At 49.5% G+C, this 141,503-nt stretch overlaps 2 protein-coding genes and 4 long non-coding RNA genes across 22 annotated transcripts in view; all 6 read left to right on the top strand.

Moving 5' to 3' along the window:
- The first annotated feature begins 3,003 nt into the window (after positions 1-3,003).
- On the top strand, positions 3,004-59,321 carry SLC45A1 (solute carrier family 45 member 1). Of its 13 annotated transcripts, XM_039508851.1 has the most exons (12): positions 3,276-3,595; positions 9,120-9,250; positions 13,764-13,959; positions 14,095-14,171; positions 30,348-30,755; positions 32,055-32,147; positions 36,858-37,082; positions 38,580-39,289; positions 40,787-40,940; positions 42,541-42,717; positions 46,948-47,153; positions 58,403-59,321. In XM_039508851.1, the coding sequence occupies exons 3-12, from the start codon at positions 13,838-13,840 to the stop codon at positions 58,667-58,669; spliced, it is 2,439 nt and encodes an 812-aa protein (XP_039364785.1). In that variant the 5' UTR covers positions 3,276-3,595; positions 9,120-9,250; positions 13,764-13,837; the 3' UTR covers positions 58,670-59,321. The 13 variants fall into 13 exon arrangements, with proteins under 13 accessions (XP_039364786.1, XP_039364781.1, XP_039364788.1 ...); XM_039508852.1 differs by lacking the exons at positions 3,276-3,595; positions 9,120-9,250 and adding an exon at positions 3,004-3,106; XM_039508847.1 differs by lacking the exons at positions 3,276-3,595; positions 9,120-9,250 and adding an exon at positions 3,057-3,198.
- A 15,896-nt stretch (positions 59,322-75,217) lies between these two features.
- Positions 75,218-78,196, top strand: LOC120388038. Its single transcript, XM_039509575.1, has 3 exons — positions 75,218-75,229; positions 76,496-77,275; positions 77,878-78,196. The coding sequence occupies exons 1-3, from the start codon at positions 75,218-75,220 to the stop codon at positions 78,016-78,018; spliced, it is 933 nt and encodes a 310-aa protein (XP_039365509.1). The 3' UTR covers positions 78,019-78,196.
- A 21,066-nt stretch (positions 78,197-99,262) lies between these two features.
- On the top strand, positions 99,263-100,601 carry LOC120387733. Its single transcript, XR_005590314.1, has 3 exons — positions 99,263-99,348; positions 99,422-99,580; positions 100,508-100,601. It is a non-coding gene; the product is annotated as an uncharacterized LOC120387733 (long non-coding RNA).
- A 20,337-nt stretch (positions 100,602-120,938) lies between these two features.
- LOC120387796 lies at positions 120,939-124,010 on the top strand. Its single transcript, XR_005590350.1, has 3 exons — positions 120,939-120,979; positions 122,344-123,225; positions 123,690-124,010. It is a non-coding gene; the product is annotated as an uncharacterized LOC120387796 (long non-coding RNA).
- Positions 124,011-126,998: 2,988 nt separating this feature from the next.
- Positions 126,999-129,569, top strand: LOC120387795. Of its 2 annotated transcripts, none has more exons than XR_005590348.1 (4): positions 126,999-127,478; positions 127,990-128,143; positions 128,522-128,653; positions 128,936-129,569. It is a non-coding gene; the product is annotated as an uncharacterized LOC120387795 (long non-coding RNA). The 2 variants fall into 2 exon arrangements; XR_005590349.1 differs by having other exon boundaries at positions 128,114-128,143.
- A 977-nt stretch (positions 129,570-130,546) lies between these two features.
- The window catches only part of LOC120387793, a 13,533-nt gene continuing 2,576 nt past the window's right edge, over positions 130,547-141,503 (top strand). Inside the window, exons 1-4 of one of the 4 annotated variants that reach the window (XR_005590344.1) lie at positions 130,547-130,720; positions 138,740-140,617; positions 140,929-141,047; positions 141,443-141,503. The exon at positions 141,443-141,503 is cut by the window's right edge and continues 64 nt beyond it. This is a non-coding gene — a long non-coding RNA (uncharacterized LOC120387793). Of the gene's footprint in view, positions 130,721-138,645; positions 140,618-140,928; positions 141,048-141,442 lie in introns of those variants that run through there. The other 3 variants (XR_005590343.1, XR_005590346.1, XR_005590345.1) reach the window with 3 other exon arrangements.

Consider the following 141,503-nt stretch of genomic DNA (forward strand, 5'->3'; position numbering starts at 1 on the left):
TGAAGAAAAATCCTCAAAGTGGAACAATGAGCCTTCTGTTCCCTGGGTTTCATGGAACATCCCCTTCTCATGCAGCTTTTCCTGAAATGAGCTTGCACAGTAGTTCAGTCAGCTACTCGCTTGCCTCTACAGAAAAAAGAAAAACAAAACCTAGATTTAAGGCCTGGTCCAATAAACCATCACCTGCTGCAACAAACAATGCAGTTTCCCCTTGGAATTTAGCTGACTTACCAAAGGAAGAAAATAAAAAATGATTGCCGAGACTGTTAAATTAGAAAGTCTCTACTTTGTTCGTCTGGCTCTGTCCATTTTTCCTGCGTATATCTTTTGCTAATGTGATATTAGTTATCTTTCTATTTCTAACATTCCCATGGCCATGGATTGTAGTAGCTGAATTAACGGTATGCCATGATATCTAGGAGCTAAAGTTGTTCAAAGAGACCTGACCCTCTCCAATCCTCCATGCTTCTTTCACTTTGTTTTTCTCTATTCATCGTCTTCCTAATTTTTTCCCATCTTATTCTCAGTATCTGATCATGGGGAAAAAAAATTGTAGTTTTAGAGGACAGTGGGGCATTTTCTCCAAAAATTGCATTGTGTTCTGAAAACACTGTTTGGTCTCCTGCAGTTATGAGTTCCACTGTCAGGAATCTTCTTACTACTTATTATTTATATTACAGTGCTATTGCCCCAGTTAGGATTGGGGCCACATTGTGCTGCCACTATACAAACATAAAATAAAAAAATTCTTGCGCTACAGAGATTGCAATCTAAATGACCATCAAGAAAACTCTATTCCAGGGTCCCAAGAGTCTCATCTTGGCTCTGTCAATTGCAAAGTTCTTCCAGAATGCAATGTTCTCAGTGGGTAGCAGCTGGAGAGGCAATCCCTAATAACCATGGCCTACTTTTGCCCCCTTATTCACATTAAGTAATGCCATTGTAAGCAATACTAAGGTACTACACAGTGTAAAGGTAGCAAAATGTGTTTTAGGGGATTTATAGATTGGGATGAGGATTTCAATTTGCAAAAAGAACAGGAGTACTTGTGGCACCTTAGAGACTAACAAATTTATTTGAGCATAAGCTTTCAATTTGGTATGACATTAATAGAAAGTGGACCCAGAAATAAATAGGGAGCCAGTGGATCATGTGGTGCTTACAGTGATGTGCTCTCAGTCTCTTAATTTGCCAGTGGCTATATATTATATATGTTGAATGTCCATAATGCCTTCATTTTCACCACCAGAAATCTAAACTGGAACTGAGGAAAGACATTGATCATGATGGAAAGGTCATTGTCTAAAAGGGCAGAATATTCTGGCCACCTGGAGATGGGAGAAGGTCATCCTCATCGCTGTTTCAATCTCTGTTGTCCAGCAACAGAGAAGAGTACAGTATGATGCACATCTCCTTGATGTGTGGATGACTTAGAATTTTATCCTCTGTTGAGGACAAGGTTTCAGTCACCTCTCCAGAATGTCTGTCTCTTCCTACCCATATCAATTCTGTCTTCCCTGGTTTAGGCTTGAGTCAGCTGCTTTTCATCCATTTATTTAAGTCTTTTAATCAAGACTAGAGACCTTTCTAAAAGATATACTCTCTGTAGCTCAAGCAGAAGTTATGGGACTGATGCAGATTTTTGGGGCATTAGGTACTACAGTCTGTGTTATGCAGGAGTTCAGATGGAATTATCCTAATGGTCCCTTCTAGCCTTAAAATCTATTAATCTATTTTTCTTCAAGGCATTATGAGATCTTGGTCATATCTGTAGAAAGACAGATGTTAAGATGAGAGTTGTGAACATACTATTGATTCTGAATTTGTCCACAAAAATTATTAGAAAATATGACCTATGAGGGAAGATTGGAAAAAATTGGGTTTATTCAGTCTGGAGAAGAGAAGAGCAAGAGGGGACGTGAAAAGCTTTCAAGTAATGAAAGGTTGTTACAAGGAGGAGGGAGAAAAACTGTTCTCCTTAACCTCTGATAGGACAAGAAAAAATGGACTTAAATTGCAGCAAGGGTGGCTTAGATTGGACATTGGGAAAAACTTCCAGTCACGGCAGTTAAGCACTGGAATAAGTTGCCTAAGGAGGTTGTGGAATCTGTCATTGGAGATTTTAAAAGCAGGTTAGACAAACATCTGTAAAGGATAGTCTAGATAATACATAGTCCTGCCATGAGTGCAGGGGACTGGACTAGATGACCTCTCTAGGTCCCTTCCAGTCCTACAATTCTATGTGTTAACAGGGTCAAACTTTTGAAATATGTTTTTATGAACAAATGTGGAGCATTCTATACATCTGTCTTTAGCCTCATTAATGCTGTAGCTGAGCATTCCACAAGCTACCGTGTGGTCACTCAACGCCTGTCAGACTGGGCACTGTTGTTAACCCTGTTTCACAGATGGGGAACGGAGGCACAGAGAGGCTAAGTAACTTGCAGGCCCGCCGAGAGTGGGTTCAGGCCCCGGTAGAAAAAAAATTGGGGGGGGGGGCCTAGCAAGGGCAGACTGGCTAAATGGGGCCAACAAAACTGGGGAAGCCAGGCCTTGGGCCCCCTTCCAAACTGCCAGGCCCCGGTAATTTGTACCAGCTTCCCCCCTCTTGTCGGCCTTGGTGACTTGCCCAAGGTCACCTGGCTTCTGTGGCAAAGCAGTGAATGGAACCCCCCTCTTCTCCCCTACCCACTAGGCCATCCTGCATCTAGCCCCATAGGCCCAGACCACAGCAGGGCAGTGCTCTGAGCATTAGTGCCTTGCACAGCAGTGGCACCACGGCTGGCTGTGCAGGGGGCTGCACAGAGGCAGGCCATGCAAGCAGGATAGTGCTGTAGCGGGAGGAATAAGGCCAGACTAGGCGGCAGCCTGCACGCCAGGAGCCGTTGCTAGAGCAACCCTCCGCCTGCGCAGCTGCACGTGCCACTGGAGGACCCCACGCCGCCGTGTCCTGTCTCGCGCACGCCAGCTGGCCATTGCCCCTTTAAGGCTTATCTCTGAAGCCGGTGATGGCGGGGGGGTGCGGCCCGGGCAGGGGCGTGGTCTACAGGGTTGGCCACGCCCACCAACCTATGAAAGGCGGCAGCAAGCCCCGGGCGGGCAGGAGGTACTGGGACCGTGCTAGCGGGGCTGGAGTGTGGCGCATGCGCAGTGTCCCCCAAGGCGGGCAGGGATATGCGGAGCCGGGGCGCCGTCTGGGTGAGTGATTCCCGGGGCTGCTGGGCTGCGCCGGGAGCTGCCCCCCGCGGGGCGGCCCCCCCAGCGACCCTGGGCTCGGCCGCCACCGCTCCAGGCAGCGCTCTCGGAGCGCTCGTTGCCATGGCAGCTGGGCCCTACGGGGAGGCGCGGGGGCCTCCGGCCCCTCCAGCCTGGCTTTGCCTGCGGCCGCCGCACCGAGCAGTCGCGGCTCTCGGGGAGAGGCCGCTCCCCACAGCGCGGCGGGCCCGGAGCCTCCGCGGGCAGCCGAGCGAAGGCGCGTCGCGCTCCCGCGGCTGGCGGGGGCTGCCGTGTTGGCCGGTCGATGCCGGCGCTGGGAGGGGGCGAGCCGCGGCGCCGGCAGAGCAGCGCCCGGGGGCGGCAGGACCGTGACTGGCGGGTGAGTCACGCACCCGTGGCTCGGGCTGGGGCCGCAGCTGTGCGGAGGCGTCTGGGTGTTTTCAGGTGCACCTGCCAGCCGGGTGGGGTGGGGCGGGACTGGCGGCCAGGCCGCTGCCGGGTGAGGGAAGGGGCGGCTGAAGCCCCAAGTGCCCGGCTGTTTCCTGGTCCCTCGAGACGACGGCGCTCGGCGCTGCGGGTCAGTGACCGTTTAACTCTAGGGCTCGTCAGCAGCTGCTTTTATCCCGGTTCTAGCAGAGCGGGTTGGGCCCCACATAGACTGGACTGTCCGAGGGCTAAGGCTCCAGCTGGAGGTGCCGGAGCTCTACCTTTTTTTAAGTTGTACTTTAAGTCAGTGGTTCTCAAACGTCATTGCACCGTGACCCCCTCCTGACAACACCAATTACTACGTGGCCTCAGGCGGGAGGACTGGAGCTCGAGCCCCGCCGCCCTGGGCTGGCGCGGGGGGGCAAAGCTGAAGCCCAAGGGCTTCAGCCCTGGGCAGGGGGCATGTAACTTTGGCCTCCTGCCCAGGTCTGAAGCCCTCAGGCCTTGGCCCTAGACCCCAGCAAATCTAACACCAGCCCCAGGGACCCCATTAAAGTGGGTTCATGATGCACTTTAGGGTCCTGACCCGCAGTTTGAGAACCCCTGCTTTAAGTGCTTCCCTAAGTTCAGTTTACAGATACTGGGATCGTAGCACAGCTTAGGGGCTGTGACTGAAACTTTAGCTCCAAGATCAATGGAAGGCAAGGGAAATCTTTTAGTCAGTCTTCACCATTAATTGTTTACCTTATTTCAGACTAGTCACAGTGGTCCTGAAAGAAAAACTATTGAGTTTGTAATGATATGTTATGGGACAAACTAAATTACAGAATCACCTAACTTTTGAGTCACCTGCCAGTATCTGAAGACAAGATGTTTTGGGTCCAAAAATTAGTGATTTTTTTACTTTTGTTGATCCAAAAAAGATGACACTTGTATCCTGTCTACCCTTGCTTCTCTCAGTCATAATTATTATGCTAACTTCTTATTTAATAAGTGCAGTGGTTAACTAAATATTTGGATTTTAGAATGGGACGGGGAGACATTTTCCTGTTTATTATTTAACCTGGCCTCCTACTAGATGTTGTAGTGCTATTTGCGCATACTCCAGGGAATTTAATTACATTAATTTTACCAAGCAGTAAAATACACAATATATGTTCCAGTTTTAAGCCATGATCCTACAAACATGTATGTATAACTTTACTCACATCAGTACTCAGTGACTTCAGTGTGCTTAAGTATTGCACCAGCATTGAGGCCCCCATTCTTCATCCTAAAATGTGTTGGCACATTAACAAAATCTTCTGTTAGGAATGAAGAAACTGAGCCAGAAAATGATTTATTTTTGTTTCTTTGAAAGCTCCTAACTGAAATTGCAGGTACAGCTTTACATGAATTTGCAATTGACCACTCTATCACCAAGCTGTAGAAGTTACAGAGAAAACAAATGTATAGTTTAAAAGTCTGCACCAACATGTACACTTCGTAAGCACCATAGAAAGGAAGTTTGTGGGGTGTTGTGTGTTTTTTTTTTTTTTTTGAATTTAGTTTTATAGAAACTAGTTACACGTCACACATTTACTGTCTAACTCATTGCAGCACACTTCAATGTGGCTACTTATAGGTCTAGTATTTCCATTACACACTTCTGTTTTCAGGAGTTATAACTCTGTCATAATTTCCTCTTCTCCCTCCCTCCCCCCCACCCCCCTGACTGAAGCATCAGAGTGGGTAGTAGCAACTCTTTTTCCTTCTAGTTGATTTGTTAACCTTTAAATAAACTGAAGGCATTTTGTGGGTTCAGATGCTGCTTTTTGCATAAGATGACTGAAATTTTCTTAATCACTCTAGCCCTTAATATGCTCATGGCTTTTTTCCTCCAAAATAGCCTATTTGTAATGGTCAAAACCAAAGATAGCACTGTACACTTTATGTATAACATATATATCTTCATTCTGTACATAACCTTTTTCCAGAGGGTATGGCTGGAGAGTCTTGCCCGCATGCTCGGGGTTCAGCTGACCGCCATATTTGGGGTCGGGAAGGAATTTTCCTCCAGGGAAGATTGGCAGTGGCCCTGGAGGTTTTTCGCCTTCCTCCGAAGCATGGGGCAGGGGTCGCTTGCTAAAGGAGTGGGTGGATCGGCTTATGTGGCCTGCATCTAGCAGGAGGTCAGACTAGATGATCATAATGGTCCCTTCTGATCTTGAATTCTATGATTCTATGATTCCTGTGAATGCACACTACTCTAATTGCACAATATGAATGGTGTATAGTGGCTTTGGCTATGGCTACACTTAAACTTCAAAGCGCTGCCCGCGCAGCGCTGCAGCGGCAGCGCGCTGAGCGCTGGTGTCAGCGCAGCGCGCCAGCTGGAAAAAAAAAACTCCCCCTGTCCTCCCCCTCTGTGGCTGGGGGACAGGACAGGGGCGCGCGAGGCGGCTGGGCTGGCTGGGGCCTGGACTGCGCGCGTGCGCTGCAGCGCCAATGCAGCGCCAGTTGCTTGTGTTTGTGCTGCACTGCCTGCTGCTGCTGCAGCTGCTGCCCTTTGAAACTTCAGTGGTCTCATGGAACTTATCCACAGCTCGAGGGTTCTTAATAGATCATGGCTAAATTATACTGTTGTTTCTGGTCTGCAGGTAAGGATGGTATATTGGATGGCAAAGGCTCTGAGAGACAAGGTAACTGGCAGATTTTTGAATCTTTGTCATTCCATGTCTACAGTGTTTGAAGGATGCACACCAGTGTTCAGAGGCACTCTTTCCACCAGCTCCCAGTGTTCTTCTTGACTATGCTGCTACAGCTGTGCCACTAAAAGGTGTGCAGTGTAGTTGTTGGTTGGTTGTTGCCAGGAGAGAGCTGTCCCATCCATAGGTGCAGACTCTGTGGGTGCTCTCTGGCTGGAGCACCGACAGGGAAAAAATGATGGGTATTGAGCACCTACCAGCAGCCCCACTATCGGCACCTTCCCCTTCCCTCCCCCCAGTGCCTCCTGCCCACTGCCGGGCACCACGGATCAGCACCTCTCCCTCCCTTCTTGTGCCTCCTGCCTCTGCAATCAGTTGTTGGGGCAGGGGAAAGGATGGAGAACATGGTGCACTCAGGGGAAGGGCCTGGAAGAGGTGGGGGTGGGGTGTGGCCTTGAGGGAAGGACTGGAGTGTGGGTGGGACGAGGGCAGTGCGGCGGGGAGGGGGCACAATGAAAAGTTGCTGTTCCTGCCGAAGAGTTCTCCTGCAGGTAAAGTGTTATTTGTTGGCAAAACTTTTGTCTTTGAGGGGTGGGTTAACAACACTTTTTTGTCCTTTAGTTACCAATGTAGACGGCCTTTACCTTTTGAAAAGATTGTGAATGCTGGATCTACTTTCCTAATCTTGGCACAGGGAGGCAGGGGAGTGGGGGCTTGCCTCAGGTGCTTATTGTGAGCTCATACACATTAATTGAAGGGGGGGGGAAAGGGGAGGAAGAGGAGAGTGTGAATCTTTAACAAAGACAGCCTTTGTCTTCAGTACTGAATAGACACAGGAGTTAAAATAGGTAGTAGCAAAAACAAACATCAAACCTACAACTTAAATAGCCAAACTGAAGTCTGATCTTTTAGTCTCTTGATGTTGTTTTTAGTAGTTCTACCACCACCATAGAGTTCTCCAGGGCAGATGTGGTCTGCATTTTGCATGTAGAAAACAAGCAGAATATTTTAACCAAGCCTCTCAGGCCATCTTTATGTACCATTAAGAAGCTAAAAAAGGCCACATAACCCATTTGTCTTTTGCAAGTTGCCTTTGAAATCCAAATAATCTAATAGGCCCCAGACAGAAAGCTGACAGGTTTCTTTAGGGCTTAGTTAACACCTTTCTTTTGGAGAGAGGAAATTAAAGTTTTGATGCATGACCCTCACCTTGAAGCTGACCTGAACCCTTCCCTCCTTTCCCAGCACATGAGGTATTGTAGAAGTTAAAAGTCTTAATTCTGCATTTCTGGTACAGTAATGTGGAATTTATCAAATTTAGCATAGTTACTTAGGTGTTGGCACAATTTGAGCCAGTTATGTGTTGTCTTTTATTTTTTAAATGTGAGCTGACTATATCCACTGTAAGACTTGATACTATAGACCAGTGGTTGTCAACCAGGTGTGCACATACCCTGTTAATGGAGTGGGAGTGGCAGTAGAGGTCTTCCAGGAGGTATGGCAACTCATCTAGATATTTGCCTAGTTTTACAACAGGCTACATAAAAAGCATTAGCAAAGTCAGTATAAGCTAAAAATTCATATAGGCACTGACTTCTTTATACTGCTCTATCTACAATATCAATGTTTCTCAACCAGAGGATGGGTTTAGGGCGGTTGCAGGGCCTGCATTAGGGGGTGGCAAGCAGGGGCCCCATGAAGCTAAGATACATGCTGAAGCCCAAGCCCTGCCTCCTGGGGCTCAAGCGAAAGCCCCGCTGCCCAGAGCCAAACTCAGACTCCTGAAAATGATGGAGTAGTTGGGAACCACTGCTGTATACCAAGGCTGAGCATGAGACTGAAATCTGACAAGCAGAGGCAGGGCACTCATTCCACTACTTAATTGTTAGTTTTTAGTCCCCAATTTAGAAGTTCCCTGAAATACTGTTGTTGGTTTTTTTGGATCACTGAATTAAGTACAGTTAAAACCTGGGCTAAGTCCCCTGTAGATGGCAAATAGAAAAGTCCCTTCAGTCCATCCAAAAATCACTTTCTTCCACAGCTGTTCTAGTTGCTTTAGCTGTTCTCCTTCTGCCACAATTTTAAGCTTCTGCACAACTCCCCTTCTGCCCACTTCTGATTTTATTTCTACCTATTGTTCATCTTTTTACAAGCTGCTATTTGTTCCTTTGTCATCTTCACCCTACTTGCTGCCCTTTATGCTTTGAACAGTCTTCCTGTCTGTGTGCACCAAGATACCACTCTCTCTTTGCTCAAATCTCTCCCTAAAACATAATTTGTCCATGACGCTTTTTGAGATTGATGAGACAAAGCAGGTGCTTGAGAGATCAGTTTGTCTAAGGGTTATCCAATATATTTTAAGTCTCTGTTTTGTTTATATACTGTACCTAAAGATTGATGCTCATGGTTGAAAAATCCAAATAAAGGATTGAATTTTTAGTCTGTGATTTAGATCACAGCTGTAGATTAGAAACTGTCTTGCTGCTCTGAAAAGCACTGAGGACACTTATGGTGCTCTACAAATAAGATACAACTATGTATAAAACAAATGGTTTCAAACAAGTCATGTTATTAGGATTGTTTGCCGGATGTGGGTTTCTTGGCATTATATAATGACCACTGGAGAAACTAGACTTTCAAAGCCTAATTACAGTATGCCATGAGTTTCAGGAAGTAGATTAAATAGTAACATCAATAGGCTTTCTAATTAGGATCTGAAATGGTTAAATGTTAAAAACAGCACAAAGGGTTAGCTATCATTCTAAATTAACAGAAATCTCCTTCTAAAAGTATATTATAGGAGGAAATTACATCATATTGTCAAATAAGGAAGAGCTAAGCTGAACGGATGAGTTGTATGACAAAAATGTGCCCCTCCTATGAATTGCTTCTGAGATTCATTAATGATACGTAGTGGCAAGGTGAGCAAAACTAGGTTAAGAACATGTGTTCTTACTGCTTTTAAAGTAGCAATTTTTTTCCTTCTGAGAATGTATAGTAGATGGATGTAGCTTTTAACTCCTTACGTCATAGAGCGGGATCCCCAACGTGGTGCCCGCGGAGGCATCTAAATGGGCCCACATCTTAGCCAGTGGTTGAGCATCCGCTGAAATTCGGCGGCATTTTGGCAGCGACACCCTTCGATGACGCTGCTTGCCGCCGACAAGCAATGTCATTGAGAGGTGTCGCTGCTGAAATTCGGCGGCATTTCGGCAGATGCTCAACCGCCGCCACGGTCTTTCATCTGGCACCCGCCAGAAGAAAAGGTTGGGGACCACTGTCATAGAGCATGATCTTTTATCCCTTCAGCAGGTAGCATCACAGAGTGTAATCCTTGTCCAGGTTTTTTGTAGGCATTCAACAATTTTCACTGCAAATTGCATCCAATTCCATTATGTGTGGTGCATCCTTAAGGCATAGTTTGACCTCCTGTGCATATCAGAATACTTTGATACACCTGAGGAAATTCTGTGGTGACAAAATTAATAATTCTGTGCACAATATTTTAAAATTTGACAACATTTAGTTGTCAAATGCAGAGGCTCCAGCATGGCAGTGGGGAGCAAAGCCACTGGCTGCATGAAGGTGGAAGATCACCCTGCAGCCACCCCTAGGACACAACTCAGTGGTGAGGCTGCATCTGAGCCTGATACAGCACAAGGCCAGGGCCTGCCCCAGAAACACCCAGGGACCATGCCTGTCTGCACCACGTGTGGGGCAGGTAGGCTCAATCAGGCAGGATCCAAGTGTGGAGGGGTTCACTGTGGGGTGAGAGGATTCCATGTAGGACAATCTGTGTGCAGGCAATTCAGTGGGGGGGTCTAGGTGTCGGGGGGGATCTGGATGCACAGAGGCTCATTGGGGAGGTTCCAGGTGCAGGGGCAATGGGACTCTGCAGGGGCAATGGGACTCTGCAGGGGCTTCCAGATGAAGGTTTTTGGGGCTCTGCGCAGGGGTCTGGATGTAGGGGTCTCAGTGGGGATGGGGGAGAATCTGTGTGCTGGAGGAATGGGACTTGGTGGGGTGTGGTCTGGGTACAGTTGTTGGTCAGTGGTGTGGGGGTCTGGATGTGGGGGCTCAGGTTGATGGTTTGAGTGCAGGGAGCTCAGTGGGGGGTGATCTGGGTGCAGGGGTGGGGGTCTGGAGGCTGGAAGTCTGGGTTCAGGGGGCTCCAGATGCAGGGGTTGAGGTTCAGCGGGGTGGGGTTTGGGCAAGGAGGGCCAGCAGGGTTCTGGATGTACCGGGTGAGGCTTGGCAGGGAAGTCTGAGTATGAGAGGTCTGGATGCACAGAGGTTGAGTGGATGTGGGAGCAGCTCCCTGTACAGTGACCCCTTCCCCCACAGCTGAGGAGTGATGGGGGCAGGAAGCAGGGGAGGATGTTGTTTCCTGCAGCTGGAGGAGGTTTCTGGGGGTTGGTCTGACACAGCTCTGGCTATTTCTTGCAGGGGAAGAGAAAGTCCTGTCCTCTCCTGCCTCCATCCAAGCTAGGACTAGCAGCTGACCCCGGCTCAGGGTAGGAGCCACTGGCTCAGTCCTGTGGTGGTTTACCTCTCAGCCGGCTGCTCTGGGTGCCCGAAATGTTGTACCTGCGCTGCTAGGGAGTGGTGCGTGATTGCTCTTGCAGCTTCCCTTTGCTTCCCTGTCAAAGTCATTTTTCTGTGGGGAAGCAAAGAAATCTGTGGGAGACATGCATTCTGTGCACGCAGAGTGGCACGGAATTCACCCAGGAGTCATTTGAGTACTGTGATGGTGATTGCCTGACAGAAATGCCAATAAATAACTGAGGTATCTAAATAGTCTATAGCTTTCAGAAAAAATGGCTGATAAAACATTGCTGCAAGATCACAACAATAGATTGAGTTGGAGCTGAGAAATGGAAATTCACATTTTAATTTCTGGTCAGATATGGAAAAACAAATATTATAGCTGCAATGTAATTGTAGTATGTGCATAGATGTATTCTTTTTCAGAAGGAGAGCTAAAAAATCTACATAGGGCATGCCATATATTACATGCTATCATAACATCCAAATATTTATACTTGTGGCAATATGGTCTGGGAAGAATGTTTTTAAATTTAATTCTCTCCTTGTACGGTTACATTGCTAACCAAACTGCCACAAACACATTATTTTGCATTGCTTTAGCTTGGGTCTCCCGAGTTTAGTGACTGAAGCAAGAACTAATTGTAGTTTTCCTTTATAGTAACTTAGCTTCTTGACTAGATACAAGCCTGTGAAGACTTCCTGAAAATATTTCTGTATCTATCACTTTAGTCTATGCAAGTAGGGTTTATCAGCATAACTGTGGAACCCATTGTGAAAACCAAACTTGCTAGCTAACTCATTTGCACAACAAACATCATAAACCAAGGAAATGGTAGTTTGGTTACTTTTAGTGCAGTTTAGCTTTATTTATGGTATGGATAGTAGTATATCCTATTATATTTTGTAAAATGAATTACATTGTCATGTGATTTGACAGTACAATATTTTATTAAATCTTTGCTAATCCACAAACCCAATAACTGTCACATGATAACCCCACCTTCTCTGTAAAATGAGTTTCTGCTGCAAATTATGTTCATAAATCCATGAACAATACTGACTTTCAATAGTATTCCTCAGTAACCTTATTGAGAGTGTAGCATCCAAAAGCAAGAGTTAATGCAGCTGTCTCTTATAGATTCCCAGGGTTTTCTCTTTACTAAGCTTCAAGTTCACAATGCTAAGCAGCTTGCTACATATTTTAAAATAGTAGCACAAACGCTTTAAACCCAGGGTGCAAAAAGGTAAAACTGACTTGGTAGTAAAGAACATGCAGTTATGTTGCCCTTTTTTGCTTCCCCTCCTACTCCCACTTCAAGAATGTAGGAAGCTGGGACAGTTTCATAACAGTCCATTCACATTTCCCTATTGAAATGTAGAGGCAGGTCACCTTCTGTGAATTCACAAAGAGATTATTGTTAGAAGTGAGTAGGCTTTATGAACGCACAACTTGTCTTTATTTTTTTAATTCAGAAAACTAGGTGATGGAAACAATGAGAAGTACCTTTTTGAGTGTAATATTTAAGTGTCTATTGAAATGGAAGCTTAAAACTCCAAGGGGATTTCAAAGCAGGCAGTAGTTGCACAATCACTCTGAAAGCTGAGATTTAGACAGCATTTTAGGAGGTTGACACACACACTAATTACTACTAGTGGTTTTGGCATGGGAGCAGGTGGAGGCTGGTCCTCTTAGAATCCCTGCAGGCTTTTTCATGTAGTCAGAGCAAGCACTCTATTCTACGTGTGCTTTCAAACTATTTAAACACCAGTCTCCTTCCTATTTCATCTTGTTTTTTTATACTGCAACAGACACTTTCTCTATGGTCTTGCCAGTTCTTGTAAGCACAATAGATTTGATTTACCCTAGTGTTTTCAACTTAGTGTGAATGCTTGGACCCATTCTTAGTATTTTAGCCTAAGGATTATTTTTAAACTGCATTTTCTAATTCTTGCCACTTCTAGCAACTTAACAAGTGTCAAGTAGCTAGTAAATTGAGCCCTTACCTGTTCTCTAGGCAACAAGTGAAGACTTAAAATGTTGATACATCTTCATGACATAAGCAGTCAAACGCCAATTGGAACAAACATTCTAGTTTAGGACACTTGCCCAGTGTGATATGGATTGATGTCTGTGTCTACTAAACTATTGTGCACACATTCAAAACAGTCTTCGTAGAAAAGGATGACTCCACTTTGTTTAGATTTGCTTAACCCCATAGCTTGGAACTGTTGTGGGATACATGCTAGGAGGAAACTTAGACGAACAAATTAGTTTCTAGTAGCTAACACTTAAAGCGATTATTCAATATAATCTTATCTGAAACGCTTGTGGATTGATCAAACCTTTGATTTAAGCAGTCACTTTATATTCAGTCTATTAGAGTGAGTCTTTGACGAGATTAGATTTGAAGTCAGGCTATTGTGCTTCGGCTTCCTTTTAGGTTAAAACTCTTGGCAAAGTGATTCCTTATCACAGTAATACAGAGGGAGGTTTGTCTAATACAATGTTATACGAATCTTTGTATGTTTTGGCAAAATTGGTGTCTGAGTAACTCTGTATGTGTACAAGGTCTTAATTTGCTGGTATAAAACTTCTATTCATCACCTGTCTTTGCTGAAACTTGAAAATCTTTGGATTGATGTTTTTTCCCCCAAAATGAACACTTACAGAACTTATTCTAATTGTTGGATTTGTTTTTATAGTCACAAAAACAGAACGGCAAACACTTTTGATGTGTGAAATATTTCCTTCTTTTCAGCGGGTGTTTGGGCCAGAGGGGTCCTTGCACAAAGGAGTCACTGTAATTCAGAGAGTCAGGTGGCATTTAAAATGGGAGACTCACTCATGTTTGCTTAGTGGTACTTACATCCTCCTCTCCTCTGAAGGGAATGAAAGCTGCAGGGTACCTGGCAAGAACTGTGGATTTCTAAAGTTTGGAGACATTGCGGAGCAAGGCACAATGTCAACAGCAGGAGTTGCTGCTCAGGAGATGAGAGGTCCATTAAAGACTGGATTTCTCCATAATGGCCAAGGCATAGGGAGTCTGAAAACCTGCTGGAGCAGCCACAATGGGTTTGAAAAGTAAGTGTGTGTGTGTGTGTGAGGGGGGAGGGGAATAAACCTTGCAGATGGATTTGAGAGTTCTTATCAAGCATGTGACATAGGTGGACCCAATAACTGGTTCACTTAGCTCAGAATATTTTTTTTCCTTTTCAGGACGTTTTTTAACATGGAACCTATAGCGATGCCATATAATCTGAATCCATCAGCACAGCAAAATTGTACATGTGTTGGTATGTACACTGAAGATTTTGAGATGTATTGATGTAAACTGTTTAATGGAAGTGGTTTTGGAGAAAATCTGTCCCTTTTATTATCTGCGGTAGGAGACTTTCTGAATTTAGACACCAGGCTGCCCTCTAGTGACAGAATTTAAACACTACTTTAGCTCCTTCCAATGCATTTCTGAATTTTTGCCTAGTATCTTATTTGTTCTGAGGAAAATATTTAGTGTAAGTGTGTAAGAAGTTGAATGTCAAATATTTAGCAAAACCTGCTTACAAGGATAGAACTCAGTGGAAATAGTTGCAAAGTGGTTGGGGCAAATCAACTGCATGTTTAAAACATCTACCCTGGAGACACAGCCCTGTTTTAATGTAAGTTGTGCCATGGGTCTCTAATAGTATTATTTAACTGGAGCTCTGCTATAATATAAGTCATATATAAGTTGAATATTCTCCCTTTGATACTCCTGAGGGAATTCTGTGCCAAAAAATTATGCATAAAATATTTTAAAATTCTGCAAAATTCAGCAAATTTTATTTGTCAATAAATAAATGTGGCTCCGGCATGGCAGTGGGGCACACAGGAGGCGCATTGAGGTGGGAGATCACCCTGAAGCCACCACCACCTCCCCCCAGTACAGAACTCAGCAGTGAGGCTGCACCTGACCTTGACACAGTGCAAGGGCTGGGCCTGCCCCAGGGCCCTTTCCCTCTGTGACAGGTCCTCCAGGTGTGGCTGGGCAGGCTCAGCCCAGCAGGATCCAAGTGTGGAGGGATTTAATGTGGGGGAATCCAGGTACGAGGTTTCTGTGGGGCAATCTGGGTGTGGGTGGCTTAGTGGGAGATCTGAATGCACAGGCTTGTTTAGGTGTTCCGGTTGCAGGGGCAATGGGACTCTGCAGGAGAGCCAGGTGAAGGTAGTTGGGGCTCAGCGGGGGGTTTGGGTGTGGGGAGATGAGGCTTGATGGGGTGGAGATTCAGGTGCAGCTGGTGGGGGATCAGTGGGGTGGAGGTCTGGGTATGGGGGATTCATTGGAGGAATCTGAGTGTAGGGTGGTAGGGCTTGTCAGGGTGAGGGTTCGATGGCAGCAGCTGGGGCTCCCCCATTAAGCAGGCCCAAGGGGACACCACATGCCATTGCACATAATAGAAAGCAGGAAGGCTCCCAGCACACAGAAGGGGAGCATGACTGGCACTAGGACACAGGAGGCAGCATTCAGCTGTGGAGTCATCAGAGCAGAGACACAGCCTCCTTCAGCTGGGCAGCTCTGTGCTTGCAGAATAAGGGGTGGGGCAGTGGCATGTGACCCTGTGTGCCCCCATGCCTTGCCTCTGGACGGGGGGCAATCCTCTCCCAAACTGCAACCATTGTCACCCTCCCCCCTGTACAGCTTTCCTTTGCTTCCCTGCTGTTTTCTGCAGGGAAACACAGGAAATCCACAGAGGGAGGACAGGGCATCTTCTGCAGGTGCGGTCTTGCAGAATCCCTCTAGGAGTACTCTGAGGATGCATGTGATGTGCTGTGTAAAGCAAGCTATATGTAGGGGACAACAACTGGCTGTTCATAAACATATTATGCAGGTGTGTTTCAGGATTACTGTAGTTAAGAGTTTTTTGTTAATTAAGGTATTAAGGGTGCATTTTTTTTCCTAATGCTGAATTGGGGGCAAATGAATGGCTAGATCTAAATTCATGGTGGTGGGGATGTAGACGGACATTCTTAACTTTATTTTCCCTTCCAGGGCACATTTCAAATCCTGTACCAACAAATGGCTACTGCTTTACTGAAAGCTGTGTCAGGATCTCACCTCAGAAATCCAGCCCATCTCCTCTTAGTCCCAAAAGTGAGAAGCTTAGTTCAAAACATGAAGATCATCTTGTTCCTAATTTTAGCAAACTGTCGGTAACTGTGGGCTGTGTTTCTGAGGAGATGCCTCCTCATACACCAACAAAGAGTGGGCCACCTCAGTTTTCTTCTGCATCTTCCAATGACCGCAGCTCTAGGCCACTACCACCACTGCCCATTTTTGAGGACTTCTCTCCAGATGATGTTGATAGAGAGGTGGAATTCTTAACCAGTTCAGACACTGACTTTTTGTTAGATGATTATGGACTTCCTCCTTTTAAATCCAGTGCTCCAAGTAGGCGGAGCTTTAGGGGCTGTGGACAGATCAATTATGCCTATTTTGATGCCCCAGCAGGACCGAAATCAGAAGATGCCAACTCTACAACTAACCTAAATGGATGTACACAAACCCCATGTCCTCCTCCACAACAGCAGCATCGCCGTTTACGCAGGTCTCATTCGGGGCCAGCTGGATCATTTAATAAACCAGTAGTGAGGCTATCTAGCCACTTAAATAGGGCTTCTCCTAATTCTGATGAAGACAAACCAGAGGTCCCCCCTAGGGTTCCCATACCTCCTAGGGTGCTCAAACCGGATTATAGAAGGTGGTCAGCAGAAGTTGCTTCTAGCGCATACAGTGATGAAGACAGGCCTCCCAAAGTGCCCCCAAGAGAACCTTTATCACGGAGCAATTCCCGTACACCAAGCCCTAAAAGTCTGCCATTGTACCTCAATGGGGTCATGCCCCCCACACAGAGCTTTGCCCCTGATCCTAAGTATGTCAGCAGCAAAGCTCTACAAAGACAAAACAGTGATGGATCTGCAAACAGGGTCCCTTGCATTCTTCCCATTATTGAAAATGGTAAGAAGGCCAGTTCAACACACTACTATCTGCTGCCTGAAAGGCCTTCATATCTGGACAAGTATGAGAAGTTCTTCAGGGAAGCAGAAGAAATCCGCACAAGCACAGAAATGAAGTCCTGGTCTGGTGACTGCACCACAGCTGCTGCCACAGCAAAGGAGGACTCAAAAGCTAGAATGGACATGGTTGGTCACGTGAAACGAAAACACCTGTCTTATGTGGTTTCTCCATAGATTCTTGGAACATGATTCACAATAGTTGCTTAGGATGGAGTAGATCTTAGCAATATGGTTAAGTTTTTTTTTTGAGATCCAAGGAAAGATTCTCAAATAATGAAGTAATAGAATTTTTCCCATTTCAGCAGAAAAGTGGAGTATTAATGGTCAAGTCATCTTATGCTGCATATCTCTCAATTGTTTGTCTGGACTAAGCCTGTCTTGGTCTGTATAATTTGAAGACTGTATACAAACACATGGAGTAACCATAGCTACGTTGGCCAGTTATACACTATCCTAGAGTAATATATTTTGTAAAGGCATATTAAGAAAAAATCCAGTTTCGATGTCTAAAACTGAAATCAGGGAAGAAAGTGCAGTACAGTATTTTTGCTATATCACAGGCATTTCCAAAATGATAGGCTTGGCATTTTAAAATCTTTTGCAGAAGATGGCATTGCTGGGAACAAACCCTGTTCTCTTTAGCTAGGATGTGCTAACTGGCTAGAAGGAAGTTGACATCTACTTAAGACTTGGAAGTGTATTGGAAAGTGTTTAGACTATGGTGGTTTTTTTAATATCTCCAATATTTTGAAAACTTAATAGGATAAGTAGAATTTAGTGACATAGCTTCCAACAGGGGTTAGACTTCTGCTTTTTTATCGTGCCTCTTGGATTCTTTCACCCACTAACAGGCACATGGCAGAATTTGGCAGATTTACCTAGCAGAGACTTGGACCAGCTACTGCTAACCTTCACCCGTTGTTCTCTCCTTAAGGGTCCAAGGAATGCATGTTAGTGTCCTAAAATTGACAGGGGAAAGATATCTATCCACAATTGCTAGTAAATGGTCAGCAATGACTACATCCTTATCTAGTATACAAACTTCTGACTGTATTATAAACAGAAACACAACACAAGCTGGTCTTGTGTTCTGGTTTCTATTCAGTATTTTCTGGTTGTGTGGTGGTGTGGTTTCTTTTTTGTTTTTTGTTTTTTTGGGGGGGGAGGGGAGGGGGAAGTAAACTTAAACATGATTCCATTTACAAACCATGTCAGTCACATCTATCTTTGCTTCAAGTACTGCTTCTTTCTGTTTCAGTTTTTCCCCCCATGGTCTGCCTCACTGTTCCATTTAGGTCTGGGGAGATGCAACACTTGTGCATTAGCTGTTTCTTGTGCATACTTCCACATATTTATCCTTTTATAGATAAGCACAAGAGAAGAGGTGCTCATTAATGGAGGTCCATTGCTATAATGCTCTCCTCCTAATAGAAATGAACAAGCTGTTTACAATTTAAACTGCTGAATGAGATATTTGAGCTATTTTAAAGCTTACTTATGTTTTAGTGCAAACTAAATGAAGGTGAAATACATGCTATAGAAAATGCACTGATATTTCTGCATTGTGTACAGTATTGAACAAAAGGATTTTATTCACTTTGTTTTATTTTGAATATTGTCGTCTTGAATTTAATAAAGTTATAATATACTTATTTATGATACATGTAATGTTTCTTGATTTTATTTGTGGTTTATAAGTCTCATGCATCTTAGTTTTCAGTGTGGCTTTTCTAAAAGGAAAATTTGTGTAAATGCAGACAATGTTAATACAACATTTTAAGGCTTCAGTTAACTTTTGCAATTCTTGATCTAATCTTAAGGTTCCTACAGCAGTGTTACTCATTCACATTACATACCATCTTCTGTTCTTGTTTTATTGTGTAGCTTTGCCAGCCTATTTTAGGGTGTGTCTAACTTATCATGTTGGCCAATAAGATGTGCCATAAATTCATGATACACAGACTATCAAGATCAGTAAACCTATTATTGATTGTTTCCGGTAGCACCCACAATATGCTACCCACTGTGTGACTACAAAAGAGCTCAGCAGTGATCCTGACCTGAAAAGTTCCGAGGTTAAAAAGTCCAAAAGTGGACAGAGGGAAGGTAGGGGAAGGGATGTTTTTTCTAGGTGAAATAAAGTACAGCTCTGTACTCAAACTAATTTTCCTGTTCAATAGGAAAGAAGCTGGCAGCATTGTTTATACAACACAATATTCACCTGGTGTATGAGCCCTGAAAAGATATTAGAGTACATAACAAGCGGTGAATAAACAAGCATGCAGATATAAAGTCCCTGACTTAATGATCTTGTAATCTAAGCACTTTAGCTATTAAGTCCAAATAACCCTGTGAAGTAGGCAAGTAGGGGTTCCACACCCAGGGCTCTTTATTTTTTCAACAAAAGCTAATTATTTAGCTCTTACGGTTAGAGAGACCTCTAGGCTACACCTCCATGAAGCTCTTAAATTCCCACCATTGCTGTAGCTCTGGCATAGTGACTTTACCACAATCTCATCTAACCTGCTCAGAGTTGTTGGTGCTATCAGGCTAGTTGCATAGGTACCAGCAGGTTCATTGAGTACCAGTGGAGCAGAGAAGAGAAATGTGGGTCACTGGGCTTGTGCTGTCCTTAGAGCCCTCAGCAGTGAGGGTTTCATAGAATATGGGGGTTGGAAGAGACCTCAGGAGGTCATCTAGTGTAGCCCCCCGCTCAAAGCAGGACCAAGCCCCAGACAGATTCCTCCCCTCCCCATCCCTAAATGGCCACCTCAAGGATTGAACTCACAACCCTGGGTTTAGCAGGCCAATGTTCAAACCACTGAGCTATTTGCTGTGGAAGCCCAGAGGAAAGGTAAGTGCCTTTCAGGTAGCCACTTGCCTCTTCTTCCAGTCCTATTGTCTGCTCTAGACCCACCCAGGTGAGCCTGTTCCCCTGCTAGTTTGAGCTCTACTGGAATACATCATCTCAGGAGTATTTCTGTGCTTGGGTTTCATACAGTCTATAAGAGCACTGGGGCTTTTGTGAATTCCTCTTAGAGTATGGATTTAGATATTGCTGCTACAGCCTGTCATTAAAGTGGAGCTGTATTTCATCACGTGCCTGAACACACCACACGTTCTCAGGTATCTTCCCGCAGTAGCTGACAAACCAGCTCCAATACTAAACTGCAGCCTGTTTTCAGTGCTGATTATCAGTCATGCTGTAGCCTAATGGGTGTCGCTTTACTAGAAATGTTTCTCCTTTTGCTTCACCCCCTCACCCTGTTTGCTCCACCCAAGCTGCATGACTAACCACCCCCTTCATGTCCTCCTCCCACTTTTGTCTCCAGGCCTCATTCCATGTGGCCCCGGATGCCTGGAAACCCCTCCCTAACCCAATCTGTCATGCCTTTACCTTCTCTTTCAAGTCTCTCCTTAAAGCTCTCTGCTTCTGAAAGGTTTGAGAGCTTTGGTTCTGCCTTCTGCAGCGGTTTCTCAGATGAACAAAATACAAAACTAAAACTCAAATTAAGAAGCAGATATCTCTGTTCACTCATAACACTGCTGTGGTTTGGTATAGCACAGCCAAAGACTGGTATCTCTTTTGACTCCTGAGTTCCTCAGGACAGAGACTTGGTCTTAATAATGACCTAAAGTGTCCAGTACACTAACAGTGCGACCTTAACTTACTTTATCAGAGGGGTAGCCCAGGCATCAGTAATTCTAGTTTTATAGGGGGCAAGAGATTTTTATTTAGATGGAGTAAAGCTGGAGCAGTTACTGAGCTTTAAGTTGCTAATAATCATTGTCCACTAATTCTCACTAGTAAGAGGATGCGCACTGTGAAAAGAAAAGTCCGTTGCAAGTTGTCATTCCCCAAGCACTATGGGCTAGTACCTGCAGACCTTCACGCTAACTGCATTTTAAACAGTCACTATTGATTGTTAACAAAATCCAGTCCATGCCCTGGAAAAGTTCTTCTGTTTTTTTTCTTTTGCCTTGCTGCATTCATGAATAATAGTAAATAGTCCAATTCCAGAAATGTTCCATGGCCTCTTCTGGGAAGAATATCTGTATTGCAGGAACTCCTAGTCATATATGCTCAGTGCCGATTTATTGCAAAGAACATGACTGGAGATAGTGAACTGAACACTAGTGTGCTGAAACCTTTTTGCTTCCAATGTGGCTAAAAAGAAACCTGCTCCCTCTTTAGCCTCCTCTACTTAAAACTTTCTATTCTACCTATGTAATCGTATCATCCTCTGAGCATCACATCTCTGAGAAATAACTTCTGCTAAGAAGGATGCTGAATTTTAATCAAACAATTAAAGTGTGAACTCAGGGCCAACATAATGTTATGTGGTGCCCTTCTTGGTAGTCATAAACTTTTTATTATGGTGGCAGAAGCATGTTCATTTTCAGGTGCTTGTAACTTTGTTTTTTGTGGGTGGGGGAAAGAATGGGGGAGGCAGAAAAGTCCTTTATTCTCTGGGCTGAAATGTCTCCTGTTTGTGTAGCCATGTCAATTTTCCTCCCCAAGCTGGAGGCAGTCTGTGTATGGGCCTGTTACGCTTGCTTAATAATGAAGTTTGGGAAGTTCCTGATTTTTGTGCATCTAAACTTTCTAATCTTCCTTTCACTTTCCTTTTCTCTCTTCTTCCCTTCTCCCCCCCCCAATTTCCAAGGTTTTAGTCACCTAATTCCTCTTGACTTTAACAGGAATTGCATACTACAAGCCTGTGTTACTCTAAATTTACAATCACTGGTCTTTCCATGATAGAGCAAACGCTTTCTCTCATGAACCGCTACCATTCTTTTTTGTCAATTGAAGCATAGACCTTGGAGCTGAACTGTGTGAGCTAATAGGCTTTTTTCATTTTATCAAGGACAGCGCAGGATTGTTCTATACAGGATGCTTTCCAGTGCTCTGACCACTTTCCCTTTAAAAAGCCTTATGTTAGGGTTTCCTCAGGTACCCTGAACCTTTTCCATGGCTTAATGCTTTTCCCTGGCAGCGAATTTTGGAGGGCACTGGCCAAGGATGCAGGAGAATCTTTTGTGTACATTCCTGGACTGCATAGGATTCCTGTATTTTCTGGGATAAATCCTGGGTGGGTCGCAAGTCATGTTTTCAGCTACCCCCATAAGTAATCCGCCTCTCTGCTACACAGGCAGCTCTGCAGGTTCCAGCCAGCAGAGGTTCTGTTCATTCATTGGCACGTGATAAGACTTGCACAAGCACGATGTGATGCCTTGATAAGAGCTTTTGATCATAGGTGCAGGGGTTGGGCAGCATGTGTTCACCAGGGCAGAGATTGGCAGAGGTCAGTACTGTGTAAGAGGAAGCCCCTTGCTCAATGGGGAGGTCTGGTCAGGACACGCAGCTGGCAAAGTAGACATGCCTACAACTACGATCTTCTTAACAGTTCAGGAGTACATTTTAGAATGGAAGGAGGGGAATATAGGAGTATGTATCAATACCAATCACACCTTCAATAGCTCAAGAGGTAGGGTTACCCTATAAAAGGTCATCTATATCAGGGGTCCCCAACGTGGTGCCTACCGAGGCATCTATGTATGCCCACGTACTGGCCGGTGGACAAGCATCCGCCGACAAGCAGCGTCATCCAGATTTTTGACAGCGAGACCTCTGGATGCTGCTGCTTGTTAGCAGTATTTTGGTGCTGCTGCCTATTGATGTTGCCGCTTGGTGGCATTTCGGTGGCTGCTCGTTTGCCCCTATGGTCCTCTGTGGCTCATCGTCTGGTGCCTGCCAGATGCAAAAGGTTGGGGACCACAGTTCTATATGGATACATACTTAAGTGCTGTACAATAATCTACCAGTGGAAGTTGTGGAAGCCCCACTGCTTGATGGATTTGAAACCAGAAAAGGGAACTCCTTTCACTGGCTCCTCTCAGATGGATTAGATGTGATTTAACATATTTCTAGACTCCATATCTATAGTTGAGGGATAATAAATGCTTCCACTATTCCTCCAGAATCCCTGCCTCATCCATGAGGAAGACTGGGTTGCCTGCCGGGTGACAGGGCTCAACTTAAGTGAGAGCAATTTCCCAACTGTATATTTGTCATAAAGCAAATGATGCTGTGAATTCCTGCCCAGGATATCGTGTACATAGTCATAATGTTTAGGCACCTTATACCAATGGTTTTAGAGGTTTTTTAACATCATGAAACGGAGCTAAAGCAGAAAGTAAATCAAATTTTGGGAGTGCTGACTGACGTTCTAAACTTTCTGCAACACCTTAAAAATTTACAGCACCATTAACAACTAGTAGCAACCACCTAATGTTCCCAGGAATTCCTAGGTGGCAACAGGCACTGGTCCCATTGAAGTGCAATTACTACAGGCCTCCATACCTGGAGTTCACATTTTCTTGTATCAACCTCGGTTATATTCCTGTTAAAGATTTGGTGATGCAAATCCAGGTTTGAAATGACAGAGTAATGACAACTTCCCCAAAGATGCCATTTTGGATGGGCACATACGCTAATTGGTGACAGATTCCTGTGGTATACATATCGTATACTAGTCAAGAATTCAGGGTTATACACAGGCTAAAAGCTTGGTCATGGTGTGTTTCTTTCTAGTGGATTAATAATTATTTATATTACCATAGTGCATAAAAGTCCTGGTCCTAGACCACAAGCCCCCTAGCCCCTCCCATGCTAGATTACGCACAAACACTGAACAAAAAGACACTTCCTGCCCCCAAAGAGTTTATAAACTAAGTATAAGAGAAGAGACAACAGGTGGCTACACAAAGACAACTGGGAGTAGGAGGATCATGTCCCTTTGGAGCTTGCAGCACAAGATGAATGCAAAGGTGAAGAGGAAAAGGCTTAAACAGAGGATAGCAAAAGATGTTGTGGTCTTCACTTTTTGTATCAATTGCCAGTCTTACAGGCATGTTCTATGTAAAATGGACTCATTTACTGGAAGCATTGTGTTCACTTCCTGATAACATTTTATAAAAGTGGTAGTATTAACAAAACATAGTAGCTGAATGACTGTTTTTGGCAGCTGTTTCTCAGCTGTCATTTCCACAGGAAATTAGTGTAGGGTTTTAATTATATCATGTACTTAATATTGGTCAAATATAATTGCAAAGAATTCTAACTAGTAATATTGTGATTAGCCTTTGTATAGACTGAAAGAGGTGTTAACCCCCTCTACCCACACACCCGGCATTGTAATTCTGGCCTTGCTTAATCCCTGCCCAAAATGTCTATTTTCATCCACACAAAACTTTTTTTTTTGTTTTCACACCTCAGCTGCTGGAACAGGGCCTCATCCTCCCTGATTGATCTAACCTCGTTATCTCTAGCTTGCTTCTTGCTTGCTTATATATACACCTGCCCCTGGAAATTTCCACTGCTTGCATCCGAAGAAGTGGGTATTCACCCACGAAAGCTCATGCTGCAAAACGTCTGTTAGTCTATAAGGTGCCACAGGATTCTTTGCTGCTTTTTTTTTGTGAGTCATACATGAAAGCCACACCTCTGGTTGCTCATAAAATGTTGTGTTACTTAAATACTGGGCTGCACTAAATCTAGCTGTGGTTAATTTTGCAAAGGTGTTAGCTGCTTCAAATCTCAGATAGCAACTGTCATCAAAACTCTGGAAGCACTGACACTATTCATTTTACACAAAATGATTCAGGCAATGTGAGGCACTTCTCTGCTTAAAGTCTGCAGCTTCCCTTTGAGCCCAAAACATATTACCACCTACCTGTTGTTACCAATCTTTCATTCTGGGCTCTAACAGTGTCCTTAGTATTACTCGTTTCTGGACCATCTTTCTTTCACTGCACCCTTCCTCCTCTCACAATAAGTGATGGTATATACCAGGCATCAGCAACCTCCGGCACGCAGCTCGCCAGGATAAGCACACTGGCGGGCCGGGCCAGTTTGTTTATCTGCCACGTCGGCAGGTTCGGGGGACCGCGGTTCCCACTGGCCGCGGTTCGCCATCCCAGGCCAATGGGGGCAGCAGGAAGTGCCGAGGGACATAGTGGCTGTGGCTTCCCACCGCCCCCATTGGCCTGGGACGGCGAACCGCGGCCAGTGGGAGCCGCGGTCCGCCGAACCTGACGACGTGGCAGAAAAACAAACTGGCCCGGCTCGCCAGGGTAAGTTGGCAACCCCTGGTATATGCATCTCTCTCACACTGGGGTGAGGAGGACATCCTAACATACAACATGGGCTATGCTCAGAAATATTAAAGGTAGCACTACATTTTCTGCACATTTTTTTTCATGAAACCCTGATAGATGAGATATGTGGCATCCTTGCTGATAGTCCCCTTGCCAGTTCAAGCATTCTTCTTTGCATTGCATAACGGGGAAGACTAGTGTGAGTGACCCCAGCAGTGTTACTCATTGCCCTGCAATTTGGGCATGGTCATTTAGTGGCTGTTGTGACAGTTCAGAGAATGCATGAGGCTATAAGCAGAGCTGAGTTGATGTTGGAAAATAATTTTTGCTGATGTGTTCTTTAATTTCCATGCAAAAGTGGATTAAGTGGTGAAAGAATGCTAAATTAGTCCCTTTCCTTGGGTCATTCCTTCCTGGGCAACATTTTTCCTTCAATAATCATAAGTAGTTATATTAAAATTGAAGAAAGGTTTTTGCCCCTCCCACCGAAGCCCCTTGAACATCAGATGTCTGTTGTATGCTTTTGGGATGTTTGCAGATTCTTCCCCACTTAACTCTGGTTTTATTCCACAGGCCTGTCATAAGTCCCTGGTGAGTGTTGGGAATCCAGAGAAGTGTAGGAAAACTCTGTCCATTGGCACCTAGTAAATATAGCAATATCTGCCAAATTCTGAAACCAATTACACCTCTGTAGGCATAGGAACACAACAAGCCAAGTGCCCTCTGAAACATCCTTGGTTGTCTTAGGTTTCGAACATTTTCAGAGAGTCTCTAAAGGAAGCTTACCAATATTACTGTAAATGCACAGCACTTCTGAAAATCTTGTTGCATGCGAGTTAAAATTGCCAGTCATTTGATTTTAGGACATTTTAAAACCAGTTGATCAGCAAGGTGGTAAATCTAAGTAGAGGGTAACATCAAAAAAGGCACTTAAAAAGCCCTGTGACTAACGCAGTGAGTGATTTTGTTTATATAGATTTCTTATCAAATATACAACTCTTACTTTAGAAGCCTTTGATATAATAAACTATTAAATTGAAACAGCCGCTAACACACCAGCAGCCTCCTAGTAAAAACAATTGTACTTGATTACAAACCCTTTATGGGGTAAAAACATTTCTCTTATGAAGACTGGAAATATTTAACAATAAGAGAATGCAGGCATTTCTCCTGTTAGTTTGTCCTATTGTTATGCAATACAGGCAGCTTGTTCTTGCAGCCTGCCGCTTTAAGAAACAGTAGCTGAGGTACAGAGAAAAGCTGATGCTTTCTGCAGAGCTCTAGCAGGCTGGGCAGAAAGGAGAGTGAGAGTAGTGATGACATCATCATCCTCCTCAGCCAGAAGGCAGGCTCCTTATGCAGGGAGGGAGGATTCAGCCACTGCAGCAGTGACTAGGAACCTGTACCTCGGATAATCCAGGCATAGATAAACATTTGAAAAAGGATGCTCCTCCATCTGTAATTACAGGTAACTTTATTTCATACTGAACAAATGCAATGCTTTCTGAGATCCAATCCATTCTCTCTTAGTGCTCTTGGCATTTGCTTTGGGGCCCTTTGACAGGAAGGTTTACAAATACTGTATATGGGCTGACATTTTAGAGGAGGATGGGAGGGAGAGGATGATACCTTTTGTTCTTAGTTGCATCTCTTTCTGCAGTTAGTGGTCAGATAATGTGTGCAGTTCCTTGGATAATACTTCTGCTGTGGGAAGTCAGAGAGAATGAGCCTTCAGAAGACAATGTCCTGACTTTCATTTTATAAAAAATGAAAGACATGGACTTTGGTATAAATGGAGGATGGCCATTACTGTGAAAATTTCACAAGGACTGATACGATTTGTGGTTTTCTGCTTCAAATGCTTTATATTGGTGAATAGGTCACCTAGGTTCTAAATTGCCTTCCTGACAATAGAAAGGGTGACAGAATGGATTTTACTAGCAATCTGTTTATTCATTCATACATTTTGATCAACAAACTTTGTATTTCAGAACATTTGGTGAAAGCATCAAGAACCCTTGTATATCTTATACAAGGTGCTGGGAAATATATATTTTATATTTGCAATTCAAAGCTTGTGTCACACAATGAACAAAAAACAAATGAATTCTGAAGTCTGGACAAATCTGCTGTTAGACTCATTTGCCTTCGTCTCCCCCACTAGAGTGATGGTTTCTCCGCATTTCCATTGCTATATCACTGATAGTAGATTTAATTCTTGGCTGAATTCTAGACTGACATTTTCATATGAAAATTAATATTAGCTGCACGTTCCGTGCTTTGAAAATTAATCTCAGTCTTGATCCAAGAGAAGTTTATTTTTCTAATATTTAAAAAAAAATCCCTTTTTGGTTAATGAGGGTACTAAGAGCTTATGCATATAATGTTAATGCATGCATCCTTCTGATGATTCATGAGCCTGGTTGACAGGACAATGGCTTGGTTCTAAAAGCTAAGACACTTATTATATTTGTAACACTACAAAATTTCCAGTAAAAAAAAATCTTTAAAATTAAAAAAGTGAAACGTAACTAAAAGTTATATAGTGGTTGCTTTAGATACAGTAGGAGAGGTTTATCCCTCAAACTGTTTAACTCCCAGGGAGATGTTACCTGATTTGCTACATTAGGGAAGTTTGTAATTTAGTGGAGAGCCCCTGTGCTAGGAGGATGGGTTCTATCCCTTGCGAGGTGGAGCCGAGATGAAACTCTAGGGGAAAGCAAACTTACTATAATGTTTAGACTCAACCTCCCAAATCCCATAAGTAAAGGATACTCAAAATGAAAGCTGCTCAAGCCAATAATAGCTCCTACTTATGCAGAACCTCTCAATCCAAATGATCTCAAAGTGCATTACATATTTTTTGAGTTATATACAGGAATCACTACATAGAATCATAGGAGTGGAAGGGACATTGAGAGGTCATCTAGTCAGTCCTGCCATGAGTGCAGGGACTGAAGTATTATCTAGACCATTCCTGACAGGTGTTTGTCTAACCTGCTCTTAAAAATCTCCAGCGATGGAGATTACACAACCTCCCTAGGCAATTTATTCCAGTGCTTAACCACCCTGACAGTTAGGAAGATTTTCCTAATGTCCAACCTAAACCTCCCTTGCAATTTAAGCCCATTGCTTCTTGTCCCATCCTCAGAGATGAAGAACAATAATTTTTCTCCCTCTTCCTTGTAACAACCTTTTATGTACTTGAAAACTGTTATCATATCCCCTCTCAGTCTTATTTTTTCCAGACTAAACAAACCCAATTTTTTCAATCTTCCCTCATAAGTCATGTTTTCTAGACCTTTAATCATTTTTGTTGCTCTTCTCTGGACTTTCTCCAGTTTGTCCACATCTTTCCTGAAATGTGGACACAATACTCCAGTTGAGGCCTAATCAGCACAGAGTAGAGCAGAATTACTTCTTGTGTCTTGCTTACAACACTCCTGCTAAGACATCTGTAGCAAAGCAAAGACTCACTGGCACAGCACCTTCTGCTGGTTGTCTTGGGAATTAGCTTTTGTCCAGACCAGCGTGCCCTCTGCTGGCCAGTGTATCGCCTGCTGCTGGCCCCATGTTCCTCCCAGACCCCAGCACCCCTTTACCTCAGGGTTCTGCCCCAGCAGTACCCTCACACTCTGGGTCTCCCCTCACAGGGGAACCCCCAACCCTCTATCCCCACCTTGCCCCAGTGGCTACTGCCAGTCATCATCTAGCCCCTGCTCATTGGGGTAGACTGCAGTCTATAATGGCCGCTCATCATTGGCAACGGGGTTAGAACCTGCTGCCTTTTCCTATCCCCAGGCTGCCCCTCTGCATCCCCAGTATCTTTCCAAAGTCTTCACCAAGGCCTGCAGGTTTACCAGGCTGCACTCCCCAGCTCCCTTTGCCTTTCCCCAGCACTGCTCCACTTCAGGTACCATATGTTCCCCAGAAGCTCAGCCGTCTTTCTCCAGAGCTGGAAAGAGACTCACCCAGCGTCTGGCCCACAGCCCTCTTATCAGGGCCAGCTGGGCCCTAATTGAACTGGCCACAGCTGTGGCTGCTTCCCCAATCAGCCTAGCTTTTCCCAGCCACAGCCCTCTCCAGGGTCTTCGGCGGCAATTTGGCGGAGGGTCCTTCACTCTCCCTCTCTTCCTCTTCTCACTGAAACCCAAAGAGCTGAAACTGAAGCTGATCGCCAATTATTATGTGAAAAAAATATGATTATGGGCTTTCCTGGGTGGAAGAAGTAAATTAAAATGTTGCTTACTGTAAAAGGTGAATCTCAAAATGAAGTTGAGGAACTGGAAGAGGAGATGTCAAACAGACATTCTGTCATAATCGACACATAGTCCTGTCTCAAAAATAAACTTAGATTAATAAACCATGATCTATCTATGTTTCTGCTATGATTTTATTTTCTCTGTACTGAAACTGTATATCACACTGTCAGTTTGTGAGCAGGGGCGGCTCTAGGATTTGCGCTGCCCCAAACATGGCGGCACACCGCAGGGGGCGCTCTGGCGGTCGCCGGCCCCGCGGCTCCGGTGGACCTCCCGCAGGCACGTCTGCGGAAGGTCCACCGAAGCCGCTGGACCAGCGGACCCTCCGCAGGCATGCCTGCGGGAGAGCCACCGGAGCCGCCTGCCGCCCTCCCGCGGGACGCCACCCCAAGCGCGCGCTTGACGTGCTGGGGTCTGGAGCCAGCCCTGTTCGTGAGGCAAAAGAGATCCTGGACTCTGATGAATGTTACTTTTGTCCTGTCTTTTTGTTTTTCTTAATTTAAAATAAAAGGGCCTTTCAAACAGCGTGTGTGTGTGTGTGTGTGTGCGAGAGAGAGAGAGAGAGATCAAGACTTCACAAAATGCCGGGGTGAAGGAAACGAACAACCTCTTAGCTTTCATGATAACCACAGCAAATAGCTCTACTGCACCTGATCGGACTGGGGACTTGTCCTTCATCACTGGCACTCTAGCTTCCTTCCCTCTCACAATATTGGTTCCATGTCATCCATGAACTGTAGTGACCTGCAAGGGCATTATGAAGGGGGAAAGGCCCCTAGGGGCCAGTGAGTGTCCTACTAGGTTATTAGCACAGAAAGTTCCTAAATCGACCAGCATTCATTTTCTTATGTTCATTAAAATCTTATGTTCTGTGAAAGGCTGAGGCATTAAATATGCCCCATGACCAGAAATGGGCTAGATTAGAACTTCAGCTGCTAAAATCAGGTGACATTTCTCTTTCATAGCAATACTGAATCTCAGCTTTTTTCCTCCCAGGAATATCCACAATGATCCCTTCAGCTGCAGCAACCCCTCCCAGTGACGTGCTTTTCCCCAGCCTGTCTTGTCAGGAATTCTGGAGGTCACAGATCTCAGGCTATTCCGGATCTGTCACTCGCCACATCAGTCATCGTGCCAACAACTTTAAAAGACACCCAAAGAGGAGAAAATACATCCGCCCCTCCCCTCCACCACCACCAAATACACCATGCCCTATTGATCTGATTGACTTTGGGGATCTCCACCCTCAGAGATCTTTCCTAGAACTGCTGTTTAATGGGTGCATTCTCTTTGGGATCGAGTTCAGCTATGCCATGGAAACAGCCTATGTGACTCCTGTGTTGCTTCAGATGGGGCTGCCGGATCAGTTGTATGGAATGGTGTGGTTTATCAGCCCAATACTAGGTAATTTTTTGACACTAATTTTACCCTCCTGCTTTTCCACTTCACAAGAAATTAATTTGACACTGAGTTCTTTCTTTTCTTTGCTATTTAATTTACTTTACAGGTTTCACACATGAGATGTGGAAGTTGGAACCACTACCCATAATTTTAGAGAACAAAATGGAGAGGAGGGCAAGATGTGACCAAAGAGGGATTTCTCATTACTGATTTCTGAGTCTATTTTTTATTTGCAGCCAACATACTTCCAGAATTTTGGCTACTCCATTTGTGTATTTAAAAATTAATTTAAAGGAAGTCAAGTAACTAACTTCTATTGACACAACAGAAAGAGGGGGAGAATATGGAGACTAAACCTCTCTGGGCCTGTCAGCTAGCTGGGTGGGAAGGTGGGGGGTAGCTTTGAGTTAAACAAGGCATCCCAGGGATGAAGTAAATCTACTTCTCAGTCCAGAGTTTTGCTTTCTGTTGGGGTTGTGGCATATTCCTCTGCACAGACATGGGGTGGAAGGTATATTCTTCTATACAGGGAGAGTAGCGGAAAGTATTATTCCACAACTTGGCTAACATCCTTCTGTCTCTTTGTTCTTTTAAAACTGATTTCAGAAGAAGAGAAGAAATAATTCCTTTACTCAGTCACTGAATCCCTACCTGGCCCAGTATAATCCAGGCAGCATTCAGATTTACACATTGACTTACTGCTACAGCCCAGGCTAAACTTATAAGGAAGTTCCTGTTTAAGGCAGTAAAGTTGTTCATACAGAACTGAGCACCTTACGGGATAAAATAATTGCCCATTCATTTTACACTTTTTGTCAAACTCCACTGTTATCTTGAAGTGGATTGGATTGCATTGGGTCAGGCTGGTACCAGCTGAACATTACATAATGTACTACAGTTCTCAGCTTCCACTCCAGGAAATGTAAAGAAGTAAATAGTGCAAAAGCCTAGGGTCCAGAAGGTATTTAGGTCTTGCTGCACTCAGCATTGCAACACTTAACTGATAAGGAGCCTAAATCTCATTTTCAAAGTCATGTAGGCACTTAGGAGCCAAAATTTCAAGTGCCTATGTCCCTTTTGAAAATAAGATTTAGGTTCCTAAATCAATTAGGCATAGCATCACCAAGCACAACAATGCCTAATACCTTTCAAAATCTGGGCATAGGTGACTGCTATTGATCGAGAAGGTCACATTCTGCCTTAATGATGCATTTCCTGCCTTTTAAACTTCCTGTTATGAAGTCTTGGTGAAACAGGATGGTAACAGAAATGTCCATTACTTGAGAGTCACTTTTGTTTCAGGTTTTCTACTGCAGCCTTTGCTGGGGGCCTGGAGTGACAGATGCACATCAAGATTTGGCAGGAGGCGGCCTTTCATTCTGGTCCTGGCAATAGGTGTGTTTTTTTAAATATAAAAGCAAAATAACTTTAAATCTCAAAATATGTAAAACAGACAGTGAAAACCTCTTCTTCCCTTCTGCCTCCCTCCAACCCCGCTCCTCTCTGCCCAGGGCAGTGTTCTCTGTGACAGGCCTTGTTCCCCTCTCCTCCCCAACCCTCACTGCTGCAGTGCTCTGACCTGAAAAGCCACATTCCTCTTCCCCTCAGCTGTGCAGGGCTGTGAGTGCCACAGCTGGTGAACAAAGCATCGGACTGGGCTCCAAGACCTTGACTTCTAATTCCAGCCCTGACACTTGCCATGTGGCTCGGATAAAATCTCTGGCCTTCACAATGTAAGGGGACTGTTGCCCCCTTACTAACATTCAGTGGAGTGTTTTGGTTGGCAAGTTCCCAGCACTAAAAGGGGAGAGGCCAATGCTCCAGATCAGCCTGATTGACAAGGTGGGCAGGCTAATCAGGGAGTCAGGAGGCCAGGGGGGTCCTGTCCTCCGTGTGAGCTGGAATTGCCTGGGTCAGACAGAGTGGGGCCGAGCTAAGGAGAGAGCAGGGGCCTGAGCTGAGCTGCTGGAAGCAGAGCTGCAGCCCAAAAAGCCAGAGCACAGCCCAGAGAGAGCAGACCTGCCCTGGGAGCAGAGCTGCAGCAACCAGAGCCAGAGGGGCCGGAGAAGCAGCTAAGGGAGCTGAAGGCAGAGCAGCAGCAGCCGTGCTGAGGCAGAGTGGAGCTGGAGCTGGAGCAGGCCAGAGCTGGGTGCGGTGAGCAGCTGGAGTGTGCGAGGGGGGACCCTGGGCAGTGGGCCCAGCGCAGGGAGGCGCCTCAGCCAAGAGGCTCTGCAGGCCAGACTTGCGGGGGATTGTAACCAGGGGTGAGCTGGAGCCGGTTCGCACCGGGTCGCGCGAACCCGTTGTTAAATTTAGAAGCGGTTTTAGAACCGCTTGTTAACTAGCTTCCCTGCGAGGGAAGCTTTGATGGGCTCTGCCTGGGAAGCCTGTAATTCCTCCTCCCGGCCGCCGGGGGGCGCTGCGCGGCGCTGCGAGAGCCATGTGAGCTGCCTCCTGGCCCTGTTGCTGCTCCTGCTCTTTGGAGCTCTGGCCCTGGGACTCCTGCTGCTGCCTGGTGAGTCCCCGGCTGCTCCCAGCCCCGCCCCCCAGTGTGAGTGTCTGCGCCCCTCCCCCGCCTTCCCTGCCCCCAGCCAGCCCCTGGCCCCTGCCCGCAGCCACCCCCAGCCACCCACAGCCGCCCCCAGCCAGCCTCTGCCCCAGCCAGCCCCTGCCCACCCCTGCCCCTGCCCCACCCCTGCCCCCAGCCAGCCCCTGCCCACAGCCGCCTGCCCCACCCCTGCCCACAGCCAGCCCCTGCCCACAGCCGCCCCTGCCCCACCCCTGCCCACAGCCGCCCCTGCCCCACCCCTGCCCCAGCCAGCCCCTGCCCACCCCTGCCCCTGCCCCACCCCTGCCTGCCCACAGCCGCCCCTGCCCCACCCCTGCCCACAGCCAGCCCCTGCCCACAGCCGCCCCTGCCCCACCCCTGCCCACAGCCAGCCCCTGCCCCACCCCTGCCCCAGCCAGCCCCTGCCCACAGCCGCCCACTGCCACAGCCAGCCTCTGCCCCAGCCGCCTCTGCCCCCAGCCACCCCCAGCCAGCCCCTGCCCACAGCCGCCCCTGCCCCAGCCAGCCCCAGCCAGCCCCTGGCCCCAGCCACCTGCAGCCAGCCCCTGCCCACAGCCGCCTCTGCCCCACCCCTGCCCACAGCCACCCCGCAGCCAGCCCCTGCCCACAGCCGCCCTCTGCCCCACCCCTGCCCACAGCCACCCGCAGCCAGCCCCTGCCCACAGCCGCCCTCTGCCCCAGCCAGCCCCTGCCCCAGCCACCCCAGCCAGCCCCTGCCCCCAGCCACCTGCCCCACCCTCTGCCCGCAGCCAGCCTCTGCCCCAGCCAGCCCCTGCCCACAGCCGCCCCTGCCCCACCCTCTGCCCACAGCCACCCTCTGCCCGCAGCCAGCCTCTGCCCCCAGCCAGCCCCTGCCCCAGCCCCCTGCCCCAGCCACCCGCAGCCAGCCCCTGCCCCCAGCCACCCCTGCCTGCAGCCAGCCCCTGCCCACAGCCGCCCCTGCCCCAGCCCCTGCCCCAGCCACCCCAGCCCCCTGCCCACCGCCGCCCTCTGCCCGCAGCCAGCCTCTGCCTGCAGCCCCTGCCACACCCTGCCTGCAGCCACCCCCTGCCCACAGCCGCCCGCAGCCACCCCCTGCCCACAGCCGCCCGCAGCCACCCCCTGCCCACAGCTGCCCGCAGCCCGCCCGTCTGCATCACCTGCCCACAGCCAGCCCGTGTCACTCCCTGCCTCCAGCTAGCCCTGCCCCACGCCCCTATCTGCAGCCAGCCCCACATCCACTGGTGCCCTGCAGTTCCCAGGGCAGTAACCCTGCACACCTGCTTCAATGAGGGGGGGTCAGGGAGCAGCTGGGACCCACACATGTGCACACCCTAGAGTGACCAGACAGCAAGTGTGAAAAATCGGGACGGGGTGAGGGGTAATAGGATCCTATATAAGAAAAAGACCCAAAAATTGAGACTGTCCCTGATCACCACCCACACATGTGAAACGGAGCTCATTTCTAGTTCAGCCCCATCTTTTTAAAAAAGAACTTTAGGTAGGGTTAAAATACATCTGTATTTTCCTGGACATGTCAGGCTTTTCGGTTCTTAATCACCTCCTGGGAAAATATGGACGTATGGTAACCCTATTGGTACAAAAAATACATGCTGTCACACATCCCTTAAATCAGAACTTTTTATAGGGAACCCGTTGTTAAATCAGAACTTTTTATAGGGAACCCGTTGTTAAGATTTTGGCAGCTCATCACTGATTGTAACCCTGACAAGGTGGGGGTGACGCTGGGGAGAAGGGTCCTGCCACCCAGAGCCTGAGAGTGTGTGGCCACTGCCAGAGCAAGTGTCCAATCCGCAGCGTCCCTGCAGCACAGCCAGGGCCTGAGAAGGAGGCCTGGGACCTACAAGGAACAGACTGAATTGCCCTGACATTCCAGAGACACTGTTGTGATGTTCCCTGCCACAGAGCAGGGTGACGTGTTTCCTTTAACCTTTCCCATTTTTCCTTATTCTTTTTTAAATTAATTGTTAAGTAAACAACTTGTATTTGCTTTAAATTGTATGAAATGATCAGTGGGTCAGGAAGGTGCCCAGTGTAGAGAGAGTACCTCGGATAGGGGACACCCTAGCCCCTGTCCTGAGTGACCACAGCAGGGTTGGGGGTTGAGCCCCCCCAGGAATCCTGGGCCCAGCCTTGTTGGGGTTACGAGGACTCTGCCAGACAGGAAAGTGCAAGGGGAGTCCTCAAGGGCAGGGAGGCCTCTGGGTAAAGTAAGTGGGAGCATGGACTCAGATCCTTTCGCTAGCCTGCTTCACCAGGGTAGTGCAGAAGCCAGGAAAGTTCACCACAATAGCGGGACCATTCCCCCGCTTACAACTACACCAGTTTCCTTTTCTCCATAAGAGAGGTGCTGTGAGCTTTAGCTGGTTAGTGTTTGAAAATGAGGTGTGTGCAATGCTGTTTGGGTTGAATTTTACACTTAATCCCATTTGCTGACCTCAGCTTTTTGTTTCTTCAAAAGCAGAAGGGATTTATAAGTGCTCAGAGAAATACATAGACTATTGCCCATATGGCCTTTCCCAGAGTGAAAGCCCCAACATGAGGGGGCCAGAGAGGTTCCCTGCTCCAGGTGAGAGTTATAGGGCTCTCTAGAGTTTGCTGGGGCTGACAGATCCAGAGAGGCAGGACCCTTCTAGTTGCATCTGGCTGGGTCTCCCTACTGTTGTGCAGTAGCCCGCAGGAAGGGGAAGCAAAGGGCAGTTAGTGTTTCAAGCAGCATTCCCTCCTACATCTGCAGCACTTGCAGTAGATGGTGCTATTGAGTGTGGACAGTCTATTCCCTACACCCTACCATGAAGCTCCTTCTATGTGGAGCTCCTGTAGAGGGGCGTCTATAGGATTTCAGGGAGGGTGGAACGGTGGAACGTCTACGTGTATGATTCCCAATTCACATACGCATACACGCACCGGTTCTCATTGGGCTAGCACAAGTCTAAATAGTAGTGTAACCATGGTAGCATGGGCAACAGCAGCAGAGGCATGGCTTAGCTATACTAAGTACAAACCTGTGGGAAATTGGTGGGTGTGTACTCAGTACAACTAAGCCATGCTGTCACTGCCTGTGCTATTGTGGCCTGATGAGAGCTAGTGTGAGTATATGTATGTTACCTGGGAACTACACTCCTAGCTTGTAGTGTTGACAGAGGGCACTCTCCCACTGCCTCTTGTGTGGGCAACTAGAGATGTATGCATGGAAGCATCCTGTCTGCTCAAAGATCTGGCGAGATCTAGGCCTATGTGAAGGGCTGTCAGCAGAAAGGAAATGCTGCAAACAAACAAACTGTGGAAAGTGCTCATTAAATTTTGAGGTTGGATCTAAGAAAAGCAAATAATTCAGTTAGTTTGGACATTGTCGGGAACAGAGATCCAAAATATTTCCATAAACCACACAGAACCCCCAGTCTGTGGTGATCTGACTGTGAATGATGCTACCTGCTGTACTGAGTTTAGTGTAGAATAACACTTGGAGAGCAAGGAAGCATGGGCCTTCATAATTTTTTCCTCACGGTTGATCTAATTTGATGCCTTGTTCCTAGGAGCATTATTGGGGCTCTCACTTATGCTGAATGGAAGGGACATTGGCAGCGCCTTGGCTGACACTGTGAATAACCATAAATGGGGGATCATTCTCACAATCTGTGGGGTTGTCCTAATGGACTTCAGTGCAGATTCGGCAGACAATCCCAGTCATGCCTACATGATGGATGTGTGTAGCCCAGTGGATCAAGACAGGGGGCTTAACATCCATGCTTTGTTAGCAGGTATGCACTTTTATTTATTCTTGCATGGTATATAGCCATTTAGCTATGAGCAGACAAGATTCAATATAGAATAGCATGGCATGAATGTGTGTATATACCAGGGATAGGAAACCTATGGTACGTGTGCCAAAGGTGGCACGCAAGCTGATTTTCAGTGGCATTCATACTGCCTGGGTCCTGGTCACCTGTCCAGGCAGCTCTGCATTTTAATTTAATTTTAAATGAAGCTTCTTAAATATTTTAAAAAGCTTATTTACTTTACATACAACAATAGTTTATTTATATGTTATAGACTTATAGAAAGAGACCTTCTAAAAACATTAAAATGTATTACTGGCACGTGAAACTTTAAATTACAGTGAAAAAATGAAGACTCAGCACACCACTTCTCAAAGGTTGCCGACCCCTGGTATATACCATAGGTCTTTGAACTGTAAAGATACATACAGCTTTGGGTTGGGGAACTGTCTCTTTTCCTCTACTATAAGCATAACTCAATAAGTAACTTCAGTAATTTTAAAAAATAAACAGTGTATAAATTATAGTAAGTTTGTGATATTTTGGCCTTTATCAGTTTGGGTTTTATTGTTGAAGAGTTTCACAACAAATGTAAAAAATAGAAATAAACTAAATTATTTAGCAGCTCTTCATGAGACCCCCCTCAAACAGATGTGGTAGTAATAATATTCACAGAGAGAGGAGATGAGCATACTGTACTCAGGAGAACATACCATTTTTATTGGCTTTATTGGAGGAGGCAAATCCTGCTGGGTGCTCTAAACAAGGTGACCCTTATTTTCATTGTTAGCTGACGAATTCTGCAGGCTAGTTTTCCTCTTTCAACAGATTTATAAAACATTCTTCTGCTTTGCCCTATATATGTGTGTGATGAAAGAAAGGACATTGGCCTAAGGCTGTCACCACATGAATGGAGCTTGTATAATTTATATATTTTATATAGTGTTTGTTTTAAACAGTGTTGCCACTTCAAATGTGTAGCCAGCTCATTATTCAGTAAATTGAGCTAATCTGACTCTGAATACACACAGGAAAGAGCTTCCTATTGAGATGAAGGATCAATTTTAACTTCTCCACTTTTCAGAGGAGAAATGCACTTTAATCCTAGAGCTATTCCATAAGGCAGGTAAGCATCACTGTTATCATTTTGTAGGTGGGGACTCTGACGCATACAAAGTTTAATTGACTTGTCCTAAAATGATCTGGCAAATCTGGGATTAGAGCTGGCTTCAAGTTTTTTATATCAGTTACTTGCGCAACGTCAACCTCCTTCCCCTCTCTGTGTCATCATTAATGTGCTTTTGGTGCAGGCTATTGTATTGTTTAGTATTGTATTTAAGAGAGAGAAATCCTTAAAGTGATTAACTAGGAATTGGGAATATAGCTCAGAACTCATGATTCAAATGGTGCTGTGCTTCATTGCCTTTTTTCTTTAGGGATTGGCTGGGGAAGGTAATCTTAATCTATTTTCCCTACCAGGTCTTGGAGGTGGCTTTGGTTATGTTGTTGGAGGAATAAATTGGGATAAAACCAGTTTTGGAAGAGCTGTGGGAGGGCAGCTCCGTGTCATCTATGTCTTCACAGCAATAATATTGACTATCACTACTGTCTTGACTCTAATTAGCATTCCAGAAAGACCACTGCAGTCTTTTAGCAAGAAGAAAAAGGTGATGAAGAGTCCAAGTCTTCCTCTTCCTCCTTCTCCACCTCTTTTGTTTGAGGAAGGTGTAAATGAAAATCTCAGTTTTACAAGTCCAATTTCCCCTTTCAGCCCACTCACACCTAAATATGGCAGTTTTAACAGCAGAGACAACTCCTTGACAGGAATTAATGAATTTGCATCATCATTTGGGACCTCAAATATTGACAGTGTACTCATAGACTGCTTCACAGGAGGGTATGATGGCTATTTAGCAATCCCAGCTAGCTTGCCCAGACAGGCAATCAGTGTCAGTTTTCCCAGGGTGCCAGAAGGTTTTTACTGTCAAGAAAATGGAATCCTGGACCAAGGGGAGAATTCTGTAAATCCAGGGCCAGATGGAGATGCACTAAGGGTGGGTTCACTGGATGCAATAAAGCCACGATCAGTAGGGATTCTGAAAAGGCCTCAGACCTTGGCCATTCCAGATGTTGTCACAGGATATTGTCCAGAAAGTAGCAGGAGAAGAAATGTAACCTTCAGCCAACAGGTAAGGGGAGAAAATATCTCCAGAAACAATGTCATGACCATGTAATTTGAACATTCATTTAATCTCTTTTAATAGTTTTACCTTTTATTTTAAAATGCTTAAATATATACTTTTATCATAATGACTGACTTTTTTTTGTTTGTCTATGCACACTTGTGATTAAGGGCTCTTTGTAACAGCTTGTTTATGAAAGCTATGATGGGAATACAATATATGAACTCATCATAGGAGTCTATTAATAAGAGGGAGAGGATTTAGAGAACAAAAATTTGTAAGAGATTGCAGGAAATTATTTATGACTCGGACTCTCTGCCAGGGAATAATGTAGGCCTTTTCCCACTCCTCAGACAATACCACACAAAGTGTAGAGGCAAATTATCTGCACCAGCATTTCTGAGGTTAATAATGTTAGCCACAATTGTTTCACAGTCCATGAAATGATAACCAAAGTAATGGTGGGCGGAGGTGTGTTTTGCTGTGACCATCCCCTCAAGAAGATTACTACCCATGTTCTCATCAGGGAAAGTGAGATTTTCCAGCTCCTGGGAAAAGGCTGTCCCCAAACCTAGTGGTTTCTGCAGGAGGAATCTGCAGGAGGCCAGGGACCTCTGTATGCTGGTACATAACGGGAGCAGAAATGAGGCAACTGTCCTGTTATGTATGTTTATTTTGCTATCTTTTGACCCAGTTATACATTTTGTGTTTTGAAACATGTTTAACATAGATTTTTTTGCTATCATATTTCTGTTTTCAGGCTCGTGAATGAGCTCATTTTGTATAGGGGAACGCATTCGGCAGCCCTTTGTAAACATGAGCCAACCTCAGCCAAAAATAGCCTGAGGTTAGCAGGTGCAACACCCATGTAAATCTTTTGGCAAAATTCAGGAGTGAAATAAATGGTGGTGTAAATTACATGCTAGATGTAAGTTGGTCTTAAAAGGTGCAGGAGGAAATAGGAAGTACTTTAACGCGCACCAACTAGACATTCAGTAGCTGTGCAAAATGAGTGGAATTTACCACTATGAGTAAAATCCTAGCTTTCCTGCCTTCAGTGGGGCCAGGATTTCACTCCATATGTGTAGAGAATGGTAGGAAAAGCAACTAACATGAGTGTGTAAATTAAAGCAGGTCCTTTTGTCTGCACCACCCCTAGTATTCCTGCGGCCAGATGCAGCCCTGTTGTGAGTACAGCTCCTATTCACTTCAGCTGGATTCATGTCCACTTATGCCAGTACTAAATTTGGTTCCCAAAGAAATCCAAAAGAGTGAAAGATACTTGTTTCAAATCCACTGAAAGCCAGAACAGTGCACAGAACCCTACTTTGCATTTTATGATTAACTTATTTACTCCATTGCTTGCATCCCCACTGAATCTAGATTCATCTTTATTCTCAATGTTTACTTTTTATGGCAACACTCTCAGTGACCACAAAGAAATGTAATATAACACAGCTTTGTTTTTATGTTGTTTTCTGATTTGGAGTTCTTATGGTGCAGGTTGCTAATATTTTGCTGAATGGTGTGAAGTATGAGAGTGAGTTGAATGGATCAGGTGAGATGTCTGAGCAATCACTTTCCATGAAACTTCTTTGTTCAACCATCTGCCACATGCCCAAGACTCTGCGTAATCTCTGCATCAACCACTTCTTAGGTAAACCTGCACAGTGTCATGTTGTTTTCACCATGAAAATAATCATATTTTCCTTCAGAAGAAAATGGTTTAAGAATCAGTTTAGATTAATATTTTAAAGTGTTTGATCTATTGTGGTTGTCCCTTGCCTAGGACTACTGACTAACTGGGTCCTAATTTTCTCCACGGAGGTGACTGATAGTATTCCAAACTCCAGAAAGTCTCTTATGTTTCTTCTATAACTAGATTATTTTCTGCCAGAAATGAAGAATGCACATTTATTTTTACCAAGAAAATAATTCCTTGTTTATATCAGCACTAAGGAAACCTTCCTCTGATTAGGTGTTGAGTATATATACTGGGACACACAAGACACTGAACTAGGAGCAGAATTTATAAATTGAAATTTTTATCATTAAAAATTATTTTACAAATTAGCCTCCTTTGACATTGTCCTCTGGTACTGGACTTCTTATTGAATGAATTTTTACCTGCTAAGAGGCCTCTAAGGGCATTTCTAGATGAAACTCACTGCGCAGTAAACTGGCGTGTTAATCTTCAGAGCTCCAGTGTGCCATCCACTAACTGTCCATTCCCTAGGGAACTCTTCATGTGGACCCCACGCACAGACTGTTAATGTGCAGTATGCCGGAGCTCTGTAGATTTATACCTCATCTTACCACACAGTGTGTGTTCATTTAGACATGCAGTAAGGATAATGACGGGTGATACTTTCTTTTATTTGTGCCAGGGACGCTCTCATGTGAGTCGACACAGGGTTCAACTCTCTTTCTACTCCTGTTCCATGTGTACATTAGGCTCCCTAAGAAAGATTGTAAGAGACATGGGCTGTGGTGTTTTCAGTATTCTGATGGCAATCAGCTCTACACCACCATCACCTTCCATCTATTAATGCAGTGGCCAAGTGACTGTCGAAGGCTTGATGGGTCAGGCTCAGTCTAGAGAAGACTGAGTTAATATTAATAAGTTGGCAGAAGGAACCAGATGAACTGTTGCATCAGCATCCTTGAGTGAGGGAGTACAGCTACCATTTGCAACATGCATTCGCTGCTATGGAATTTTATTGAACCAGAGGATGCTGCTGGAGTCCCAGGTAGTCGCCATAACTAAAAGCACTTTTCCCATCTGATTTTGGAAAGATCAGTGCAGCCATCTCTCTCAGACCTTATTACACTAATCCATGTCTTTGTCATCTCAAGACTAGACCACTATGATGTGCCCTATGTGAAAGCTACATCTTGAATCCACTCAGAAACTAAAGCTAGTTCAGAATTCTGTAACCCATTTGTAGTTTCTCTTGCTCTGATCAGTGCTCTGACCAGTGCAATCTGCCTTTAGGGATTCCAGATGGTGTTCAAGGGGTAGGTTTTAACCTTTACAATGCTGACTGACTTTGATGCAGATTATAGTATAGAGCGAGAGACAGTGTCTCAGGTAACTCCAATGATAAGGGCAACCTGTGGAGTGTATTATAGAATGTTACACTGTTTGTTTACTGCTGGGACTTCTAAAATATGCAAGAGCACCCAGAGCTTGGAGTGGGAGCTTAAAGATGCCATTCAAATTTAAATAAATAAATATTGCTTCTGGCTTCTTCTAGGTTGGCTCTCGTTTGAAGGAATGTTGCTGTTCTACACAGACTTCATGGGAGAAGTGGTGTTTCAAGGCAATCCTAAAGCCCCTCACAACTCTGATGAATATCAAAAGTACAATGCTGGGGTCACCATGGGCTGTTGGGGAATGTGTATCTATGCATTCAGTGCTGCATTCTATTCAGGTATTAAGTAGAGCTTTCTCCCATACTGCTGAGAGAAGAACAAACTGTCTCTGAAAAGCTGCTTCTGCAGTATAGAATGTTGTTTTGGGCGTGGCATTTATATTGCAGATTAGTGTACTAGTTGAAGGTTTTTCTGCCCTAAAATCTTTTTTTTTTAAATTAGCAGTTCTTGTCTGTCTATATACTATCTCTGTTAGTTAATACTTGTTAGCATTGACAGCACAGAAACCCAACAGTCTAGTCACAATAAAAAAGTTGCCATTGTATAGCACTGTTCATAAAGTAATGCACAGCTTCACAAGGCTCTTGTGAGGTAGGTGAACTGAGGTATGGGGGAGTTTCACACTTTATAGCTTGTGTAAGCTGAGCATTTTGCACGCACCAAGAGTTCCTTGCCTCCCTCAATTTTCCCACATAAGCTCCCTGTATGCTACCATCCCACCTGCCTCTACTGCAGGGACTTCCTGTAACTCCCCTGTGGCTGCTAAGGATTCTGTGTGCCCTGCATTCACACACCCTGTGTACAGGGAGCATTCATCCCTCTTTCCCTATGCACAGGGAGCATTCATCCTTCCACCCATATGCACAGAGACACAGTCCCACATGCAAAGTGGGAAATGTGGCTATGAAATTACTGTAATGTGTGTACACAACTGATTGAAAAGCTGTACGGAGTAGTTATCAAATGGTTCCTGCCAAACTGGGAGGACATTAATAGTGGGGTTCCACAGAGGTCTGTCCTGGGTCCAGTACTATTCAATATTTTCATTAATGACTTAGATAATGAAGTGGAGAGTATACGTTGTGATGGAGCAAGGCCGGATGGCTACAGGAAAGTACTGAGGAACAGGTATGTTAGCCCCAGGCTAAGCAAATCCCTAGTACCATGGGAACCAAAATGGCAGTTGCTCCAGGGTAATCAAGGCACCTGGGGCCAATTAAGAACTTTCTAGAAGGCACTGGAGAGAGCTACATTGATTGGAGCACCTGCAGCCAATCAGGGCAGGCTAATCAGGGCACCTGGTATAAAAAGGGGAGCTCACTCTAGTCAAGAGAGGAGGAGCCAGAGGAAGGAAGTGCGTATGAGGAGCTGGGAATCAGAGACATAAGGAACTAAGAACTGAGAGGGTGTACTACTGGAGGATTGAGGAAACACCATACAATCAAGCAGTATTAGACACCAGGAGGATCCTATGGTGAGGATAAAGAAGGTGTTTGAAGGAGGCTATGGGGAAGTAGCCCAGGGAGCTGTAGCGGTCAAGCAGCGGTTACAAGTAGCACTATAGAGACTGCTGCAATTCACAGGGCCCTGGGCTGGAACCCGGAGTAGAGGGCGGGCCCAGGTTCCCCCCTAGCCTCGCTACTCCTAATCAGACATAGGAGGAGTTGATCCAGACTGTGGGTTTCATCCAAGGGGAAGACCACTGAGGGGAGGAAATCCGCCAATAAGCGCAGGACCTACTAGAGGAGAGGAGGAACTTTGCCACAATGTATAAAATCTGAAGGTGACATCAAGCTGGGAAGAGTTGCAAACAATTTGGAGGATAAGATTAAAATTCAAAATGACCATGACAAATGGCGGAACTGCTCTGAAATCAACAAGATTAAATTCAGTATAAAGTGCAAACTACTGTACTTAGGAACAGGGCCACCCAGAGGTGGGGGGGAAAGTGGGGCAATTTGCCATGGGCCCCACAGGGGCCCCACGAGCCGCTCCAGGTTTTCAGTGGCACTTTGGCGGCGGGCCCTTCACTTGCTCTGGGTCTTCAGCGGAGGGTCCTTCAGTGCAGTGGAAGCCTCAGAGCGAGTGAAGGTCCCGCCGCTGAAGTGCTGCCAAAGCCTCGGAGCGCCGCCCCTTGAGTACACGCACCGCCGCAAGCGGTGGAAAAAAAAAGAACGAAAAAAGCCTCTATCGGCGGCAGCTCTACCGCCACCGCTTCATTCTTCGGTGGCAATTCGCTGGTGGGCCCTTCCCTCTGAGAGGGACCCACCACTGAATTGCCGCCAAAGACCCAGCCCTGCCCCAGGCCCCCTGAATCCTCTGGGTGGCCCTGCTTAGGAAAGAAATATCAAATGCACAAATATAAAATTGGGAATAACCGTCTAGACAGCGGTGCTGCAGAAAAGGAACTGGGAGTTATAGTAGGTCACAAGTTTAATATGAGCCAACTGTGTGGTGCAGTTGTGAAATAAGTTAATATAATTGTGGGGTGCATTAACAGGAGTACCTTATGTAAGACTGAGGGGGAACCTAATAGTCTTCAAATATGTAAAGAGGATGGTGGTCAATTGTTCTCAATGTCCATTGAATGTAGAGCAAGAAATGTAATCAGTTAAATCTGCAGCAAGGGAGATTCAAGGTAGATATTAGTAAAACCTTTTTAACTATAAAGGATAGTTAAGTACTGGAATACGTTACTAAGGAAGGTGTGGAATTCCCATCATTAGAGGTTTTTAAGGACATGTTAGACGACTACCTCTCAGAGATGGTGTAGGTATGCTTGGTTCTGCCTCAGCACAGGGGGGTGGACTAGATGACCTCTTGTGGTCACTTCCGGCCCTACATTTATACAATTCTATGTATTGGTAGGATAGACAGAGATGAGTTAGGACTACTGTTATGCTGGAAGACGTTAATGGGTACCATCAATCTGTTGTTTGATCTAAAACAATTGCAGGGGGGCTTAAAATTGTGGCTGTACTAAAGAGCTGGTAGGGCTTCATGTGGCCCCTATTCCCTCCTTTCAGCTTCCTGATTTTCCCAAAACCCAATAGTGTTCTGGCCATTGATACCTTGAATATTTCCTGAAATTGAATAGCTGATTCAGCTAATGTTTCCCCTCCTGGGGTTTGCTTTGTTTAGCCCAAACAATCCTTTTTACTGGCCCACCCGCAGCACAATCAGTCCTTCCCTAGCTAGCAGGGTTTCACAAATCAGTCCATCTGCCCATCCCAAGGCTCCCACTGTCCTTCTAGCCCTCAGAAAATCTCCCAGCGTTTCCTGCTCTTTCTAGGGTTCTCTCGTAGACTTTCCACCTGGCTATGGGGAGAACTCCCCTCCAGATCATATCCTGACCTTGAATCTTACCTTAACTAAGACTAGGCAACCCCCCCCCCCCCTTTTTAAAAGCAGGTGAACTTCAATCTGTATTCATCTGATCCTAGGCCTATGATCTCATTTTGTTTACATGCTTCCTGTGGTCAAGGTTTCATCTACCATTTCTGTCCTGTGCATCAGGGGAAAACCAGGCACAGGTGGTGCTGTGTCCATACTCCCTTAAAGGGGCCTGCCCACCCTGTGACATTGAGTAAGGGTAATCTAGCCCTATAAATTACTTACCATGTGAAATATGTATATTTTTTGGTTACTCACCTGCATGGAAAGCCAAACACACTTTGAGACAGCTTTCCTATATGCTCAGTCCTATTAAATAAGAGAATTGATCTGTACATCACTTATTACAAATAGAAATAGTCCAACATAAAGCATTTCCAATTAAGTGCTATTCATGATACTAATTCCTCTCAAATAATTTCTTAAAGCCCAATTCTGCCAACCTATTTCAAACTGATAGCACCTTACCCCACAAGAAGTGCCACTGATTTCAACAGGACTACTTGCAAAGTAATGCATTACTCAGCATGAAGAAAGCTGGTAGAATCTGGCCCTTATTTATCAATCACTTCTCCACTAAATATCTTACATTTCATTCATAGTCCTGTTAAAGTTGTATCCATAAACCACAGATTAATAATAGACAGGGTTCAGAAAACATGGGGGGGGGATATACACCTTAAAAGCCTTAATGTGGGTAAAGCAAAGATAGGCCATTCTTCAGTTCATAATTACCTTCTTAACATGCTCTTTGTGAAAGGTCTTACTCTGTGTGACCTGAAAAGCTGACAGTACCAGGAGCTGATCACTCCAGCCTTATACAGTATCACATATGCTCACTTTACAAGTATTTGGCTTAAAGTAGACTTCAAAACAATTGGCAAAAATAAAAATTATGATATCAGATTAAGAAAAAGAAATTTAATATCTCACAAGTTCCCTTTATTGTTTGTGGAAAGTTATTTCCCATAATTAAATAAACCAATAATTCTAATGCTTTGACAAGGTTAAAGACCAAGGCAACTGGGATGTAGTCACAACAGAAGGTTAAAAAAATAAACAGCATCTGTTTATATATTTCTGTGCAATTTATTCTCTTAAATTCTATTTTACAGCCGCACTAGAAAAGCTGGAAGAATACTTCAGTATTCGCACCCTGTATTTCATAGCATACCTTGCTTTTGGACTTGGTACAGGCCTGGCTACACTCTCCAGAAATATCTATGTGGTTTTATCTCTATGCATAACTTACGGTATTCTGTTTTCAACACTCTGCACACTCCCTTATTCTCTGTTGTGTGATTACTATCAGAATAAAAAGGTAAGTTTCCTATTACTACATGTTTTTAAACCATAACATGCAGAAGTTTCTACACTACTCACAGCTAAGACAACCTTCTGCCAAGACAGATCATGTTAAACTATACATTTTTGCTCCTTTTCTTTTTCTGCTGCACATACAGTCAGTTAGAATTAACTTGTTTAAAAATCTTTCTACTATGTGGCCAGTCCTGGGTAGAAAGGGAACTGAATCTTCTTCATCTCTATTGATTATCCTTTGCCCTTCTCCCCTTCCCAGCCTCTCTAATGCTTACTTGTTTTTCCTTCTCCCTTGCCCTCTCTTGCATATTGCTGAGAAGCTAAAGATTTATTTTAAGTTATTTTTTCATAGCTCAGTCTGTGCTGGCCAGGACACTATTAATGCTCCTTTACTGGTGTTTGGCAGAATCTGATCGGGAAGCATAAGAACAGCCATACTGGGTCAGACTAATGGTCCATCTAGCCCAGTATCCTGTCTTCCAACAGTGGCCGATGCCAGATGCTGCAGAGGGAATGAACAGAACAGGGCAATCATTGAATGATCTGTCCCCCGTTGTCCAGTTCCAGTTTCTGGCCGTCAGAGAATTTGGGACACCCAGAGCATGGGGTTGCATCCATGACCATCTTGGCTAGCAACCACTGATGGACCTATCCTCCATGAACTTATACTTTTTTTAACCCAGTTATACTTTTGGCCTTCTGAACATTGCTTGGCACTGAGTTCCACAGGTTATTGATTCGTTGTGTGAAGTACTTCCTTATGTTTGTTTTAAACCTGCTGCCTATTAATTTCATTGGGTTACCCTGGTTCTTGTGTTATGTGAAGGGGTAAATAATACTTCCTTATTCATTTTCTCCTCACCACTTATGATTTTATAGACCTCTATTATATTCCCGCCTTAGTTGTCTCTTTTCTATGCTGAACAGTCCCAGTCTTTTTAAATCTCTCCTCTTATGAAAGCTGTTCTATACCCCTAATCATTTTGGTTGCCCTTCTCAGTACTTTTTCCAGTTCTAATGCATCTTTTTTTGGGATGGGGCAACCAGAACTGCACACAGTATTCAAGGTGTGGGCGTACCAAGGATTTATATAGTGTCATTAAGAGAGATTCTGTCTTTTATTAGCTATCCCTTTCCTAATGGTTCCTAACATTGTTAGCTTTTTTGACTGCCGCTGCACATTGAGCAGATGTTTTCAGAGAACTATCCATGATGACTTCAAGATCTCTCTCTTGAGCGGTAACAGCTAATTTAGATCCCATCATTTTGTATGTATAGTTGGGATTATTTTTCTAATATGCATTCATTAGTTATCAACATTGAATTTCCAAAGCCACACTGAGAACAGTGGAATGAATGAGCTAGAAATACCACAAGCAGTCAAGATTGAGTTGAGAACTAAGGGTGGGATCAAAAAAGATACATATGCACCTAAATCCTGTTTTTAGGTGCCTGAGTCCCCTTTTTAGAATCATAGAATATTAGGGTTGCAAGAGACCTCAGGAGGTCATCTAGTCCAATCCCTTGCTCAAAGCAGAACCAACACCAAGTAAATCATCCCAGCCAAGGCTTTGTCAAGCAGGGCCTTCAAAACCTCTAAGGATGGAGATTTCACCACAATTTAGGCACAATTGCGATTCACAACCTACTCAGCTGCCGCCTAACTTTGTAGGTACCTAATCTTGCTCATTGCATAAGTTTTAGCAGTAAGAGTTCCATAGGTGCCTATATTTTTTGCTACTGAGCATGCACACTGCTTCCTCACTCTTGGTGTCCAAGTGCATATCTCCTGCCTAAGCTCTGGAATGATTCACAAACTGAAGAAGATGGGTATTAAGGTGCATAAGTCATGTATGCACCTTAATACCCTACCAGGGCCCAATCTGGTAGGCAGTCTCTTAGAACGCCTACTGGATCAGGCCCCACATGTGAGTTCACACAAAACAGCTGGGGTGGGGTGGGGAGGAGAGGAGGACAATATCCATTCTAACTTGTAGCCTAGTGGTTAGGGTATTTACCCAGGATGTGGAAGACTGACACTTCAAATCCCCCTCTGTCTGATGAGAAGAGATTTGAACAATGCACTATAGGATATTCTGATGTGGGGCTCCCTCAGTATCTCCTATTGAAGTTGGCCCACTTTAATTAAATGATTGAATAATTAAATGTTAGTTGGACTGAGAGAGTTAGAATGACTCTATAGCTTAGTGGTTAGGACACTCACCTGAAATGTGGCAGCTCCCTGTTCAAGTCCATTCTCCCCTTCAGGTAGAATCATAGAAATGTAGTACTGGAAAGGACCTTGAGAGGTAATCTAGTCCAGTCCTCTGCACTCATGGCAGAACCACATAATTTCTAGACCCCAGGGGTAGGCAACCTATGGCACGTGTACCGAAGGCGGCACGCGAGCTGATTTTCAGCGGCACTCACACTGCCTGGGTTCTGGCCAGGGGGGGGCTCTGAATTTTAATTTAATTTAAGAAGCTTCATTTAAAACATTTTAACAACCTTATTTACTTTACATACAACAATAGTTTAGTTATATATTATAGACTTATAGAAAGAGACCTTCTAAAAACCTTAAAATGTATTACTGGCATGCGAAACCTTAAATTAGAGTGAATAAATGAAGACTTGGCACACCACTTCTGAAAGATTGCCGACCCCTGAACAAGACCATTCCTGACAGGTGTTTGTCTAACCTGCTCTTAAAAACCTACAGTGATGGAGATTCCACAACCTCCCTAGGCAATTTATTCCAGTGCTTAACTACCCTGATAATTAGGAAGCTTTTCCTAATGTCCAACCTAAACCTCCCTTGCTGCAATTTAAGCCCATTACTTCTTGTCCTATCCTAAAAGGTTAATGAGAACAATTTTCCTCTCTCCTCCTTGTAACAATCTTTTATGTACTTGAAAACTGTTATCCTGTCCCCTCTCTGTCTTCTTCTCCAGACTAAACAAACCCATTTTTTTTCCATCTTCCCTCATAGGTCATGTTTTCTAGACCTTTAATCATTTTTGTTGCTCTTCTCTGTACTTTTCCCCAATTTGCCCACATCTTTCCTGTAATGTGACGCCCAGAACTGAACACAATTAGTCCAGTTGAGGCCTTATCAGTGCAGAGTAGAGCAGAAGAATTACTACTTGTCTTGCTTACAACACTCCTGCTAATACATCCTTTTTGTAAGTGTTACACTGTTGACTCATATTTAGCTTGCGAGCCATTATGTCATCCCAGATCCTTTTCTGCAGTACTCCTTCTTAGGAAGCCATTTCCCATTTTGTATGTGTGCAATTGATTGCTCTTTCCTAAGTGGAGTACTTTGCATTTGTCCTCCTTGAATTTCATCCTGTTTACTTCAGATCATTTCTCCTGTTTGTCCAGATCATTTTAAATTTTAATCCTACCCTCCAAAATCCAAAGCACATCCTGAGTTAGTACCTTAACCAATCAACTAAAGGTTATAAGGAAGCACCTTATCTGGCTGTTTTGTGTGAACTCGCATGCAGGTTTAAATTAACCTTATCCTGGCAAAAGCAGATGTTCTGAGAGGCCATCTATTGGATTGGGCCCCCGCACTCAATCTAGGCAGTTGAACACCTATCTTCTCCTGGTTAATTAATCACAAGCAGAGATAGGTGCCTTCCTACAGCCCAGACTTAGGCACCAAATGTCAAGAGTGAGTCAGGGCTTGGCATGCATCCTTCTCATAGACATCTCCCATTGGCTAGCTTAGGTGGCTCCCTGCCTAGCAGGGCTGGCTTTGTGGATTGCTTCTACGGTGCCTGTCTCTTCCCATTCATTGTATAGGAGGCTGGGTGCCCAACTCAGGCTTTGTGGACCACAGTGGTGTTCCTGTGACTTTCTAGGTGCCTAAAAGTTAGGAGCATCACAACACCTAAATCCCTTTTGTGGATCTGGGCTACGGAATCTCTAAAAATGTTTTTTTGACACCCCGGCACTATACAGCAAAAGGGAACTGCCATGCATGTCTCAACAGAAATACTATTCCTGCAGGTGATATATACTGGCTGGATGGCAACCCTAAATCTCAGGCAAACTTCATTACTGCTGGAGCACTTACTACAGCCGTCAACAAAAAGTTGCCTAAGCATTTCCATCGTAAATCACTTTTCAGTTACTCATACTTTTTCAAATTTGCATTATTAAGGGTGAATTTTTCCAAATCTAATTTTTGCCCTAGGACAAACTTGTTCTATTGTTTGCACAAAAGCAGTTCATTTTTGAGAAGGGGGGGACCAATTGTTTAAAAAAAAACAAACCCTAAAATATGTAACTTCTATATGACCAGTTTAGCAATGTTTTGAGGTGAAATATGAAATTTGGTAGGTAATAGCTGTGAGGAAGAAGAAGTATCTTATAGCGCCCTTGTGAAAATCCATTTACCTTGTCACCAAGTTGTGAGGGTTTGAAAAGAGTAGCTTGTACGTGCCTGATAGCTTTTGAACAATGGCTGAAATTTTAATGTTGACATTTCCTGACTTTTGAGTGCTCAACTGTGTAACCCTAACATTATTGTGATGCTGTACAATATTCTACATGAACTATATTTGTGACCCTTTCTGCATGCTCATACAGGGGAGAGACAGTGTAAGGATTCCTGGCTCCTCATATCATAGGGAGGAAAGCAGTTTCCACAGGGATGCTACTTTCTCCTTTCCCCTGCACAGGTGATGGGCCAGGATGGGGAATAAAGAGAAACTTGGATATGCAATGTCCTCCAATATGCTAGCCAAGTGAACTGATGTGCCAGGAAAGTAATCTGTACTATCTGTAGTGCTAGCACAGATTATTTCCTCCCCTAGAGCAAGGGGATACCCAAATTATGATTCTCTGAGTCACAATCAGTTTCCTGGCCTCTGCATTTCCAACCCCAAACATTTAAAAAAAAAATCATGAGATTGGCTTTAAAATCATGTGGTTGTTTTTTTTTTAAAATAATTAATTTGTGATTATTTTTATTTGCTTTTTGGGTTTTTAGATTCTAGGCTACACTAGGATCACATTTTCTCCACAACCATGAGGGCTAGAAACTTCCTTTATATATACACAAAAGCTCAGATTCTCACATGTTAATATCACTCCTGGAGCTTGGGAAACACTTTTTGTTACAAGACTCCCAATAAAATTGTGAGAGGTGGCAAGATTGTTGTGTGCTTCTGTGGGCAGACAACAATGTATTGCCTCTTCCTCAGGGCTTGTGGCAAAGCCACAAATGGGCCCTAAATTATTAGACCCTGGTTGCACAACAAAGGATTGTATGCAGGCATACAGGATCACAAAGCACTAAAGTAATGGAGTTCCATTGGGAGAAACTCTATGCCAGGTGACAGGTTTCAGAGTGGAAGCCGTGTTAGTCTGTATCAGCAAAAACAACGAGGAGTCCTTCTGGCACCTTAGAGACTAACAAATTTATTTGGGCATAAGCTTTCGTGGTCTAAAACCCACTTCATCAGATGCGTGGAGTGAAAAATTCAGTAAGCAGTATATATATTTTCATGTGCTGTAATATAGGTACTGCTTACTGTATTTTTCACTCCACGCATCTGATGAAGTGGGTTTTAGCCCACGAAAGTTTATGCCCAAATAAATTCGTTAGTCTCTAAGGTGCCACAAGGACTCTATGCCAGGTGTAACTCTTTGCAGGATCAGGCCCTATTTAGTAGTATTGACATGTCTTGGAACCACTTGCACACTGGATAAACAGACCTACCCTATTAAAGCTCACACAAATCCTTGTGTCAAATACTCTCAACCAGTTAGAATTTAATCTTAGTAAACTTTCTCCTGCATTAATTTTACAAGTGACATGAACTGAACAGCACAAATCTGTATTCACCTCTTTGGATACAAATATTTTTTCCAAAATTCTTAGCATGTAAATAAAGATGCAAACATGATGTAGAAAAAGATGCAAAAATGTAAGGAAAGGGGGGGAATTGGTATCTTACATTAACTCAAGCAGAATGTAATATTAAATAAGAACATTAGACAATTTTACAATTTAAATTATTTTACTCAAAAATAGCTATTTTGTTCTTTTAGAATCCCACTGTTAAATTATCGTTTCCCCATTTACACTTAAACAATAACTGAGTAAAACATGGGTCACTATATACAACAGTAACTGAGAAGACATAAAGCCTTTGTTTATTGGCATCATCTGCTAGGGCAATTGTCAAATTCAGCTTCCTGGGTAACTGGAATTAAATTAGCTTTTTATACATTACAAATTGTAAATCTTGTTTCTTTTTTATTATTACATTAAATATTTCAAACCTTGTTAATATTGACCAGAGACCTTTACGGAATTCATAGCTTTCCTAAGCATCTGTAGAGCAAAAATGACATGATTCTGGTACCTTCTTTGTGAATACAGGGTTCTGCATAACATCAGTGAAAACAGACCAGTCTTATTAATTTAATTCCACTGCTTGTTAGAAAAGACAGGAATGGTAGCAGAGACAGTGGAGCTGTTGGTTTGCAGGTCCAGGAAGGTAGCAAATGCGTCAGTTTACATTTGGAAGTTATCTTCTCCACTGCAAGAGTTAAAAACTAGTTTAATTAAATGAAGGCTTAAAAACTGCACAAAAAAAAAAAAAAAAAAAAAAGGATGGCTGTAGTTCCCTCCCACTCAGGACTTTTCTGCTTGTTACTGGTGAGTGAATTTCAGATAATGAGTATTAACATTATCAGTCACTGTTCTAGTTAATGGGCTAGAAGTGTCTGGAATAGTTGTGTATTTATCCTTCTGTTTAACTAGTAAGTGTTTGGCTGTACATATTGGGCCCAGTCTTGCTTCTCTTGGTATCAGTGGGACTTACAAATTACTTCTATGGTAGCAGGATCAACCCCACGTTCAGAATTTCCAATGGGAGCTTTATCACATTAAGAATTCTATTCTCCAATTGATATTGACCAGAGAGAAACAACTTTTTGTAGCATTAATGGTACTGATATACTTGTATTAAGGGGAGAAAGATTCCCCAGCAGGTCAATTCAGGAAATGTTGGCGTTTCAAAAGGTAGAGAAGATCATTTGCCTTTCTGCTGAGCTGTGTTTCCTTTATGCACAACTGCTTTCTCCTATGGCAGGGGTGGGCAAACTACAGCCCGTGGGCTGGATCCAGACCCTCAGGGCTTTGGATCCAGCCTGCGGGATTACCCCCCGTGGCACCGCGGGCCCTGCGCCGCTCTCAGAAGCGGCCCTCGGGCAGGGGGCCAGAGGGCTCCATGTGCGTTGCCCTTGCCTCCAGGCACCAGCCCTACGGCTCCTATTGTCCAAGAATGGGGAACCCCGGCCAATGGGAGCTTCGGGGGAGGTACCTGGAGGCACGGCAAGGCCAGCGCACACAGAGCCCTCCAACCCCTCGCCCCCAGGGGCCGCAGCGCTTCCTGGAGTGGCACAGGGCCGGAACCAGGGCAGGCAGGCAGGGAGCCTGCCCTGGCCCTGGTTTGCGCTGCTGTTACCCTGGTGCCGCTTAGCCGGAGCTCGGACCCCTCCTGCACCCCGCCCCACAACTCCCTGCCCTAAGCCCCCTGGCTGCACCTTGCACCCCAACTCCCTTCCCTGAGTCCCCTCGTACACCCCGCACCCCTCCTACACCCCAACCCCTTGCCCTAAGCCCCCTGGCTGCACCCCACATCCCTCCTGCACCCCAACCCTCTGCCCTGAGCCCCCTCCTGCACTCCACATCCCTTCTGCACTGCAGCCCCCTCATATACCCCGCACCTCTCCTCTGCCTCAATGCCTTGCCCTGAGCCCCTTCCTGCACACCGCACCCCCTCCCACACCTCGCACTCCCTCCTGCACCCCAACCTCCTGTCCCGGCCCTGCATACAATTTCCCCACTCAGATGTGGCCCTCAGCCCAAAAATTTTGGCCACCTCTGTCCTATGGCATTGCCTTGGTGTTCCGGCATTAAGAGAATATTCCAGAAAAGAGATTAGTTTGCTAATTAGGGCTGTTGATTAATCACAGTTAACTCACGCAATTAATCACGATTATTTTTTTGAGTTAATCGCACTGTTAAACAATAGAATACCAATTGAAATTTATTAAATATTTTTGGATGTTTTTCTCCATTTTCAAATATATCAATTTCAACTGCAACACAGAATACGAAATGTACAGTGCACACTTTATATTATTTTTATTACAAATATTTGCACTGTAAAAATGATACCAGAAATTGTATTTTTCAATTCACCTCATAGAATCATAAAGTATCAGGGTTGGAAGGGATCTCAGGAGGTCATCTAGTCCAACCCCCTGCTCAAAGCAGGACCCCAATTCCCAACTAAATCATCCCAGCCAGGGCTTTCTCAATCTGGGCCTTAAAAACCTCTAAGGAAGGCGATTCCACCAACTCCCAAGGTAACCCATTCCCGTGCTTCACCCCTTCCCAGTGAAAAAGTTTTTCCTAATATCCAACCTAAACCTCCCCCACTGCAACTTGAGACCATTACTCCTTGTTCTGTCATCTGCTACCACTGAGAACAGTCTAGATCCATCCTCTTTGGAACCCCCTTTCAGGTAGTTGAAAGCAGCTATCAAATCCCTCCTCATTCTTCTCTTCTGCAGATTAAATAATTCTCGTTCCTTCAGCCTCTCCTCATAAATCATGTGCTCCAGCCCACTAATCATTTTTGTTGCCCTCTGCTGGACTCTTTCCAATTTCTCCACATCCTTCTGTAGTGTGGGGCCCAAAACTGGACACACTACTCCAGATGAGGTCTTATACAAGTACTGTAGTGCAGTCTCTTTATCATGAAAGTCCAACTTACAAATATATGGTTTTTTTGTAACATAACTGCACTCAACACCAAAACAATGTAAAACTTTAGAGCCTACATGCCCACTCAGTCCTACTTCTTGTTCAGCCAATTGCTAAGAGAAACCAGTTTGTTTACATTTATGGGAGATAATCCTGCCCACTTCTTAATTACAATGTCACCTGAAAGTGAGAACAGGCGTTCACACGGCTCTGTTGTAGCTGGCATCGCAAGATACTTACGTGCCAGATGTGCTAAAGATTCACATGCCTCTTCATGCTTTGGCCATTGTTCCAGAGGACATGCTTCATGCTGATGACACTTGTTAAAAAAAAAATGCATGAGTTAAATTTGTGACTGAATACCTTGGGGAAGAATTGTATGCCTTCTGATCTGTTTTACCTGCATTCCGCAATATATTTAATGTTATAGCATTCTTGGCTGATGACCCAGCACATGTTGTTCGTTTTAAGAACACTTTCACTGCAAATTTGACAAAATGCAGAGAAGATACCAATGGGAAATTTCTAAAGATAGCTACAACACTTGACCTAAGATTTAAGAGTCTGAAGTGCCTTCTAAAATCTGAGAGGGATGAGGTGTGGAGCTTTCAGAAGTCTTAAAAGAGCAACACTCTGATGCAGAAACTACAGAACACAAACCACCAATAAAGAAAATCAACCTTCTGCTGGTGGCATCTGACTCAGATGATGAAAATGAACATGCATCGATGCACACTGCTTTGGATAGTTATCGAGCAGAACCTGTCATCAGCATGGACATGTCCTCTGGAACGGTGGTTGAAGCATCAAGGGACATATGAATTTTTAGCGCATCTGGCATGTAAGTATCTTGCGACGCCAGCTACAACAGTGCCATGCAAATGCCTGTTCCCACTTTCAGGTGACATTGTAAACAAGAAACAGGCAGCATTATCTTCTGCAAATGTAAACAAACTTGTTCAGCCAATTGCTCAGACAAACAAGAAGTAGGACTGAGTGGACTTGTAGGCTCTAAAGTTTTACATTGTTTTATTTTTGAATGCAGGGTTGTTGGTTTTTTTTTTTTTTTACATAATTCTAGATTTGTAAGTTCAACTTTCATGATAAAGAGATTGTACTAGAATTAGGTGAATTGAAAAATACTATGTCCTGTTTATTAGTGCAAATATTAGTAATAAAAAATAAGTATAAAGTGAAACTGTAAACTTTGTATTCTGCATTGTAATTGAAATCAATATATTTGAAAATGTAGAAAACATCCAAAAATATTTAAATGTTATTCTATTATTAACAGCTAATCACGATTTTTTTTAAAATCGCTTGACAGCCCTAGTGCTAATATGAGGAAGTACTTAACTCAGTACAATTTATGGATTCCCTCAAACCAGTGGTTTTCAACCTGCGGTCCTTGGACCCATGAGGGTCTGCAGACCAGAGGCGGCTCCCGGCCCCAGCATGCCAAGCGCGTGCTTGGGGCCGCATGCTGCGGGGGGTGCTCTGCCAGTTGCCAGGAGGGCGGCAGGCGGCTCCGGTGGACCTCCCGCAGGCGTCCCTGCGGAGGGTGTGCTGGTCCTGCAGCTCTGGTGGAGCATCCGCAGGCATGTCTGCGGGAGGTCCACCGGAGCTGCGGGACCGGTGACCGGCACAGTGCCCCCCCGCAGCGTGCCGCCATGCTTGGGGCAGCGAAATGGCTAGAGCCACCCCTGCTGCAGACCCTGTGATTTCCAAAGGGGTCCACACCTCTATTTAAAAAAATGTAGGGCTCCTCAAATGAAAAAAAAGTTGAAACAGGGCTGCCCGGAGGGGGGTGTGTGTGTGCAAGTGGGGCAGTTTGCCTCAGGCCCCAGGCCCCGCAGGGGCCCCACGAGCCCTGGCCTGGCGGCAGTCTGGGTCTTCAGCAGCAGGGGGCCCTTCAGTGCTGCCGAAGACGCGGCATGACTGAAGGGCCCCCCGCTGTAGAAATGGCCCGCGAGCCCTGGCCTGGCAGCAGTCCGGGTCTTTGGCAGCATTTTGGCGGTGGGGGGGGAGGGGCCTTTCAGATTTGCCAAAGATGTGGAGCGACTGAAGGGCCCCCCGCCACCAAAATGCCGCCAAAGACCCGGACCGCCGCTGGGTGAGTACAAGCGGCGCAGCTCCCCTGCTTTGCCCCAGGCCCCCTGAATCCTCTGGGCGGCCCTGGGTTAAAAACCACTGCTTCAAACCACTACTACATTCTCAACAATACTGGTGTAAATTAAGCAACTATCGGGGACAGTAATTCCCTACTCTGGTTTTCCAAACCTAGCAATGTGTCCGCCTCTGTTAAATGTAGGGAATGCTGCATATGGATGTTCATTATTGAAAGTCTCATCTTGCGGGTTTGCCTTTAGCATCTTGTTTTACCTTGTTAACAATTTGCATATTTTGCTCTGCTTTGCTAAACTACTCTCTATTTCTTTCCCTTTGAACAGTTCGCAGGATCGACTCTGGATGGTACCAAGAGGGGGATGGGCGTGGATATCTCTCTTCTGAGCTGCCAGTATTTCCTAGCTCAGCTGCTTGTTGCGGTAGTGATGGGACCCATCACTGCGGTGGTGGGCAGCGCTAACGGGGTGATGTATTTTGCCAGCCTTGTGTCTTTCATGGGCTGTTTGTTTTCCTCCCTGTGTGTCACGTATGAGATCCCCACCGCCGAGGCGCCGGCCGAGGAGCAGCAGCCGTTGGTGCTGAGCGTGTGAGGGCGGGATCCGCCGGCGGAGGGGCCGGGCCGGGCGAGACCCGCTGCTCGCTACAATAAAAGCAACTCAGACAAGCGGCGCTTGTGCCTCCTGATTGCTCCGGGCGGCAGGTGCCGCGTGCCACTCGGGAGGCTGCCCCGGTCCCCGGGGCGCTGCCCTTAGCTGCGGGGCACGGCTGTCCCAAAGAATTGGCGCCTCCTATTGGGCCACCGCCCGGATTACTCGCTGGTAGCTAATGGACTGCGAGAGTGTTGTGACGTCACCTCTGATTGGCTCTGAGATTGCGTGCTCTCCCTCAAAGGGGGCGGGGCACCGGATTTGACTGACTGTAGTGCTCCGTCTATCGCCCCCCGTTGTCCTGTTCGGTAGCGGCTGCCCCTGCCCCGCCCCCAGAGGCTTCTCTCGCAGCGCTCTGCAGGCGCTGGTGTCGAGTGAGGTTTGCGGGAGTCTGGAGAGCGGGGCGGAGCTGCCTGCCACGGGAGTGGGGCACCCTGGGCCGCAGGCGGGTCTTAAGAATTCATGCAAAGTCATGAACAAAGGCTCGTTGGTGTGCCAGGTATATGGAGGATCGCAACAGAAAACCTGGTGTTTTTTAAAATAACCAAATAATTTGCATTGAAAAACATGTTGAGTTACCTAGAAGTTTTTTCAACTGGTTTGTGACGTGCTCCAACCAATCCAGTGTTTGATTCTCTTAGTGTTCAAACCAACAAGCTTTTCATTAGGGCTGTTCGGGAGTGGGCCTAGCAGCCAACTTGCTGTAAATACTTGCTATCCCCTGCTCGTTTGTTCTGTGCAGCCACTATACAACAGTAGGGTTTGTGGCACAGCCACCAAAGGCAAGCCAGAGAGCTACATGTCCTCCGTGATCATTTTTCATGAGCAGGTGTGCTGAAGGAAAGAGCACATACCTGTCATATTAGATTTCAGATTTGCGTAGAAGCCTAGCCAAATATTCCACAGGCTTCAGGGAAAAGTAACCTGCTCTTACATAGCAACAATAGATTATTCTTTATGATGGAATCAAAGTCTGTACTCTGCTATGACATAGCTGTAAGACCATCTCAATGTATTTACATTATTTAAGCCAATTTTGCTCTACCACCATTAAGGGTCTTCAGTAAAGATACTGTGATACTCCCCTCCCTGGGGTAAACACCTTGCCCTGGCTCCAGGCCTCCCTCCCTGCCCGCAGGAGAAGGTAGTTTATCAAGGCCATATGTCCATAACTCTAGCTTTAAAACTCTAGAGCCCGTGGAAGGTGGAGCCCTGACTTAGTTGACAGAGATGAGAATCTGAGAGTTGTAGTTTGAAAACCCCAAGGAAATCACAGGAGCTTAGGGTACGTCTACACTACGGGACTATTCCGAATTTGCATAAACCGGTTTCGTAAAACAGATTGTATAAAATCGAGTGCGCGCGGCCAAACTAAACACATTAAATCGGTGGTGTGCGTCCATGGTCCGAGGCTAGCATTGACTTCTGGAGCGTTGCACTGTGGGTAGCTATTCCGTAGCTATCCCATAGTTCTCGCAGCCTCCCCCGCCCCTTGGAATTTCCGGGTTAAGATCCCAGTGCCTGATGGGGCAAAAATCATTGTCGCGGGTGGTTCTGGGTAAATGTCGTCAGTCACTCCTTCCTTTGGGAAAGCAACGGCAGACAAGCATTTCGCGGCTTTTTTCCCTGGATTGCCCTGGCAGATGCCATAGCATGGCAATCATGGAGCCTGTTTTGCCTTTTGTGACTGTCACCGTATGTGTACTAGATGCCGCTGACAGAGGCGATTCAGCAGCGCTACACAGCAGCATGCTTTTGCTTTTGCATGACAGCAGAGATGGTTACCAGCCATACTGTACCATCTACCAATCCATAAATTGGTAAAAAGATGATCATGGTTACCAGTCCTTTTGCACTGCACCATCTGTTGCTGTCATAAGTGCCCCTGGCTGCTCTTAGCCAGGGGCACAAAAGCCAAAATTGGGAATGACTCCCTGAGTCAATCCCTCCTTTTTGGTATCTAAAAATAGAATCAGTCCTGTCTGGAATTTAGGCAAGTGTACTAGAGAACCACTGTATCATAGAACCAGAGAGCACAGCTGCTCTGTGTCATATCCAGCAAAAATTATGAGCTGTATGCTATTCACAGGGGGTGCTCCTGCAACAACCCCACCTGTTGATTCCGTTCTTCCCCCAGCCTTCCTGGGCTACCGTAGCATTGTCCCCCCACTTGTGTGATGAAGTAATAAAGAATGCAGGAATAAGACACAGTGACTTGTTAGTGAGAAATGAGTGGAAGGCAGCCTCCAGCTGCTATGATAGTCCAGACAGGACAGTAAGGAGTGTGGAGGAGAGGAGCCCAGCATCCCTCTGCTAGTCCAGGGGCAATTGAATCTTTTCTTTCTTTACACATGAAGGGTGGGGGCTGATGGAGCTCAGCCCCCTGTTGCTATGATGAGGATGGTTACCAGCCATACTGCACCATCTACCAGGAAAAATTAGGGCCAGGCGCCCTTGATCGACCTCACGGATGCTAGTCGGCATGGTTACCAGTCCTTTTGCACTGCCCCATGTGCCAATAGGCTGATGATGAGGACGGGTACCAGTCATATTGCACCATCAGCCATCCATGGCGGGGGGCAGGGGGAGCAAGGATGTTGGTGTTGAGTGCTGCAGCATCGCGTCTATCTGCAGCATTCAGTAAAGATAGGGTGACATGTAAAAGAGTCAAGAGAGGATTGTTTTCCCTTTCACTTCTGGAGGTGGGTGGGGGGGTGCGTAAATTGCCGAGCTATGCCCTGACCCACCGCAGACACTGTTTTTGACCTTAGAAGCATTTGGAGCTCAGCCAAGAATGCAAATGCTTTTCGGATACTGCAGGAACTGTGGGATAGCTTGAGTCCTCCAGTCCATGAGCGTCCATTTGATTCTTTGGCTTTCCGTTACGCTTGTCACGCAGCAGTGCGCTGAGTCCCTGCTATGGCGTCTGTCTGGAGATTTTTTAAAAATGATTTTGAATTTCGTCTTCTGTAACGGAGCGCTGATAGAACAGATTTGCCTGCCCTTACTGCGATCACATCCGCATGGTCCATGCTGGAGCTCTTTTTTTATTTTGATTTCGGACTGCATCGCCACCCGTGCTGATCGGAGCTCCACGCTGGGCAAACAGGAAATATTCAAAAGTTCGCGGGGCTTTTCCTGTCTACCTGGCCACTGCATCTGAGTTCAGATTGCTGTCCAGAGCGCTCAGTGGTGCACTGTGGGATACCGTCCAGAGGCCAATACTGTCGATTTGCGGCCACACTAAACCTAATCCGATATGGTAATACCGATACTAGCGCTACTCCTCTCGTTAGGGAGGAGTACAGAAACCGGTTTAAAGAGCCCTTTATATCGATATAAAGGGCCTCTCAGTGTGGACGGGTGTGGCGTTAAATCGGTTTTACGTGCCTAAAACCGCTTTAAACACCTAGTGTAGACCAGGCTTTAGTTGCAAGACCTGCCTCACCTCTTCCACCACCTCCCGCCCCAAATGAGAAGAGATGTAGATTCTTTCCCTCTCATGAGCCTCCGCACACCTCCCCCATCCCCATTGGCCAAGGGGATGCTGGGAATTGAAGTTTCAAAGCATATTTTCCCCACTCCCCAAACCAAAACACTTCCCAGGGGATCAGGAGCTATGGCCTGGGATTTAGGTAACGTTCAACCTCCTAGAACCGCAGGTGAGATCACCTGTGTAATTTATTTCCGGTCACTGTTCCCCATGGAATGCTGTTAGCATACTGGGGCAAGTAGCTTCCAGTCACTGTTTCTGGTCAGACACTATTACAGTGATTACCAGGACAAATAACTTCCTGTTAGTGGTTCTAGTTCAGGGGTCAGCGGCAACCTTTCAGAAGTGATGTGGCAAGTCTTCATTTATTCACTCTAATTTAAGGTTTCACATGCCAGTAATACATTTTAACATTTTTAGAAGGTCTCTTTCTATAAGTCTGTAACATATAACTAAACTATTGTATGTAAAGTAAATAAGGTTTTTAAATGTTTAAGAAGCTTCATTTAAAATTAAATTAAAATGCAGAGCCCCCCTGGACCAGTGGCCAGGACCCAGGCAGTGTGAGTGCCACTGAAAATCAGCTCAAGTGCTGCCTTTGGCACACGTGCCATAGGTTGCCTACCCCTATTCTAGTTGAATACCATTAGAGCTTTTACCATTAGAGCTTTAACACTTCGGGTAGTGACTCTGGGTGCTCTGGGGCCCAAACACCAATGGACAAAAAATTGTGGGTGCTCAGCACTCACCAGCCACAGCTGTTCGGCGGCTGGGGGAAGCACTTGGGGGAGGATGGAGAGCAGCGAGTGGCGGGCAGCAGGGGCCTCAGGGGAGGGGTTGGGGCAGGAAGAGGGAGTGAGGGTGTGGCCTTGGGAGCCAGGGCCAGGAAGGCCAGAGGGAGGGCCTTGAGGAGGCGCGGGGGTGAAGCACTCTCAGGGAAAAATAAAGCTTAGCGGCTATGATAGGTGGGGAAAACAAGCAGAGGATTTTTTCCAACAGCCACTTGCTAGTAGGTGGTGTGTGTGATGGAGACTTTATGGAGTGCACAGCAATTTCTTTGCCTTACTGGCTTTGATTTTTTATTTCAGTAATTGTTATCCCTATGGTACGGCTTATAAATGCTACATAACATCAAATCACTTATTTTGTAGTAAATATCTATAAAGCAGCCAAAAAAATGCTCATGAATCAGGATAATAATATGGAAACTAACACTTGACATTAAAGTGAAGAGATTTGGTTTTATTAGTAAATATTCACGCCGCCCAAGAATAAAAACTTTCACAGAAGTTTCAAATTATTAATTATATGCTTATAAAATACCTTTCAAACTAAACTTGTTTTCAAGCAATAGCCAAAGGTCTCTGTTTATGCATTTCAAACAATAATTACCCTCTATTTAACTGATGCCGAATGTGAGGCTTTAAAATGTCTCTTTGAATTAAAATATAGTCTCCCATGCTCCAGGCAGGATCTAGCTGCTCTGGGAGAGGAGCTGTGTGTCCCCATGTCACCCAGGGGATCTGTGTGCCCCCATGTCACACACACACACACACCGGTCTCCCATGGCCTGAGCAAGATCTGTCTGCCTATGTCCATGGTCCCTGCCATACTGGAAAGGATCCATATGGCCTGCCAGGCTCAGGGAGCCATTCCTCACACCCTCCATCTTCGTAGAGAGTTTGGGGAGACATTATTGCTGTAACTGAGTCATAGTGTGAGTGGCCAGTTGCTTGTCTATGGGGCCGTGAGGTCTGGGGCCAAAAAGAGTGGACTGGTCATAACTTTGGGCTGAGAAGAAGTGGGCCTGGGACTAGAGATTCCTAGACCTGCACTATCACCCCACAGCTCCCTTACTGCAGCACCCAAAATCCTCGCTCAGGGTCCAGGTCTCATTGTACTCGGCACTGCATGGACGATCAGAGAGACACAGGGATGTATATGGAGCTAGATGAGCGTGTAAGGCATGCAGATGGGTGGAGGGGTGTATATGGCATATAGTGGGACATATGGAGGGCTGAAGGGTTGGACAGACGGCTGAAGGGATGGATGGTGATGTCACAGTCCGGCAGTTTGGTGTGTTCAGCTCATGGCTGCTGGCCCTGTCACCTCCGGGCCCCCATTTCCTGCACCATCTCTGACTCTCACTCTAACTCTTGCAGCCCACACCCAGCAGAGCCTCGCTCTGCAAGAGTACATTGGTGCTACTTCCAGTGCATACACCCATTGCACAACCTGCGGCTTGAGGATGGACAAGCATGCAGGCTCCCAGCTGCTGAGCCACCTCCTCCAAAGCCTGCCATAGAGGAGCAAGACCCTGGCTGGGGGATCCCTCATCCCTCTTCACATCCTGCAGCCAGAGCCTGCTCAGCACAGGAACTGGGCCAGCAAACCCTACCTGCCCCATCCAGCCTCCCGCTGGAGCCACACTCTAAGGTCCAGCTGAGCCTGGCAGCCAGCGATCCAAACATGTAGAGACCCTGGTGACTCAGGAATGGGAATGTGCCTCATCTTCTCTGTAGCACCATGGCACTGGTACGCCATAGTGACTACCTGCAGGGCACAAAACTGGCTCAGTGGGGTGGGCAAAGCTGGGATGGGGATGTAGCATTACGAGCTGCACAACGTACCAATTTCCTACCGCTAGCAGTTACTGACACCTAGTTTTGTTTTGTTTTTGTTTTGCTGTCCTGTCACCATCTGCTACACCCACAATTTTCCATTCCTGGGTCTAGGGGTAGGGATCTGTGGCAGATGGGTTGAACCTTGTCACAATTTCTACTTTTGTGAAATCTCTATTTTAAATTGGGACACTCATAAAATTAGATTTTTTCTAATTTAATACTTTTTTTTCAAATTAGAAAAATCTTGTTTTACTTGTATCCAAATTTTAAAAAGATTTCAGAGCAGTAGCCAATTGTGACAGGAGGAGCCACTCTCAGCACCTCCCCGGTCCAGAGGTAGCCATTCATGACAACCAGCAATTCAGGCACCAATGAAAACATAGGATCATAAAATGTTTTTAATAATGTGTTAAAAATAGTAAATGACAGTCACAATAAAAACACAGGGAATGTTACAAGAGTAAGATGACTGAGGTTTTTTTGAAAAGTAAAGAATGAAAAGGTGTGAAACTACATTGACAGGAGATTACAGGAAAGGGAGCCAATTCAGGCAATCAGAACAACAGAGAAGACCAATTTGTGACCATCCCTATGGTGAAGTGTCATTTGTATGTAAACACCTCCTGAATAAAGACAGTGTTTAAGGATGGGAGTGTATGGGGGGGAGGGAGGAAGCTCACAACATCATTTCAGAGAGGGCAGAGCAGCCTTGTCTAGCCATTGCCCTGCCCCCGCCCTTCCCCCGCCTGCCTTCTGCCCTTTTTACTGCACATGTTCAGCTCACTCCTTGCACTTCCCTGGAAATTGCCAGACAACGAACAGGCCAGGGATGGGGAGAATTCCTGCTCCAATCCAAAATTGCTGGGTACCCCAGCCTGGCTGGAGTTGGTGTGATATCCTAGCAGAGTCAGTTTTTCTCCCTGATGGATTATGATTTTCCCCATTGCAGTTAGTTGCACTTTATCTGCTTCCTAACAGCCCCTCAGTAGGTTCTCTAGGCAACATCTCATTGCTTCACGTAAAAGTTGCTTCCCTTTGGGTCTGTATGTTCTGGCGTATTTGCTATCTAATCCTAATCCCTAAAGATAATCCTAACCCTCGCATTAAGCACGACCCTCTAACCCTCAAACCTGCCTCCCAGAACCCTAACCCCTCGCCTCCCCGTAATCCAAATCTCCCTCTCAACCCCTAACCCTTTCCAAACCTAATCCACACCCTAAACCTAACTCCTGTTTACCCTCACCCTAATCCAACCCCTAGACCCTGACCCTGTAATCCCAACTTTAAACCCCCGTTTCCCCCGTCCATGGGTGGCACCAGCCTCTTCCCAGTGAGGGGGCTGAGGTAGGCTAGACAGAAAATTGGGGGCCAGCACCCCCCCTTGCAAGGGCGGCTCTAGCTTTTTTGGCGCCCCAAGCACGGCAGGCAGGCTGCCTTCAGTGGCTTTCCCGCGGGAGGTCCCTGCTCCTGTGGCTTCGGCGTTTCTGCTGCCGAGTTGCCGCCGAATCCGTGGGACCGGCGGACTCCCGCAGGCAAGCCGCCGAAGGCTGCCTGACTGCCGCCCTCGCAGGGACCAGCAGGGCGCCCCCGCGGCTTCTGCCCCAGGCACGCGCTTGGTGCGCTGGTGCCTGGAGCCGCCGCTGCCCCCTTGCCACAAGGCCCCACCCATCTCTATCACTCTGCTCCCTGCCTCCTGCCCCGCTCCCCGCATTGCCCTCGTCCTGGGCGGGTGGCGGCTGGGCCGGCCAGTGGGGGTGACCGATGCACTGGCTGGTGCCAGGGGAGGGGCAGCTGGGCTGCTCCCATCTCCTCCTGCTGCGGCTCTTGGCCCTGGGGCTGCGGCTGCCCCTCAGCTTCCTGCCGCCCTTCAACTCCTTGCAGCCCCAAGAGCCGCCTGGGCAGGGGAACCTGGCTCTGGCAGAGCCCTCAGGGAGCATCAACCCCGGGCCGCAGGCCCAGGAGCCTGGGGCAGAGTGGGTCTGTTTGGGTCGCTGTGGGGCACCCTGAACCTGCCTCCTCAGTGACACCCGGTGGCCAGTCGAGGTAATGCACAGAGCGTGTTTCCATTGGCACAGCAGTGACACCCGGTGGCCAGTCGAGGTAAAGCACAGAGCATGTTTCCCTTGGCACAGCAGTGACACCTGGTGGCCAGTCGAGGTAAAGCACAGAGCATGTTTCCCTTGGCACAGCAGTGACACCTGGTGGCCTGTCCGGGTATTGTACAGAAGGTGTTTCCCGTGAAGCAGCAGTGACACCCGGTGGCCAGTCGAGGTAATGCACAGAGCATGTTTCCCTTGGCACAGCAATGACACCTGGTGGCCTATATGGGTATTGCACAGAAGGTGTTTTTCTTGGGGCAGCAGTGACACCCGGTGGCCAGTCCAGGTAATGCACAGACTGTATCGCCCATCAAGCAGCAGTGACACCCGGTGGCCAATCAGGGTAATGCACAGAGCATGTTTCCCTTGGCACAGCAATGACACCTGGTGGCCTATATGGGTATTGCACAGAAGGTGTTTCCCTTGGGGCAGCAGTGACCCCCGGTGGCCAGTCCAGGTAATGCACAGACTGTTTCGCCCATCAAGCAGCAGTGACACCCGGTGGCCACTCAGGGAAATGCATGGGGCGGGGCATGGAGCCGGAGTCGGGGCCGAGGTCAGAGCCGGGGGCCGGCCCGGAACCGCGCCGCCCGGCTGGAGTCGGGGTTGGGGTCGGAGCTGGGGGCCGGCTTGGAGCTGCGCCGCCCGGCCACAGTCGGGGTTGGGGGCCGGCCCGGAGCTGCGCCGCCTGGCCGGGGTCGGAGCCAGGGGCCGGGCCGGAGCTGCGCCGCCCGGAGTCGGGGTTGAGGCCAGGGACGCGCGGCGCCTAGAGCCCTCCTTGTGCCCCCCCCACCCAGCTCACCTGCAGGAAGCTGCTGCTTCCTTCTCAGCCCTTCCAGGCTAAGAGCTGATTGGCGGGAAGCCCGGAGGGGGAGCCTTCAGAGGAGGAGGCAAAGGCAGAGCTGGAGCCAGGTTAGCTGGGGCCGGGGGCAGGGCAGGGAGCGGAGCTTTTGTTAAATTTAAAAGCCCTTTACAACCAGTTCTAAAAGGGTTTCTAAATTTAACATCCGGTTTGCACGAGCCGGTGCGAACCGGCTGCAGCTCACCACTGGGTGTCACCCTGAGCTGGAAGCCTGTTGCCCCACGTGGGGAAGGTGCGCCCGGCTTTCTGATTAACCCAGAGGTGAACAATCTTTCAGTAGTGATGTGTTGAGTCTTTATTCATTTGCTTTAAAGTTTCACAAGCTGGAAATACGTTTGAACTTTTTTAGAAAGGCTCTTTCTATAAGTCTGTAATATGTAACTAAACTATTGTGGTATGTAAAGTAAATGATGTTTTTAAAACATTTAAGAAGCTTTATTTAAAATTAAATTAAAACACAGACTTCCTGGGGTCAGTGGCTAGAACCCGGGCAGTGTGAGTGCTACTGAAAATTAGCTCATGTGCTGCCTTCAGCACCTGTGCCATAGGTTGTCTACCCCTAGACTGAGCTAAAGAAGAGAAATTATGTGAGTTTGGTGTTGGGCCACAATTATGTTTCCTGGCGGTTAGGGGCTAAACCGCTGGTTTGTTTTTCCCCGTAACCGAGCCGGTGCCTGGCTGTGCTGTGGGGTGTTGGTGCCCACGGCTTAGGCGCGTTACGTGACGGCGGCTCCTGGTGACCGGCCACAGAATGGGTGTGTGTGTGTGGGGGGGTGGTTGAGGCGCGCAGCAGGGCCTGGACTGGAAGGCAGCGTGGGGCCAATTAGTGCCCGCTGGGGATTGTGAGACATGCCATTCTGGCCTTGGCTACACGTGAGAGTTACAGCGCTGGTGGTGGCTTTACAGCGCTGTAACTCACTCCCTGTCCACACTGGCAAGGCACATACAGCGCTGTATCTCCCTGGCTACAGTGCTGCATGTACTCCACCTCCACGAGAGGAATAAAGAGAATAGCGCTGCTCCTGCAGTGCTGGGGTGCCAGTGTAAACAGGGAATAATCTTACTACGCTGTAACTGACCTCCGGAAGCTTCCCATAATGCATTTAAGTAAAGATTACATTCTTTGTTTTGTTGTGATGCCTGTTTGTTTTGTTCTGAACTCCAGGCTCCCAAAGCTGCTTATCAAAAAAAACAAACACAGCTCCTGTTTGCTGTGAATGAGCTCTCTTTGGAACGCCCACAGCTAGAAGAGAGGGGACTTGAGGAGAGAAGCAGCACAGCGTGCGGGGGGGGGGCGTTTCAGGGAGGCTGCTTATCTGGTCTGTGAGGAAAAAAACAAAGAGAGCTATTTGCTTTCAGTGAGCGAGAGAGGGAGAGGGGTAGGGGTGGGGGAGGGGGTCGGAACTTGCAGGTGCTGACACAGTGTTGGCTCCAAAAATCCACTGTCTCTCTCTCTCCCCCACACTCCCTGTCACACTCCCCCTCTTTTTGAAAAGCACTTTGCAGCCATTTGAACGCTGGGATGGCTGCCCATAATGCCCCACTCCCAATGCTTGTGCAGATGCTGCATTGCGGCCAGGACCGTGCGCTGGCAGCTGGCAGCGTGGCCAGACTGCAGCACTTTCCCTGCTCAGCTGCAGGAAGGCGGGTTTAACTGCCAGCGCGGCACAGCTGCACGTGTAGCCAAACCCTCTGTTACCCACGGACGGGGGCGCTCGCTGTCTGGCCACCTGAGAAGACTAGAGCTGCGGTGCCGGCCTGCCCGGCCTTTTCTGAAAGCTGATCTCCCATTGGTCCTCAGTAAATGACGTTTTCTGACAGCTGATCTCCCAATGGGCCTAGTGAAGGGCCGCCTTCTAAAAGAGCTGATCTCCTATTGGTCCTAGTGAGGTGAGGTATTCTGAAAGCTGATCTCCGATAGGGCCCTCGCTAAGTGACGTTTTCTAACAGCTAATCTCCCATTGGGCTGTGCCTAGGTGACGCTTTTCGAAAGCAGCGCTGGGCGGAGCGTTAGGGCCTTGTGCACTCAGAGCTCAGCGCACGCCGGCGAGAAGCAGATCGAGGCCGAGCGGCGCCGATTCCGGCTGCCCGGGCAGAGAAGCGGAGACCGCAGCAGCGGGCGCTGCCCTCCCTCCCGCCTGCCGAAAAGCCGCAGCGCCCAGCGAGTTCGCAGGTCGCGCCCACTTGTTCTCTGGCAGCCAATGGGCTGTCGCTGGGTGACGTTTCCTGACCGAGCTGGCAGCCAATGGGCTGTCGCTGGGTGACGTTTCCTGACCGAGCTGGCAGCCAATGGGCTGTCGCTGCCTGGGGGCGGAGTCGGTGCTGCCGGCGCCGCGGCTCAGAAACTTCTCGAAGCCCGGGGCCGTTTGGCGTCGCTGAAGAGAGGCGGGAAGTCGCCGGGCTGGAGCGCGAGGATCCTGCGGGCAGCGAAGCCGCGGGCGGGGTTGGGCCGAGCTCCCTGATTGCGGCGGTGTTTGGAGCTGCAGCATCTGCCCCGTAGCCGGGCGGCCGGTGCGAAGCAGGGTCCTGGGGGCGCCCGAGCGGGGACCGGGCTCGGAGCTCGCGGTTACGGGGGGGGGACCAGGTTATAGCGATTTTCGGTTCAGTTTGGGTCCCGGGGGGGGGGGGGGTTGGCCAGCAGCAGCAGCAGCACAGCGGCGCGGGGGGCAGCGGGGAGCCGCCCAGCGGGGAGTGCCGAGCGGGGTTTGTGTGGCGGTGGCTCCCTGGTGTTTGCTACAGGGGTCTGTTTGCAGTGAGGCGGGGCTGGGGGTCCCACGCCATCAGCGGCTGTTTGGGACTCCTGGGCCCACCCGCAGCGGCTGGGAGCTCGGGCGTCCATATGCAGCGGTGTAAGCCTGGGGGGTTCCCCCGCTGCCTGCAGCAGCTGAAGCTGTGGGGCCCTGCCCCTGCCCACAGTGGCTGGGTGCTCCTGTGGCAAAGGGGCGCTCTGGGTTCCCCTGCTGCCTGCAGCAGCTGTGGGAGCTGCCCCCCCCATGCATTTGGGGTCCCTCCGCCATATGCAGCAGCTGGGAGCTCTGGGGTCTGCACACAGCGGCTGGGAGCGATGGCTGGGAGCTACAGGGGTGCATCTGTAATGGCATGGGCAACGTGGGATCCTCCTGTCACCCCGGCTGCTGGGAATTCCTGGGTCTTCTCATGGTGGCTGGAGCTATAGGGTCCCCCAGCTGCCTGCCTGCCAGGAACCCCCTAAGCCCCCCTGGGATCCTACAGCCTGGAGATCGGTATCTGTGTCCCCCAAAAACCCCCTAAGCCTGCCCCCCCGGGACTCCTACAGCCTGGAGATAGGGCCTGCACCTCCCGCCCAGCCACAGCCCCCTCCCCATCCCCACCTGCCCCTCGGCACCCCCAGCGCGCCTTTCCTCCCCCGCACAGCCACAGCCCCCGCCATCTCCACCGCTTCCTCACCCAGCCACAGCCCCCTGCCTCCCGCACCCCCAGCCACAGCCCCTGGCACCCCATCTCCCCGGTACCCCTAGCGCCTTTTCTCCTCCCCACCCAGCCCCAGCCCCTCAACCCCTCCGCCTTCCCCTGCACCTCCTGCCCAGCCACAGCCCCTGGCATCCCCAGTACATCTTTCCTCCCCATGGGCTCCCCCAGCCCCTCCCCACCCCTCCCAGCATCCCCAGTGCGTCTTTCCTCCCCATGGGCTCCCACAGCCCCCGCCCAGCCCCTCCCCACCTCTCCCCGGCATCCCCAGTGCGTCTTTCCTCCCCCCATGGGCTCCCACAGCCCCACCGCCCAGCCACAGCCCCTCCCCACCTCCTCCCCACCCAGCCACAGCCCTCAACCCTTCCGCCTTCCCCGCACTTCCCCACAGCCCCCATCTCCGCTTCCCTCACCCAGCCACAGCCCCCGGCACGTATTTCCTCCCACCATGGGCTCCCACAGGCCCCAGCCACAGCCCCTCCCCACCTACCCCTGGCATCCCCAGTGCGTCTTTCCTCGCCCCATGGGCTCCCCAGCTCCCCAGCCACAGCCCCTCCCACACCCACCTCCCCTGGCACCCCAGCGCGCCTCCCCTGCCCAGCCACAGCCCTCCCTACTTCCACCCCGGCACCCCCAGCGCGCCTTTCCTCCCCTCCTGCCCAGCCCCCTCCCATCCCCACTGCTTCCTCACCCAGCCACAGCCCCCACCCTTCCAGCATGCCTTTCCTCCCCCAGGCTCCCACAGCCCCCACCCAGCCACAGCCCCTGTGACCTTCCCCAACCCCCATGACCCCCGGTGCCCCCGCCAGTGCCCCCACACTGCTGTGAGCTTCCCCAGCTCCTCATGGGCCCCCCCCTTCCCCACACACCCGCAGTGTGCCGCAAGCTTCCTCCCCACGGGCCCCGGTGCCCCCAGCACACTGCGAATTTCCCAAGCCCCCTTAGTGCCCCTGCATCCCTAGTGCGCCGCGACCTTCCCCAGCCCCCCCGGTGTCCCCGCACCTCTAGCACACCGTGACCTTCCCCCCCAACCCCCCCAGCTCCCCGTGACATTCTCTAACTCCCCTCAGCCCCCCACAACCTTCCTCTTCCCTTCCGCACCCCCCAGCCCGCCCTGCCTTTCCTCGTCCCCTCTGTAACCCCCAGCCCACCCCAACCTGCTTCCCCAGTCCCCAACCCACCCACCCCGCCCCCATGCCTGCAGCCTTCTCCAATCTGAACGCTCGTTCCTCTAGCCGAAACCAATCTGCCCCTTCTATCCCCATCCGTTGGGCCCCTCAGTCCTTTCTTCTCCCTCCAACACCTCCTAGGCCACCCCAACCTGCACCCCATCCCTACTTTCCCCCATACATGCCTTCTCCCATAGCCCCCTTCCGCCCCCCAGCCTGCAACAACTTTCCCCAACCTACACGCCTGTATCCCCCAGTTCATTCCTCCATTCAAGGGACTCCTCAGACCCCATCTCTCTCCAACATCCTCCCAGCTCACCACAACCTGCTCCTCCATCCATGCCTCCACCTGTAGGGACTGCTCAGCGCCCCTTCCTCCCCAACAGCCCCCCCAGTTCATTCCCCCATCCATTGGGCCCTTCAGTCCCCTTTTTTCCTCCCTCCCACCGCAACCTGCACCCCACTCTGTCCCTAGATCTGTGGGCCCCCCAGTGCCCTTTTCTCCTTTGTCCAACATTCCCCAACCTGCACCCCTATTCCTCCCTCCACCCATGGGGCCCCTCAGCCCTTCTCTCTCCTTCCTGCCCAACGCTCACCCTTCATAGCACACGGGCAGGCGAGCTAGGGGACGAAACCCGTGGGGAGCAGTGGATTGTAGAGTGGAGCGGTGACTGATAGTGTGGGCTCAGTCTCTGTTCCTCGACTGGGGCGGCTGGAGATGGGATGGGAGAGGGAGGCAGGGATGAGGGTGTTAATAGAGCTCTGTGTAGTGATAGTTCCTGCTTGTCTTTATTAGTTTGCAGAGGAATTGTCCAGGAGCTGGAGCCGGAGGAGAAACTGGAAGAAGTGAACCTGAGCAGCCTGGATATCCTTGTAAGCAGAGATGAAGAGTCCTCAGCTTTCTGCCTTCTCCATGACTGGCTGTGAGTGAACAATTATGGCCTCTGTCCCTCATCTGTACCACTCAAGTTTGCTTCAGAGGCCGTGAGCCTCCTTGTTGGCCATGGGGCTCTGTGGGATTACGACCAAGGGAAGGGACAACAGTCTCCTCTGCTCAGTGACTGTCTTGGATGCAGGTGCAACAGGCTGCTTAACATATGAACGTAAGAATGGCCAGACTGGGTCAGATCAGAGATCCATCTAGCCTAGTATCCTGTCTACCGACAGTGGTTAATGTCAGGTGCCCCAGATGGAATGAACAGAACAGGGAATTACCAAGTGATCCATCCACTGTCACCCATTCCCAGCTCCTGGCAAACAGAGGCCAGGGACATGATCCCTGCTCATCCTGACTCATAGCCGTTGATGGACTGATCCTCCATGAATTGACAGTAACTCTCCACATAACATCCTCTCGCTTAACATTGTTTCAATCTTACGTCCCTGCTCAATTACAGAACATGCTGTATTTAAAGTTGCGCAATGCTTCGCTATAACGGCGTTTGGCTGCCTGCTTTGTCCACAGTCGGCAGCCCCCCATCAGCTCTCCTATGCGCCCCCCCGGCACTTCCTGCCTGCCAGCAGACCCTGCGGATCAGTGCCTTCCCCCATGGCCTCCTGCCTGTGGCAATCAGCTGGCTTGTGGCGTCCGGGGACGGGGAGTGAAGACTGGTTGTGCAGGCTCCCCCTCCCTCCCCTGCTTCCAAATGCCGCAAGCCAGCTGATTGCTGCGGACAGGAGTGAGGACGCGGTGTATGAAGTAAAGGGGAAGGAGGGGGGAGGAAGAGGCAGGTTAAGGGTGGGGCCTTGGGGGAAGAGGCGGCATGGGCGGCCGAGGGTTGAGGCCCCCAACCTTGGTGCTTGCAGAGAGGGGAAGCTGCTCCTGTGCAACGTGCTTCTGCTAGCCTACAGCACCTTCAGCCTCCTTGCCTGCCTCATTGTCAACAGTGCCAGTGGGCTGTGCCCGTGTGGGGTAAGGCAGGGGCACCCCCCAACTATAGTACTGTACTGTATGGCAAAAAATAATTCCCTGGAGCGTAACCCCCCCCCTCATTTACATTCATTCTTATGGGGAAATTGGACTTGCTTAACATCGTTTCACTTAAAGTCGCATTTTTCAAGAACATAACGAGAACGTTAAGTGAGGAGTTCCTGTACCTACTTCTTACTTGAACCCCATTATAGTCTTGGCTTTCACAGCATTCTCTGGCCAGGAGCTCCAAAGGCTGAGTGTGCGTTGCGTGCTTTTTAATTGTATCTATAAAGGTGTAATGGGAGATGGGAGAAGAACCACCTACACAACACTGCAGATTCTGATGATAACTTCTGTTTTTCCCTCTTGTGTTGTGTTTAGTACCACGGAGAAAGAAGTGAAGGGTAAGAACCCACCCCCGTTGTGCCATGGAAGGCACCCAAGAGCCGTGAGACAGTGAGCGTTGTTGATTCCAGGCTATGCAGATGCCATGAAGCTGGGAGTGGAGCAGACGTCACCATCAGTGAGATAAGTGTCTGGTTCCGTGAGGACTCTGGTAACGGCCCACCTGCCTCCAGGCCAGAACTTGTCGTTAGCTGTGGCTGAGTTTGTAGGAAAAGGTTCCTGAATAGCTGTAGTTACGAGGGAGACAAGGTCCCCATATTCAGGGGCTGGTCATTTCTCTGTCCACAAGCAGTGTGTCCTCTCCAGCAGAACGTTAGATCCAGGGGGATGTCTCCAGCTGGTGAGTTTTGTTTTTTTTTTTACTTCCTCCCATGTTTTTCTCTCTCTCTCTCTTCTAATGTATGGGCCAACACACTCTGTCTCTCTGTCCCTCTCTCTCTTTGTCCTTGCCTCTCCTTGTGCTGTCTCCCTTTGTAGGACATGGGCAGGGGTGTAAGTGTGCATCCCCCCAGGCTAGGTCTTGTGAGCTATGAACAAGTAGGGGACCAAAATCATGCAGGGTAGTGGGCGCAAGAGTGGAGTGCATACTCTTGATGTTGACTATCTGTTTGAGTGTGTAATGCTGGCTGATGCATGGCTTTTGCAGCTGCGCTGGCAGAGGAATTGTCCAGGGGCCCTACCCGGAGGAGAGACTCTCAGAAGTGGACCTGAACATCCTCTAAGCAGACATGAACAGTCCTCAGCTTTCTCCCTCCTGCATAATTGGCTGTGAGTAAATGGTCAGTGCTTGGAATTTCTTATCTGTACTTGCTGTAATTTTCTTCAGACACCATGTGCATCCTCGTTGGGTACAGGGCTCTGTGGGATTAAGGCTGGGGAAGGGACCAGAGTTGCAGTTGCCTGGGCTACTAGGATGATCCAAGGAATGGAAAACCTGCCTTCTGAAAGGAGACTCAAAGAGCTTGGCTTGTTTAGCCTAACCAAAAGAAGGTTGAGGGGGGATATGATTGCTCTTTATAAATATATCAGAGGGATAAATATTAGGGAGAGAGAGGAATTATTTAAGCTTAGTACCAATGTGAACACAAGAACAAATGGATATAAACTGGACACTAGGAAGTTTAGACTTGAAATTAGATGAAGGTTTCTAACCATTAGAGGAGTGAAGTTCTGGAACAGCCTTCAAAGGGGAGTAGTGGGTGCAAAAGACATATCTGGCTTCAAGACTAAGCTTGATAAGTTTATGGAGGGGATGGTATGATGGGCTAGCCTAATTTTGGCAATTAATTAATCTTTGATTATTAGCAGGTAAATATGCCCGATGGGGTGGTATCTGAGTGACTACAGAGAATTTTTTTCCTGGATGTTGGCTGGTGAGTCTTGCCCACATGCTTAGGGTTTAACTGATCACCATATTTGGGGTCAGGAAGGAATTTTCCCCCCAGGGCAGATTGGCAGAGGCCCTGGAGGTTTTCTGCCTTCCTCTGCAGCATGGGGCACGGGTTACTTGCTGGAGAATTCTCTGCAACTTGAGGTCTTCAAACCACAATTTGAGGACTTGAGTAACTCAGACATAGGTTAGGGGTTTGATGTAGAAGTGGATGGGTGAGATTCTGTGGCCTGCATTGTGCAGGAGGTCAGACTAGATGATCATAATGGTCCCTTCTGACCTTAAAGTCTATGAGTCTAAGCGAAAAATCAAGCTAATTCCATTTCAAAACATGCCAATCCCTAAGAACCCCAAAGCTCTGTGACTAGATCTCGCCTGGTGTGCAGTCTGGGACTGCGGTGGGCCCGCTGTGGACTCTCTTCCCCTCTTTCCTCCTGCTTGCCCCCGACTGCTGGGAGCCGATTAAAAAAAAAAAAAAAGACAAGAAGCTACAACAAGAAACAACCTACAAGCCAAAAACTAGCCAACAAGCAACTCACGAGCCAATTAAGCCAAAAGCAAGCCCAATTGCTGCATATTTTTCTGCGGGTTTGGCATTTCTGTGCAGAGTCTGCAGTGCAGAGTGGCTTTTTCGGTGGTTGTTGCAAGGGGTCTGTAGTGAGTCGGTGTGGCTCCCCTCCTGCCCAGCAGAGGGAGCACCCCTGCAGACACCCAAGTGGGCGGAGCCACTGCCACCTGTTCCCGCCCCCTGGAAGTCAAGGGGCGGGACAGGAAGTAGAAAAGCTGGCAGCCAGAACTCAGTCAGGGCCCAGCTGCTGCAGGGAGCAGATGTGCTGCCGGGAGCTCGCGACTGGGAAACCTCCGGGACCCGAGGCAGTTGCCCGGACTGGCCGGAGCTTCTCCGCGCCCGCTATGAGGAGGAGCCGCCAGAGCCTCCCTGCGCCCCTTACTGGGAGGAGCCGTTGGAGCTTCCCCACGCCCACTACGAGGAGGAGCCGCCGGAGCCTCCCCGTCCCTGCTGTTACCCGGAGGAGCCGCCTGAACCCGCCTGGCCAGACTTCCCCGAGGAGCTACCGGACCTGCCACCAAGCCCCAGTCGAGAGGAACCTATGCTGGTGGACTGGCCTGGGACCGATACCATGGAGGAGGTAGGCCCTGAGGGGGGAACTGGAAGTAGCCCGGGGGTAGCCGACCCCAGTTAGGCTGCAGACACATACGAGCCTATGTCAGTGTGTTGCGGTCAGGACCCCACTGACCTGCAGCGGTGATAGCTGCTGCTAGGGCCCCGGGCTGGGACGCAGTGGAGTGGGTGGGCCTGCATCCCCCCTGCCACCCCACTTATGGGTGCCAGTTTTCCCCCTCACCCAACGCTCAGGTGTAAGGACCTGGTCCTATATACCAACCTGTTGCTGCTCAGCCCCTGCACCAGAGGGCCTGAGCCCCACCCTTGAAATGTGATTGCTGCTCAGCCCCTGCACCAGAGGGCCTGAGCTCCCTTGAACTGTGTACTATTGCTCAGCTCTTGTAACAGAGGACGTGTAGTGAGTCGGTGTGGCTCCCCTCCTGCCCTCAGGAGGGTCGAGCCCCGGCGTGAACGATTATAGGGTCCTTTCTACTTTTTGTCCTAAATGTGTAATGGGAAAAGGGTTGAGGGCGGAGTCCCACTGTGTGGGAGAGGCGAAAAAAGCCTACCCGACATTGCTGACTGAGAGGGTAACTTAATTATTTACCTCCTTTGTGCTGGTTTTAGTACCAAGAGAAAAGAAGTCACGCGTCAGAGTCTACTGTCCTCACACAATGGAAAGCGAGCAAGAGCGACGAGACCACGAGCATTGTTGATGCGATGCAAAAGCCGTCCATCTGTGAGTGGAACCGCCACCACTCTCAGTGAGATAAGTGTCTGGTTTGGTGGTTGCTCTACTCACGGCCCACCTCCTGGTAGGGACACCCCTTTAGCTAGGGCTGGGTTTGTAAGAAAAGGTTCCTAACTGGTGGTTACGAGGGAGACAAGGTCCCCATTTTCAGGGGCTGGTCATTTTTCTGTCCACAAGCAGTGTGTCCTCTGCAGCAGAAGGTTGGATCCAGGGGGATGACTCCAGCTGTTGAGTTTCTTGACTCCATCCCACATTTTTCTCTCTCTCTCCTCTAATGTGTTGGCCAACACACACTGTCTGTCTGTCTCTCTCTGTCCTTGCCTCTCCTTGTGCCGTCTCCCTTACTAGGACACGGGCAGGTGTGTTAGGTGTGCATCCCCACAGGCTAGGTCTTGTGAGCTATGAACAAGTAGGGGACCGAAATGATGCAGGGCAGTGGGTGCTAGAGTGGAGTGGTGACTGTGGGTGTTGGCTGAGTCTCTGCTCTAGTGGGGCTGATGGGGAGGGGATGGGATGGGAGAGGGAGGCAGGGATGAGGGCAAGATTTCACGCATCAATTGTATTTTCTTTAGCGATGGCTCTTGCTTGGCTTATTTGCTGCACTTGCAGAGAAATCATTGGGGAGCAGCAGCAGGAGGAGAAACTAGCAGACGCGGACCTGAGGAGCCTGGACATTCTTCTGAGACACGAACAGTCTTCAGCTTTCTGCTTTCCACATAACTGGCTGTGAGTAAGTGGTCAGTGCTTCGAATTCCTCATCTGTTCTCGCTCCAGTTTTGTTCCTGGTTGGGTACATGGCTCTGTGGGGTTAAGAGGAGGGAAAGGCACAAGTCTCCTGTGCAGATTGGCTGTTTTGAGTGTAGGTGCAACAGGCTGCTTTCTAGATGTGGTCCTAAAGGTGTAACGGAAGAAGGGTTATGGGTGGAGGTCTGGGGTGCGGTAAATGGGAGAACTTATGTGATGTTGCCAACTGAGATGCTAACTTGTTTGTTTCTCCTCCACCCCCTTGTGCTGGGCTCAGGACCAAGAGAAAAGAAGTGGAGGGTTAGCGTCGGCTCACCTCACGTTACGGAAAGCGAGTGAGAGCGACGAGATCGCAAGCATTTTGGATGCCAGGCAACAGCCATCCAGCTGGAAGCGGAGCAGCCGCCACTGTCAATGAGAAGTATCTGTTTTGGAGATTGCTCTGCTCACTGCCCACCTGAATCCAGATACAAACGCCCCATTAGCTGGGACTGGGTTTGTAACAAAATATTCCTGACTAGGTGTGGGTTCTGAAGGAGACAAGGTCCCCATTTTCAGGGACTGCTTATTTCTTTGTTCACAAGCGCTGTGTCCTCTGCAGAAAAAGTTGGATCCAGAAGGTTGATTCCAGGTGGCAAGTTGCTTGCCTTCCTCCTGTGTTTTTTTTTTCTCTCTCTCTCTCTTCTCCAGTACGTTGGCCAACACACACCCTTTCTCTTTCTGTCCTTGCTTTTCCTTGTGCTGTCTCCCTTCGTACGACACAAGCACGTGTGCTCGGTGTGCACCCCCACAGGGTAGGTCTCGGGGGCCATGATGAAGTAGGAGGGGATGAAAATTGTGCAAGGTAGCGGGCGTGGGAGTGGAGGGGTGACTGTCAGTGTTAACTTGGTCTCTGTTCATCAAGTGGGGTAGATGTAGATGGGCTGGAAGAGGGAGGCAGGGATGAGGGCAAGATTTCAAGCATCAATAGAGAGGTGTGTAGTGATGGCTCATGCTTGGCTTTTGCAGATCCATTTCCAGAGGAATTTCCCAGGAGCCGTAGCCAGAGGAGAAGTTGGCAGATGTGGACATGAGGAAACTGAACATCCTTCTGAGCAGACACGAACAGTCCTCGGCTTTCTGCTTCCCGCATAACTGGCTGTGAGTAAGCTGTCGGTGCTTTGAATTCCTCATCTGTTCTTGCTGTACTTTTCTTCACATGCCGTGTGCTTCCTCGTTGGGCATGAGGCTCTTTGGCATTAAGGTGGGGGAAGAGCCAAGAGTCTCCTGAGCAAAGTGACTATTTTGGGTGCAGTTACAATGGGTCCCTTCTAGTTGCAGGTGTAAAGTAGTGATGGGAGATGGGTTGAGGGCAGAACCGTGGGATACAGGAGCTGTAAAATGAAGAGACTACGTGACATTGCAGACGGAGATGCTATTTTCTTTTTTGGCTTTTCTCCCCTCTGCTGGGTTTAGTACCAAGGAAAAAGAAGTCACACGTCGGAGTCTACTGCCCTTATGCAATGGAAAGTGAGTGAGAGCAGCGAGCCTGTGAGCATTGTTCAGGCCAGGCAAGAGCCGTCCATCTGGGAGTTGAGCAGAGGCCACTGTCACTGAGATAAGTGTCTGGTTTGGTGATTGCTCTGCTCATGGCTCAGCTCCTGGTGGGGACGCCCCATTAGCAAGGTCTGGGTTTGTAAGAAAAGGTTCCTAACTAGTGGTTATGAAAGAGACAAGGTCCCCATTTTCAGGGGCTGCTCATGTCTCTGGCCAGGACCAGTGTGTCCTCTGCAGCATATTAGATCCAGGGGGATGACTCCAGCTGGTGAGTTTCTTGACTCCCTCCCACATTTCTCTCTCTCTCTCCTCTAATGTGTTGGCCAACACACACTCTGTCTGTCTCACTCTCTCTCTGTCCTTGCCTCTTCTTGTGCTGTCTCCCTTCATAGGACATGGGCAGGTGTGTTAGTTGTGCATCCCCACAGGCTAGGTCTTGTAAGCTATGAACAAGTAGGGGACCGAAAAGATGCAGGGCAGTGGGCGCTTGAGTGAAGCGGTGACTGTGGGTGTTGACTGAGTCTCTGCTCTAGTGGGCCTGATGTGGGAGGCAGGGATGAGGGCAAGATTTCACGCACCAATTGAATTTTTTGTAGTGAGGGCTCTTGCTTGGCTTATTTGCTGCACTTGTAGAGGAATTGTCCTGGAGCAGCAGCCGGAGGAGAAATTGGCAGACGTGGGCCTGAGGAGCCTGGACATTCTTCTGAGACACGAACAGTCCTCAGCTTTCTGCCTCGTGCATAACTGGCTGTGGGTAAGTGGTCAGTGCTTGGAATTCCTTATCTATACTTGCTGTGATTTTCTTCACACTTTGTTTGCTTCCTTGTTGGGTGTGGGGCTCTTTGTGGTTAAGGCTGGGGAAGGGACCAGAGTCACAATTGCTAACTTTCACTGGGGAAATAAGCACCCCGACTTTGACAATAAGCCAAAAATCAAGATAAACCCATTTGAAAACAAGGCCAAAACAAGCCAATCCCTAAGAACCCCAACACTCAATGACTAGATCTCCCCTGGCGTGTAGTCTGGGACTGTGGTGGGCCCGCTGTGCACCTCAACTAGCCCTCCCCTTTGCTCCTCCTTGTCTGTGCTTGCTGGAAGCAAAAAGCTACAAGAAGTAATAAGTTACAAGCCAAAAAGAAGCACAATTTCTGTGTGTTTTCCCCACTCGTTTGGTGTGTCTGACCAGAGTCATCTGTGCAGAGTGACTATTTCAGGTGTCGTTGCAAGGGGTGCTTTCTACTTGTAGTCATAAAGGCGTGATGGGAGGAGGGTTCAGGGCAGAGCCCCACCATGTGGGAGAGGCAAAAAGAAGCGGCTGCCCAACATTGCCAATTGAGATGGTGACTGACTCGTTTTTCCGCTGGATTTAGTACCAAGGGAAAAGAAGTGACAAGTCAGAGTCTACTGCCCTCATGCGATGGAAAGCGAGCGAGAGTGATGGGACTGCGATAATTATTGATGCCTTGAAAAAGCCGTCCAACGGGGAATGGAACAGTCATCACTGTCAATGAGATAAGTGTCTGTTTTGGTGATTGCTCTGCTCACGGCCCACCTTGCTCCTGAAAGGGATGCCCTGTTTGCTGAGGCTGTTTGTAAGAAAAGGTTCCTGACTAGCTCTGGTTTTGAGAGAGAGAAGATCCCCATTTTTAGGGGCTGCTCAGTTTTCTGGCCAGGAGCAGTGTGTCCTACGCAACAGAAGGTTGCATCTAGGAGAATGAGTCCAGGTGGTGAATTGCTTGCCTTTCTCTCGTGTTTCTCTCTCTCTCTCTCTCTCTCTCCTCTAGTGTGTTGGCCAACACTCTTTCTCAGTCTGTCCTTGCCTTCCCTTGTGCTGTCTCCCTTCTTAGGATATTGGCAGGCGAGCTAGGTGTGCACCCCCACAGGTTGTGTCTTGGGAGCCATAAAGAAGTAGGGGACGAAAATCATGCAGGGCAGTCGGTGCGAGACTGGAGTGGTGACTGTTGGTGTTGTGGGGCTAAGACAGATCGAAAGCGACGCAGGGAAGAGGGCCTTAATTGGGCTCTATGTAGTGCAGGAGTTCTCAAACTGGGGTTTAGGTCCTGTCAGGGGGCCGCAAGGTTGTTATTTGGGGGGTTGTGAAATGTCATCCTCCATCCTAAACATCACTTTGCTTCCAGCATTTATAATGGTGTTGAATATAAAAAAAGTGTTTTTAATTTATAAGGGGAGGGTCACACTCGGAAGCTTTCTATGTAAAAGGGATCATCAGTACAAAAGGTTGAGAACCACTGGTGTAGTGATAGTTCTTGCTTGCCTTTATTAGTTTGCAGAGGAATTGTTCAGGAGTCTCAGCTGGAGAAGAAGCTGTCAGAAGTGGACTTGAACTGCCTGGACATCCTTCTAAGGAGACATGAACAGTCCTCAGCTTTCTGCATTCTGGATAACTGGCTATGAGTAAGAAGTCAGTGTTTTCAATTCCTTATCTGTACTCACTCTTGTTTCCTTCATAGGCCGTGTGCTTCCTCGTTGGGTACGAGGCTCTTTGGGATTAAGGCTGGGGAAGGGACAAGAGTCTCCTGAGCAAAGTGACTATTTTGGGTGCAGTTAAAATGGGTCCTTTCTAGTTGCAGCTGTAAAGTAGTAATGGGAGATGGGTTGAGGGCAGAGCTGTGGGATACGGGAGATATGAAATGAAGAGACTGTGACATTGCAGACGGAGATGGTAATTTTATTTTTTTTTCTTCCCTTTACTTCTTCCTTGGTACTAAACCCAGCAGTCACACATCAGTCTACTGCCCTCATGCGATGGAAAGTGAGTGAGAGCAGCGAGCCTGTGAGCATTGTTCATGCCAGGCAACAGCCGTCAATGTGGGGGTCGAGCAGACGCCACTGTCAGTGAGATAAGTGTCTGTTTTGCTGAGGGTTCTGCTCACGGCCCATATCAGTTTCTTGCCTTTCTCTGTGTTTCTCTCTCTCTCTCTCTCTCTCTCTCTCTCACTCTCTTCTCTAGTGTGTTGGCCAACACTCTCTCTCTGTCCTTGCCTCTCCTTGTGCTGTCTCCCTTCATAGGACACGGGCAGGAGTGCTAGGTGTGCATCCCCACAGGCTAGGTATCAGGAGCTATGAAGAAGTAGGAGGAGATGAAAATCATGCAGGGTAGTGGGCGCTAGGGATGAGGGCATTCATAGAGCTCTGTGTAGTGACAGTTCTTGCTTGGCTTTATTAGTTTGCAGAGGAATCGTCCAGGAGCCCCAGCCGGATGAGAATGTCAGAAGTGGACCTGAGCAGCCTGGACATCCTTCTAAGGAAACAAGAATAGTCCTCAGGTTTCTGCCTTCTGCATAACTGGCTGTGAGTAAGGGCTCAGTGCTTTGAACTCAGTCATCTGTACTCACTGTAGTATTCTTCATAGACGGTGTGGTTTCTTGTTGGGTACAGGGCTCTGTGGGATTAAGGGTGAGGAGGGGCCAGAGTCTGCTGTGCAGAGTGACTCTGTTGGGTGGTGTTGTAAGAGGTGCTTTGTACTTTTAGTCCTAAAGGTGTAATGGGTAGAGGGCGGAACCCCGCCGTGCGTGAGAGGGGGGAAAAGAAGAGCCTAAGAGACATTTCTGACTGAGACGGTAGCTTACTTGCTTTATCCCCTGGTTTTAGTACCAAGCAAAAAGACGTCACATGTCAAAGTCTACTGCCCTTATGAGTGAGAGTGACGAGACTGCGAGCGTTGTTGGTGCCAGGCAGGAGCCGTCCATCTGGGAGCAGAACAGCTGCTACTATCACTGAGATAAGTATCTGTTCTGCTGAGGGTTCTGCTCATGGCCCACCTGGCTACAGGTAGAGACACCCCGTTAGGTGGGGCTGGGTTTGTAAGAAAAGGTTCCTGACTAGCTGTGGTTTTGAGGGAGACACGGTCCCCATTTTCAGGGGCTCATGATTTCTCTGGCCAGGATCGGTGTGTCCTCAGCAGGAGAAGGTTAGATCCATGAGGATGACTCCAGGTGGTGAGTTGCTTGCCTTCCTTGTCTGTTTCCCTCTCTCTCTCTTCTCGACTCCTGCTCTGCTCTACTCTACTGTGTTGGCCAACACACTCTCACGCTCTCTCTCTCTCTCTCTCGCTCTCTTTGCTGTCTCCCTTCATAGGGCATGGGCAGGTGTGCTACGTGTGCATCCCCTCAGGCTAGGTCTCAGGAGCTATGAACAAGTAGGACGGGAGGAAAATCATGCATCATAGTGGGCGCTAGAGTGGAGGGGTGACTGTCTCTCTTCAAGTGGGCCTGATGTAGCTAGGATGGGAGAGGGAGGTAGGGATGAGGGCGAGATTACCTGCACTAATTGAATTTTGTGTAGTGATGGCCCTTGCTTCGCTCATTTCCTGCGCTTGCAGAGGAATTGTCCAGGCGCAGCAGCTGAAGGAGAAAGTGGCAGACGCGGACCTGAGGAGCCTGGACATCCTTCTAAGCAGACATGAATGGTCCTCAGATTTCTGCCTCCCGCACAACTGGCTGTGAGTAAGCGGTCAGTGCTTGGAATCCCTCATCTGTACTGGCTCCAGTTTTGTTCAGAGGCTCTGAATTTCTTCATTGGACACGGTGATCTGTGGGATTCAGACGAGGCAAAGGCACAAGTCTCCTGTGCAGAGTGAGTATCTTGGATGTAGGTGCAGTGGGCTGCTTTTTAGTTGTAGTGCTAAAGCTGTAATGGGAGGAGGGTTGAGGGCGGAGCCCTGAGGTGTGGTAGATGCGAGAAGAAGAACCTATGCACGTTGCAGACTGAGATGCTAACTGATTTGTTTTTCCCCCTAGTGCTGGGTTTAGTACCAAGTGCAGAGTCAGAGTCCACTCCGCACATGCCATGGAATGGGAGCAAGAGCTGGGAGATTCTAAGCATTGTTGATGCCAGGGAAGAGCCATCCAGCTGGGAGTGGAGCAAGGACCACTGTCAGTGAGATAAGTGTCTTGTTAGGTGAAGGCTCTGCTGTGGTTATGAGGGAGACAAGGTCCCTATTTTCAGGGGCTGCTCAGTCCTCTGGCCAGTACCGGTGTGTCCTCTGCAGCGGAAGGTTGGATCCAGGAGGATGACTCCAGGTGACAAGTTGCTTGCCTTCCTCCCGTGTTTCTCATTTTCTCGCTCTCTGTCTCTCTAGTGTGTTGGCCAACGCTCTCTCTTAATCTGTCCTTTCCTTTCCTTGTGCCATCTCCCTTCTTAGGACACAGGCAGGCCTGCAAGGTGTGCATCTCCACAGGTTAGGTCTTGAAAGCCCTGGAGTAGTCGGAGGGGACGAAAACCATGCGGGGTAGTGGGTGCGAGAGTGGAGCAGTGACTGTCACTGTTGAATCGGTCTCTGTTCAAGTGGGGCTGATGTAGATGGGGTGGAAGAGGGAGGCAGGATTGAGGGCAACATTTCAAGTACTATTAGAGCTGTGTGTAGAGATGGCGCATGCTTGGCTTTTGCAGCTGCATTTCCAGAGGAATTGTCCAGGAGCTTGAGCCGGAGGAGAAACTGGCAGAGGTGGACCTGAGCAGCTTGGACACCGTTCTAACCAGACAGACAGGAACAGTCCTCAGCTTTCTGCATTCTGAACTGGCTGTGAGTAAGAGGTCAGTGCTTTCAATTCCTTTTCTGTACTCGCTGTAGTTTACTTCACAGGCCTTGTGCTTCCTTGCTGGGTACAGGACACTGTGGTATTAAGGCTGGGGAAGGGACAAGAGTCTCCTGAGCAAAGTGACTATTTTGGGTGCAGTTACAATGGATCCCTTCTAGTTGCAGATGTAAAGTAGTAATAGGAGATGGTTTGATGGCGGAGCTGTGGGAGATGGGAGATGTGAGATGAAGAGACTACGTGACATTGCAGATGGAGATGCTAATTTGTTTGTTTTTCTCTCCTCTGCTGGGTTTAGTACCAAGGAAAAATAAGTCACATGTCAGTCTACTGCCCTCATGCAATGGAAAGTGAGTGAGAGCAGCGAACCTGTGAGCATTGTTCATGCCAGGCAAGAGCTGTTCATTTGGGAGCCAAGCAGATGCCACTGTCAGTGAGAAGTGTCTGTTTTGCTGAGGGTTCTGTTATCAGCCCATCTGACTCCCAGCTACAGACACCCTGTTAGCTGGGGCTGGTTTGTCAGAAGAGTTTCCTGACTAGCTGGGGATACAAGGGAGACAAGGTCCCCATTTTCAGGGGCTTGTCATTTCTCTGTTCACAAGCAGTGTGTCAGCCGCAGAAGAAGGTTGGATCCAGGAGGATGACTCCAGATGGTGAGTTACTTACCTTTCTCCTGTGTTGTGTGTTCGTTCTCTCTCTCTTTTCTCTAGTTGGTTGGCCAACACTCTCTCTTTCTCTCTCCTGTCTCTGTCCTTGCTTCTCCTTGTGCTGTCTCCCTTCATAGAACAGGGGCAGGAGTGCTAGGTATGCATCCCTACAGGCTTGGTCTTGGGAGCTATGAACAAGTAGGAGAAGATGAAAATCATGCAGGATAGTGGGCGCTAGAGTGGAGCAGTGTCTGTGGATGTTGACTCAGTCTCTGCTCATTGAGTCCGGCGGCTGTAGATGGAATGGGAGAGGGAGGCAGGGATGAGGACATTCATAGAGCTCTGTTTAGTGATGGTCCTTGCTTGGCTTTATTAGTTTGCAGAGGAATCGTCCAGGAGCCCTCGCCAGAGGAGAATATGCAGAAGTGGATCTGAGAAGCCTGGGCATCCTTCGAAGGAGACATGAATAGTCCTCGGGTTTCTGCATAACTGGCTGTTCCTCATCTGTACTTGCTGTAGTTTTCTTCACAGGCTGTGTGCTTCCTTCTTGGGTACGGGGCTCTGTGGCTAGGGAGGGGCCAGAATCTGCTCTGCAGAGTGACTGTTAGGTGCCGTTAAGAGGGCCAGTGTAGACAGGAGAAAAGGGGCCTGAACCCTGATTACAGGGCGGTCACCCTTTCTTCAGTAAAATACTCCTCCTTTAAACTCGGTGTGTGGGCGGGGGGGAAGTCCCCAATGTGAAAAGATCTGGAAATGAACAGGTAAGGGAGAGATCCTGCTGAGTGTCTCCTTTCCGATCAATCCTCTATCTCTCAGCGACACCCTTCCGGACTTACCTTCCTACCTCACCAAGAAAATAACTTTGTGCTCCCTAACCTTTACCAGAAAAGACCCCTCTTCTTTGTGACGCAGTCCTGTTAGTAGGGTTAGGTGCACCCACGTGCTGGCTCCGAATACCACCGCATGTGATTACAACACCTGAACATCAACACATTTCAGAAAGGACTGCCACATCAATCCCTTCAAACGTAGCCCTAGGAATCTCCTCTGTCTATCTCCAAAGAGACACAAGGCCTGGAATTTGGACACAGCTGAGGGAGCTGTCCGAATGTCTACGGTTGAACACTCATCAGTGCGACGGTGTCTTTCTTGTGCACAAGAAAACAAAGGGTCCAAGTTGTGTGGTTGGTTGAGCGGTGTAAATTGGGCAGGGCAAAAGGACTTGAGGAAGGATGAGGTGGAAGTGAGGTTGTGAAAGGAGCCCCCCACCTCACCTGTTCATTTCCAGATGGTGTGACATTTGCATGGTTGGGCCATTTCTTGGCTTTTTTCAGAAAAGGGGTGAATTTTCCATGGCCTCCACCATCCCCTTACAACTGCCCCTTCGCCACACCATGTTGCATCTGACCTGCATAGGTCGCAAGTACGATTTCACTTCAAATCTCAAAAAAGCCCAGTAGAAATAATTGTGGGGGAATTTCCTGTCACTAAGAGAAATGGAAGCTCAAGCCTTCTCAAGGGGTGGGGTGTTGGTCAGCCACAGGCACAAAAAAGCACCCCTAGTTTAAGTGTGCGAGGGATAAGACCTTACACCCTGGTTACAGGGCAGTCATTTCGCTGGGTGTGTCATAGTGACCTGTGATTTAATTTGCTTGGCAAAGGAGACCTAAACCTTCCTTACAGGGTGGTCCTTAAGCCAGGGGCGTTCGAATGGGGCAGAGCGAAAAGCGCCGTAAAGGAGAGACCTTCGTTCCCTCAGAAGTGGGTGGTCTCATTGCCCAGCAAGTGCCAGCGGCCCAAGAGGAGCTAGAAAGGGGAGACCTGCACCCTTCTCACAGGGATTGGTCAGTGGCAAAGAGTACTTTAAAGGCTAGGTCCTAAGGAGCTCAAAGCCACAGAGACCTTGTGGTGATCTGCGTGTAATGTAATATCTCATTGTAAGGTGACAGGACCAGCAAGAGTTAATTAACTCACAAACTGACCTTGACCCATGGCCGAACTTTGAAGACTGGTTAGGAAGATCTGTAAAGGAATAGAGGTTTGAAATGCAGCTGCATTGTTAGAGATAGAAGGGTAAATGTTAGCTCGGGTCTTGTCTATTGCTATAGCTGTGATTCAAAGATCAAAAAAGCAATATTAACATGTAGGAAGACACTGGAGTGAAATAGCGTTATTGTCTATATCGGGGTCGGCAACCTTTCGCAAGTGGTGTGCCGAGTCTTCATTTATTCACTCTAAAATGTATTACTGGCACGTGAAACCTTAATGTTTTTCAGAAGGTCTCTTTTTAGTTTATATAATATATAGACATAGAAACTAGTGTTGTATTGTAAAATAAACAAGGTTTTCATAATGTTTAAGTAGCTTCATTTAAAATTAAATTAAAATTTTGATCTTACACCGCTGGCCTGGTCTGGGGTTCTGTTCCACTAGGCTACCAGCAGGCTGTGCGGGGCCCTGCCCACATACAGCGGATAGCTACCTTCTCCCTGGTTCTGGCCCATTCTCTTCCTCTCTCTGCACTGAGCTGAGGGTGGGAGTGGACGGAGCACAGGGCTGGGGGTGAAGGGTCTGGCCAGGAGCTAGAATGAGGGAGGGGGCTCAGGGTTGGGGGCAGACAGTCTGGGTGTGGGGGCACTTACCTGGGCAGCTCCCATTTGGTGTGAGGGATGCAGGTGGGAATGTGAGTGGGGGTGCAGGAGCTCCCGTTTGGTGCTCAGGGTGGTGATGTGCAGGGGTGCAAGAGTCAGGGCAGAGGACTTGGGGGCATGTGAGGGGAGTGTAGGTGTCAGGGCAGGGGGGCTGGGTATGTGTGGGGGTGCCAGAGTCAGGGCTGGAGTTGGGGGGGGGGGGGAGTGGTGAAGGAGTCAACAGAGGACTGGGTGTGTATGAGGGTGTGTGTGTGTGTGGGGGGGGGTATCAGGGCTTAGGGCAGAGGGCTGGGTGAGTACCCCCCCGCCGCTCCTTGTCCCCTGCCTACTCCCTCCTGGGACCCCTGCCCCTAACTGCCTCCAAGAACACTATCCCCTACCTAAGCCTCCCTGTTCTTGTCCCCTGACTGCCCCCCAGGAGCCTACCTCTCCCCTGACTGCCCCAACCCTTATCCACACCCCGAGACAGACCCCCTGACTCCCACGCCCCATCCAACCACTCCCCACCCCTGACAGGACCCTCAGAGCTCCTGACCCGTACGACCCTCCCCCTGCCCCCTGCCTGCTGCAACCCCCTCCACCCCTGCCTCCTGACTCATTCAACCCCCAGCTCCTTGTCCCCTGACCACGCCCTCCAGAGACCCCCCCACCCTAACTGTCCCCTGACCCCTATCCAGTGCCCACCCCCTGATAGACCCCAGAATTCCCATGCCCCATCCACCTCCCTGTTCCCTGTCTGCCACCTCCAGAGACCCTCGCCCCTAGCCACCCCCCGGGATCCCACCCCCTATCCAACCCTGCTCCCTGTCCCCTGACTGCCCCCACCCCTTACCCAACCTGCCCAGCCCCAGATCCTCTTACCATGAGCCTCCAAGCAAAGCCAGCCTATGCTGCCCCACGGGAGCGCACAGCCCTGGCCCCAGAGCGCTGCGTGCGGGGGCAGGGATCCGGGGGAGGGGCCGGTGGCTTGCTGTGCTCGGCCCAGTGCTCCAGCCCAGGAGCGCGGCCCCTTCGGCTTGCCGTGTTGGCAGGATTTTTAATGGCACACTGGAGTCCGGGCAGGCAGCCGTGTGCCATTGAAAATCAGCTCCTATGACGTATTTGGCATGTGGCTGCCGGAGGCTGCTGACCTCTGACCTAGTGTCTCTGTGGCTCCATGAGGGAAATAACTAGTGACACCGTGTGGCCATGCAGGGTAATGCACAGAGCAGTTCCCGCATGGAGCAACAGTGACACCGTGTGGCCATGCAGGGTATTGCACAGAGCATTTCCTGTGTGGAGCAACAGTGCCACCGTGTGGCCAAGTAGGGTAATGCATAGAGCATTTCGCACATGGAGCAACAGTGACACTGTGTGGCCACACAGGGTAATGCATAGAGCATTTTGTGCATGGTGCAACAGTGACACCGTGTGGGCATGCAGGGTAATGCACACAGCATTTCACGCATGGAGCAACAGTGACACCGTGTGGCCACGCAGGGTATTGCACAGAGCATTTTGTGCATGGAGCAACAGTGACACTGTGTGGCCACGCAGGGTGATGCACAGTTGCTCCAAGAAGGAAATGCTTTGTCCAGTAGTCAGAGTGCCCACCCCAGGGGCGGCTCTAACAATTTCGCTGCCCCAAGCATGGTGGTACGCCACGGGGGGCGTGCTGGCGGTCACCGGTCCCGCGGCTCCGGTGGGGCATCTTCAGGCACGCCTGTGGGAGGTCCACCGGAGTCGCCTGCTGCCCTCCCGGCGACAGGCAGAGCGCCCCCCGTGGCATGCCGCCCCAAGCACGCGCTTGGCGCGCTGGGGTCTGGAGCCGGCCCTGGCCCACCCGGTGTGTGTCTTGCTCCATGAGATAAATGCTCTCTGCAGTCTCCCAAGAGGCCACCCACTGACACTGCTGCTCCATGAGGGAAATACTTTGCGCATTAAGCCCGAGTGGCCCCTCATTGTCACTGTCCCTTGATGAGGGGAAATGGTTTGTGAGTTATCTGGATTGGCCACCCGGTTTCACTCTTGCTCTGGGAGGAAAATACTTAGTGACATCAGGTGGCCACTTGAGGTAATGCACCCAGCATCTCCTTCAGTGCATTCCAGCCTGCCCCCAACCGGGACCCATTCAACCTCCTCCAACCTGCTCCGGCATCCCCAGACTTGCCAGCACTCGGCTCACCCCACCCCAATCTGCCCCCTGCATGTGGCCCTCCAATCCACCCCATCTGTTCCCCATCTCAGGGCACCCCAACATCCTCCATGACACCCAATCCCTACACCTCAACCGCAATTGGCTCCAACCTATTTCTCCTTTGCTGGGCCCCACTTCCCCAGCACCGCATTTCCCCATGCCACCCACAGCCAGCCAGGCTTCCCTCTCCAATTCCTGTTACCCTTCCCAGCCACACTGGGGCCTTTCAACCCCCTCCACCCTGTAGTTACTTTCCAAGGCTTATGAATCACACATTCCCTCAGTACAGCTTGGGAACCCTAAACCCCTCTACCTCACAGTGCAGCCCCCACCCCCAGATATCATACAACTAAGCCACTGATGCACAGACCCCAAATTGCCTACTGAACATGTCCATTGATCAGCCCCATGGATTCTCTCTCTCCTTTCCTCTCCTTGTGCTATCTCCCTTCCTAGGACACGGGCAGGCATGCTAGGTGTGCAGCCCCAAAAGCTGTGTATCGGGAGCTGTGAAGAAGTAGGAGGGGACAAAAATCCTGCAGGGTAGTGGATAGTGGAGTAGAGCGGTGTCTGTTGACATTGATTCAGTCTCTGTTCATCGAGTGGGGCAGATGTAGATGGGACTGCAGAGGGAGGCAGGGATGAGGGTAAGATTAAACACAGCAATAGAGCTCTGTGTAGTGATAGTTCTTGCTTGGCTTTATTAGTTTGCAGAGGAATCATTCAGGAGCCCTCACCAGTTGAGAATATGGCAGAAGTGGGCCTGAGAAGCCTGGACAGCCTTCTAAGGAGACATGAATAGTTCTCAGCTTTCTGCCTCCCGCTTAAGTGACTATGAGTAAGTGGTCAGTGTTTTCAATTCCTCATCTGTATTCGCTGTAGTTTTCTTCACAGGCCGTGTGGTTCCTTGTTGGGTACGGGGCTCTGTGGGATTAAGGCTGGGGAGGGGCCAGAGTCTGCTGTGCAGAGCGACTCTGTTGGGTGTTGTTGAAAGGGCTGCTTTCTACTTTTAGTCTTCAGTGTGTAATGGGAAGAGGGTTGAGGGAGGAGCCCCGCTGTGCAGGAGAGGCGAAAAGAAGAGCCTACGAGACGTTGCTGACTGAGCTGGTAACTTACTTGTTTTATCCCCTGGTTTTAGTGCAAAGGAAAAAGACTTCATGTGTGAGAGTCTACAGCCCTCATGATGGAAAATGAGTGAGAGTGACGAGACGGCGAGTGCTGTTGGTGCCAGGCAGCAGCCGTCCATCTGGGAGCAGGACAGCTGCTACTATCACTGAGATAAGTATCTCTTTTGCTGAGGGTTCTGCTCCTCCAGGTAGGGACACGCCATTAGCTGGGGCTGGGTTTGTAAGAAAAGGTTCCTGAGTAGGATCCGGGAGGATGACTGAAGGTGGAAAGGTTGCTTGCCATCCTCTCATGTTTCTCTCTTTCTTTTCTACTTTGTTGGCCAACATTCTCTCTCTCTCTCTGTCTGTCTGTCCTTGCCTTTCCTTGTGCTGTCTTCCTTCGTAGCATACAGGCAGGCGTGCTCGGATTGCATCCCCACGGCCTATGTATTAGGAACCATGAAGAAGTAGAAGGGGATGAAAATAATGCAGAGTAATGGGCACGAGAGTGGTGACTGTCGGTGTTAACTCGGTCTCTGTTCATCGAGTGGGGCTGATGTAGATGGGATGGAAGAGGGAGGCGGGGATAAGGGCAAGATTTCAAGCACCAATAGAGATGTGTGTAGTGATGGCTCATGCATGGCTTTTCCAGCTGCTCTTCCAGAGGAATTGTCCAGAAGCCCTCGCCGGAGGAGAAGCTGGCAGAGGTGGACCTGCTCAGCCTGAACATCCTTCTAAGCAAACACGAACAGTCCTCAGCTTTCTGCCTCCCGCTTCACTGGCTGTGAGTAAGAGGTCAGTGCTTTCAGTTCCTTATCTGTACTCGCTGTAGTTTTCTTCACAGGCTGTGTGCTTCCTCGTTGGTGTCACGGAGTTTGGGGGAGACAAGGCCCTGCACCCCCGGCTTCCTGCGATTCATGATGACTGTCAGCCAGCCAGTAAAACAGAAGGCTTATTTAGATGACAGGAACACAGTCCAAGACAGGTCTAGCAAGTACAGATCACAGGACCCTTTCAGTTAGGTCCATCTTGTGGGGGGCCCAGGGAGGCCAGAGCCCCGTCTGGGCTCCCCTCCATTTTCCCAGCCAGCTCAAATCCGAGACTCTCCAGCCCCTCCTCTCTGGCCTTTGTCTCTTTCCCGGGCCAGGAGGTCACCGGATCTCTTTGCAAAGGGGCCAACTGAAGGTGTCAGAGAACAGAGGAGGGGCCCAGGACGTTAGTTGCCAGGAGAGAGTGCCGGCCATTCTCTATGCAGACAGTATCACAGGGGCCCTCTAAGGCTCTGCAAAAATCATACACCCTGATCCCCCACACCTAGATATTTAAGAAAGGCATAGGGGAAACTGAGGCACCCACATGGTATTCAGAGAAAACATTGCGAACATTCCCACTTGGTCACAGTGGGTACGAGGCTCTTTGGGATTAAGGCTGGGGAAGGGACAAGAGTCTACTGAGCAAAGTGACTATTTTGGGTGCAGTTACAATGGGTCCCTTCTAGTTGCAGGTGTGAAGTAGTTGAGGGCGGAGCCAGGGGATACGTAAGCTGTGAAATGAAGACTACTCAACATTGCAGAGAGAGATGCTAATTTACTTTGTTCTCCTCCCCTCTGCTGCGTTTAGTGCCAAGGGAAATGAAGTCACACGTCAGATTCTATTGCCCTCATGCGATGGAAAGTGAGTGAGAGCAGCGAGCCTGTGAGCATTGTTCATGCCAGGCAAGAGCTGTCCATTTGGGAGCCAAGCCGACGCCACCGATACTGAGATAAGTTTCTGTTTTGTTGAGGGTTCTGCTCATGCTCCATCTGACTCCAGGTAGAGACACACCATCGGCTGGGGCTGGGTTGGTAAGAAAAGGTTCCTGACTAGCTGTGCTTTTGAGGGAGACAAGGTCCACATTTTCAGGGTCTGCTCATGTCTTTAGCCAGGACTGGTGTGTCCTCCTCAGCATATTAGATCCAGGAGGATGACTCCAGTTGGTGAGTTTCTTGATTCTATCCCACCGTTTTCTCTCTCTCTCCTCTAATGTGTTGGCCAACACGCACACGGTCTCTGTCTCTGTGTGTGTCTCTCTCTCTATCTGTCCTTGCCTCACCTTGTGCTGTCTCCCTTCGTAGGAGTGCATCCCCACAGGCTAGGTCTTGTGAGCTGTGAACAAATAGGGGACCGAAATAGTACAGGGCAGTGGGCACTAGAGTGCAGCAGTGACTGTGGGTGTTGACTGAGTCTCTGTCCTTGTGGGGTGATGTAGATGGGATGAGAGAGGGAGGCGGAGATGAGGGTAAGATCCAATGCACCAATAGAGCTCTGTGTAGTGACAGTACTTGCTTGCCTTTATTAGTTTGCAGAGGAATCATCCAGGAGCCCTCGACGGACGAGAATATGCAGAACTGGACCTGAGCAGCCTGGACATCCTTCTAAGGAGACATGAATAGTCCTCAGATTTCTTCCTTCTGCACAACTGCCTGTGAGTAAGAGGTGAGTGCTTTCAATTCCTCACTTGTATTCGCTGTAGTTTTCTTCACAGGCCATGTGCTTCCTCGTTTGGTACGAGGCTCTGGGATTAAGGCTGGGAAAGGGACAAGTCTCTTCTGAACAAAGTGACTATTTTGGGACATAGCGTACTTAGATTTCCAGAAAGCCTTTGATAAGAGCCTTTGGTGAAGGAACTTAGGTAAATAAAATAGCTATTGGAAAAGAGGGAAGATCCTTTCCTGGATTAAGAACTGGATAAAAGACAGGGAACAAAAGGTAGGAATAAATGGTAAATTTTCAGAATGGAGAGGAGTAACTAGTTGTGTTCCCCAAGGGTCAATCCTAGGACCACTCCTATTCAATTTATTCATAAATAATCTGGAGAAAGGTGAGGTGGCAAAGTTTGCAGATGATACTAAACTGCTCAAGATAGTTAAACCCAAAGAAGACAGTTTGTGAGATGTTTTTGCAGTTCTTCACGAAGTGTTTGGTGAGCAAAATGGCAAATGAAATGTAATGGGGATAAATGTAAAGTAATGCATATTGGAAAAAATATCCCCAACTATACCCACAATATGATGGGGGCTAATTTAACTACAGCTAATCAGGAAAGACATATTGGAGTCATCATGGATAGTTTTCTGAAGATGTCCACGCAGTGTGCAGCAGCAGTCAAAAAAGCAGACAGGATGTTTGGAATCATTAAAAAAGTGATAGAGAATAAGGCAGAGAATATCTTATTGCCCTTATATAAATCCATGGCCCACCCACATCTCGAATACTTTGTACAGATGTGGTCTCCTCATCTTAAAAAAAAGATATACTGGTACTAGAAAAAGTTCAGAGATGGACAACTCAAATGATTAGGAGTTTGGAACGTTGCCCATATGAGGAGAGCTGAAAGAGGCTAGGACTTTTCATCTTGGAAAAGAGGAGATTAAGGGGGGATATGATAAAAGTATATAAAATCACTAGTGCTGTGGAGAAAGTGAATTAGGAAAAATGTCTTTACATTGTTCCCATAATATTATAACTAGGGGCCAGCAAATGAAATTAATGGGCAATTGGTTTAAAATAAATACAAGGAAGTTCTTCACACAGTCAACCTGTGGAATTCCTTGCCTGAGGAGGTTGTGAAAGCTAGGACTAACAGCATTTAAAAGAGAACTGGATCAATTCATGCAGGTTAAGTCCATTAGCCAGGATGGGTAAGGAATGGTGTCTCTAGCCTCTGTTTGTCAGAGGGTGGAATGGATGGCAGGAGAGAGATCACTTAACAGGTATATGATCAAGTTCACTCCCTCAGGCACCTGGCATTGGTCACTGTCAGTAGGCAGGATACTGGGCTGGATGGACCTTTGGTCTGACTCACTATGGCCATTCTTACGTTCTCTCTTCTCCATGACTGGCTGTGAGTGAACAATTACGGCACTCTGTTCCTCATCCGTACCACTCTGGATTTCTTCAGAGGTTGTGAGCCTCCTCGTTGGGCACGGGGCTCTGTGGCATTAAGACCAGGGGAAGGGACAACAGTCTCCTCTGCACAGTGACTCTCTTGGATGCAGGTGCAATGGGCTACTTTCTTCAGACAGTGGCTAATGCCAGGTGCCCCAGAGGGAACAAACAGAACAGGCAATAACCAAGTGATCCATCTGCTGTCACTCATTCCCAGCTCCTGGCAAACAGAGGATAAAGGCACCACCCCTGCCCATCTTGACAAATAACTAGAGAAGTTCATGGAGATCCATCAGCTATTTTTTGAACTCCATTAAGCTTGACCTTCACATAATTCTCTGGCGAGGAGGTCCACAGGCTGATTGTGTGTTGTGTGCTTTTAATTGTATCTGTAAAGGTGTAATGGGAGATGAGAGAAGAAGAACCTACACAACACTGCAGATTCTGATGATAACGTTTGATTTTCCCTCCTGGTTGTGCTTTGTAGCAACGAGAAAGAAGTGAAGGGTAAGAGCCCACCCCTGTTGTGAGATGGAATGTGCACGAGAACCATGAGACAGTGAGCATTGTTGATGCCAGGCTATGCAGATGATGTCCAGTTGGGAGTGGAGCAGCCGTCACCATCAGTGAGATAAGTGTCTGGTTTGGGGAGGACTCTGGTAACAGCCTGTGTGCCTCCAGGCGGGAATTAACGTTAGCTGGGGCTTGGTTTGTTGGAAAAGAGTCCTGACTAGGGAGACAAGATTTTCAGGGGCTGGTTATTTCTGTGGCTAGGAGTGTGTGTTCTCTGCAGCAGAACATTGGATTCAGGGGGATGACTCCAGCTGATGAGTTTCTTGCCTTCCTCCCATGGTTTTTCTCTCTCTTTCTCTGTACTCTAGTGTGTTGGCCAACTCTCTGTCTCTCTCTCCTCTCCTCTCCTTTTGTTGTCTCCCTTCATAGGACACGGGTAGGCATGCTACTTTGCATCCCCACAGGCTGTGTCTCGGGAGCTAGGAAGAAGTAGGAGGGGACAAAAATCATGCGGGGCAGTGGGTGCGAGAGTGGAGCGGTGACTGTTGGTGTTAACTTGGTCTCTGTTCATCGAGTGGGGCCGATCTAGATGGGATGGGAGAGGGAGGCAGGATGAGGGCAAGATTTCAACCACCAATAGAGCTTTGTGTAGTGATGGCTCATGCTTGGCTTTGAACAAAACAGAAGCGAGTAGAGATGAGGAATTCCAAACACTGACCCCTTACTCACAACCAGTTATGTAGGAGGCAGAAAGCTGAGGATTGTTCATGTCTGCTTAGGATGTCCAGACTGCTCAGGTTCCCTTCTGCAACTTTCTCCTCTGGCTGGGGCTCCTGGACAGCTCCTCTGGAAGCGCAGCTGCAAGAGACTGTGAACTTCCTCGTTGAACATAGTGCTGTGTGGGATTCAGACTAGGGAAAGGCACAAGTCTCCTGTGCAGAGTGAGTATTTCAGGTGTTGTTTCAAGGGATGCTTTTTGGTTGTAATGCTAAAGGTGCGATGGGAGGAGGGTTCAGGGCAGATCACCACTGTGTGGGAGAAGTAGAAAGAAGAGCCTCCCCAACATTGCCAACAGAGATGGTAACTTGTTTGTTTTTTCCCCTTCTGCTGGATTTAGTACCAAGGGAAAAGAGAGCTCGCATCAGAGTCTACTGCCCTCATGCGATGGAAATCAAGCGAGAGCAATGGGACCACGAGAATTATTGCTGCCATGAACAAGCCGTGCAACTGGGAGAACAGACGCGACTCTCAATGAGATAAGTGTCTGTCTTGGTGATTGCTCTGTTTTTTGAGTAGCTGTGCTTATGAGGGAGACAGGATACCTATTTTCAGGGGTTGCTCAGTTCTCTGGCCAGTAGCGCTGTGTCCTTTGCAGCAGAAGGTTAGATCCAGGAGGATGACTGCAGGTGGAGAGTTGCTTGCCTTCTTCCCATGTCTCTCTCTCTCTCTCTGTTCCCTACTATATTGGCCAACACACACCCGTTCTCTATCCTTGCACTATCTGCCTTTGTAGGACATGGGCAGGCATGCTAGGTGTGCATCCCCACAGGTTAGGTCTTGGGAGCCCTGGAGTAGTAGGAGGGGACGAAAACCTAGGAGACTTAGCTGGATGAGACTATATCAGAAGTGGATCTGAGCAGCTTGGGCATCCTTCTAAAGAGACGTGAATAATCCTCATGTTTCTGACTGGGTAAGAGGCTCTGGTATTAAGGCTGGGGAAGGGACAAGAATCTCCTGAACAAAGAGACTATTTTGTGTGATGTTACAATGGGTCCCTTCTAGTTGCAGTTCTATAGTAGTAATGGGAGACGGGTTGCGAGCGGAGCCGTGGGATATGGGAGAAGTGAAATGAAAAGACTACAACACACTGCAGACAGTGATGCTAATTTTTTGGGTTTTTCCCTTTGGCTGGGTTTACCAGGAAAGAAAGAAGAGTCAAGTCAGTCTACTTCGGACATGGTGGAAAGTAGAAGAGCTGAGAGATGAGACATTGTTGATCCCAGACACAGCCATCCATCATCCCATGAGTAGAAGAGCACTGTCAGTGACATAAGTGGTGTCTTGGTTTGGGGGGGGCTCTGCTCACACCCACTTGAGTTCAAGTGGTGGGTAGCCTGTAAATGGGTGGCTGTGTGTGTTCCCACAAGGTGTGGGTTACGAGTGGAGGAGAAAGGGAGAAAGGTCCTGTGGCTCACTTCTCTGGTCAGGAACAGTTTCTCCACCGCAGTCACCGCGTAGTAGAGAGGAGGTACTGAGGAGGATGACTCTGTTTGATTTCCTTCCATGTTTCTCTCTCTCTTCTCTCTCTCTGTCTCTAGTGTCTTCTCTCTTCACTCTCTCTCTCCTGCCTCCTTCCGCCTCCCGTGTGTATGGCATGTCTCGTGAGCCATGGAGTAGTAGGAGGGGATGAAAATCATGGAGGGCTGTCGGTGCTAGTGCAGCGGTGACTGTCAGTGTTAACTTGGTCTCATCGTGGGGGGCCGATGAAGGTAGGATGGAAGAGGGAGGCAGGGATGAGGGCAAGATCTCTGTGTAATGATGGCTCATGCTTGGCTTTTGTAGCTGTTCTTACAGAGGAATTGTTGTTCTGGAGCCGTAGCCGGAGGAGAAACTGCATCTGAGCAGCTTGGACATCGTTCTAAGCAGACATGAACAGTCCTCACTTTCTGCCTTCTGCATAACTACAGTGCATGACTTTTAGCGTCACATCTGAAGCCTAAGGTAAATGCAGGGTAGAAGCTGAGTACAGGCAGCTGCTTCCCTTTAGGTGGGTTTGGTTTCTCATAAAAGTTTTCCTCCTTGTTCTGGGTGTGGGAGGAGAATTTCACTATTGTGGGAGTAGCTGTGGGATTATGATGAGGAGAAGAGACAATAGTCTCCTTTAGTGTGACTCTATTGCAGGAGTCCCCAATGTGGTGCCTGTGGGTGCCATGATGCCGGCCAAGACAGCTATGTGCACCTGCCTACTAATTGCCAAACAAGCAGCGGCCGAAATACCACCTGGAACCGGCATCATCAAGAAGCGTTGCTGCCGAAATGTTGCTGATTTTCGGCGGCTGCGCCTCTCAATGACCCTGGTTCTCGGCAGTGATGACGCTGGTTCTCGGCAGCTGCTTGTTTGGTGACCACTCTTCTCGGTGGCTAGTTGTCTGGTGCCTGCCACACTAAAAGGTTGGGGACCCCTGCTCTATTGGGTGCAGGTGCAATAGACTGACCAAGCACTGCCATTCTTACGTTCAAAAGTTATGCAGACCAAGGGTCCATCTACCCCAGTATCCTGTCTTCTGACTGGCTAACGCCAGGTGCTTCAGAGGGAATGAACAGAACAGGGAATCGAGAAGTGATCCATCCTGTGTTGCTCATTCCCAGCTTCTGGCAAACAGAGGTTAAGGGCACCATCCCTGCCCATCCTCACCAATAGCCATTGATGCACGTGTCCTCCATGAATTTACCTAGTTATTTTTTGAACCCTGTTATAGTCTTGGCTTTCACAGCATTCTCTGGCAAGGAGCTCCACATGTCGAGTGTGCGTTGTGTGCTTTTTAATTGTATCTATAAAGGTGTAATGGGAGATGAGAGAAGAAGAACCTACACAACACAGCAGATTCCGATGATAACTTTTGTTTTTCCCTCTTGTGTTGTGCTTAGTACCACAGAGAGAGAGGTCAAGGTCCCCGTTGTGAGATGGAAAGCACACAAGAGCCGTGAGACAGCAAGCGTTGTTGATGCCAGGCTATGGCGATGCCGTCGAGCTGGGAGTGGAGCAGCCATCACCACCAGTGAGATAAGTGTCTAGTTCGCTGAAGACTCTGGTAACAGCCCACCTGCCTCCAGGGTTGGACTGGTCGTTAGCTGTGGCTCAGTTTGTAGGAAAAGATTCCTGACTAGCTGTTGTTACGAGGGAGACAAGGTCCCCGTTGTCAGGGGCTGGTCATTTCTCTGTCCACAAGCAGTGTCTCCTACGCAGCAGAGAGTTGGACCCGGGGGGTGACTCCAGCTAGTGAGTTTCTTGACTTCCTCCCACATTTTTCTGTCTCTCTCCTCTAATGTGTTGGCCAACACACACTCTGTCTGTCACTCTCTCTGTCCTTGCCTTTTCCTTGTGCTGTCTCCTTTCTTAGGACATGGGCAGGTGTGGTAGGTGTGCATCCCCATAGGCTTGGTCTCGGGAGCTATGAACAAGTAGGAAGGGACCAAAATCATGCAGGGTAGTGGGCACTAGAGTGCAACGGTGACTGTGGGTGTTGACTGAGTCTCTGCTCTAGTGGAGCTGAAGCAGGTGTGATGGGAGAGGGAGGCAGGGACAAGGGCAAGATTTCGGGCACCAATTGAATTTTGTGTAGTGATGGCTTTTGCTTGGGTTACTTGCTGCATTTGCAGAGGAATCATCCAGGAGCAGCAGCCAGAGGAGAAATCGGCAGACATGGACCTGAGCAGCCTGGACATCCTTCTAAGCAGAGATTAACAGGCCTCAACTTTCTACCTTCCACATAACTGGGTGTGAGTAAGCGGACAGTGCTTGGAATCCCTCCTCTGTTGTCACTCCAGTTTTGGTCTTCGTTGGGTATGTGGCTCTATGGGATTCAGATGCGTCTTTCCCTCAAGTCTCCTGTTCAGAGTGGCTGTTTTGGGAGTAGTTGCAACAGGTTTCTTTCTAGTTGTGGTCCTGAAGGTGTAACGGAAAAAGGGTTATGGGTTGAGGTCTGGGGTGTGGAAAATGGGAGAAGAACCTATGTAACATTGCTGACTGACATGCTAACCTGTTTGTTTCCCCCCTTTGTGCTGGGTTAGTACCAATAGAAAAGAAGTGGAGGGTCAGCGTCCGCTCACCAAATGCAATGGAAAGCGAGTGAGAGTGATGAGATAGCAAGCAATACTGATGCCACGTAAGAGCCGTCCAGCTGGGGTGGTGCGGCCACCACTATCAATGAGCTAAGAGTGTGTTTTGGTGATTGCTCTGCTCACTGCCAACTTCGCTCCAGGAACTGCTCTGTGCATTACCCTGCGTGGCCACACGGTGTCACTGTAGATCCATGCAGGAACTGCTCTATGCATTACCCTGCGTGACCACACGATGTCACTGTAGCTCCATGCAGGAAATGCTCTGTGCATTATCCTGCGTGGCCACACGGTGCCACTGTTCCTCTGAGAGAAACGCTCTGTGCATTACCCTGTGTGGCCACACGGTGTCACTGTTGTTCCATGCAGGAAATGCTCTGTGCATTATCCTGCGTGGCCACACGGTTTCACTCTTGCTGCATGAGAAATGCTCTGTGCATTATCCTGCGTGGCCACACGGTGTCACTGTTCCTCTGAGAGAAACGCTCTGTGCATTACCCTGTGTGGCCACACGGTGTCACTGTTGTTTTATGCAGGAAATGCTCTGTGCATTATCCTGTGTGGCCACACGGTGTCACTGTTCCTGAAAGAAACGCTCTGTGCATTACCCTGTGTGGCCACACGGTGTCACTCTTCCTCTGTGAGAAACGCTCTGTGCATTACCCTGTGTGGCCACACAGTGTCACTGTTGTTCCATGCAGGAAATGCTCTGCGCATTACCCTGTGTGGCCACACGGTGTCACTGTTGTTCCATGCAGGAAATGCTCTGTGCATTATCCTGTGTGGCCACACGGTGTCACTGTTCCTGAGAGAAACGCTCTGTGCATTACCCTGTGTGGCCACACGGTGTCACTGTTGTTCTGTGCAGGAAATGCTCTGTGCATTATCCTGCGTGGCCACACGGTGTCACTGTTCCTCTGAGAGAAACGCTCTGTGCATTATCCTGCGTGGCCACACGGTGTCACTGTTCCTCTGAGAGAAACGCTCTGTGCATTACCCTGTGTGGCCACACGGTGTCACTGTTGTTCCATGCAGGAAATGCTCTGTGCATTACCCTGTGTGGCCACACGGTGTCACTGTTGTTCCATGCAGGAAATGCTCTGTGCATTATCCTGCGTGGCCACACGGTGTCACTGTTTCTCTGAGAGAAACGCTCTGTGCATTACCCTGTGTGGCCACACGGTGTCACTGTTGTTCTATGCAGGAAATGCTCTGTGCATTATCCTGCGTGGCCACACGGTGTCACTGTTGTTCTATGCAGGAAATGCTCTGTGCATTACCCTGTGTGGCCACACGGTGTGACTGTTGTTCTATGCAGGAAATGCTCTGTGCATTATCCTGCGTGGCCACACGGTGTCACTGTTCGTCTGAGAGAAACGCTCTGTGCATTACCCTGTGTGACCACACGGTGTCACTGTTGTTCCATGCAGGAAATGCTCTGTGCATTATCCTGCGTGGCCACAGCGTGTCACTGTTTCTCTGAGAGAAAAGCTCTGTGCATTACACTGTGTGGCCACACGGTGTCACTATTGTTCTATGCAGGAAATGCTCTGTGCATTAACCTGCGTGGCCACAGGGTGTCACTGTTGTTCTATGCAGGAAATGCTCTGTGCATTATCCTGCGTGGCCACACGATGTCACTGTTCGTCTGAGAGAAACGCTCTGTGCATTACCCTGTGTGACCACACGGTGTCACTGTTGTTCTATGCAGGAAATGCTCTGTGCATTATCCTGTGTGGCCACACGGTGTCACTGTTCCTGAGAGAAACGCTCTGTGCATTACCCTGTGTGGCCACACGGTGTCACTCTTCCTCTGAGAGAAACGCTCTGTGCATTACCCTGTGTGGCCACACGGTGTCACTGTTGTTCTATGCAGGAAATGCTCTGTGCATTATCCTGCGTGGCCACAGGGTGTCACTGTTGTTCTATGCAGGAAATGCTCTGTGCATTATCCTGCGTGGCCACACGGTGTCACTGTTCGTCTGAGAGAAGCGCTCTGTGCATTACCCTGTGTGACCACACGGTGTCACTGTTGTTCTATGCAGGAAATGCTCTGTGCATTACCCTGTGTGGCCACACGGTGTCACTGTTCCTGAGAGAAACGCTCTGTGCATTACCCTGTGTGGCCACACGGTGTCACTCTTCCTCTGTGAGAAACGCTCTGTGCATTACCCTGTGTGGCCACACGGTGTCACTGTTGTTCTATGCAGGAAATGCTCTGTGCATTATCCTGCGTGGCCACACGGTGTCACTGTTCGTCTGAGAGAAACGCTCTGTGCATTACCCTGTGTGACCACACGGTGTCACTGTTGTTCTATGCAGGAAATGCTCTGTGCATTATCCTGCGTGGCCACACGGTGTCACTGTTCCTCTGAGAGAAACGCTCTGTGCATTACCCTGTGTGACCACACGGTGTCACTGTTGTTCTATGCAGGAAATGTTCTGTGCATTATCCTGCGTGGCCACACGGTGTCACTGTTCCTCTGAGAGAAACGCTCTGTGCATTACCCTGTGTGACCACATGGTGTCACTGTTGTTCTATGCAGGAAATGTTCTGTGCATTATCCTGTGTGGCCACACGGTGTCACTGTTCCTGAGAGAAACGCTCTGTGCATTACCCTGTGTGGCCACACGGTGTCACTGTTCCTCTGAGAGAAACGCTCTGTGCATTACCCTGTGTGGCCACACGGTGTCACTGTTGTTCCATGCAGGAAATGCTCTGTGCATTACCCTGTGTGGCCACACGGTGTCACTGTTGTTCCATGCAGGAAATGCTCTGTGCATTATCCTGCGTGGCCACAGGGTGTCACTGTTCGTCTGAGAGAAACGCTCTGTGCATTACCCTGTGTGACCACACGGTGTCACTGTTGTTCTATGCAGGAAATGCTCTGTGCATTATCCTGTGTGGCCACACGGTGTCACTGTTCCTGAGAGAAACGCTCTGTGCATTACCCTGTGTGGCCACACGGTGTCACTGTTGTTCCATGCAGGAAATGCTCTGCGCATTACCCTGTGTGGCCACACGGTGTCACTGTTGTTCCATGCAGGAAATGGTCTGTGCATTATCCTGTGTGGCCACACGGTGTCACTGTTCCTGAGAGAAACGCTCTGTGCATTACCCTGTGTGGCCATACGGTGTCACTGTTGTTCCATGCAGGAAATGCTCTGTGCATTATCCTGCGTGGCCACAGCATGTCACTGTTTCTCTGAGAGAAACGCTCTGTGCATTACCCTGTGTGGCCACACGGTGTCACTGTTGTTCTATGCAGGAAATGCTCTGTGCATTATCCTGCGTGGCCACACGGTGTCACTGTTCCTCTGAGAGAAACGCTCTGTGCATTACCCTGTGTGGCCACACGGTGTCACTGTTGTTCTATGCAGGAAATGCTCTGTGCATTACCCTGTGTGGCCACACGGTGTCACTGTTGTTCCATGCAGGAAATGCTCTGCGCATTACCCTGTGTGGCCACACGGTGTCACTGTTGTTCCATGCAGGAAATGCTCTGTGCATTATCCTGTGTGGCCACACGGTGTCACTGTTCCTGAGAGAAACGCTCTGTGCATTACCCTGTGTGGCCATACGGTGTCACTGTTGTTCCATGCAGGAAATGCTCTGTGCATTATCCTGCGTGGCCACAGCGTGTCACTGTTTCTCTGAGAGAAACGCTCTGTGCATTACCCTGTGTGGCCACACGGTGTCACTGTTGTTCTATGCAGGAAATGCTCTGTGCATTATCCTGCGTGGCCACACGGTGTCACTGTTCCTCTGAGAGAAACGCTCTGTGCATTACCCTGTGTGGCCACACGGTGTCACTGTTGTTCTATGCAGGAAATGCTCTGTGCATTATCCTGCGTGGCCACACGGTGTCACTGTTTCTCTGAGAGAAACGCTCTGTGCATTACCCTGTGTGGCCACACGGTGTCACTGTTCCTCTGAGAGAAACGCTCTGTGCATTACCCTGTGTGGCCACACGGTGTCACTGTTGTTCTATGCAGGAAATGCTCTGTGCATTATCCTGCGTGGCCACACGGTGTCACTGTTCGTCTGAGAGAAACGCTCTGTGCATTACCCTGTGTGGCCACACGGTGTCACTGTTGTTCTATGCAGGAAATGCTCTGTGCATTATCCTGCGTGGCCACACGGTGTCACTGTTCGTCTGAGAGAAACGCTCTGTGCAGTACCCTGTGGCCACACGGTGTCACTGTTGTTCTATGCAGGAAATGCTCTGTGCATTATCCTGCGTGGCCACACGGTGTCACTGTTCCTCTGAGAGAAACGCTCTGTGCATTACCCTGTGTGGCCACACGGTGTCACTGTTGTTCTATGCAGGAAATGCTCTGTGCATTATCCTGCGTGGCCACACGGTGTCACTGTTCGTCTGAGAGAAACGCTCTGTGCATTACCCTGTGTGGCCACACGGTGTCACTGTTGTTCTATGCAGGAAATGCTCTGTGCATTACCCTGTGTGGCCACACGGTGTCACTGTTCCTCTGAGAGAAACGCTCTGTGCATTACCCTGTGTGGCCACACGGTGTCACTGTTGTTCTATGCAGGAAATGCTCTGTGCATTATCCTGTGTGGCCACACGGTGTCACTGTTCCTGAGAGAAACGCTCTGTGCATTACCCTGTGTGGCCACACGGTGTCACTGTTCCTCTGAGAGAAACGCTCTGTGCATTACCCTGTGTGGCCACACGGTGTCACTGTTGTTCTATGCAGGAAATGCTCTGTGCATTATCCTGCGTGGCCACACGGTGTCACTGTTCCTCTGAGAGAAACGCTCTGTGCATTACCCTGTGTGGCCACACGGTGTCACTGTTGTTCTATGCAGGAAATGCTCTGTGCATTATCCTGCGTGGCCACAGCGTGTCACTGTTTCTCTGAGAGAAACGCTCTGTGCATTACCCTGTGTGGCCACACGGTGTCACTGTTGTTCTATGCAGGAAATGCTCTGTGCATTATCCTGCGTGGCCACACGGTGTCACTGTTCCTCTGAGAGAAACGCTCTGTGCATTACCCTGTGTGGCCACACGGTGTCACTGTTGTTCTATGCAGGAAATGCTCTGTGCATTACCCTGTGTGGCCACACGGTGTCACTGTTGTTCTATGCAGGAAATGCTCTGTGCATTATCCTGCGTGGCCACACGGTGTCACTGTTCCTCTGAGAGAAACGCTCTGTGCATTACCCTGTGTGGCCACACGGTGTCACTGTTGTTCTATGCAGGAAATGCTCTGTGCATTACCCTGTGTGGCCACACGGTGTCACTGTTGTTCTATGCAGGAAATGCTCTGTGCATTATCCTGTGTGGCCACACGGTGTCACTGTTGTTCTATGCAGGAAATGCTCTGTGCATTATCCTGTGTGGCCACAGCGTGTCACTGTTTCTCTGAGAGAAACGCTCTGTGCATTACCCTGTGTGGCCACACGGTGTCACTGTTGTTCCATGCAGGAAATGCTCTGTGAATTACCCTCTGTGGCAACACGGTGTCACTGTTCGTCTGAGAAAAACGCTCTGTGCATTACCCTGTGTGGCCACACGGTGTCACTGTTGTTCCATGCAGGAAATGCTCTGTGCATTACCCTGTGTGGCCACACGGTGTCACTGTTGTTCCATGCAGGAAATGCTCTGTGCATTACCCTGTGTGGCCACACGGTGTCACTGTTGTTCTATGCAGGAAATGCTCTGTGCATTACCCTGTGTGGCCACACGGTGTCACTGTTCCTCTGAGAGAAACGCTCTGTGCATTACCCTGTGTGGCCACACGGTGTCACTGTTCGTCTGAGAGAAACGCTCTGTGCATTACCCTGTGTGGCCACACGGTGTCACTGTTGTTCTATGCAGGAAATGCTCTGTGCATTATCCTGCGTGGCCACACGGTGTCACTGTTCCTCTGAGAGAAACGCTCTGTGCATTACCCTGTGTGGCCACACGGTGTCACTGTTGTTCTATGCAGGAAATGCTCTGTGCATTATCCTGCGTGGCCACACGGTGTCACTGTTCGTCTGAGAGAAACGCTCTGTGCATTACCCTGTGTGGCCACACGGTGTCACTGTTGTTCTATGCAGGAAATGCTCTGTGCATTATCCTGCGTGGCCACACGGTGTCACTGTTCCTCTGAGAGAAACGCTCTGTGCATTACCCTGTGTGGCCACACGGTGTCACTGTTGTTCTATGCAGGAAATGCTCTGTGCATTATCCTGCGTGGCCACACGGTGTCACTGTTCCTCTGAGAGAAACGCTCTGTGCATTACCCTGTGTGGCCACACGGTGTCACTGTTGTTCCATGCAGGAAATGCTCTGTGCATTACCCTGTGTGGCCACACGGTGTCACTGTTGTTCCATGCAGGAAATGCTCCGTGCATTACCATGTGGCCACACGGTGTCACTGTTGTTCTATGCAGGAAATGCTCTGTGCATTACCCTGCGTGGCCACACCGTGTCACTGTTCTTCTCTGAGAGAAACGCTCTGTGCATTACCCTGTGTGGCCACACGGTGTCACTGTTGTTCTATGCAGGAAATGCTCCGTGCATTATCCTGCGTGGCCACACGGTGTCACTGTTCGTCTGAGAGAAACGCTCTGTGAATTACCCTGTGTGACCACACGGTGTCACTGTTATTCCATGCAGGAAATGCTCTGTGCATTATCCTGTGTGGCCACACGGTGTCACTGTTGTTCCATGCAGGAAACGCTCTGTGCATTACCCTGTGTGGCCACACGGTGTCACTGTTTTTCTATGCAGGAAATGCTCTGTGCATTACCCTGTGTGGCCACACGGTGTCACTGTTCCTCTGAGAGAAACGCTCTGTGCATTACCCTGTGTGGCCACACGGTGTCACTGTTGTTCTATGCAGGAAATGCTCTGTGCATTATCCTGTGTGGCCACACGGTGTCACTGTTCCTCTGAGAGAAACGCTCTGTGCATTACCCTGTGTGGCCACACGGTGTCACTGTTGTTCTATGCAGGAAATGCTCTGTGCATTATCCTGTGTGGCCACACGGTGTCACTGTTTCTCTGAGAGAAACGCTCTGTGCATTACCCTGTGTGGCCACACGGTGTCACTGTTCCTCTGAGAGAAACGCTCTGTGCATTACCCTGTGTGGCCACACGGTGTCACTGTTGTTCTATGCAGGAAATGCTCTGTGCATTATCCTGCGTGGCCACACGGTGTCACTGTTCGTCTGAGAGAAACGCTCTGTGCATTACCCTGTGTGGCCACACGGTGTCACTGTTGTTCTATGCAGGAAATGCTCTGTGCATTACCCTGTGTGGCCACACGGTGTCACTGTTGTTCTATGCAGGAAATGCTCTGTGCATTATCCTGTGTGGCCACACGGTGTCACTGTTCCTCTGAGAGAAACGCTCTGTGCATTACCCTGTGTGGCCACACGGTGTCACTGTTGTTCTGTGCAGGAAATGCTCTGTGCATTATCCTGCGTGGCCACACGGTGTCACTGTTCCTCTGAGAGAAACGCTCTGTGCATTACCCTGTGTGGCCACACGGTGTCACTGTTGTTCTATGCAGGAAATGCTCTGTGCATTATCCTGCGTGGCCACACGGTGTCACTGTTCCTCTGAGAGAAACGCTCTGTGCATTACCCTGTGTGGCCACACGGTGTCACTGTTGTTCCATGCAGGAAATGCTCTGTGCATTACCCTGTGTGGCCACACGGTGTCACTGTTGTTCCATGCAGGAAATGCTCTGTGCATTACCCTGTGTGGCCACACGGTGTCACTGTTGTTCTATGCAGGAAATGCTCTGTGCATTACCCTGTGTGACCACACGGTGTCACTGTTGTTCTATGCAGGAAATGCTCTGTGCATTATCCTGCGTGGCCACAGCGTGTCACTGTTTCTCTGAGAGAAACGCTCTGTGCATTACCCTGTGTGGCCACACGGTGTCACTGTTGTTCCATGCAGGAAATGCTCTGTGCATTACCCTGTGTGGCCACACGGTGTCACTGTTGTTCCATGCAGGAAATGCTCTGTGCATTACCCTGTGTGGCCACACGGTGTCACTGTTCCTCTGAGAGAAACGCTCTGTGCATTACCCTGTGTGGCCACACGGTGTCACTGTTGTTCTATGCAGGAAATGCTCTGTGCATTATCCTGTGTGGCCACACGGTGTCACTGTTCCTCTGAGAGAAACGCTCTGTGCATTATCCTGTGTGGCCACACGGTGTCACTGTTGTTCCTGTGCAGGAAATGCTCTGTGCATTATCCTGTGTGGCCACACGGTGTCACTGTTCCTCTGAGAGAAACGCTCTGTGCATTACCCTGTGTGGCCACACGGTGTCACTGTTGTTCTGTGCAGGAAATGCTCTGTGCATTACCCTGTGTGGCCACACGGTGTCACTGTTCCTCTGAGAGAAACGCTCTGTGCATTACCCTGTGTGGCCACACGGTGTCACTGTTGTTCTATGCAGGAAATGCTCTGTGCATTATCCTGCGTGGCCACACGGTGTCACTGTTCCTCTGAGAGAAACGCTCTGTGCATTACCCTGTGTGGCCACACGGTGTCACTGTTGTTCTATGCAGGAAATGCTCTGTGCATTATCCTGCGTGGCCACACGGTGTCACTGTTCCTCTGAGAGAAACGCTCTGTGCATTACCCTGTGTGGCCACACGGTGTCACTGTTGTTCTATGCAGGAAATGCTCTGTGCATTATCCTGTGTGGCCACACGGTGTCACTGTTCCTCTGAGAGAAACGCTCTGTGCATTACCCTGTGTGGCCACACGGTGTCACTGTTGTTCTATGCAGGAAATGCTCTGTGCATTACCCTGTGTGGCCACACGGTGTCACTGTTGTTCCATGCAGGAAATGCTCTGTGCATTACCCTGTGTGGCCACACGGTGTCACTGTTGTTCCATGCAGGAAATGCTCTGTGCATTACCCTGTGTGGCCACACGGTGTCACTGTTGTTCTATGCAGGAAATGCTCTGTGCATTATCCTGCGTGGCCACACGGTGTCACTGTTCCTCTGAGAGAAACGCTCTGTGCATTACCCTGTGTGGCCACACGGTGTCACTGTTGTTCCATGCAGGAAATGCTCTGTGCATTACCCTGTGTGACCACACAGTGTCACTGTTGTTCCATGCAGGAAACGCTCTGTGCATTACCCTGTGTGGCCACACGGTGTCACTGTTTTTCTATGCAGGAAATGCTCTGTGCATTACCCTGTGTGGCCACACGGTGTCACTGTTCCTCTGAGAGAAACGCTCTGTGCATTACCCTGTGTGGCCACACGGTGTCACTGTTCCTCTGAGAGAAACGCTCTGTGCATTACCCTGTGTGGCCACACGGTGTCACTGTTGTTCTATGCAGGAAATGCTCTGTGCATTACCCTGTGTGGCCACACGGTGTCACTGTTGTTCTATGCAGGAAATGCTCTGTGCATTACCCTGTGTGGCCACACGGTGTCACTGTTGTTCTATGCAGGAAATGCTCTGTGCATTACCCTGTGTGGCTACACGATGTCACTGTAGCTGCATGCCGGAAATACTCTGTGCATTACCCTGTGTGGCCACACGGTGTCACTGTTGTTCTATGCAGGAAATGCTCTGTGCATTATCCTGCGTGGCCACACGGTGTCACTGTTTCTCTGAGAGAAACGCTCTGTGCATTACCCTGTGTGGCCACACGGTGTCACTGTTGTTCTATGCAGGAAATGCTCTGTGCATTATCCTGCGTGGCCACACGGTGTCACTGTTCGTCTGAGAAAAACGCTCTGTGCATTACCCTGTGTGGCCACACGGTGTCACTGTTGTTCTATGCAGGAAATGCTCTGTGCATTATCCTGCGTGGCCACACGGTGTCACTGTTCGTCTGAGAGAAACGCTCTGTGCATTACCCTGTGTGGCCACACGGTGTCACTGTTGTTCCATGCAGGAAATGCTCTGTGCATTACCCTGTGTGGCCACACGGTGTCACTGTTCCTCTGAGAGAAACGCTCTGTGCATTACCCTGTGTGACCACACAGTGTCACTGTTGTTCCATGCAGGAAACGCTCTGTGCATTACCCTGTGTGGCCACACGGTGTCACAGTTGTTCCATGCAGGAAATGCTCTGTGCATTACCCTGTGTGACCACACGGTGTCACTGTTGTTCTATGCAGGAAATGCTCTGTGCATTATCCTGCGTGGCCACACGGTGTCGCTGTGCCTCTGAGAAAAACGCTCTGTGAATTACCCTGTGTGGCCACACGGTGTCACTGTTGTTCTATGCAGGAAATGCTCCGTGCATTATCCTGCGTGGCCACACGGTGTCACTGTTCGTCTGAGAGAAACGCTCTGTGCATTACCCTGTGTGGCCACACGGTGTCACTGTTGTTCTATGCAGGAAATGCTCTGTGCATTATCCTGCGTGGCCACACGGTGTCACTGTTCGTCTGAGAGAAACGCTCTGTGAATTACCCTGTGTGACCACACGGTGTCACTGTTATTCCATGCAGGAAATGCTCTGTGCATTATCCTGTGTGGCCACAGCGTGTCACTGTTTCTCTGAGAGAAACGCTCTGTGCATTACCCTGTGTGGCCACACGGTGTCACTGTTGTTCTATGCAGGAAATGCTCTGTGCATTACCCTGTGTGGCCACACGGTGTCACTGTTGTTCCATGCAGGAAATGCTCTGTGCATTACCCTGTGTGGCCACACGGTGTCACTGTTGTTCTATGCAGGAAATGCTCTGTGCATTATCCTGCGTGGCCACACGGTGTCACTGTTCGTCTGAGAAAAACGCTCTGTGCATTACCCTGTGTGGCCACACGGTGTCACTGTTGTTCCATGCAGGAAATGCTCTGTGCATTACCCTGTGTGACCACACAGTGTCACTGTTGTTCCATGCAGGAAACGCTCTGTGCATTACCCTGTGTGGCCACACGGTGTCACTGTTGTTCCATGCAGGAAATGCTCTGTGCATTACCCTGTGTGGCCACACGGTGTCACTGTTGTTCTATGCAGGAAATGCTCTGTGCATTATCCTGCGTGGCCACACGGTGTCACTGTTCGTCTGAGAGAAACGCTCTGTGCATTACCCTGTGTGGCCACACGGTGTCACTGTTGTTCTATGCAGGAAATGCTCTGTGCATTATCCTGCGTGGCCACACGGTGTCACTGTTCCTCTGAGAGAAACGCTCTGTGCATTACCCTGTGTGGCCACACGGTGTCACTGTTGTTCCATGCAGGAAATGCTCTGTGCATTACCCTGTGTGGCCACACGGTGTCACTGTTGTTCCATGCAGGAAATGCTCTGTGCATTACCCTGTGTGACCACACGGTGTCACTGTTGTTCTATGCAGGAAATGCTCTGTGCATTATCCTGCGTGGCCACACGGTGTCACTGTTCCTCTGAGAGAAACGCTCTGTGCATTACCCTGTGTGGCCACACGGTGTCACTGTTGTTCTATGCAGGAAATGCTCTGTGCATTACCCTGTGTGGCCACACGGTGTCACTGTTGTTCTATGCAGGAAATGCTCTGTGCATTACCCTGTGTGGCCACACGGTGTCACTGTTGTTCTATGCAGGAAATGCTCTGTGCATTACCCTGTGTGGCCACACGGTGTCACTGTTGTTCTATGCAGGAAATGCTCTGTGCATTACCCTGTGTGGCCACACGGTGTCACTGTTGTTCCATGCAGGAAATGCTCTGTGCATTACCCTGTGTGGCCACACGGTGTCACTGTTGTTCTATGCAGGAAATGCTCTGTGCATTACCCTGTGTGGCCACACGGTGTCACTGTTGTTCTATGCAGGAAATGCTCTGTGCATTACCCTGTGTGGCCACACGGTGTCACTGTTGTTCTATGCAGGAAATGCTCTGTGCATTACCCTGTGTGGCCACACGGTGTCACTGTTCCTCTGAGAAAAACGCTCTGTGCATTACCCTGTGTGGCCACACGGTGTCACTGTTGTTCTATGCAGGAAATGCTCTGTGCATTATCCTGCGTGGCCACACGGTGTCACTGTTCCTCTGAGAGAAACGCTCTGTGCATTACCCTGTGTGACCACACGGTGTCACTGTTGTTCCATGCAGGAAATGCTCTGTGCATTATCCTGTGTGGCCACAGCGTGTCACTGTTTCTCTGAGAGAAACGCTCTGTGCATTACCCTGTGTGGCCACACGGTGTCACTGTTGTTCTATGCAGGAAATGCTCTGTGCATTATCCTGCGTGGCCACACGGTGTCACTGTTCCTCTGAGAAAAACGCTCTGTGCATTACCCTGTGTGGCCACACGGTGTCACTGTTGTTCTATGCAGGAAATGCTCTGTGCATTACCCTGTGTGGCCACACGGTGTCACTGTTGTTCTATGCAGGAAATGCTCTGTGCATTATCCTGCGTGGCCACACGGTGTCACTGTTCCTCTGAGAGAAATGCTCTGTGCATTACCCTGTGTGACCACACGGTGTCACTGTTGTTCTATGCAGGAAATGCTCTGTGCATTATCCTGCGTGGCCACACGGTGTCACTGTTCCTCTGAGAAAAACGCTCTGTGCATTACCCTGTGTGGCCACACGGTGTCACTGTTGTTCTATGCAGGAAATGCTCTGTGCATTACCCTGTGTGGCCACACGGTGTCACTGTTGTTCTATGCAGGAAATGCTCTGTGCATTGTCCTGCGTGGCCACACGGTGTCACTGTTGTTCTATGCAGGAAATGCTCTGTGCATTATCCTGCGTGGCCACACGGTGTCACTGTTCCTCTGAGAGAAACGCTCTGTGCATTACCCTGTGTGACCACACGGTGTCACTGTTGTTCCATGCAGGAAATGCTCTGTGCATTATCCTGCGTGGCCACACGGTGTCACTGTTCCTCTGAGAAAAACGCTCTGTGCATTACCCTGTGTGGCCACACGGTGTCACTGTTGTTCTATGCAGGAAATGCTCTGTGCATTACCCTGTGTGGCCACACGGTGTCACTGTTGTTCTATGCAGGAAATGCTCTGTGCATTATCCTGCGTGGCCACAGAGTGTCACTGTTCCTCTGAGAAAAACGCTCTGTGCATTACCCTGTGGCCACACGGTGTCACTGTTGTTCTATGCAGGAAATGCTCTGTGCATTACCCTGTGTGGCCACACGGTGTCACTGTTGTTCTATGCAGGAAATGCTCTGTGCATTGTCCTGCGTGGCCACACGGTGTCACTGTTGTTCTATGCAGGAAATGCTCTGTGCATTATCCTGCGTGGCCACACGGTGTCACTGTTCCTCTGAGAGAAACGCTCTGTGCATTACCCTGTGTGACCACACGGTGTCACTGTTGTTCCATGCAGGAAATGCTCTGTGCATTGTCCTGCGTGGCCACACGGTGTCACTGTTGTTCTATGCAGGAAATGCTCTGTGCATTACCCTGTGTGGCTACACGATGTCACTGTAGCTGCATGCCGGAAATACTCTGTGCATTACCCTGTGTGGCCACACGGTGTCACTGTTGTTCTATGCAGGAAATGCTCTGTGCATTACCCTGTGTGGCCACACGGTGTCACTGTTGTTCTATGCAGGAAATGCTCTGTGCATTGTCCTGCGTGGCCACACGGTGTCACTGTTGTTCTATGCAGGAAATGCTCTGTGCATTGTCCTGCGTGGCCACACGGTGTCACTGTTGTTCTATGCAGGAAATGCTCTGTGCATTGTCCTGCGTGGCCACACGGTGTCACTGTTGTTCTATGCAGGAAATGCTCTTTGCATTGTCCTGCGTGGCCACACGGTGTCACTGTTGTTCTATGCAGGAAATGCTCTTTGCATTATCCTGCGTGGCCACATGGTGTCACTGTTCCTCTGTGAGAAATGCTCTGTGCATTACTCTTCATGGCCACACGGTGTCACTGTTCCTCTGAGAGAATTGCTGTGTGCATTACCGTTCGTGGCCACAGAGTGTCATTGTAGCTCCACGCAGGAAATGGTCTGTGCCTTACTCTACGTGGCTACACGATGTCACTGTAGCTGCATGCCGGAAATACTCTGTGCATTACCCTGTGTGGCCACACGGTGTCACTGTTGTTCTATGCAGGAAATGCTCTGTGCATTAACCTGTGTGGCCACACGGTGTCATTGTTCCTCTGAGAGAAACGCTCTGTGCATTACCCTGTGTGACCACACGGTGTCACTGTTGTTCTATGCAGGAAATGCTCTTTGCATTATCCTGCATGGCCACATGGTGTCACTCTTGCTCCGTGCAGGAAATGCTCTGTGAATTTCCCTACCTGGCCACATGGTGTCATTGTTCCTCTGAGATACATTCTCTGTGCATTACCCTTCGTGGCTATACGGTGTCACTGTTGCTCAATGCAGGAAATGCTCTATGCATTTCCCTACGTGGCCACATGGTGTCACTGTTCCTCTGATAGAAATGCTCTGTGCATTACCCTTCGTGGCCACACGGTGTCACTGTTCCTCTGAGAGAAATGCTCTGTGCATTACCCTTTGTGGCCACACGGTGTCACTGTTGCTCCATGCAGGAACTTCTCTGTGCATTACCCTTCATGGCCACACGGTGTCAGTGTTCCTCTGAGATAAATGATCTGTGCATTACCCTTCGTGGCCACACGGTGTCACTTCCTCTGAGAGAAATGCTCTGTGCATTACCCTTCGTGGCCACACGGTGTAACTCTTGCTCCATGAGAAATCCTCTGTGCATGTCCCTTTGTGGCCACATGGTGTCACTGTTCCTCTGAGAGAAATGCTCTGTGCATTACCATTCGTGGCCACACGGTGTCACTGTAGCGCCCTGCAAGAAATGCTCTCTGCATTACCCTTCGTGGCCACACGGTGTCACTGTGGCTCCATGCAGGAACTGCTCTTTGTATTAACCTTCGTGTCCACACTATGTCACTGCAGCTGTCACTGGGGCTTAGGAGGTTCCGGGGGCCCTCCCAGCCCTCTCTCCAGAATGTAGGGGTCCCGATGGGGCTTAGGGTGTTTGGGGGGGCCCCCAGCCCTCTCTCCACTGCTGCAAGGGTTCCGGGGGGGCTTAGGGGAGGTGCCCCCAGGCCTCTCTCCAGGCTGTAGGGTTCCCGGGGGTGCCTATGGGGCTCGGGGGAACCCCCCAGCTTCTCTCCAGAATGTAGGGTACTGGGGGGGCTTAGGGGGTTCCGGGCCCCCCCAGCCCTCTCTCTGGGCTCTAGGGGTCCCTGGGGGGGCTTAGGTGGTTTGGGCCCCCCCCAGCCCTCTCTCCAGGCTCTAGGGGTTCCAGGAAGGTTTAGGTGGCTTGGGGGGCGCCCCAGCCCTTTTAGCAGGCTGTAGGGGTCCCGGGAGGGCTTAGGGGGTTCTGGAGGGTCCCAGCCCTCTTTCCAGGCTGTAGGGGTCCCGGGGGGGCTTAGGGGGTTCTGGGGGGTCCCCAGCCCTCTTTCCAGGCTGTAGGGGTCCAGGGATATTACGGGGTTCCGGGCGGGCCCCCAGCCCTCTCTCAAGGCTATAGGGGCCCCGGTGGGGCTTCGGGCATCGGGAGGGCCCCAGTCCTCTCTCCAGGCTGTAGGAGTCCTGGCAGGGCTTAGGGGGTTCCGGGGGACCCCCAGCCTTCTCTCCAGGCTGTAGGGGTCCTGGGGGGCTTAGGGGGTTTGGGGGGGCCCCCCAGGCCTCTCTCCAGATTGTAGGGGTCCCGGGGGGGCTTAGGGTTTTCAGGGGGACCCCCAGGCCTCTCTCCAGGCTGTAGTGGTCCCGGGGGGCTTAGGGGGTTCCAGGTGGACCCCCAGGCCTCTCTCCAGGCTGCAAGGGTCTCGGAGTGGTTTAGGGGGCTTCTGGCAGACACAGATACCTATGTCCAGGCTGTAGGGGTTCCGGGGGTCGTGGGGTGCACAGATACCTAGGTCCAGGCTGGAGGGGTCGCTGTGGGGATTAGGTGGTTCATGGGGGGGGGCACAGATACCTATCCAGGCTGGAGGGTCCTGGGGGCTTGTGGGGGGTTGGGTACAGATACCTAGGTCCAGGCTGGAGGGGTCGCTGTGGGGATTAGGTGGTTCATGGGGGGGGGCACAGATACCTATCCAGGCTGGAGGGGTCCTGGGGGGGCTTGTGGGGTTCGGGGGGGCACAGATACCTACATCCAGGCTGGAGGGGTTCCGGAGGGCTTACGGGGTTGTCGGGGGCACAGATACCTATGTCCAGGCTGGAGGGGTCCCGTGGGGCCTTAGGGGGTTCATGGGGGGCACAGATACCTACGTACAGTGGTGAGCTGGAGCCGGTTCGCTGGATCTGGTTGCTAAATTTGAAGCCGGTTCAGAACCTGTTGTTAGGGTTACCATACAGCGAGCAGCTGGGGTTGCTGCTGGGAGACAGGACCCCTCGCTCTGTGCAGCTAGAGCCTGCTTTTCCTGAGCGCTACCTTTCCCCGGTTTGCCTGGCAGCCCCCCGAGCCTCGTCACCCCCAGATTCCTCCCCTCTGAGTCTCGTCTTACCTTGGGCTCTGGCCGTCTGATTGAATCAGACTGCAGCTCTCAGCCTGCCGGAGCTGATTCAATCAGCCGGGCAGAGCCCAAGGTACGACAAGACTCGGAGGGGAGACTCTGGGGGTGATGAGGCTCGTGGGGGTGGAAAGGAATTGGGGGTGATGAGGTTCGGGGGGCTGCGGGGCAAACAGGGGGAAGGTAGCACTGGGGCAAAGGACGCTGGGCTCTGCAGCTGCACAGCTGTCTCCCAGCAGCAGCCGCGGCCCCCGCTGCAGGGGAATCAGACCTGGCAGCCTGCGGAGCCCAAGATAAGATGGGGAGGGGAGGAATCAGAGAGTATCTGGGCTGGGGAGGGGGCAGGGCTGGCTCCAGACCCCAGCGCGCCAAGCGCGCTCGTGGGGCAGCATTCTAACGGGAGGGCGGCAGGCGGGTCCGGGTCCGCAGGGATGACTGCGGCGAGTGCGCTGGTCCCGTGGCTCCTGCGGAAGCTCCACCATAGGCGCGGGACCAGCGGCACGTCTGCGGGAGGTCTCGCGGAGGCGCGGGAGAGGCGCCTGGCAGCTCGAGCGGTGCAGCGCGAGCAGCGCCACCCTGCTTGGGGCAGCGGAATTCGTAGAGCCGCCCTGGGAGAGGGAATGAATTGGAGGATGACGAGACTGGGAGAGGGGGGAGAGGGATGGGATCCCGCGGGAGGGCGGGCAGTGAGTTGCCTGTCTGTATGTTCTAAGTAATAGCAGCTGTTCCCGTAGCAAAACCCTCCCCTCCCCTCCCCTCCACGTTCCCTTTCTAGTTTTGCCTCATTTGCTCCAGTCTCTCGTTCTGTTTTTAAAGCCGATGTTATCGATCCATGTCAATCTCGCTCGCCATGGGTGGTTTTTACACAGTTCTGCATCTGTTCTACAGATGGCCCCAGTCTCCAGCTGTTCAATCCTTCACCGGGGCCGGGGAGGGTTAATAGTGGGGGTCCCAGCCAGAGCCCCCAGCCCCCGCTGGGGGGCGGGGCGCAGGGTGGGATGACGCAGGGGCTTGTGGGAGTGGCAGTGCGCCCCGGCCTACAACTCCCATCAGCCCCCGCAGACCCAGCGGGTGGCACTTTGGGCGCGACAGGCTCCGCTTGCAGGGCGGGGCCTGGAGCGGAAGTGATGTCAGTGGTCTGGAGGCCGCCCGTGATAAGCGGGGGACTTGGGTGCGTTGGGCGCGAGGTGCTGCGTCCCCGGGACGTGGCCCCCCCCAGCGACCCCGCCTCCTCCTCGCGGGGTGTTTGGGACCGGCCCCCCTAACTGCTCCCACAGCCCCCCGCCTCCTCCCACCCAGCTACAGCCCCCCCCGGCGCGCTTTTCCTTCCCCACGGCACCCCCCGCATCCCTCACCCAGCCACAACCCCCCCGGCGCATCTTTCCTCCCTCCCCTCCCCTGCCCAGCCACAGCCCCTCCCCACCTCCACCTCCCCAGCACCCCTAGCGCCTTCCCCGCCACATCCCCATCCCCATAGCTTCCTCACCCAGCCACAGCCCCCACCCTCCCAGCGCGCCTTTCCTCTCCCCCAGCTCCCAGAGCCCCCCGCCCAGCCACACCCCTTGTGACCTCCCCCAACCCCCCATACCCCCCGTGCCCCTGCACTGCTGTGAGCTTCCCCAACTCCTCATGGGCCACCCTTCCCACACACCTGCAGTGTGCTGCAAGCTTCCCTCCCCACGGTGCCCCGGCACCCCATCATCCCCAGCACACTGTGAATTTCCCAAGCCCCCTTGGTGCCCCCACACCCCAGCCCCTGCATCCCTAGTGCACTGTGACCTTCCCCACCCCGCAGCTCCAACCCCAGCTCCCCATGACATTCTCTAATCCCCTCAGCCCCACAACCTTCCTCTTCCTCCCACACCCCAGCCCGCCCTGACTTTCCTCATCTCCCTTTAACCCCAACCCGCCCCAACCTTCCCCAACCTGCTTCCCCGGTCCCCAACCCACCCACCCCGCCCCCTATGCCTGCAGCCTTCTCCAATCTGAACGCCCATTCCTCTAGCCAAAACCAGCCCACGCCCGTCTATCCCCCCATCTGTTGGGCCCCTCAGTCCTTTCTTCTCCCTCCAACACCTCCTAGGCCACCCCCACCTGCACCCCATCCCAACGTCCCCCATACATGCCTTCTCCCATAGCCTCCTTCCGCCCACTCCCTCCCCAACACCCCCGAGCCTGCAACAACTGTCCCCAACCTACACGCCTGTATCCCCCCAGTTCATTCCTCCATTCAAGGGACTCCTCAGATCCCATCTCACTCCAACATCCTCCCAGCTCACCACAACCTGCGCCTCCATCCATGCCTCCACCTGTAGGGACTGCTCAGCGCCCCTTCCTCCCCAACAGCACCCCCAGTTCATTCCCCCATCCATTGGGCCCCTCAGTCCCCTTTTTTCCTCCCTCCCACCGCAACCTGCACCCCACTCTGTCCCTAGATCTGTGGGACGCCCAGTGCCCTTTTCTCCTTTGTCCAACATTCCCCAACCTGCACCCCCATTCCTCCCTCCACCCATGGGGCACCTCAGCCCTTCTCTCTCCTTCCTGCCCAACGCTCACCCTTCATAGCACACGGGCAGGCAAGCTAGGGGACGAAACCCATGGGGAGCAGTGGATTGTAGAGTGGAGCGGTGACTGATAGTGTGGGCTCAGTCTCTGTTCCTTGACTGGGACGGCTGTAGATGGGATGGGAGAGGGAGGCAGGGATGAGGGTGTTAATAGAGCTCTGTGTAGTGATAGTTCCTGCTTGTCTTTATTAGTTTGCAGAGGAATTGTCCAGGAGCTGGAGCCGGAGGAGAAACTGGAAGAAGTGAACCTGAGCAGCCTGGATATCCTTGTAAGCAGAGATGAAGAGTTCTCAGCTTTCTGCCTTCTCCATGACTGGCTGTGAGTGAACAATTATGGCCTCTATCCCTCATCCGTACCACTCAAGTTTTCTTCAGAGGCCGTGAGCCTCCTTGTTGGCCATGGGGCTCTGTGGGATTACGACCAAGGGAAGGGACAACAGTCTCCTCTGCTCAGTGACTGTCTTGGATGCAGGTGCAACAGGCTGCTTAACATATGAACGTAAGAATGGCCAGACTGGGTCAGATCAAAGGTCCATCTAGCCTAGTATCCTGTCTACCGACAGTGGCTAATGTCAGGTGCCCCAGAAGGAATGAACAGAACAGGGAATTACCAGTGATCCATCCACTGTCACCCATTCCCAGCTCCTGGCAAACAGAGGCCAGGGACACGATCCCTGCTCATCGTGACTCATAGCCGTTGATGGACTCATCCTCCATGAATTGACAGTAACTCTCCACTTAACATCCTCTCGCTTAACATTGTTTCAATCTTAGGTCCCTGGTCAATTACAGAACATGCTGTATTTAAAGTTGTGCAATGCTTCGCTATAACGGCGTTTGGCTGCCTGCTTTGTCCACAGTCGGCAGCCCCCCATCAGCTCTCCTATGCCCCCCCCACCCCAGCACTTCCCGCCCGCCAGCAGACCCCGCAGATCAGTGCCTTCCCCCACGGCCTCCTGCCTGTGGCAATCAGCTGGCTTGTGGCGTCCGGGTGCGGGGAGTGAAGACTTGTTGTGCAGGCTCCCCCTCCCTCCCCTGCTTCCAAACGCCACAAGCCAGCTGATGGCTGCGGGCAGGAGCGAGGATCCGGTGTGTGAAGTAAAGGGGAAGGAGGGGGGAAGAAGAGGCAGGTTAAGGGTGGGGGCTTGGGGGAAGAGGCGGCCGAGGGTTGAGGCCCCCGACCCTGGTGCTTGCAGGGAGGGGAAGCTGCCGCTGCTCCTGTGCAACGTGCTTCTGCTAGCCTATAGCACCTTCAGCCTCCTTGCCTGCCTCATTGTCGCCAGTGCCAGTGGGCTGTGCCCGTGTGGGGTAAGGCGGGGGCACCCCCCAACTATAGTACTGTCCTGTGTGTCAAAAAATAATTCCCTGCAGCGTAACCCCCCATTTACATTCATTCTTATGGGGGAAATTGGACTTGCTTAACATCGTTTCACTTAGTCGCATTTTTCAAGAACATAACGAGAACGTTAAGTGAGGAGTTACTGTACCTAGTTCTTACTTGAACCCCATTATAGTTTTAGCTTTCACAGCATTCTCTGGCCAGGAGCTCCAAAGGCTGAGTGTGTGTTGCGTGCTTTTTAATTGTATCTATAAAGGTGTAATGGGAGATGGGAGAAGAAGAACCTACACAACACTGCAGATTCCAATGATAACTTCTGTTTTTCCCTCTTGTGTTGTGCTTAGTACCACGGAGAAAGAAGTGAAGGGTAAGAGCCCACCCCAATTGTGAGATGGAAGGCGCCCAAGAGCCGTGAGACAGCGAGCGTTGTTGATTCCAGGCTATGCAGATGCCATGAAGCTGGGAGTGGAGCAGATGTCACCATCAGTGAGATAAGTGTCTGGTTTCGTGAGGACTCTGGTAACGGCCCACCTGCTTCTAGGCCAGGACTTGTCGTTAGCTGGGGCTGAGTTTGTAGGAAAAGGTTCCTGAATAGCTGTAGTTACGAGGGAGACAAGGTCCCCATTTTCAGGGGCTGGTCATTTCTCTGTCCACAAGCAGTGTGTTCTCTGCAGCAGAAGGTTGGATCCAGGGGGATGACTCCAGCTGGTGTGTTTCTTGACTTCCTCCCACATTTTTCTCTCTGTCTCTCTCTCCTCTAATGTGTTGGCCAACACACTCTCTGTCTATCTGTCTCTCTCTGTCCCTGCCTCTCCTTGTCCTGTCTCCTTTCGTAGGACATGGGCAGGTGTGGTAGCTGTGTGTCCCCACAGGCTAGGTCTTGGGAGCGATGAACAAGTAGGAGGGGACCAAAATGATGCAGGGCAGTAGGTGCTAGAGTGCAGCGGTGACTGTGGGTGTTGACGGAGTTTCTGCTCTAGTGGGGCTGATGTGGATGGCGTGGGACAGGGAGGTAGGGATGAGGGCAAGATTTCATGCACCAGTTGAATTTTGTGTAGTGATGGCTTTTTCTTGGGTTACGTCCTGCGTTTGCAGAGGAATCCTCCAAGAGCAGCAGCCGGAGGAGAAATTGGTGGAAGTGGACCTCAGCCGCCTGGAAATCCTTCTAAGCAGACATGAACAGTCTTCAGCTTTCTGCCTCCCACGTAACTGCCTGTGAATAAGAGGTCAGAGTTTGTAATTCCTCATCTGTACTCACTGCAGTTTTCTTCACACTCTGTTTGCTTCCTCATTGTCTATGGGGCTCTGTGTGATTAAGGCTTGAAGGGACCAGAGTCTCTGGATCTCTCCTGGCATCTGCAGTCTGGGACTGTGGTGGGCCCACTGTGCACCCCTGACTCTCGCCCCCCTTTGCCTCTGCTTGCTGGAAGCAACAAGCTACAGAAAGCAATAAGTTACAAGCCAAATCATGCTTATCACAGGTGTGGTGTGTGTGACCAGAGTGTGCTGTGCGGAGTGACTGTTTAAGGTGTCATTCCAAGGGTTGCTTTCTACTTGTAGTCCTAAAGGTCTGATGGGATGAGGGTTCAGAGCAGAGCCTCACTGTGTGGGAGAGGCGAAAAGTAGAGCCTCCCCAACATTGCCCACTGAGAAGGTAACGTACTTGTTTTTCCCCTGGTGCTGGGTTTAGTACCAAGGGAAAAGAAGTCACGTGTCACTGTCTACTGCCTTCATGTCATGGAAAGCGAGCGAGAGCGATGGGACCTCAGGAACTACTGATGCCAAGGAAAAGCTGTTCTACTGGGAGTGGAACAGTCACCACTCTCAATGAGATAAGTGTCTGTTTTGGTGATTGCTCTGCTCCCGGCCCACCTTGCTCCTGGTAGGGACGCTCCATTTGCTGGGGCTGTGTTTGTAAGAAAGTGTTTTTGACTAGCTGTGTTTATGAGGGAGACAAGGTCCCCATTTTCAGGGGCTGCTCAGTTCTCTGGCCAGTAGCAGTGTGTCCTCTGCATCAGAAGGTGAGATCCAGGGGGATGACTCCAGGTGACGAGTTGCTTCCCTTCCTCCCATGTTTCTCTCTCTGTCTGTCTCTTCTCTAGTATGTTGGCCAACACTCTTTCTCTCTCTCTCTGTCTCTGTCCTTGCCTCTCCTTATCCCTTCTCCCTTCATAGCACACGGGCAGGCATGCTAGGTGTGCATCCCCACAGGCCTTGGGAGCTATGAACAAGTATGAGGGGATGAAAATCATGCTGGACAGTGGGTGCGAGAGTGGAGCGGTGACTCAGTGTTTACTCGGTCTGTATTCACTGAGTGGATTTTACGCACCAATAGAGCTGTATGTAGTGATGTCTCATGCTTGGCTTTTGCAGCTGCGCTTCTAGAGGAATCATGGAGGAGCAGCAGCCGAAGGAGAAGGTGGCAGACGTGGACCTGAGCAGCTTGGACATTGTTCTAAGCAGAGATTAACAGTCCTCAGCTTTCTGCCTTGCACATAACTGGCTGTGAGTAAGCGATACTATATTCAAAGCACTGAACTCCTCACTTAAAGTCGCCCCGGTTAACGTTGTAACGTTGTTACTTTGCTGATCAATTAGGGAACATGCTCGTTTAACATTGCGCAATGCTCCCTGTAGTGAGTCGGTGTGGCTCCCCTCCTGCCCAGCAGAGGGAGTGCCCTCGCAGACACGTAAGTGGGCGGAGCCACCACCACCTGTCCCCGCCCCCCGGAAGTCAAGGGGCGGGACAGGAAGTAGAAAAGCTGGCTGCCAGAGCTCAGTCAGAGCCCAGCCGCCGCAGGGAGCAGACGTGCCGTCGGGAGCTCCTGACTGGGAACTCTCCAGGGCCTGAGGCAGCTGTCCTGATTGGCCGGAGCTTCCTCGCGCCCGCTACGAAGAGGAACCACCGGAGCTTCCCTGGGCCCGGTACCGGGAGGAGCTGCCGGAACTCCCCTGCGCCCACTACGAAGAGGAGCCATTGGAGCCTCCCCGTCCCTGCTGTTACCTGGAGGAGCCGCCCGAGCACGCCTGGCCGGACTTCCCCGAGGAGCTGCCGGACCTGCCACCAAGCCCTGGCCTTGAGGAGCCTATGCTGATTGACTGGCCTGGACCCGGTGCCCTGGACGAGGTAAGCCCTGAGGGGGAAAGTGGAAGTAGCCCGGGGGTAGCCGACCCTTGTCAGGCTGCAGACGCAGAGGTCCCAATGTCAGTGTGTTGCGGTCAGGACCCCACTGACCAGCAGTGGTGACAGCTGCTGCTAGGGCCCCGGGCTAGGACACAGTGGAGTGGGTGGGCCTGTGTCCCCCCTGCCACCCCACTCACGGATGGCAGTTTCCCCCCTCACCCAATGCTCCGGTCTAGGGACCTGGGCCTATATAACTACCGTTTGTTTGCTGCTGAGCCCTTGCACCCGAGGGCCTGAGCTCCTTGTGCTGGTTGCTGCTGAGCCCCTGCAACCGAGGGCCTGAGCTTCCTAACCCTGTTTACTGTTGTTCAGCCGGTTCCACAGAAGACGTGGAGTGAGTCGGCGTGGCTCCCCTCCTGCCCTCAGGAGGGTCGAGCCCCGGCGCGATAGATTACACTCCCATATTAAGTTGCTTGGCAGCTGCCTGGTTTATCCAGTTCTTGCAGGAAGAGCAGCCCGTTTCAGCTAGCTGGTGGGGGCTTGGAACCAGGGTGGACGGGCAGCCCCCCATCAGCTCCCTGCCCCCCTAAGTTCCCTGTGCTCTGTTAGCTGGGCCTGGGTTTGTAAGAAAAGGTTCCCGACTAGTAGTTATGAGGGAGACAAGGTCCCCATTTTCAGGGGCAGCTCAGTTCTCTGGCCAGGAGCAGTGTGTCCTCTGCAGCAGAAGGTTAGATCCAGGAGAATGGCTGCAGGTGGAGAGTTGCTTGCCTTCCTCCTGTGTTTCTCTGTTCTCTAGTACGTTGGCCAACACACACCCTCTCTATGCTTGCCTTTCCTTATGCTGTCTCCCTTCTTAGGACATGGGCAGGTGTGCTGGGTGTGCATCCCCACAGGTTAGGTCTTGGAAGCCGTGGAGGAGTAGGAGGGGACGAAAACCATGTTGGGCAGTAGGCGTTAAAGTGGGGTGGTGACTGTTGGTGTTAACTCGGTCTCTGTTCATCGAGTGGGGCTGATGTAGATGGGATGGAAGAGGGAGGCAGGGATGAGGCCAAGATTTCAAGCACCAATAGAGCTGTGTGTAGTTATGGCTCATGCTTGGCTTTTGCAGCTGCACTTGCAGAGGAATTGTCCAGGAGCCCCAGCCCAAGGAGAAACTGGCAGAAGTGGATCTGAGCAGCTTGGACATCCTTCTAAGGAGACATGAACAGTCCTCAGCTTTCTGCCTTCTGAAGAACTGCCTGTGAGTAAGTGGTCAGTGCTTTCAATTCCTTATCTGTACTTGCTGTAGTTTTCTTCAAAGGTCATGTGCTTCCTCCTTGGGTACCGGGCACAGTGGTATTAAGGCTGGGGAAGGGACAGGAGTCTCCTGAGCAAAGTGACCATTTTGGGTGCAGTTACAATGGGTCCTGTCTAGTTGTAGGTGTAAAGTAGTAACGGGAGATGGTTTGAGGGCGGAGCTGTGGGATACAGGAGATGTGAAATGAAGAGACTATGCGACATTGCAGACCGAGATGCTATTTTTTTTTTGCTTTTTCTCCCCTCTGCTGGGTTTAGTACCAAGGAATAAGAAGTCACACCGTCAGAGTCTACTGCCCTCATGCGATGGCAAGTGAGTGAGAGCAGCGAGCCTGTGAGCATTGTTCAGGCCAGGCAAGAGCCGTACATCTGGGAGCCGAGGAGATGCTACTGTCAGTGAGATAAGTGTCTGTTTTGCTGAGGGTTCTGCTCACGGCCGATCTGACTCCAGGTAGAGACACCCTGTTAGCTGGGGCTGGGTTTGTAAGAAAAGGTTCCTGACTAGCTGTGGATACGAGGGAGACAAGGTCCCCGTTTTCAGGGGCTGCTCATTTTTCTATCCACAAGCAGTGTGTCCTCTGCAAGAGAAGGTTGGATCCAGGGGGATGCCTCGAGCTGGCGAGTTCCTTCTCCTCCTCCTGCGTTTCTCTCCCTCCCTCCCTCTCTCTTTTCTGTACTGTGTTGGCCAACACACACTCTCTTTCCCTCTGTCTGTGTCCTTGCCTCTCCCTGTGCTTTCTCCCTTTATAGGACACGGGTAGGTGTGGATCCCCACAGGCTAGGTCTCGGGAGCCAGGAAGAAGTAGGAGGGGATGAAAATTATGTGGGGTCGTGGGTGCGAGAGTGGAGGCAGGTATTGTAAAATATCTAGCACGGTAGCATGTTGGACAGTGATGGCTCTTCCATAGGTGGTTTGCTGTTCTTGCAGAGGCCCGCTCAAGGCCAATGGAGCCGCCCCAGACAGAGGAGAAGCATCTGGAGGAACCAGACCTGCACAATCTAGATGTTTTTCACTTGGCAGTGGAGCTAAGGAGTGCTCTCGTGATATTCGAGGAGCAGGTGTGTGTTTTTGTGAAATCTCTCTCTATCCAGTATCTGCTGTGATAGACCCAGGCCAGTTGGGAACAGCAGAGTAGTAGAAGGGAGATAAACCTGCCACTGGATAAGTAGTTTTCTGTTCCCTGAGTGACCAGAGCAGGGGCTGCTCCAGGCTAATGAGAACACCTGACTCCAATTAACCTGCTAAGACTCAGGTGAGGCTGTTAAGCATGTGACTCTAATTAAGCAGTCGGTGTTTGGAATCCCTCATCTGTACTCGCTTCAGTTTTGTTCAGAGGCTGTGAATTTCCTCGTTGAACACGATGCTCTGTGGGTTTAGTACCAAGGGAAAAGAAGTGGAGGGTCAGAGTCTGCTCCCCTCATGCGATGGAAAGCAAGTAAGAGCGGGGAGACGGCGAACATTACTGATGCCAGGCAAGAGCCGTCCAGCTTGGAGCCGAGTAGCCGTCACTGTCAGTGTGATAAGTGTCTTGTTAGGTGAGGGCTCTGCTCACTTCTCACTTGGCTTCAGGTACGGATGCCCAGTTAGCTACGGCTCGGTGTGTAACAAAATGAGCTGTGGATATGTGGGAGACAAGGTCCCCATTTTCAGCATCAGCTCATTTCTCTGTTCACAAGCGGTGTCTCCTCTGCAGAAAAGCTTGGATCCAGGAGGATGATTCCAGGTGAGGAGTTGCTTGCCTTCCTCCCGTGGTAATCTCTCTCTCTCTCTCTCTCTCTCTTTTCTCTCTGTGTTGGCCAACACACTCTCTCTAAATCTGTCCTTGCCTCATTTTGCGTTGTCTTGCTTCATGGCACATGGGCAGGTGTGCTAGGTGTGCTCCCCACAGGCTTGGGTCTCGGGAGTAATGAAGAAGTAGGAGGGGACAAAAATTATGTGGGGTAGAAGGGATGAGAGTGGATTGGAGACTGTCGGTTTTGAGTCGATCTGTGTTCATCAGGTGGGGCTGATGTAAATGGAATGGCAGAGGAGCGAGAGATGAGGGCAAGATTTCACACACCTTCACAACTGTGTAATGCTGGATCATGCATGGCTTTTGCAGCTGCGCTGGTACAGGAATTGTCCAGGAACCCTACCCGGAGGAGAGACTCTCAGAAGTGAACCTGATCAGCCTGAACATTCTTCTAAGCAGACATGAGCAGTCCTCAGCTTTCTCCCTCCTGCATAAATGGCTGTGAGTAAGCGCTGTACTTTTATTCACAGGCCGTGTGCTTCCTCGTTGGGTACAAGGCTCTGTGGGATTAAGGCTAGGGAGTGGCCAGAGTCTCCTGAGAAAGTGACTATTTTGGGTGCCGTTACAATGGGTATCTTCGACTTGCAGTTGTAAAGCAGTAATGGGAGATGGGTTGAGGGTGAAGCTCTGGGATACGGGAGATGGGAAATGAAGAGACTATGCGACATTGCAGATGGAGATGCTATTTTTTTTCCCCCTCCTCTGCTGGATTTGATACCAAAGAAAAAGAAGTCATTTGCCAGTCTACTGCCCTCATGTGATGGAAAGCGAGCGAGAGCGATGAGACCCGTGAGCATGTTGATGCCACGCAAAAGCCGTCCATCTGGCAGCAGAAGAGCCGTCGCTGTCAGTGAGATAAGTGTCTGTTTTGGTGAGGGCTCTGCTCATGGCCCACGTTGATGCTGGTAGGGATGCCCCGTTAGCTAGGGCTGGGTTTGTAAGAAAAGGTTCCTGACTAGCTGTGGTTGTAAGAGAGACAAGGTTCCCAATTTCAGGGGCTGATGATTCCTCTGGTCAGGAGCAGTGTGACCTACGCAGCAGAAGGTAGCATCTAGAGGATGACTCCAGGTGTCGAGTTACTTGCCTTCCTCCCATGTTTCTCTGTCTTCTCTATTGTGTTGGCCAACACTCTCGCTCTTTCATTCTCCCTTCCTTGCCTTTCTTGGTGCCGTCTCCCTACGTAGGTCGCGGGAAAAGGGTGCTAGGTGTGTATCCGCACAGTCTACGTCTTTGGGACCCATGAAAAATTAGGAGGGTATGAAAATCATGGATATTAGTGGGTGCCACAGTGGAGCAGTGCCTGTGGGTGTTGACTTGGTCTTTAATCATCGCCTGGGGCTGATGTAGACCAAATGAGAGAGGGAGACAGAGATTAGGGCAAGATTTCACATACCTTCAGAGCTTTGTGTAATGCTGACTCATCCTTGGCTTTTGCAACTGCACTGGCAGAGGAATTGTCCAGGAGCGCTGTCTGGAGGAGAGACTCTCAAAAGTGGACCTGAACATCCTTCTAAGCAGACATGAACAGTCCTCAGCTTTCTGCCTCCTGCATAACTGGCTGTGAGTAAGCAGTCGGTGCCAGTGGAATACCTCATCTATACTCGGTGTAGTATTCTTCACAGGCCGTGTGTCTCCTTGTTGGGTGCGGGGCTCTGTGGTATTAAGGCTGGGGAGGGGCCAGAGTCTGCTACGCAGAGTGACTATGTCGGGTGCTGTTGCAAGGGCTGCTTTTTGGTTGTAATGCTAAAGGTGTAATGGGAAGAGTGTTGAGGGCGGAGCTCCCCCATGTGGGAGAGGGGAAAAGAAGAGCCAATGTGACATTTGCCTACTGAGATGGTAACTTGCTTGTTTTTCTCCTTGTGCGGGGTTTAGTACCAAGGGAAAAGAAGTCACGTATCAGTCTACTGTCCTCATGCGAAGGAAGACGAGACCGCGATCATTGTCGAAATCGGGCATTAGCTGTACATCTGGGAGCGGAGCAGTCACCGCTGTCAGTGAGATAAATGTCTGGTTTGGTGAGGGATCTGCTCATGGCCCACCTGGCTCCAGGTAGGGATGCCCCATTAGCTGGGGCTGGGTTTGTAAGAAAAGATTCCTGACTAGCTGCTGTTATGAGGGAGACAAGGTCCCCATTTTCAGGGGCTGGTTATTGGTCTGTTGACAAGCAGTGTGTCCTTGGCAGCAGAAGGTTGGATCCAGGGGGATGAATCCAGCTGGTGAGTTTCTTGCCTTGCTCTTTCTCTCTCTGTCTCTTCTCTAGTGTGTTGGCCAACACTTTTTCTCTCTCTGTCTATGTCCTTTCATCTCCTTGTGCTGTCTCCCCTCATAGCACACGGGCAGGTGTGTTACGTGTGCATCCCCACAGGCTAGGTCTCGGGAGCTATGAACAAGTAAGAGGGGATGAAAATCATGCAGAGTAGTGGGCACTAGAGTGGAGTGTAGACTGTCGATGTTGACTTGGTTACTGTTCATCAAGTGGGGCTGATGTGGATGGGATGGGAGAGGGAGGTGGGCATGAGGGCAAGATTAAATGCACTAATAGAGCTCTGAGTAGTGATAATGGTACTTAATTGACTTTATTAGTTTGCAGAGGAATCATCCAGGAGCCCTCGCCGGACGAGAATATGCAGAAGTGGACCTCAGCAGCCTGGACATCCTTTTAAGGAGACATGAATATTCCTCATCTTTCTGCCTTTTGCATAACTGCCTGTGAGTAAGAGATGAGCACTTTCAATTCCTCACCTCTGCTCGCTGTAGTTTTCTTCACAGGCCGTGTGCTTCCTCGTTTGTTATGAGACTCTGGGATTAAGGCTGGGGAAGGGATAAGAATCTCCTGAACAAAGTGACTATTTTGGGACCAAGTGTCCTTAGATTTCCAGAAAGCCTTTGATAAGGTCCTTCACCAAAGGCTCTTATGAAAATAAAGTTATCACTGGAAAAGAGTGAAGATCCTTTCATGGATTGAGAACTGCTTAAAAGACAGGGAACAAAGGGTAGGAATTAATGGTAAATTTTCAGAATGGAGAGGGGTAACTAGTTGTGTTCCCCAAGGGTCAATGCTAGGACCGATCCTATTCAATTTATTCATAAATAATCTGGAGAAAGGTGAGGTGGCAAAGATAGCAGATGATACTAAATTGCTCAAGATAGTTTATGGGATTTTTTTAAGTTATTCAGTGTTCATTGGATTTAACTAAGTGATTGGGCAACAAAATGTCAAATGAAATTTCGTGTGGATAAATGTGAAGTAATGCACATTGGAAAAAACAACCCCAACTATACATAAAATATGATGGGGGCTAATTTAGCTACAACTAATCAGGAAAGAGATCTTAGGGTCATCGTGGATAGTTTTCCGACAATGTCCACGCAGTGTGCAGCGGCAGTCAAAAAAGCAAACAGGATGTTTGGAATCATTAAAAGAGGAATAGAGAATAAGGCAGAGAATATCTTGCTGTCCTTATATAAATCCATGGTACTCCCACATCTTGAATACTGGGTACAGATGTGGTCTCATCTCAAAACAGATATACTGGCATTAGAAAAGGTTCAGAGAAGGGCAACTAAAATGATTAGGGGTTCAGAATGGATCCCATATGAGGAGAGATTAAAGAGGCTAGGACTTTGCAGCTTGGAAAAGAGGAGATTAAGGGGGCATATGATAGAGGTATATAAAATCACGAGAGGTGTGGAAAAAGTGAATAAGGAAAAATAAGTTTACTTCCTATAATATAAGAACTAGGGGCCACCAAATGAAATTAATGGGCAGCAGGTTTAAAATAAATAAAAGGAAGTTCTTCTTCACGCAGCGCACAGTCAACCTGTGGAACTCGTGAAGGCCAGGACTATAACAGGGTTTAAAAGAGAACTGGATAAATTCATAGAGGTTAGGTCCATTAATGGCTATTAGCCAGGATGGGTAAGGAATGATGTCCCTAGCCTCTGTTTTTCAGAGGGTGGAGATGGATGGCAGGAGAGAGATCACTTGATAATTACCCGTTGGGTTAATTCCTCTGGGGTACCTGGCAATGGCCAGGATACTGGGCTGGATGGATCTTTTGGTCTAAGCCAGTTTGGCCATTCTTATGTTTTTATGGGTGCCTTTACAATGGGTGCCTTCCAGTTGCAATTGTAAAGTAGTAAAGGGAGATGGGTTGAGGGCTGGGATACGGAGACGTGAAATGAAGAGACTACGTGACATTGCAGTTGGAGATGCTAATTTTTTTTTGTTTCACTCCCTCTGCTGAGATTAGTACCAAGGAAAAAGAAGTCACGGTCAGAGTCTACTGTCCTCATGCGATGGAAAGTGAGCGAGAGTGATGAGACCACGAGCATTGTCAAAATCAAGCATTAGGCATGCATCTGGGAGCGGAGCAGCTACTTCTGTCAGTGAGATAAGTGTCTGTTCTGGTGAGAGCTCTGCTCATGGCCCATCTGGCTCCAGGTAGGGACGTCTTGTTAGTTGGGCCTGGGTTTGTAACAAAATGTTCATGACTAGCTGTGGTTATGAGGGAGACTGGGTCCCCATTTTCAGGGTCTGCTCATTTCTCTGCTGACAAGCGATGTGTCCTCTGCAGAAAAGGTAGGTTCCAGGTGGCGAGTTGCTTGCCTTCCTCCCGTGTTTCTTTCTCTCTCTCTTCTCTAGTGTTGGCCAACACACTCTGTCAGTCTGTCCTTGCCTCTTTTTCTGCTGTTTCACTTCATTGCACACAGGCAGGTGAGTTAGCTGTGTATCCCCAGAGGCCAGGTCTCGGGAAGCATGCGAAGTAGGAGAGGACGAAAATAATGCGGGGAAGTGTGTGTGAGAGTGGAGGCAGGTACTGGAAGGTCTTGTGCACCTGTAGTGTTTTTGGCAGTGATGGCTCTTCCATAGGTGGTTTGCTGTTCTTGCAGAGGGCAGCGGAGCATCTGCAGGAAGCGGACCTGCACAATCTAGCTGTTTCGCTTTGCAGTGGAGCCGAGGAGCGCTCTTGTAATGTTGGAGGAGCAGGTGCATGTTTTTGTGAAATGATATTTCTCTATCCAGTATCTGCATAGTGAGGTGCCTCGTGGAGAGCAGAGAGATGCTTCTCCTATCCATGGGATGGGTCCTGGGGAAGGTCCAGCTCTGCCTGTGGCTGGCAGTGGTCTGGGATTGTCCCTTTCCTAGAGGGCTGTAGCTCCTTAGGAGTGGTGAGTATTTTAGGCCCTGGGTAAGCTGAAGAAGAATAAAGGAGGGAGCAGCAGCCAGTGACGTGTGTCTCCGTTGTTCTTCCATGCACAAATGGTGACCTAGCTTACAAGTGTTCATTCTCTCTCTCTCTCTCTCTCTTTTCAGTCGTACTGAGATTGTTCAGATGAGAGATCGGCCAACCTGTGGCAGAGACCAAGGAAGGAACAGCCACCCGGAACCCATCCCTAGGGATGGAAGCCGGACAAGGATCTGCAGAGTAAGAGCAAATGGAAACTTGCTGAAGTTCAGTATTGAGGGAGGGCTGCAAATACTCTTGTCAGTGGAGAGAATTTGTGAGTATGGGGAGGGCCCCTGAGGAAAAGCCTCAGCATCTCACGGGGGCACGATAAGCTCGGGGGAATTCTTTGTGCCCTCTCAAGGAATTGTCAGGTGCTATGGAGTCTTCCCAAAGTGCGATAACTCTCTTTGTGGAGAGCCAGGAAGGTGACTACAGGTGCTGAGTTTACCTCCTTCCTGTACGTGTATCTCTGCTCTCATATGTTGGCCAACATGTGCGCGCTCTCTCTTTCTGTCTCTCTCCTTGTCTCCTTGCATAGAACATGGGCAATGGTGGATGCTCACAGTCTAGGGCTGGAGAGCCTGCATCCCACTGGGGCATTGGGAGGGGGAAGAGAAGCATGATGGGTACTAGATCCTCCATTGGTAGTGGTGGGGGTGACTGTGGGAGTTGACTCTGACTCTGTTCATCAAGTGGGGCTGATGTACGGTGGGTGGGAGAGGGAGGGCGGCATCTCACACACCAATAGAACTTTGGGCAGTGATGGCCCCTGTGATGGGTTGGATCACAGACACCCCCCCCCCCCGGGAGCTGCCAACTGATGTGCCAAGTCTACCTCTGCCCCTGCTTTCCCTGCTAGCTCAGGACTCTAGCACCCTCTTGCTGAGCCAGATACTCCCATCTGCTCCAACATAGACCCAGGGTCTGAATTACTTGCCCCAAAGCTGCAGGTTGACCTGAAAACAGCTCACAGAAGTGTGCTTGTCTTTAGCACTCAGATGCCCAACTCCCAATGGTGTACAAACACAAATAAATCCGTTTTACCCTGCATAAAGCTTATACGGAGTAAACTCAAACATAGTTCATCCTCTGTAACACTGATAGAGAGAGATGCACAGCTGTTTGCCCCCCCTCCAGGTTAACTCTGGGTTAATTGATAAAATCACTTTTTACTTATTAATACGGAAAGTAGGATTTAAGTGGTTCCAAATAGTAACAGACAGAACAAAGTGAGTCACCAAGCGAATTAAAAAGCACAAATCTTGTCTAATCAAACTGAACATAGATAATCTCACCCTCAGAGATGCTTCAGTAAGTTTTTTCCTCAGACTGGACCCCATCCAGGCTTGGGCACAATTCTTTCCCTGGTACAGCTCTTGTTCCAGCTCAGGTGGTAGCTAGGGGATTCTTCATGACTCCATGGAGCTATAAAGGTGTAATGGGAGATGGGAGAACAACCACGTACACAACACTGCAGATTCCGATGATAACTTCTGTTTTTCCCTCTTCTCTTGTGCTTAGTACCACGGAGAAAGAAGTGAAGGGTAAGAGCCCACCCCCGTTGTGAGATGGAAAGCACCAAGAGCCGGGAGACCACAAGTGTTGTCGATGCCAGCCTATGGCGATGCCATCGATCTGGGAGTGGAGCAGCCGTCACCATCAGTGAGATAAGTGTCTGGTTTGGGGAGGACTCCGGTAACGGCCCATCTGCCTCCAGGCTGAGACTAGTCATTAGCTGGGGCTCGGTTTGTAGGAAAAGATTCCTGACCTGCTGTGGTTATGAGGGAGACAAGGTCCCCATTTTCAGGGGCTGGTCTTTTCTCTATCCACAAACAGTGTGTCCTATGCAGCAGAAGGTTGGATTGAGGAGGATGACTCCAGCTGTTGAGTTTCTTGACTCCATCCCACATTTTTCTCTCTCTCTCCCCTCTAATGTGTTGGCCAACACACACTGTCTCTCTCTCTTTTTCTCTGTCCTTGCCTCTCCTTGTGCTGTCTCCCTTCATAGGACACGGGCAGGTGTGTTAGGTGTGCATCCCCACAGGCTAGGTCTTGTGAGCTATGAACAAGTAGGGGACCGAAAAGATGCAGGACAGTGGGCGCTAGAGTGGAGCGGTGACTGTGGGTGTTGATTGAGTCTCTGCTCTAGTGGGGCTGATGTGGATGGGATGGGAGAGGGAGGCAGGGATGAGGGCAAGTTTTCACGCATCAATTGTATTTTGTGTAGCGATGGCTCTTACTTGGCTTATTTGCTGCACTTGCAGAGAAATCATCGGGGAGCAGCAGCAGGAGGAGAAACTAGTAGACGCGGACCTGGGCAGCCTGGACATCGTTCTAAGCACAGATTAACAGTCCTCAGCTTTCTGGCTGTGAGTAAGCGGTCGGTGCTTCGAATTCCTCATCTGTTCTCGCTCCAGTTTTGTTCCTGGTCGGGTACATGGCTCTGTGGGATTAAGAGGAGGGAAAGGCACAAGTCTCCTGTGCAGAGTGGCTGTTTTGAGTGTAGGTGCAACAGGCTGCTTTCTAGTTGTGGTCCTGAAGGTGTAACGGAAGAAGGGTTATGGGTGGAGGTCTGGGGTGCGGTAAATGGGAGAAGAACTTATGTGATGTTGCCAACTGAGATGCTAACTCGTTTGTTTCTCCTCCACCCCCTTGTGCTGGGTTCAGGACCAAGAGAAAAGAAGTGGAGGGTCAGCGTCGGCTCACCTCACGTTACGGAAAGCGAGTGAGAGCGACGAGATTGCAAGCATTTTGGATGCCAGGCAAGAGCCGTCCAGCTGGGAGCGGAGCAGCCGCCACTGTCAATGAGATAAGTATCTGTTTTGGTGATTGCTCTGCTCACTGCCCACCTGAATCCAGATACAAATGCCCCATTAGCTGGGACTGGGTTTGTAACAAAATATTCCTGACTAGGTGTGGTTCTGAAGGAGACAAGGTCCCCATTTTCAGGGGCTGCTCATTTCTTTGTTCACAAGCGCTGTGTCCTCTGCAGAAAAAGTTGGATCCAGGAGGTTGATTCCAGGTGGCGAGTTGCTTGCCTTCCTCCTGTGTTTTTTTTTTCTGTCTCTCTCTTCTCCAGTACGTTGGCCAACACACATCCTTTCTCTTTCTGTCCTTGCTTTTCCTTGTGCTGTCTCCCTTCGTACGACACGAGCACGTGTGCTTGGTGTGCATCCCCACAGGGTAGGTCTCGGGGGCCATGATGAAGTAGGAGGGGACGAAAATTGTGCAAGGTAGCGGGCGCGGGAGTGGAGGGGTGACTGTCAGTGTTAACTTGGTCTCTGTTCATCAAGTTTGGCAGATGTAGATGGGCTGGAAGAGGGAGGCAGGGATGAGGGCAAGATTTCAAGCATCAGTGGAGATGTGTGTAGTGATGGCTCATGCTTGTCTTTTGCAGATCCATTTCCAGAGGAATTTCCCAGGAGCCGTAGCCGGAGGAGAGGTTGGCAGATGTGGACATGAGGAAACTGAACATCCTTCTGAGCAGACACGAACAGTCCTCGGCTTTCTGCTTCCCACATAACTGGCTGTGAGTTAGCTGTCGGTGCTTTGAATTCCTCATCTGTTCTTGCTGTACTTTTCTTCACATGCCGTGTGCTTCCTCGTTGGGCATGAGGCTCTTTGGCATTAAGGTGGGGGAAGGGCCAAGAGTCTCCTGAGCAAAGTGACTATTTTGGGTTACAATGGGTCCCTTCTAGTTGCAGGTGTAAAGTAGTGATGGGAGATGGGTTGAGGGCAGAACCGTGGGATAGAGGAGCTGTAAAATGAAGAGACTACGTGACATTGCAGACGGAGATGCTGTTTTCTTTTTTTGCTTTTCTCCCCTCTGCTGGGTTTAGTACCAAGGAAAAAGAAGTCACACGTCGGAGTCTACTGCCCTCATGCGATGGACAGTGAGTGAGAGCAGCGAGCCTGTGAGCATTGTTCATGCCAGGCAAGAGCCGTCCATCTGGGAGCCGAGCAGAGGTCATTGTCACTGAGAAGTGTCTGGTTTGGTGATTGCTCTGCTCACAGCTCAGCTCCTGGTAGGGACACCCCATTAGCAAGGTCTGGGTTTGTAAGAAAAGGTTCCTAACTAGTGGTTATGAAGGAGACAAGGTCCCCATTTTCAGGGGCTGGTCATTTCTCTGGCCAGGAGGGGTGTGTCCTCTGCAGCAGAAGGTTCGATCCAGGGGGAAGACTCCAGCTCTTGAGTTTCTAGACTCCCTCCCATGTTTTTTTTCTCTCTCTCTCCCCTCTAATGTGTTGGCCAACACACACTCTGTCTGTCTGTCTCTCACCCTCTCTGTCCTTGCTGCTTCTTGTGCTGTCTCCCTTCATAGGACATGGATAGGAGTGCTAGGTGTGCATCCCCACAGGCTAGATCTCGGGAGCTATGAACAAATAGGAGGAGATGAAAATCATGCAGGGTATTGGGCGCTAGAGTGGAGCGGTGTCTGTGGATGTTGACTCAGTCTCTGTTCATCGAGTCAAGCGGATGTAGATGGGATGGGAGAGGGAAGCAGGGATGAGGGCAAGATTAAATGCACCAGTAGTGCTGTGTGTAGTGATGGTACTTACTTGACTTTATTAGTTTGCAGAGGAAAATAAGAGCCTACCCAAAGTTGCTGACTGAAAGGGTAACTGATTTGTTTTTCCCCCTTGTGCTGGGTTTAGTAGCAAGAGAAAAGAAGTCACAGGCCAGAGTCTACTGCCCTCGTGCAATGGAAAGAGAGCAAGAGCGATGAGTCTGCAAGCGTTGTTGATGTGACGCAGAAGGCGTCCATCTGGGAGCGGAACCGCCACCACTCTCAATGAGATAAGTGTCTTCTTTGGTGATCGCTCTGCTCAAGGCCCATCTTGCTCCCGGTAGGGACGCCCCGTTAGCTGGGGCTGGGTTTGTAAGAAAAGGTTCCTGACTAGTTGTGGTTACAAGGGAGACGATGTCCCCATTTTCAGGGGCTGCTCATGTCTCTGGCCAGGACCAGTGTGTCCTCCGCAGCATATTAGATTCAGGGGGATGACTCCAGCTGGTGAGTTTCTTGACTCCCTCCCACGTTTTTCTCTCTCTCTCCTCTAATGTGTTGGCCAACACACACTCTCTGTCTGTCTCTCACTCTCTCTGTCCTTGCCTCTTCTTGTGCTGTCTTCCTTCGTAGGACACGGGCAGGTGTGTTAGGTATGCATCCCCACAGGCTAGGTCTTGTGAGCTATGAACAAGTAGGGGACCGAAATGATGCAGGGCAGTGGGCGCTAGAGTGAAGCGGTGACTGTGGGTGTTGACTGAGTCTCTGCTCTAGTGGGGCTGATGTGGGAGGCAGGGATGAGGGCAAGATTTCACGCACCAATTGAATTTTTTGTAGTGAGGGCTCTTGCTTGGCTTATTTGCTGCACTTGTAGAGGAATTGTCCAGGAGCAGCAGCCAGAGGAGAAATTGGCAGACGTGGGCCTGAGGAGCCTGGACATTCTTCTAAGGAGACATGAACAGTCCTCAGCTTTCTGCCTCGTGCATAACTGGCTGTGGGTAAGTGGTCAGTGCTTGGAATTCCTCATCTGTACTTTCTGTGATTTTCTTCACACTTTGTTTGCTTCCTTGTTGGGTGTGGGGCTCTTTGGGATTAAGGCTGGGGAAAGGACCAGAGTCACAATTGCTAACTTTCACTGGGGAAATAAGCACCCCGACTTTGACAATAAGCCAAAAATCAAGATAAACCCATTTGAAAACAAGGCCAAAACAAGCCAGTCCCTAAGAACCCCAACACTCAATGACTAGATCTCCCCTGGCATGCAGTCTGGGACTGTGGTGGGCCCGCTGTGCACCTCAACTAGCCGTCCCCTTTGCTCCTCCTTGTCCGTGCTTGCTGGAAGCAAAAAGCTACAAGAAGCAATAAGTTACAAGGCAAAAAGAAGCACAATTTCTGTGTGTTTTCCCCACAGGTTTGGTGTGTCTGACCAGAGTCATCTGTGCAGAGTGACTATTTCAGGTGTTGTCGCAAGGGGTGCTTTCTACTTGTAGTCATAAAGGCGTGATGGGAGGAGGGTTCAGGGCAGAACCCCACCATGTGGGAGAGGCAAAAAGAAGCGGCTACCCAACATTGCCAATTGAGATGGTGACTGACTTGTTTTTCCGCTGGATTTAGTACCAAGGGAAAAGAAGTGACAAGTCAGAGTCTACTGCCCCCATACGATGGAAAGTGAGCGAGAGTGATGGGACTGCAAGAATTATTGATGCCTTGAAAAAGCCGTCCAACTGGGAATGGAAGAGTCATCACTGTCAATGAGATAAGTGTCTGTTTTGGTGATTGCTCTGCTCATGGCCCACCTTGCTCCTGAAAGGGATGCCCCGTTTGCTGAGGCTGTGTTTGTAAGAAAAGGTTCCTGACTAGCTGTGGTTTTGAGAGAGAGAGAAGATCCCCATTTTTAGGGGCTGCTCAGTTTTCTGGCCAGGAGCAGTGTGTCCTACGCAGTAGAAGGTTGCATCTAGGAGAATGAGTCCAGGTGGTGAATTGCTTGCCTTTCTCTCGTGTTTCTCTCTCTCTCTCTCTCTCCTCTAGTGTGTTGGCCAACACTCTTTCTCAATCTGTCCTTGCTTTTCCTTGTGCTGTCTCCCTTCTTAGGATATCGGCAGGCGAGCTAGGTGTGCACCCCCACAGGTTGTGTCTTGGGAGCCATAAAGAAGTAGGAGGGGACGAAAATCATGCGGGGCAGTCGGTGTGAGACTGGAGCGATGACTGTTGGTGTTGTGGGGCTAAGACAGATCGAAAGCGACGCAGGGAAGAGGGCCTTAATTGGGCTCTATGTAGTGCAGGAGTTCTCAAACTGGGGTTTAGGTCCCGTCAGGGGGCCGCAAGGTTGTTATTTGGGGGTTTGTGAAATGTCATCCTCCATCCTAAACATCACTTTGCTTCCAGCATTTATAATGGTGTTGAATATACAAAAAGTGTTTTTAATTTATAAGGGGAGGGTCACACTCAGAAGCTTTCTATGTAAAAGGGATCATCAGTACAAAAGGTTGAGAACCACTGGTGTAGTGATAGTTCTTGCTTGCCTTTATTAGTTTGCAGAGGAATTGTCCAGGAGTCTCAGCTGGAGAAGAAGCTGGCAGAAGTGGACCTGAACTGCCTGGACATCCTTCTAAGGAGACATGAACAGTCCTCAGCTTTCTGCATTCTGGATAACTGGCTATGAGTAAGAAGTCAGTGTTTTCAATTCCTTATCTGTACTCACTCTTGTTTCCTTCATAGGCCGTGTGCTTCCTCGTTGGGTACGAGGCTCTTTGGGATTAAGGCTGGGGAAGGGACAAGAGTCTCCTGAGCAAAGTGACTATTTTGGGTGCAGTTAAAATGGGTCCCTTCTAGTTGCAGCTGTAAAGTAGTAATGGGAGATGGGTTGAGGGCGGAGCTGTGGGATACGGGAGATGTGAAATGAAGAGACTACGTGACATTGCAGACGGAGATGGTAATTATATTTTTTTTCTTCCTTTTACTTCCTTGGTACTAAACCCAGCAGTCACACATCAGAGTCTACTGTCCTCATGCGATGGAAAGTGAGTGAGAGCAGCGAGCCTGTGAGCATTGTTCATGCCAGGCAACAGACGTCAATGTGGGGGTCGAGCAGACGCCACTGTCAGTGAGATAAGTGTCTGTTTTGCTGAGGGTTCTGCTTACAGCCCATATCAGTTTCTTGCCTTTCTCTGTGTTTCTCTCTCTCTCTCTTCTCTAGTGTGTTGGCCAACAATCTGTCTCTGTCCTTGCCTCTCCTTGTGCTGTCTCCCTTCATAGGACACGGGCAGGAGTGCTAGGTGTGTATCCCCACAGGCTAGGTCTCAGGAGCTATGAAGAAGTAGGAGGGGATGAAAATCATGCAGGGTAGTGGGCGCTAGAGTGGAGCGGTGACCGTCAGTGTTGACTCAGTCTCTGTTCATCGAGTCGGGCTGATGTAGATGAGATGGGAGAGGGAGGCAGGGATGAGGGCATTCATAGAGCTCTGTGTAGTGACAGTTCTTGCTTGGCTTTATTAGTTTGCAGAGGAATCGTCCAGGAGCCCCAGCCGGATGAGAATGTCAGAAGTGGACCTGAGCA

This window comes from Mauremys reevesii, linkage group 21 (genome assembly GCF_016161935.1).
Source record: "Mauremys reevesii isolate NIE-2019 linkage group 21, ASM1616193v1, whole genome shotgun sequence".
Classification (NCBI taxonomy): Eukaryota; Metazoa; Chordata; order Testudines; family Geoemydidae; genus Mauremys; species Mauremys reevesii.

Bases quoted from the DNA above. Each gene is read 5' to 3' on its own strand.
- LOC120388038 (XM_039509575.1), top strand. The intron at 77,276-77,877 runs GTAGGCCCTGAG...TGCTGGTTTTAG, and splicing joins GGACCGATACCATGGAGGAG to TACCAAGAGAAAAGAAGTCA.
- SLC45A1 (XM_039508847.1), top strand. From the start codon at position 3,072: ATGAAAGGCGGCAGCAAGCCCCGGGCGGGCAGGAGGTACTGGGACCGT. The intron at 14,172-30,347 runs GTATGTACACTG...TTTTCCTCCCAG, and splicing joins GCAAAATTGTACATGTGTTG to GAATATCCACAATGATCCCT. The intron at 40,941-42,540 runs GTAAACCTGCAC...GGCTTCTTCTAG, and splicing joins CTGCATCAACCACTTCTTAG to GTTGGCTCTCGTTTGAAGGA.